Source organism: Eumetopias jubatus, unplaced genomic scaffold, assembly GCF_037043125.1.
Source record: "Eumetopias jubatus isolate StellerSeaLion01/CBP00866 unplaced genomic scaffold, mEumJub1_p1.0 scaffold_1, whole genome shotgun sequence".
NCBI classification, from domain to species: domain Eukaryota; kingdom Metazoa; phylum Chordata; class Mammalia; order Carnivora; family Otariidae; genus Eumetopias; species Eumetopias jubatus.
Genome location: NW_028274807.1, coordinates 116,923,574 through 117,067,752, shown reverse-complemented (window position 1 = coordinate 117,067,752; position 144,179 = coordinate 116,923,574). Strand labels below are relative to the sequence as shown.

Genomic DNA, 144,179 nt, shown 5'->3' with positions numbered 1-144,179 from the left:
AGAGTACAGGACTCCAGGAGCACCCTTGGTATATGGAGAGATCAGCTCAGAGCACAGAAATAGGGATCTCAAGGCCCTATTTTTTCCCAAGCTTGGAGATCAAAAGAAAATCAAAGAGGTAAATATCAAGGAAAACCCCAAAGTGTCCCTTACTGTAGATATTTTTCTGTGGTAAAGGTTAAACATTTTCCATTTCTTAGAATAAAATGCATTCAGAAGTGTTATCTTAAAGCCAGTAGAGTCATAACTATTTGTTTTTCTCTATAGTTTCTGTGGGTTAGTTTAGACATTCTCTTAAAAAAAAAAAAAAAGAAAGAAATTTTTCCAGCAGGGGTCTCTCTTTGCACATGGTACAAAAATTCTTAGCTTTGCAATGGAATATTTTTGTTTTGCTTATCCATCTTACAATGTAAATGGATGTGGTTGCAAAATATGTCAAAGCTCTTTTCTTACACTATCAGAAAACCAAGGAAAAGATATAATGCTTCATATCATGATTTTGATGATGATTAAAGTGGTGTGTTCATTACAAGATAATGCAGCAAGCAACACATTTATAATTTTAGGCACTTTTTTGTTTATATATTATACGTCAAAAAAGGTTTACTTTTTAAAAGGTATAATCCCTAAATTGACTTGTTTGCATGTTTCCTTACTTTTTTGTTTCATGTTTCAAGTAACTAGAACATTCAGAATTAGCTATTGTATTTACACATTTTATTGAATTTTAGACATTTTTTTAAAGATTTTATTTATTTGAGAGAGAGAGAATGAGAAATAGAGAGCATGAGAGGGAAGAGGGTCAGAGGGAGAAGCAGACTCCCCGCTAAGCAGGGAGCCCGATGTGGGACTCGATCCCGGGACTCCAGGATCATGACCTGAGCCAAAGGCAGTCACTTAACCAACTGAGCCACCCAGGTGCCCTGGACATATTTTATAAATAATGACGCTTTTTGTGTGTTTTGGCAGAAAAATAGGAAAAAATTAAAACATAGCCATACTATTGAAAAGAAAAATGAACTTGAGAGTGAGGATTATCCAGTACAAAGCTTTCCATGGCTTGAAAACTATGAACTTGGAGAAAGAGGCATCATTGTTTTTGGTATCTACGTCTTGGGGATGGGTCCAAAGATCAGGTGGATATTTGTCCTGTGATGTATACTGGGGCTTGGTCTGTACTTCTGGTGGGAGCAGGTCAGCAGGAGATTCTGGCCACTGAAAATTTAGGCCATCTTAAAGAGGTTCGTTCATCCCTACTGTCAACCAGTTGACTTACCCTGAGCAGAAGAGAAATGGCCACAGACAAGCCCTTGCCAAGTTAGCAAATGATACCTAAAATATAGTGCTTGAGAGAAATGCTTGCCATTAAAATTAAAAAAGAAATAGAAAAAACAATTAAATCCTATTAAAATCCTTGGGACCAAATTTCTGCAAAGCACCCAGATTGCTGGTTTTATTTCTGTGATTTAATCTCAAGCTTTGTTAATTTTCTTTTGTTTTATTTCTTTTGACTGCAACTATCACTTCTTTCCCTGCCTCTGTTTCCATTCCCTCTTCAATCTCTAATTTTCAAAATCATTTAATTCTAAAAAAAGTATCAACATTTTAGTGCCACCTTTTAATAAAGTATACATTTCCCTTCACAAAAATTAATATTGGGCCATAAAAACTTTGATCTGTCTGACCACTAATAAAACAGAAAATATTAAGTGAAAATGTTTTCTTCTAAATGACATGCCACTTACTTTTTAATAGTATTAGAGTAATTATCTTAATTCTCTTGCAAAAAAACCCATTAAGATCCTTTAATGAAGGAAATATATATTTGTAATGGACCAAATGGCACATGCCCTTGTCTAAAGCAATCATACCGTCCAGTAAAGGAAGATCCACATTTAAATGTGGTACCTCTGAACACCAAATATTATAAGAATTCCTAGTCAACAGTATGCTATGCCAAGAGTACTCCACAGATTGGTTTGCCCTTTCCTACTACCTTGTGGCCTCATTCTAAATGTTTCTTTAATATTAACAATAGCATACTGGATTGTTCCAACAACATAGACCTTAACATCCTATGTTTATTTCATTTATCTCTGGATCTTTGAGCTATTCAAATCAATAAATATTATAAATCTTTCTCATTGGAAATGTTTTGTCACTATTTTCGTTTACATGTTTCTCCCTGCCGTCCTCTTTCCTATGCAAGCCACGTCTCTGCCCTCTGTTTTGCTTATTGTTTCCTTTCTCTCTTTTTTGTTCAGCTTCTGTACAATCATTTCTCTTTGCTCTGGCCTTTGCTCTAGCTTCATGTTCATTTCAGCCTCCACCTTTTTTCCCTCACAAACCTCTTTGATTCCAGTTGACAGTTTAAGATTTTTTCTTTTACTTTCCAGAGGCTCTCGTTGCCATAGTGACACACGACGATGATAAAGACCAGGACTGCTTCCACTGGCACTCCAGTTGCTATAACAATGCCAGTTAGCTGAGAATTCTGTGGAAACTTGTGAGAAGGATGCTAGTTCACACCTTTCTGTAGGACAGCCTGCCAGAAAATGTTTCTTAGTTAATAGTTGTTTGTACAGTAAATCTTGAGTCCATAAATTTAAAAGCAGCCCATACTTCGATAACTAAAAAACTGAAACAATATTTACCTCTTTGTACCCTGAAAAATTCTCCCTTCCCTGCCTGTTTGCCCTCCTCTCCTACTCTATTTTTTATATTAAAAACATACCTGATGTAGACTTAATTGTGTCCCTCCAAAATTCATATATTGAACTCTAACTCTCAGTGTGACTGTATTTGGAGACAGGGCTTTTGAGAGGTAACTAAGTTTAAATGAGGTTATAAGGGTAGGGTCCAAATCTGAGAGGATTGGTAGTCCTGGTGGGGAAAAAAGGAGAGAGATAGAGATCCTTCTCTCTTTCAACAATATGAGACCACAGCAAGAAGACAGCCATCTACAATCCAGGAAGAGAGTCCTCACCAGGAACTGAATCTGTCTGCACCTTGATCTTGGACTTCCCAGTCTCCAGAATTGTGGTAAAATAAATTTATATGCTTTAAGTCACCCAGTCTATGGTAATTGTTACAGAAGCTTGAGCTAATACAATACCTTAATATTAACATTTCTAGATCTTGTTAAGTGATTTTGATTTTCAAAATTTAATTTCTGGAAATGTATCCAAATAGGGAATTATAGAATATTGCAGTGTTCATTGTCAATATTTCATCATTGAATACTAGAAGAACTAAGAGAAAAAGATGACATTCATCGATATTTTTGTAATCCTTTTTGTTGTTATAGCTTTCCTATTCTTAATATAAAAGAAATGTGTAATTGTCTTCATCTTTATAAATACTATAACTCATCAAAAGCTGGGCAAAACTTTTATTTTGTTGCAGTTGTGTCATCTCCCTAGGATGTGAATCTTGGCAGTTTGCAACCATTTCTACTGGTCATGTTTGTGCCAACTCACATGGAGGAAGGGAGCATCAAATCTCGCTCAGGACTGGTATCTGAAGACCTAAAACTTCTTTTAAAAAATAAAGTCTATTAAAAAAAATACCTGTCTAGTGACACAGTTCTAGTATACAAAATGCCAGAATAAAGTCAAAACTGACCATGCACAACCAAAAAGGAAGAGGAAAACCGTGGCACATCTCAAAGTGTGTTAAAGTAAGGGACATCAAAACAGAATTTTGCTAATGAAGACATTATGGATTGGCTTGTTCTTTGGCTCCTACATTCACTTCTACCAAAGGTGTTAATCAAGATAACATTAATTTGGGGCACCTGGGTGGCTCAGTTGGTTAAGTGTCTGCCTTCAGCTCAGGTCATGATCCCAGGGTCCTGGGATGGAGCCCTACATCGGGCCCCATGCTCAGCAGGGATCCTGCTTCTCCCTCTGCCTGCTTCTCTCTCTGCCTGTTTCTCCCTCTGATTGCCGCCCCCTCTGCTTGTGCATGTGCATGCTCTCTCCCTCTGTGTCAAATAAATAAAATCTTTAAAAAAAGATAGCATTAATTTATTTGAGTAGATGTAAGACACCATCATGTTGAAAAAAAAGTGTCAATATGCTATATTATCACTGCATAATTTTACAGAAAATTTTGAAGTGTAAATACTCTAAAATTGTTTAAGAAATCCTAGGGAATTTTAAGGAAAATGAAAGTGATGCTTGTGGAATGATCATGGAAAGTAGTTTCTAGCTAAACAGTCCCCAGTTATGATGGAACAATTTGTGATTTTTCAACTTTACAATGGTGTAAAAGTGGTAGGCATTCAGCAGAAACTGTGCTTCAAATTTTGAGTTTTGATCTTTTTCTGGGCTAGCGATATGCAGTACCATACTGTTGGTGATGCTGGGTGGCAGCAGCAAGCCCCGGCTCCCGTTGGCCACGTAATCACAAAGGTAAAAAAGTGATACACTTACAACCATCCTCTACCTACACAACTATTCTGTTTTCACTTTCAGTACAATATTCAACAAATTACATGAGAAAGTCAACACTTTATTATAAAATTGGCTTTGTGATGATTTTGCCCAACTGTAGGTTAATGTAAGTGTTCTAAGCACATTTAAGGTAGTTTACACTAAATTATAGTGTTTGGTAGGTGAGGTGAACTAAATGCATTTTTTACTTAAAATATTTTCAACTTTTGGTTTTATTGGGACACAACTCTGTAATCCCGTAAGTTGAAGAAGAGCTGTATAATTGTTCTAATTGTGCTATAAACCTAGCTGATTTTGCTTATTATGGTAGAACAGGATCTTCGGTGCTATTATCGGTAATAATAATAACAATAACTTCCTATTATGCGCCAGGCACTATTCTAAGTGATTCATATCTATTATTTCTACTTCTCACTACAAACTTGAAAGAGAAACTAATACATGGGGGGAAAGGTTCTGGGAAGTAAGGTCACATTTCCAATATTTCCATTAAGGCTCAAGAATTTAAACTAACACCACAGCCCAAAACATATTCAGTCCAAGGAGCATACAAGGAACCCTAAGGGTGGCTCTAACATTCAGTTGCATAAATTCTGGAATCACAACAACTGAATCAAATTAGTTGGATAATTGCTACAAATGTACATTACCTTTAATGTGGCTTGGTTTATTTCTTTTTTTTTTTTAATGTTCAGTTAGCCAACATATAGTACATCATTAGTTTTTGTTGTAGGGTTCAATGATTCATTAGTTGCATATAACACTCAGTGCTCATCACAACATGTGCCCTCCTTAACACCCATCGCCCGATTACCCCACCCCCTCCCTTCTGTAACCCTCAGTTTGTTTCCCAGAGGTCCAGAATCTCTCATGGTTTGTCTCCCTCTCTGATTTCTTCCCATTCAGTTTTCTCTCCCTTCCTCTGTGGTCCTCCACACTATTCCTTATGTTCTACATATGAGTGAAACTATATGGTAATTGTCTTACTCTGCTTGACTTATTTCACTTAGCCTAATCCCCTCCAGTTCCATCCATGTCAGTGCAAATGGTAGGTATTCATTCTTTCTGATGGCTGAGTAATATTCCATTGTATATATGAACCACATCTTCTTTATCCATTCATCTGTTGAAGGACATCTTGTTTCCTTCCACAGTTTGGCTATTGTGGACATTGCTGCTAAGAACATTGGGGTGCAGGTGCCCCTTCTTTTCACTACATCTGTATCTTTGGGATAAATACCTAGTAGTGCAAATGCTGGGCCATAAGGTAGCTCTATTTTTAACATTTTGAGGAACCTCCATATGTTTTCCAGAGTGGCTATACCAGCTTGCATTCCCATCAACAGTGTAAGAGAGTTCCCCTTTCTCCACATCCTCACCAACACTTGTTTCCTATTTTGTTAATGTTTGCCATTCTAACTGGTGTAAGGTGATATCTCACTGTGGTTTTGGTTTGTAGTTCCCTGATGCCGAGTGATATGGAGTATTTTTTTCATGTGTCTGTTGGCTATTTGTATGTCTTCTTTGGGGAAGTGTGTGTTCATGTCTTCTGACCATTTATTGACTGGATTATTTGTTTTTTGGGTATTGAGTTTGATAAGTTCTTTATAGATCTTGGATACAAGCCCTTTATCTGAAATATCATTTGCAAATATCTTCTCCCATTCTAAGGGTTGCCTCTTAGGTTTGTTGACTGTTTCCTTTGTTGTGCAGAAGCTTTTTATCTTGGTGAAATCCCACTAGCTCATTTTTGCTTTTGTTTCCCTTGCCTTTAGCAACATGTCTTGAAAGAAGTTGCTGTGGCTGATGTCGAAGAGGTTACCGCCTGTGTTATCCTCTAGGATTTTGATGGATTCCTGTCTCACATTGAGATCTTTTATCTATTTTGAGTTTATCTTTGTGTATGGTGTCAGAGAATGGTCTAGTTTCATTCTGCTGCATGTGGCTGTCCAATTTTCCCAGCACCATTTATTGAAGAGACTGTCTTTTTTCCATTGGATGTTCTTTCCTGCTTTGTCAAAAATTAGTTGACCATAGAGTTGAGGGTCCACTTCTGGTTATCTATTCTGTTCCATTGATCTATGTGTCTGTTTTTGTGCATACCATGCTATCTTGATGATCACAGCTTTGTAATATAGCTTGAAGTCAGGCATTGTGTTGCCCGCAGCTTTGGTTTTCTTCTTCAACATTCCCCGGGTGATTCAGGGTCTATTCTGGTTCCATACAAATTTTAGGATTGTTTGTTCCAACTCTGTGAAAAATGCCAATGGTATTTAACAGGTATTGCATTGAAAGTGTAGATTGCTCTGGGCAGCATAGACATTTTAACAATGTTTATTCTTCTAATCCATGAGCATGGAATGTTTTTCCATCTCTTTGTGTCTTCCTCCCTTTCTTTGATAAGTGTTCTGAAGTTTCTAGAGTACAGATCCTTTACCTCTTTGGTTAGGTTTATTCCTAGGTATCTTATGGTTTTGGGTGCTATTGTAAATGGAATCGATTTCTTAATTTCTTTTTCTTCAGTTACATTGTTATTGTATAGAAATGCAACTGATTTCTGTGCATTGATTTTGTATCCTACCACGTTGCTGAATTGCTATATGAGTTCTACTAACTTGGTGGTGGAGTCTTCTGGGTTTTCCACATAAAGTGTCATGTCATCTGCAAAAAGAGAGAGTTTGACTTCTACCAAGACTGAAACAGGAAGAAATAGACAATCTGAATAGACAAATAACCCGCAGGGAAATTGAAGCAGTAATCAAAAACCTCCCAAAAAACAAAAGTCCAAGGCCAGATGGCTTCCCAAAGGGAATTCTACCAAACATTTAAAGAAGAAATAATACCTATTCTATTGAAGCTGTTTTAAAAAAATAGAAATGGAAGGAAAACTTCCAAACTTGTTCTATAAAGTCAGCATTACCCTGATCCCAAAACCAGACAAAGACCCCATCAAAAGGGAGAATTACAGACCAATATCCCTGATGAACATGGATGCCAAAATACTCAACAAGATCCTAACCAATAGAATCCAACAGTACATTAAAAGGATTATTCACCACAACCAGGTGGGATTTATTTTCAGGATACTAGGGTGGTTCAACAGTTGGAAATCAATCAATGTGATAGAGCACATTAATAAAAGAAAAGACAGGAACCATATGATCCTCTCATTTGATGCAGAAAAAGTATTTGACAAAATACAGCATTTTTTTCCTGATTAAAACTCTGCAAAGTATAGGGAGAGAGGGAACATACCTCAATATCATAAAAGCCATCTATGAAAAGCCCACAGTGAATATCATTCTCAATGGGGAAAAACTGACAGCTTTTCCCTTAAGGTCAGGAACACAACAGGGTTGCCCGCTCTCACCACTATTGTTCAACATAGTACTAGAAGTCCTAGCCTCAGCAATCAGACAACAAAAAGAAATAAAAGGCATTCAAATTGGCAAAGAAGAAGCTTGTTTTATTTCTTAAACCATCTGGACATTAACAATGAACCAGGTAGATTGGAGCTTGAAAAACACAAATGAGATTTATGAAAACTTAAGTAGTAGCAGAATGTGTTTAATTATTTAAGAGAACTTCAAACTTGGAAATGTAGAAACTTTGATTTCCAAATTGCTCCATCTTTGACTGAGTTGCGCTCTCTCTCTCTCTCTCTCTCTCTTCATCTCTCTCTGTGTAGAGAAAAAGTAAACGTGTGAGCCAGAATGGGAGTGGACTGACTTAAGAGGAATCAAGTCTGTTGCTGTATTTTGTAATTTCACTGGTCACCTTATGAGTAATAGATTAGAAATTATTGTAATATATAACCATAACCAACTTTAGGACATCTACATCTTACCAACTGACATACAACATAAACAAACTGCCCTTCTGAGTGTTGTAATTTTGCACACACTTTGGTCCCTGGAAACCCCAAAGTATGGATGATTCCATCTAATATCTAGACTTTGCAGACCAAACCTTTCTTGTTTCTTAAGGGGAAAAATCCCTTCAATAACATGTTCTTTAAAGAAGTGTCTTATCTTTGAAAATGTTCATATTATACTGAGCTGCTCAACAGAAATATGAGGATTTTCTTATTTCTAAGAGATCCTCCCACTGAAAGAAGAAGAGACACCGGCATTAAAGGGATAGCACAGAGGAGGACCAGACAAGCCTAGTGGGCGGATGAGGCAAAAGCTTGTGCACTTCTGGACTGTTTAATATCTGATCTCTCGAGAGTCCCTTGGCTATCAACTCTTTTCATGTCCTAACCCCAAAGAAGGGGGTATTATTTGATAGTTTTTAAGTCTTGTGTCATCTAGAGCACCCCTCTCAGGTTTAGAGATGTTTAGAATACATCTACTTGTAATGGGAAGTAAGAGTCTTCCTTGGTTGATCCCTAGAAATTAGCAAATTGGTAAGTGATGTGGATATAAGTACCGTAAGAAAAGAATTAAGAGTTTTGCCTTTTTATCCCAGCCTTCTCACTCCCTGAGTAGTTTTGGCCCAGTTATTATTTCTGGGCCTCAGTTTCTTCTAAAAATTTAGGGGTGTTATGGTATCTCCATAATTAATATTATGGCTAATAAACTCAGGAATAACCTATATGCATTTCAGCTACTCAGACAGGAATGATCTACAGTTGTTCCCTGGGGACAATGATGCCATAACACACTCAAGGGAGGAAAGGTACAGGGCTAGATGAAATAGGCCTCTGGTGCTTTAGGCTAAGATCTTGCATATTAACAAATTTATACCCCCTTGTTACAAAAAGTATTTGGGGTGACCTACAGAGATGTGTAACAAGCAGAAGAAAATAAATTGATGAGGTAATTGGAGTAAAAGGAAAACAAGTTTAGTCTAACATAAGCACGTCAAATATAAACAGGTAGAAAATTTGGTTTTGACTATTCTGATAGGTGAATTAAAGAGAAAAATATGATCAGTTATAAAATTCACTGTCTCTTAAGTCCTATGCTGGTGGTGGTTGGAATTTGGGGAGGGAATGGGGTGACGTGCTCAGAATAGTTGTTCCTAGAACTGAAGTAAGAGAGATGTTTTTCATGGTTTCTTATAAAGGAGGAACATGTGATGTACTATAGTGCTTTTCAGCTGGGATATGCAACAAAAGGGGACCTTTGTTAATATATACAATTATATGTTAACATATAGAATCATAATCCCAGGCCCCAGTCTCAGGTTTATGATTGAGTAGCTTTGCATCTGTGCATTTGACAAGAGCTTCAGGTGCTTTTGATGTAGACAGGTCTACACACAGGCTTTAAAGGTCCACCCAATAAGGATAATGTTGAGTTTCTTTAAAAAAAAAAAATTATTTATTTATTTGAGAGAGAGAGAGAGAGAGCACAAGCAGGGGGAGGGGCAGAGGGAGAAGCAGGCTTCCTGCCAAGCCGGGAGCCCAATGCGGGGTTCGATCCCAGGACCCTGGGATCATGACCTGAGCCAAAGGCAGACATTTAACCGACTGAGCCACCCAGGTGCTCCTAAAGTTGAGTTTCAAGTGCTGTTTTTCTCAACTCTTCAAGAGAGGCAGTGGCAAAATGACAAAGCACAATTAAATAAAAGCAATTTTATGAGGACTGAAGAATATAGTCTGGGTACACAGCTCTCCAAGGTTCATGTTTGATCCAGTGTTAAAATTTAAAACATCAAGAGGAATTAGAAAATAGGTAACACCCTATTGTGAATTTCCCTTTAGAGTGAATGGAAGCAGGTCCCAAACAGCCCCACTGTTTGTTAGATAGACAGGCATGCAGAGGGAGTCCAGAAGCATGTGCAAAATTGTCTCTTCCTTTGATTAAATTTGATTATTCCAATCCCTATATAGTTCACAGAGAGACTGAGATTCAGGATTGGCTTCTTGGCTTTTATTTGTTTATAGTTCCTTAGAAACTTGAAGCTTAATTTTTAAACTATGAAGGTATCCCCAAGTGGAGATTCCTCTGAGGTTGGAATTTGGAGGATGGCCAGGAAACTCCTTCCCTTTCAATCTTCTTTTTCCCTCTCCTCCCCTCCCTTCCACCTTTCCCCCTTGGTCATTTTAGATCTTAGTTCGCCTCACCCTCTTTTTTTTAAACAACTTTATTGAGATATATTTGCATATCAGAAAGTTCAAAGCACATACTTCTATAGTTTCTAGTATATTCACAGACTAGTACAACCATCATCACAATCAACTTCAAGACTCCAAAGAAAAACCCTTACTCCTCAGCTGTCACTCACTATCTGTGGACCTTCCTCCCACTCCCTGGCTACAATTAATTTATTTTTTTGTCTCTGTAGATTTGCCTATTTTGGACCCTGTAGTTAAATGGAATCATATAATTTGACCCATTGATTGTTAAAGAGAATGTTTAATTTTCATGTTTTTATTAATTGTCCAGTTTTCCTCTTGTTCTAGTTTCATGTTATCATGGTCAGAGAAGATACTTGGTATGATTTCAATTTTCTTGAATTTTTTAAGACTTGTGGTCTAATATATGGCTATCCTAGAAAGTTTTCCATGTACACTTGAGAAGAATTCATATTCTGCTATTTTTAGACAGAATGTTCTATATGTCTGTTAGGTCCATTTGGTCCATAATTTGTTCAAATCTGCTCTTTCTTCATTGATTCTCTGTCTCAATGGTCTATCCGTTGTTGAGAGTGGGGTATTAAAATCCTCAAATACTATTGTTTGTTTCTCCTTTCTAATAGTTTTTGCTTCATATATTTAGGTGCTCAGATGTTGGGCACATATATATTTATAATTGTTATGTCCTGTTGATGGGTTGACCACTTTATTATCACATAATGACCTTGTCATTACACATTACCACATTACATTTACATATATACATACACACATACCATATTACATTTACACATTACACATTTACCACATAAAAGTGGTAGCACTTTTAGTTTAAAATCTATTTTATCTGACATAAGTATAAATACCCCTGCCTCTCTCTCTCTCTCTCTCTCTCTCTCTCTTTTTGGCTACAACTTGCTTGAAACTACTTTTTCCATTCCTTCACTCTGAGTTTGTGTCTGTCTTTAAGGCGAAAGTGAAGCAATACCAAGACTTACTATTGCCATTTTGTTAATTGTTTTCTGGTTCTTTTGTATATACATTGTTCCATGTTTCTTATCCTGCTGTCTTTATTATGTTTTAATGTCTTTTGGTATTAGTATGCTTTGATTTCTTTATCCTTTTTGTGTGTGTGTGGGTAATTTCTACAGGTTATTCCCTTGTGGTGACCATGAGGCTTACATAAATATCTTAAAGTTATAATTCCCTAGTTTATTCTGATAACTTAACTTCAGAATTCCTAAATTTTACACTTTTACTTCTCCACCCCCCTCATATTTTAGGCTATTGCTGTTGCAATTTACATATTTTATAATGTATAACTAATAACAGATTATTGCAGTTATGGTCATTTTTATTATATTCATTTTCTTAACTTTAAACCATAGTGGTAAGTTATACACCACAATTACAAATTACAGAATCTAATTTTGATTTTATATAACGTAACCAGTGAGTTTTACACTAACTTTTTATGTTTTTATGATGTTAGCACCCTTTTATTTCCATTCAAAGAACTCCCTTTAGCATTTCTTTTTTTTTAATTTTTTGTTATGTTAATCACCACTCATCATTAGTTTTTGATGTATTGTTCCATGATTCATTGTTTGTGAATAACACCCAGTGCTCCATGCAGAACGTGCCCTCTTTAATACCCATCACCAGGCTAACCCATCCTCCCACCCCCCTCCCCTCTAGAACCCTCAGTTTGTTTTTCAGAGTCCATCGTCTCTCATGGTTTGCCCCCCTCCGATTTCCCCCCTTCATTCTTCCCCTCCTGCTATCTTTTTCTTTTTTTTTTTTCCCTTAACATATATTGCATTGTTTCAGAGGTACAGATCTGTGATTCAACAGTCTTGCACAATTCACAGTGCTCCCCATAGAACATACCCTCCCCAATGTCTATCACCCAGCCACCCCATCCCTCCCACCACCCCCACTCCAGCAACCCTGTTTGTTTCCTGAGATTAAGAATTCCTCATATTAACAAGTCAGGAAACGACAGATGTTGGCAGGGACGCAGAGAAAGGGGAACCCTCCTACACTGTTGGTGGGAATGCAAACTGGGGCAACCACTCTGGAAAACAGTATGGAGGTTCCTCAAAAAGTTGAAAACAGAGCTACCATACGATCCAGCAATTGCACTACTGGGTATTTACCCCAAAGATACAAATGTAGGGATCCGAAGGTACATGCACCCCGATGTTTATAGCAGCAATGTCCACAAGAGCCAAACTGTGGAAAGAGCCAAGATGTCCATCGACAGATAAATGGATAAAGAAGATGTGGTATAGATATATAATGGAATATTATGCAGCCATCAAAAGGAATGAGATCTTGCCATTTGCAACAACGTGGATGGAACTGGAGGGAGTTATGCTGAGTGAAATAAGTCAATCAGAAAAAGACATGTATCATATGACCTCACTGATATGAGGAATTCTTAATCCCTTTAACATTTCTTGTATGGCAGGTCTAGTGGTAAAGAACTCCCTCAGGCTTTGGGAAAGTATTTATCCCGCCTTCATTTCTGTAGAATAGCTTCATGGGGTATAGTATTCTTGGTTGATGGGTTTTTTCTTTTAATATTTTGAATATATCAACCCATTCTCTCCTGGCCTGAAATATTTCAGTTGAGAAATCCACCAATAGTTTTATGGGAGTTCCCTTGAATATACTTCTCTTTTCTCTTGCTCCTTTCAAAATTCTTTTTTTTTTTTTGTCTTCAACTTTTGACAATTTAATTATATTTTGTCTTAGTGTAGCCCTATTTGGGTTCAATCTATTTGGGATCCTTTGGACCCCATGGATTTGCATGTCCATTTCTCTCCCCAGCTTTGAACATTTGTCAGTCATTAATACTTTAAGAATATTTTCTGTCTCTTTCTCTTCTTCTGGAATTCCTATTATGCAAATATTGTTCCTTTCATTGTGTCCTATAAGTCTTATAGACTCTTCTTCTTTTACATTCTCTTTTCTCCTTTTTGCTTCTCTGATTTCATAATTTCTAATGTCCAACCCTCCAGGTTGTTAACTCTTTTGCATGGTTGAGTCTGCTTTTGAAACTATTGAATTCTTCAGTTTAGGTATAACTTTTTCTATTGAAGTCTCTCAGATTGATTTCATTCATACATAGTATATAATCTAATGTGACAAAAATCTTTGGTAACCTGCCAGGCAATGTGATTCACAGCAATACCATGCGTCTTTATGTAATTCTCCCCTCAATGATCAGGAGAGTTTCCTATTTCATATGGTTGTTGCTGCATTGTCTATCCTCCAATTATCTGAAAGCTTTTGACCAGTTACAACTTTTCTGAAAACTGCTTCTGCAATGGGTTACTGACAGATGTTACCCAGACACACAAACATCACAGACTTGGGTACCTGCTCAGCCATCTTCCTGTGCATCAGTATTACATTTTTAAACTCTAGATTCCCTCCCCTCCCCTCCCCTTTCCTTTTTTCTTTTCTTCTCTTTCTTTTCTTTCCCTTTCCCTCTCTCTCTTTCTTTTTCCTTCTCTTCTTCCTTCCTTCTTTCCTTCCCTTCTTTCTTTCTTCCCTCCCTTCCTTCCTTCGATGGTTACTATTGTTTAGTCAAACTTTTCATTTTTTTCATGCATTGTTTTCCTGATTTGGTTTAGTTTTCTGTGTGTTCTTATATTCCACTAAACTTCTTAAAAGGATAATTCCAAATTCTTTGTCTGACAGTCTGTAGATCACTTCTTCAAGACCATCTATTAGAGCTTTATTAGTTTCCTTCGATGATGTCATATTTACCTGCATTTTGTGATCCTTGATTCCTTATGTTTGTGTCTGTGCATTTGAGTAATCAGGTTCCTCTTCCAGGCTTTACAGGTTTGCTTTGGCAGAGATAGATCTTCAACAGTCAGATGCAAATAGTCAACAGTTTAAGTTTCTGGGCATGTCTGCTGATAATGTCTTGGGAAGGTGGGAACTGCTATTATGATTTGTCTTGGAGTGAGGCAACTTCCAAGTTCTGAGGCCAGGGATGGGGTAGGGGTGTGCCACTGGCTAAGAATAGTTGGATAGCACAGCTGGTTTGTTTCACTACGCAAATGAGGCTGTAGGATGGGCTCCCAGGTTGCCTGGATTCTCTGGTCAGGCTTACTAGATGGTCAGGACTGGGTACTATATTCATTATTGATGGGGCTATGAATTATCTTTTCTGCCCTGGCTGGTCAGCAGGATGGGATCTAGGGCCTGTACAGCTCATTGTTTGGAGACCTGATTCAGGCAAAAGTGTGCACTAAATTCACTTGTCAGGTGAGGCCACAAGTTCTCTGCAGAGAGGGAAAGCCACAGATGGCTGGCTCTCTGTTCAAGTGTCACTGTAAGCCGGGCTGTTGGATGGACTATGAAGCTTCCCATGTGCTCTGGTTAGGCAGGCTGGAGGTTATATTCAGGGATTAAGTGGGGCTATAATTTAGTTTCCTTATCTGGGCATAGTGGGAGAAGCAGCTGATAAAGTTCTTTGTTGTCTTAACTCAAGCCAACCTGTGCCCCAAATTCCCTGGCTGAAAAGGGCCACTAGTTTTGCTCTGCAAACTATTGGTTCAGCCTACCTGTGTCTTAGCTTAAGCACTACTGGGCCACACAGCTTCCAAGCATTCTTGCCAGCCCTTCTGGTCAGATAGGACAGGGAGCCACAGCAGGTGGGCTATGTTTTTGCTCCCTTGTCTGGACAGGAAGGGGAGGGGTCACTCCAGGCAACTCTCGATTTCCCAAACAGACTGTCCAGTTGGGAGGGACTGGGACTGCCCTCAGCTTTGGCTATGGATTACTCCTCCTGCCTATGTGTAGCACAGAAACCCTCCATACCTGGTACTGGCTTTTCTCTGGAGGTGATCAGCTCTATCTACCCACCTCTCAGCTTGAGCATCGCTGTGCTACCCAGCTTTTAGGTGTTCCTCTGATGAGATGTAGCCAGGAGACACTCTCCACCATGGGGAGGGCTGTGATTCAGCTCCTTGCCTGGGCATAGACAAACCAGGCTCTAAGGCTAGCAATACTCCTCATTTGAAAATCCAAATCAAGCAGATCTGCACCCAGCTGAGTTCCGCAGTCAAAGTGCATCACCAATGTGGTTCTTCAGATGAGCAAAACCACTGGTTGGGATTGTTACTTGAACACTGCAGGTATAAACTCAGTCGATCAAGATCCATTTGCTGGTTGTTATGAGATCCTCCCTGCTTCTCCATCACAGTCAGATTCCCAGTGGTCAAGCCCCGGGTTCCCCTGCAATCCCCATGGAGTAAGATCAGAGTACAGGCTCCTACAAAGCAACCTCAGTGGTTGGGGGGTGGACTGGTTGTCTCCCCCGAGTTCGCTTTTCTCACTGGAGGGCTTGGTGGCTTGGGGAAGACCTCTCCGTGTGGTGCTATACTGGCTTGGGGGAGGTGCTATGAGATCAATATGTAGCCACTTCTCTTACCATTCTAATGCAGTCTGTCTTGTTTCTGTGGTGCAGTGGGTCGCTTCAGACTCACCCTCATGTTCTAGGATTCTCTCAGTAATGTTCTTATCTTGAATAGTTGCTAGTTGTCCTTCTTTTGATGGGGAGCAAAAGTCAGGAATGATCTATGTCACCATCTTGTGACATCACTCCCCTTCAGAAGTCTTAATTTTAATGAAGTCCAGCTTATCGGTTGCCTCTTTCATGAATAGTACTTTTGGTGTTGTATCTAAAAGTGGTCACCATAACCAAGGTACCTAGATTTTCTCCTGTTATTTCCTATGAGTTTTATAGCCTTTTGTTTTATATTTGGATCTCTGATCCATTTTGAATTAACTTTTGTGAGGAATGGTCTGTGTCTAGATTTGTATTTTTGCAGGTGGTATCCATTTTTTCCAGCAGCATTTGTTCAAGACACTATCTTTGCTCCATTTTATTCTTTATTCCTTTGTTAAAGATAAGTTAACTATATTTAAAGGGGTCTATTGCTGGACTCTCTATTCTTTCCATTGATCTACTTCTCTATTCTTTCACCAGTAACCACATTTTCTTGAATATTGTAGCTTTCTAGTAAGTTTTAAAGTTTGGTAGTATAGTTCTCTGAAATTTTCTGTCCCTCAATATTCTGTTGACCATTCTGGATCTTTTGCCTCTCATGTAAACTTTAGAATCAATTTGTTGATATACACAAAGTAAGTTGCTGAGATTTTGATTGGGATTGCATTGATTCTCTATAGATCAAGTGGGAAGAACTAATATATTAACAATATTGAGCCTTCCTATCTGTGAATATGGAAGGTGTGTCCATTTATTTATTTATTTACTTAATATCTTTCATCAGATTAGTTTTCTTCACATAGGTCCTGTCCATATTTTGTTAGGTTTATACCTATGTATTTAAATTTGGGGGGTGTTAATGTAAATGGTAATGTGTTTTTAATTTCAAATTCATTTAATGCTGGTATATAAGAAATTGACTTTTATATATTAACTTTGTATTCTACAACCTTGCTATATCACTTATTAATTCTAGGAGATTTTTGTTCTTTTGAATTTTCTATATAGATGATCATATCCTCTGCAAACAAAAAGTTTTATTTTTTCTTTCCTAATCTATATATCTTTTATTTCCTTTTCTTGTCTTATTGCATTAGCTAATACTTCCAGTATGATATCAAAAAGGAGTGGTGAGAAGGGATATCCTTTCCTTGTTACTGATCTTACCAGGAAAGCTTTGAGTTTTTAACCATTAAGTATGATGTTAGCTGCAGGTATTTAGTAGATATTTTTGCTTAAGTTGAGGAAGTTCCCTTCTATTCCTCATATGCTGAGTTTTTATCATGAATTGGCAATGCATTTTATCAAATGCATTTTCTGCATTTATTGATATGATCATGTGATTCTTTTCTTTTTTAGCTTGCTGACATGATAGATTACATTATTTTATTTTCAAATGTTGAAACAGCTTTGCATACCTGAGATAAATCCTTCTTGGTCATGGTATATAATTCTTTTTATACGTTGTTGGATTTCTTTTATTCATATTTTGTTGAGGATTTTTTTTCATCTATGTTCATAGGAGATGTTGGTCTGTAGTTTTATTTTCTTGTAATATTTTTGTCTGGTTTTGGAAGTAGGATAATGGTAGTCTCACAGATTAAGTTAAGAAATAATCCCTCTGCTTCTGGAAGACATTGTAGAGAATCAGTATAATTTTTGTTTAATTTTTGGTAGAATTCACCAGTAAACCCATCTGAGCCTGGTACAGTTCCTGAAGGTTATTAATTATTGGCTCAATTTATTTAAAAGCTATAGGACTATTCAGATTATCAATTTATTCTTATGTGAGTTTTGGCAGATTGTGTTGTTCAAAGAGTTGGTCCACTTCACCTAGGTTATCAAATTTATGGGTCTAGAGTTTTTCATGATATTAATTTATTACCCTTTTAATATCCTTGGGATCTGTAGTCACGTCCCCTCCTTAATTTTTGATTTTAGTAATTTGTGTCCTCTCTCTTTTCTTAGTGTAGCTAAAGGTTTATTGATTTTTTTTTTTAAGATTTTGTTTATTTATCTGACAGAGAGAGACACAGCGAGAGAGGGAACACAAGCAGGAGGAGTGGGAGAGGGAGAAGCAGGCTTCCCGCAGAGCAGGGAGCCAAATGTGGGGCTTGATCCCAGGACCCTGGGACCATGATCTGAGCCGAAGGCAGATGCTTAATGACTGAGCCACCCATGCGCCACCCAAAAAGGTTTATTGATTTTATTCATCTTTTCAAAGAACCACCTTTTTTTTTTTTTTTGACAGAGAGAGAGCAAGCGAGCAGGGGGAGCAGGAGAGGGAGAAGCAGGCTCCCTGCTGAGCAGGGAGCCTGATGCAGGGCTCGATCTCAGGACCCTGGTATCATGACCTGAGCTGAAGGCAGCCGTTTAACCAACTGAGCCACCCAGGTGCCCCAAAGAACCACCTTTTGATTTTGTTGGTTTTCTCTATTGATTTTCTGTTTTCAATTTCATTGATTTCTGCTCTAATTTTTATTTCTTTTCTTCTGCTTACTTTGGCTATAATTTAATCCTCTTTTTCTTTCCTAAACTGGAAGCTTTATTTTACATTTTTTTTATTTGCTAACATAGAAGTCAACGCTACAAATTTCCCTCTAAGCACTGCTATTGCTGTATCTCACAAATTTTTATAAGTTGTGTTTTCATTTTCATTTAATTCAAAATATTTCTTAATTTGTCTTGAGATTTCTTCTTTGGTCCATATGTTATTTAAAAGTGGTTTAATCTCTAAGTGTTTGGGGAATTTTATGATTATCTTTCTGTTATTGATTCTTATTCTATTTAATTTGATTGTGGTCTAAGAGAAGCATTGTATTATTTCCATTCTTTTTAATTTGTTAAGTGTGTTTTAAGGCCCAGAATGCAGTTTATCTTAGTGAATGTTCTTGAGAATAAGGTGTAATCTGCTGTTGTTAGATAGAGTAGCCTATTGATGTCAACCATATTTAATTGATTAATGCTGCTGTTGAGTTCAACAATGTCCTTGCTGATCTTCTGCCACCTGGATCTGTACATTTCTGATAGAGAAGTGTTAAAGTCGTTGGATTATTTTATTTCTCCTTGAAGTTTTATTAGTTTTTGCCTCATGTATTTTGATATGCTGTCATTAGGTGCAGAAACAAAATGATTATTATGTCTTTGTGGAGTATTAACCCCTTTATCTTTATGTAATGCCCCTCTTTATCCCTGATATCATTCCTTACTCTTTAGTGTGCTCAGTCTGAAATTAATATAACTCTCACTTTTTTTTAATTAGTATTGTATATTTACAATATATCAATGTATATTGATTAGTATGATATATCTTTTCACCCCTTTACTTTTGATCTATATGTATCTTCATATTTAAAGTGGGTTTCTTCTAGAAAACATAGTTGGGTCTTGATTTTTTATCTCCCCTAGCAATCTCTCTTTTATTTGTATATATAGACTACAAATTATTAAAATGATTCTTGATATAGTTTGATTAATATCTACAATATTACTTAGTGTTTTTGATTCACTGCCCTTGTTCTTTGTTCCTGCTTTTGTGGATTTTTAAAATTTTTTTATTATTTATTTATTTATTTAAATTCAATTAGCCAACATATAGTACACCATTAGTTTCAGATCTAGGGTTCAGTAATTCATCAGTTGCACGTAATACACAGTGCTCATCACATCATGTGACTTCCTTAGTGCCCATCACCCAGTTACCCCCAACCCCCCACCCACCTCTGCTCCAGTAGCCCTCAGTTTTTTTCCTATAGTTAAGAGTCTCTCATGGTTTTTCTCCCTCTCTGATTTCTTCCCATTCAGTTTTCCTTCCCTTCCCCTATGTTCCTCTACACTATTTCTTAAATTCCACATGAGTGAAACCATATAATTGTCTTTCTCTGATTGACTTATTTTTCTCAGCATAATACCCTCCAGTTCCATCCATATTGATGTAAATGGTAAGATTTCATTCTTTTTTGATGGCTGAGTAATAGTCCATTTTGTGTGTGTGTGTGTGTGTGTGTGTGTGTGTGTGTATCACATCTTCTTTATCCATTCATCTGTTGATGGACATCTGGGTTCTTTCCATAGTTTGGCTATTGTGGACATTGCTGCTATAAACATTGGGGTGCTGGTGCCCCTTTGGATCACTACATTTGTATCTTTGGGGTAATTACTTAGTAGTGCAATTGCTGGGTCATAAGGTAGCTCTATTTTTACCTATTTTTGTTTCTTGTTATCTTTCTGCCTTTTGTGGGTTTTATTATGGATTTCTTAAAAAGATTTTATTTATTTATTTGAGAGAGAGAGAATGAGTGGTGAGAGGGACAGAGGGAGAGAGAGAGAGAGAGAGAGAGAAGCAGACTCCCTGCTGAGCAGGAAGCCCAATGTGGGGCTCAATCCCAGGACAGGACCTGGAGATCATGATCTGAGCTGAAGGCAGACGCTTAACAACTGAGTCACCCAAGCGCCCTTTAATTAAGGATTTTATATGATTCCTTTCTCAGCATATTAAATACTTTTTTAAAATTTTTAATGGTTACCCTACAATGTATATTTACAACTAATCCAACCCACTTTCAAATAAAACTATAGTACTTCATAAGTAGTGCAAGATCTTATAATAAAATATTCCTAATTCCTCCTTTTCATTTATACATAAGCATTCCTAATTGAATATATTGTTGCTATTATCACTTTGAACTGTTAGATTGATTTCATAATAAGAAAAACAATTTTATTTTAACTTCACCAATTTATTCTCCAATGTTCTTCCTTTCTTTATGTAGCTCCAAGTTTCTGTCTTATATCATTTTCCTTCTCTCTATAGAGCTCCTTTTTAATATTTCATGCAAGGCTGGTCTACTGACAACAAATTCCCTCAACTTTTGTTTGTCTGAGAAAGTATTTATTCTTTCATTTTTGAAAGATAATTTTGCAGGGTACCAGATTCTAGGTTGGTGGTGGTTTTTGTCTGTTGTTTTTTCGTTATCTCAAGACTTAAAATATTCCATTTCATTCTCTTCTTGTTTGCATGCTTTCTGAGGATAAGTTGGATGTAATTTTTTTTAAGATTTTACTTATTTATTTTACAAAGAGAGCACAAGCAGGGAAAAATACAGAGGGAGAGAGAGAAGCAGGCTTCTAGCTGAGCAAGGAGCCTGATGTGGGACTCGATCCCAGGACCCTGGGATCATGACCTGAGCCAAAAGCAGATGCTTAACCGACTGAGCCACCCACGTGCCCAAGTTGGATGGAATTCTTATTTTTGCTTTTATATTAGGTAAGGTATGTTTTTCCTCTGGTTTCTTTCAAGATTTTTTTCTTATTCTTTAATTTTCTGAAGTTTGAATAGGATATGTACAAGTGTAGGTTTTTTTGGACATCTATCCTCCTTAGTGTTCTCTGAGCATCATGAATCTGCAGTTTGATGTCTGACATAATTTGGGGGGAAATTCTCAGTCATTATTGCTTTAAATATATCTTCTGTTCCAATCTTTCTATTCTTTCTGGTATTATCATTAAGCATATGTTACACTTTTTGTAGTTGTCCCATAGTTCTTGAATATTCTGTTTTGGCTTTTCTTCCCAGTCCTTTTTTCTCTTTGTTTTGGAAACTTCTATTGGTATATCCTCAAACTCAGAGATTATTTCCTCAGCCATGTCAAGACTAATAACAAGCCCATCAAAGGCAGTCTTCATTTCTGTTGTAGTGCTTCTTATCTCTAGCATTTTTTTATTCTTTCTGAGAATTTCCATCTGTCTACATTATCAATCTGTTCTTACATGTTATCTACTTTTCCTTCAAAACCCTTAGCATATTAACCACAGTTTTAAATAAATTTCCTGATCTTACAATTCCAACATTTCTGCCATAACTTACACTGGTTCTGATGCTTGCTCAGTCTCTTAAATTTTTTTTTTTTTTTTTTTTTGCCTTTCAGCATGCCTTATAATTTTGAAAGGTTGGTATGGTGCATTGGGTAAAAGAAACTGTGATAAATAGACCTTTAGTAATAGAGCAGTAAGGTGTGTGAGGGTGTGAAACATTCTACAGTGTAATGATTAGGTTTCAGTCTTTTGATAAGCCTGTGACTCTGGACTGTGAACTTCACCAGTGCTTTTCAGTTAGTCTCCCCTACCATAGGTGGGATAGGATAGCAGAGTGGACAAGAATTGGTTATTTTCCTTCTGTGACATGGAAGGCTAAACCATCCCCCACATGGAAGGTCAGAGTCAGCTAGATTTGGTTATTTCCCTTTCCCCAAATAGATTAGGCTCTAACAAAATCCCAGCAGATTAGGCTCTTGTAAAATACTTCCTTCTGAGGGCAGGTTTTGCTAATAAGAACAGAATGACCTGGTGTATTTGAAAATGTTCCTTTTCATCTACTTCTAATGGAAGCATGAGGGGATTTGTCTCTGATATTCACTATGAGGATCTGATAGAGCTCCTGGAGGTAAATCTTATAATACTGTGGGGGCTTCCCTATTACTGAGTCTCTAGCAATTCATCAATTACAGTTTAAATTTTTCTACTCTGGCACTAGTGCTCATAGTTTTCTAATCCAGTAAATTATAATTTTTTTTGTATCCATCTGATTGTCTCTGACTGTGATGCTTAATTTTATGTCAACTTGTCTGGCCATGGGGTGCCTGGATTAAATATCATTTATCGGAGTGTTTCTGAGAATGATTCTGGAAGAGATTAACATTTGAATCGGTGGAATCTTTAAAGTAGATTGATCTAGTGTGGATGAGCATCATCCAATCAAAGGCCTGAAGAGAACAAAAGACAGAGGAAGGAGCAATTTGCTCTTTTTTTTTTTTTTTTTTTGCCTCATTGTTTCAGCTGGGACATCTTATCTCATCTTCTCCTGCCCTCAGATTAAGATTTGTACCATTGGGTCCCTTGCTTCTTAGGCCTTTAGATTCAGACTGATTTATACGGCCAGCTTTCTTAGGTCTCCAGGTTGCAGAGAGCAGATTATGGGACTATCCATCCTCCATAATCCTGTTAGTCAATTCCTCATTTATATATACACAGTCTCCTATTGATTTTGTTTCTCTGGAGAACCCTAATGCAGGAATTGGTACCAAGAAATGGGAATGCTGCTGTTGCAACTACCCAAGGATGTGGAGGCACCTTGGAACATCCTTGGAACTGGGTAATGGGTAGAAGCTGAAAGAGTTTTGAGGTACATGCTAGTTAAAGGCTACATTGCCATGAATGGACTATTAAAGATGATTTGGTAAGAGCTCAGAAAAAAAAAAAATAGAGCTGTAAAGAAAGCTTTAATCTTCTTAGAAAAATACTGAAGTAATCCTGAGCAAAGTGTTGGTAGAAACACGAACAGTACAGGCCATTCTGATACGATCTCAGATGGAAATGAGAAACATGGTATTGGAAACTGGAGAAAAGGTAGTCCTTGTTATAATAACATGGCAAAAAAAAATTGGCTGATTTGTATTTGTGTTCTAGTGTTTTATAGAAAGTAGAAATTGGATATTTGGCTGAGGAGACATCTAAGCAAAGTGTTGAAGGAGTGGCCTGGTTCCTCCTGACTTTTTATAGTAAAATGTGACAAAAGAGGAATTTTTGGAAATGGAATTTTTAAGCAAAAGGAACCAAAACTTAAAGATTTGAAAAATTCTCACCCTATCCTTATTGCACAAAAAGAATGAGAAAGCATGTTCAGAAGAGAACACTAAGGGTACAGCCAAGAGATAATTTGATGAAAAGATTAATGTGGATATAAACCATGGACATAAATAGCCATCTCAACAAAAGCCAGGTGCTTTTCTTCAAGACAAGGGAAGAATGACATCCCGTCCCCACAAGGTGATTTAAAGATCATTGGAGCTGCCATTTCTACCATGTCCCAGACTGAAAGGGCCCAGGGAACAGAATAGTTTCAGAGTGAAGCTGCCTCTCTGGTGCCTCAGTGGTGGGGCCCTGGCAAAAAGCTGCAGCAAGGGCAGTGTTACCACAAAGAGCAAGACATGGATTGTACCCCCACTGAGTCTTGAGGGTGCTATTGTTAGCCTAGTGAGTCCAGAGGGCAGAACTTTGAGCCAAATAGGATTATTCTCAAGCCTCAAGGCTTAATATTATTTGCCCTGTTAAGTTTTGGACTTACTTGAAACCCATAAGTCCTTTCTTCTTTCCTAGTTTTCCCTTTGGAATGGAAATGTCTATTCCATGCCTGCCCCACCACTGTATTTTGGAAGCACATAACCTTCTTAGCAGGAGAGGAATTTGCCTCCGGATAAATCTTGAGCCTCACCCATATCTAATTTAGATGATATTTAGATGAGACTTTAGACTTGGATTTTAGAGTTGATGCTGGAATAAATTCAGACTTTGGGGGTTGTTGGGATAGAATGAATGTATTTTACATGCAAGAAGGACATGAATTTTGGGAGACCAGCGTTGGAAAGTTATAGACCAAATATTTGTGTCCCTTCAAAATTCATATGTTGAAATCCTAGCCTCCAATGTGATGGTATTTGGACCTGGAGCTTTGGGGATGTGATTAGATCATAAGGATAGAGCCCTCATGAATGGGACTGTTGTCTTTATAAAAGCTCTCTTGCCCTTCCTCCCTATGTATGGACACAAGAAGAAGACAGCTGTCTATAAACCAGATAGTGGGCTCTCACCAGACACCAAATTTGTTGCTGCCATGATCTTGGTCTTCCCATCCTCCAGAATTGTGAGAAGTACATGTTTGTTGTTTAAGCTACCCAGTTTATGGTATTTTTGTTAGAGTAGCCCAAAATGACTACGATTTTTAGGACACTGAATCACCCTGTAATCTCACTACTCTGGTGGATCTAAGAAGAAATGTGGATTTTCCTGTTTGTTCAGCTTTTTGTTATTAGGACAGATTGGTAACTTCTAGGCTCTTTACATGCTGGTCTGGATACTAGAAGTTCCTGCTGAAATTATTTTTCAGAAACATTTTTCATAAGAGCTGAGAAGCAAGATTCAAAGTTATATTACCAGGCTAGTAGCAGACTACTAGAATACTAAATATTTGTTCAACATGCATTTATTTAGTCCCAAGTTGTGTCTTGAGGGCTCTGCAACTGTACTAGTTACAGGGCATATATAATAGAAGTCAGTTATAATTACCAACCTCAAGGAGTTGGGGGGGGAGGCAAGATAGAAGGAAACATGTAATCACATTTTTAAAAAAGAAAAAATTCTCCAAATCCTGATCTGAGAAAGAACATGTTTTGAGTGATGTAATTTATGATGTCATTTTGGGATAAAGTATTACTCCTGATTAATTTTTAAACGATTTCCCTACAAATTTTAATAGATAAAAATTTGCTCTGGGGAATCAAGTGACCAGTCACCCTGACAACTGTCAATCAAGAATCTGGTGATTTTTAACCATTCTCTCTCTTTTTTTTTTTTTTTTTTGGTATCTGATTGACAATAGTTATCTAATCATTCTTCAAACTCTAAAATTTCTTACCAAGAAAAAAATCTTTAAATAGGCCAATGTACTCTCTTATAGGTCTTTTCCTTGCAACAGAGTTCTAATAAACCTTTGACACATGCTCATAAATAAATTTCCTGAAAAGCCTTATTTAACATTGCAATAGAAAATTACTCAGAGTTGTAATAGAAGTTATCACAAGGATGTAGGGAACACTTGAATTTTGGATTTATAAGTGGGTGGGGTGGAGGAGGAAGGCATTCATTCAGAAGTGACATCTAAGTTGAATACTATGAATGAGTAGAACAAAGGGCAGTGGGGAGATGGGAGCAGCCTGAGAGAGTAGCAAAGAAAAGGACCTAGAAGAGGAAAAGTATTACCTCTGTAGCACGTGGCTACCCTGCCGATGTCCATTGGACCTAACAATATCCTTGTTCTACAGTGCACTTTCACCTGCGTGTATCTGCATCTCCATCTGAGTTATCTCCCAGGAGGCAGAAGGGCATTCTTCCTTCTTCTAGGAAATGCTGGTAAAAAACCTGGGAGGAATGACATCCCCAAGAGTTGTCCTCAACCAATGACAGAGCGGTGCAGTTGATATGTAAATTCCCCTAGTCATTCTCCCCTCACATGGAATGATTCTAAGTGTGTTTCACAATGTTTCCCAGAACGTCCCCCTGGGATTTGGCTCCAGTCCCCACTGTGGGCACTCACTTCCTTTTCCTGTGTCACTGCCCCACTCCCTGCCAGTATTTTCTTTTTCTTTTTTTTTTTTTAAGATTTTATTTATTTATTTGAGAGAGAGAGAATGAGAGATAGAGAGCACGAGAGGGAAGAGGGTCAGAGGGAGAAGCAGACTCCCTGCTGAGCAGGGAGCCCTATGTGGGACTCGATCCTGGGACCCCAGGATCATGACCTGAGCCGAAGGCAGTCGCTTAGCCAACTGAGCCACCCAGGTGCCCACCCCTGCCAGTATTTTCTATGCTTCCCAAATAAACTGCTTTGCACACCAGTTCTTGTCATAGGATCTGTTTTGGGGAATTCAAACTGAGCAGCCTGTTTGTGGTAATTGCAAACAGCTAAGCAACAGAGAGTTAACTTGTGATATGCAAAAAGGTAAAAGCAAGGTTGGGCCAGAGTATGTAGGGCCCTGATTTGCCATATTTAGCACACAGAAATACAGGAGGCCCAGTTACACTTTAATTTCAGATAAACAACAAATAACTGATTAAAATAAGTATGAATGGCACACAGTTACACCAAAAAAATGTGTTTATCTAAATTATACTTACCGGGTATCCTGTATTTTATCTGGCATTGCTATGAGATCTAACAGTGATTTGGAGCTTTATCAGTAGGACACTTTGGTTCCAGTGTGGAGCATGGATTTGAAAAAGGCTGGGGCTACCAGTGAGAAGACATAGCCATTGCCCAGAGATGAGGCCTGGGCCTGGGACTGTCAGGGAGATGGGAGCAGTAGATGGAAGGCATAAGGGAAAGCTATCTGCACTTAGACTATTTGCCAGGGCAAAAGGACTATCTTATTAAATAGAATGGGAAAAGCCTACCAAAAATGAGTGCAAGATGTCCTGAAAATGTCCCCCAGAATGTTTAGAAAAAGACAAACTAGCAATGCAGGGCCTCCCTTCCTTACCTCCTTGATGTGCTCATGCCCATGGAGTAGAACACCCTTCCTTAGGCCCAAACACCTTGCACCCTGAGTCCAGCTGCAGGAGAGGCTTTGGGCCTGAGCACTCCTGAATTGCTCTGCTGACCTGAATTAGAATGGGCTCAGCTCAGTGCTGTCCCCAGATGAGCCCTTGACCAAAGCCTCTGGAAATTACCAGCTGTGCGTGGCAAGGGGCACTAACGAAAGGCAAATTCTCTTTAGCTCACTTTCTCTTTGTTGTTGTTGTTCCCGGAGATGGACCTTCCCCTATTCGATAACTTCAGCCATGATGCACACATTCCTCAGAATAATGTCACAGAAAATCCATTCTCAACATGGTGAGGAATAGGAAGCACATTTGGAATCACACAATGTTCTGTATGTGAAGAGCTCTTCAGTTTCTTTTTTTTTTTTTAAAGATTTTATTTATTTATTTGAGAGAGAGAGAATGAGAGACAGAGAGCACAAGAGGAAAGAGGGTCAGAGGGAAAAGCAGACTCCCCGCTGAGCAGGGAGCCTGATATGGGACTCGATCCCGGGACTCCAGGATCATGACCTGAGCCGAAGGCAGTCGCTCAACCAACTGAGCCACCCAGGCATCCAGAGCTCTTCAGTTTCATTTCAACTTTCATGCAGGAAATTCTATTCCTGTGGGAATCCACTTCAAAAACAATATATTGAAAAAGAAAGAAGAAAAATGAACTCCATTATACCAATGGTACATTCTGTCTTCTGTTTTGCTCTGTTTCTGAATTTGTAAAATACACACCAAAGATTATTAGAGAACATAATTTGAATTGCTTCACGCCAAAGTTAAAGTGTTAAAAGATTTAAAAAAAAAAAAAACTGCAGCAAAATGAAAACAGCTTTCCTTCATTTTCTAACACCTGAATTTGATTGCAACTTTCATTTCTGAAATTGCGCAGACCTATTTCCTCAAACTAAATTACAAATACTCGTATCAGACACTAAAAAGACATATGCATAAGTAGTTACCTAGAAGTCATGTGTTTTCTACCACATTCGCATATACACATAGACACTGGAGTATGAGTGATTTGTGTAAGCCAAGCTATTGATTACACATTCATCCACCCCACAGTAGTCTTTAGGATGGACCCTAATTCAATATGATTGGCGTTCTTATAAGAGAGAGACATTAGGGATGTGCATCCACAGTGGAAAGACCATGTGAGGACACTGTGAGAAGGCAATCATCTATAAGCCAAGGACAGAGGCCTCAGGAGAAACCATCTCTGCCAACTCCTCAATCTTGGACTTCTAGCCTCCAGAATTGCAAGAAAATTAATTTCTGTTGTTTAAACCACCCAATTTGTGTTACCCTATTATGATAGTCCTAGGAAACTAATTATAGTAACCAACCCAGAATTTTCATCTGGTCTCCAACTATCCTGAAATCATCATTTTTCACCAGAAAATCAAGTCTGGGAGGAAATGGGGTTAAGTGAGAATTAATTTTACTTAATATTCCATATGCTAAGGCAAACTAGGACTTAGCTCAGGCTGACCAAGTTATCCAAGATGGCCCAATGTGGGGGTCATGGTGGTGATGTAGTGATGTTGGGAGTTCTAGGGAGGAAGGGAATAGCGGTAGAAGGTTCTAGGCAGTAACAACTCAAACCCAGAAGAGCTGACAATAGTATTGTTCTTTTAGGTAATCAGTTTCTTGAATCAGACCCCAGGCCATGACCAGAGTCTCAGATGCAGGATCCAGTCCCCCTCATGTAACCGAGCACAGAGAATTAGAAAAAGTGTAGTGGGGGGCCCCAAGGCACTCTCTCTCCCACCAATTTTCCATATATTGCCCTGGAACCTTGATGACTAAGAGATTAGGCCCCTCTTCTGGTACAGCACAGATCTGTTGGAGTAGGGCAGGGCAGAGCAGAAACTGGGCCCATGCGTGGTGACCCACACAAGCTTTCCAGAATGCTGAAGGGACCAGTTCTCCTCCCAACAATGAATTTTTCCTTCTCAGAATTTGTAGTGCCTCCCAGAGGAAAAAAAAAGGGAACATAATTATCTATGGAATCCAGTTTGTTAGATGCCACTTTAAATGAATAGGGGTCAGCTTCAAATAAAAACAACTACTCTCTCTCCTTCTCTTTGGTTTCCCAGGGCAGAGTCTGTGATTTTTGTCTACTCACTCTTCCCTACCCTCCCACCACTATCACAGGTGAGGGTTCTCAGCCCTGCATCCTCTGGCTTTGATGGATGTCCAGTTCAGCTCATAAATCCCTCTCTTATAATTTCCATTTTTTTCTATGAGTTATCAAACTTTCAAAGAAAACATTCTCATAGTCTTCACAATTTGATATTTGTGATATGCAAGCTGCCCAAAACCCAGGGCTTGGGCCAAGAGCCCTTTCCACCCAGACTTAAAGGCTATACAAGGCTATATAGTTCCCTAGAGAACTGGAATGCTGAACAGAAAATTGATGTAGGAACAGAACTGACTTTCACTAGTCCCTTAATGCAGGGACTTACCAGCATGGATGACCTGAGCTTTTAATACACAGAGCCCCGAGGCTTGCTGAATATTGAACCTAAAACTACATCCCACTCCACCTCCCACTGTCCCCCCACTGGCAAGATGAAAGCTCCTAATGCCCTTCTTTGGTCCTGCTATGGTCAGAGTCAACCGGAACAGAACTGGGCAGATCTATCAGTAATGGCCGCAGTGTCTCAGCAGAGTGGGTCTGGGGGTGAGTAACACTTGCCTTGGTTAATAAAATCACTGAGCATCCTCTGATTGCCAGAAGAGTCCAACCCTGGAGTGGGGGACTCTCTGGAAACGACTCCAAAGTACTGAGATATTGAAACTAACTTCTCAAAGCTTCTGGTGGGTCTGAGATGGACAGTGAATAGTGTAATATCCATGACCTTGATGTAGTAAGTGGAAATCGACCAGAGTAGCCTTCTCTTATAGTTATTATAGAATTATATTATAAATGTAGACCATTTTTATTAATGGTACATTTTTATTAATGTACTTCCCTCCCCCCATAATACATTCCTTAGGGGTAGGGTCTCTAGGTGGATAGCTGCATTGGTCCATCGGTCATCTTCTAGGTATGGATGTTTTCTCTTTCCCAAGAAACTCCCTGGGTTGTCTTCATGGATCAAACAGTATTTTTGGAATCAAGTAGGATCCAGAGTCTCCGGCCCTAGAGTCTCAACCTTCAAGTGTGGGGAGAACAGAGCAATGCCATCCAACCATGGAAGCCTGGGTTCCGCTCTCTGTAGAGAGGTGCTCCTTTCTAAGGTTGTTTCATCTAAGACTATTGCACTTTACACTCTTGCTATTATTAGACATATGCAAATGAAGATGACCTAATATGTAAATGCTGGGAAGTTTAGGTAGCCCTCAGCAACAGCAGACAGCCTTTGTGGGTTGGTATTGATAAATTTCTATGGCTAGAACTGGTACCCACAGTTATAATTCATAGAATCATATATTCTATATAATCAATATTATTTTACTAAACTACTTCTCTATATTTCAGTTGCCTGTGGTCTCTGTCCCCTGCTAAGATGTCCTACAGAATAAGGAAATCCATGAATATTAGAGTTATATTAAACAGATGTCATCTGAGCTAAAGTCCCACCCGATGAGGAAAACTCTACTGCCATGTGGCAACCATCCCTTCAATACTTACAGTGTTGGGAAGTTCACTGCTTAATGGAAAACCTATTCCATTTTTACATAGGCTATAAACAAAGATGTTTCTGTTTCTTTTCTTTCCTTCTTTCTTTCTTTCTTTCTTTCTTTCTTTCTTTCTTTCTTTCTTTCTTTCTTTCTTTCTCTTTCTCTTTCTTTCTTTCTTTCTTTCTTTCTTTTTCTTTCTCTCTCTCTTTCTTTCTTTCTTTCTTTCTTTCTTTCTTTCTTTCTTTCTTTCTTTCTTTCTTTCTTTCTTTCTTCCTTCCTTCCTTCCTTCCTTCCTTCCTTCCTTCCTTCTTTTTTTCTTTTTCTTTTCTTTCTTTCTCCTTTCCTTTCTCATTCATTCATTCATTCAAACTGAGCTAAATTCTGTCTTATAACATCCAGGATCTCCTCTTAGCTCCATCATCCTAGATAGAATCCACTAAGTGAGTCTGCTGGTGAGCCCTTGCCCAAAGCCAGTGGTTCTCAAAGTGGGCCTCTCACTGAACTCACCTCACTCCTGCCCCCCCACCCCAGCAAAGCTGTCCCACTTCCACCTGCTCTTCACATGGGGATACTGTGTGAGATTTCATTTTCAGAATGGGCTCCTATGTTCCACCCAAATGGTCCAGTCCTCTGCCTAATCCTGTAAAGCACACAGAGAGAGCATCCAGCCCCATGCAGTCCGTGAACACATACAATGGGTGCCCGCTCTCCGGGAAAGCCTCACATGGCAGGCTTAACCTGGTCCATTCCCATGAAGTAATTTACATAAGTGAAAGCAAGGGGAAAAGAACAAAAGCATAATATTCTTTATAGCTTGCTCTTTGTCCTGTAATTTTACATGCTTGTGAACCCTATAAATCTGTCAGAGAGTAAAGGGAATAAAGGAAGCTGACCTCTTGTCACACCAAACAAGAACAGGAAAGTTGTAGATGATGTCTTCGCTGTTAATTATCCATTTGGGGTATTAAAAAGAGAAATATCTCAAGGGGGAGGAAGAGTAACTAGGTTGTGCCACTAATCTTGGATTTGGGTCTCTCCCTCCTAAGATATGTTTTTGTTCAGATCTCTGAAATAATTGAAGAAGCAAAGACTCATCTATCAGGGATAAAAAACTAGTGCAGGTAATATCTGACAATTATTATTTCACCCTTTCTTGAGTAGACAATGAAGCAACTTTATTCAAAAACTTGACTAATGTCTATCTCTTAGCATTTTGAAACTTTTATTCACTGGTGTATAAAAGAATTTATTAATTTATTTGAGGCCTAGCAGAGAGAAGGGAGTCTTCCCTACCTTGAACCAAATACCCCTAAAATATTCTGGAAGAAAGATGTGAAGGAGGTGGAGATGAGGAAGGAGACAGGGAAGAAGATGGATGGGGGAAGAGAAAGGAAGGGAAAATTTCTTTGGTTCTAATGGATTAATCTGCTTCTGTTGCCTATTAGGGGATGCTCTGTTTGACTTCAGTTCTGTCTAGATAATGAGCAGATAACAGCATATCTACCCCTTGTATAGGATCTCATGATGACTGCTATAGCCTGGGGCTTCATTATCCTTGGCATGGGTCTCTCTAGGCCTGTAGCCTTCCACTATATGATTCCTGAAAAGGACCTTGTGAAAAGGTGAACCAGGACCTGATCTCCAGGTACCTCAGCCAGCCTCCAAAGGTGGATCCCACTCCTTTCTTTTGAACCTTAACAGAACTCTCAATTTCTCTGGCTCCTCCTAGTATTATAAGAACTACACTTATCAAGCTGACCCTCCTGGGTTTCACCAGCATAGTAAAAATAGGCACAGGCTTCCCTGTGCCCAGGTTCAGACTTGTTGATGTGACTGTCAGTCCTTCCTGGGTCAAGGTTTCAAGATACACAGATATTATCAACTGAATATTCGTGTCTCCGCAAAATTCGTATGTTGAAGTATCCCCTAATGTGACTATATTTGGGGATAGTGCCTTAATAGAAATAATTAAGGTTAAATGAGGTGATTAGGGTAGGGCCCTAATCCAATAGGATTGTTGTCCTTGTAAGAAAGACATCAGAGCTTTCACTCTCTCCCTTGTGAAGGCACAGTAAAGATGGCTGTCTATAAGCCAGGAAGAAAGCCATTACTAGAAACCAAACCTTACCAGACACTAATGTTGGACTTTCCAGCTTCCAGAAATGTGAGAAAATAATTTTCTGTCATTTAAGCCATGTAGTTTGTTGTATTTTGTTACAGCGGCCTGAGCAGACTAAGACAAAAGAATAAAACACATGCCCATCTGTTTTCCAAGGAAAACATAAAAATAACACTGGTTTCCATGTGTATATCATTAGACAATCTACAAAGGTTGTCACATTCACTATTTAAAAAGTTTCTAACTGCAGACCTAAGTGGTACATCACAATACGCATTTTACAGAAGGGGAAATGGGACAGAAGAAGGAAGGTGATTTGTGCAGTGTCACATCAGGGGAAGGGGGTCAAAATCAAAACTTGAACCCAGGTATTGTTCTCTACACAACACTAAGCTGCTCTCATAACAATCAATCTTCACACCATGATGTCATCTGCAAATCTGATAAGAAGGTTGCAGTGTCTTTATACAAACATCAATAAAAGTATTTAAGGGTAGTTGTTACTCATACTTTCTAACCTGAAGATGACAGATGGGTTTCATCTTGTAAGCCAATTGATTTTTTGGCAGTGGCTGCCAATCCTGTGTATTGACAAGGATTGTGAGGTCATGTTAGGAAAGAAAACCTAGATTAACTAGCATTGTTGGTCACAGGCACAGGACGTGGAGTGTGCAGCATGTGAACCTGGGATTACAGATGCTAATCCAACCCCTAGGACAAAATGGAGGCCTCATGGATGAACAAAAAAGCTTTTCAGTGTAAAGAACAAAAATATTATAAACAAGGTTGACCAAGGATAATTTTTTTTTCTTAGAATTATTCTTTTGAGTTGCTTCTCCCTGGTTGCTTCTCTCTGAATTCTCATTCTTCTCTGTCAGTATAGAAAGTTGGGGATCTCAAAACTAAATTCTAAAAGAAATTCCTTACATGAAACTTTATATAGAAGATAATGAGTGTCTAAGAGACAAGTTCTTCCAGATTTTACAGTAAATGCAGAAGCAGATTTCATGAAGGACTAAGAAGGAGGAAAAAAATGGTTCTCAAGAACATTCCTAGCAACTGTTTCATGGTTGGTAGAACAATTGGATATATAATCAGGGAGTAAGCAACTTTGATTATAGTGGATTATACCAAGAGACATAATAATACAGCTGTAATTATATATCAGCAGTTGTGCCTCAAATTCTTCTTTTAGAAAATAGCTACTACAAGTTTTACAGAAATAGATTCAAGATAACAAGAAACATAAAGATCACAATAAAAGCCCTTTGAGACTAAAAAAGTGGCATCTTGCCCCTCCCCACTCCTCCAATCTTAAACATACTCAAAAAGAAATCCTTACTATACAGGACAGTAAACTGCAAAGCATTTCCAGCTTTTAACTTGATTTTTTTCCCCTTAATTATTTAGTCCTGCATAAGCTAGATTCATGCTTTCAAAACAGATACATGCTCAAAATTATTTAAGAAGTAAAATGCCTCAAATAAGACTAAATTAGTAATGCTTAATAACAGAAGCAACTTCATCTAACTGCTTTTCTTACCAAAGCTTATGAAATGCTACTTTCATTTGCCAAAATTGATAAAAGCTCTTTTTATTGTTATGGAAACTAGAGATATATAAAGATCATTTTAGGAAAAAAAATTAGAACATGTTTTAATTCCATCTTGTTGATTTTTAAGAATAAGTTATGATCTTGAAGCTAATGCTTTTACCATTAATTTTGAAAAGTAGCATTCCTAAATGTTCTATTTGACCTTCCACTTGGGTACTATGAGCTAGACATTCTCTACTCCTAATATTTATGTTCCTCAGAAAAATTCTCTGATAACATAAATAACAAAGTTGAACTTTGGATATGACCCTTTGTAAAATAAAAGTAAATTGTAAAATTGGTACACAGAACAATTGAGAATGTGTGCAGCACTGGCCAAAGCACTTAAATTTCATGTAAAAACTGAGGAAAATCTAAACCCACTTAGTGACAGGTTTGATTTCAATAAAAATGTGATGCTCTATTCTTATTTCATAAAGTACTTATTTTCAAATTAATAATTAACTATTCAAATATTCTTTCTTTGAAAATAGGTCTCAAGGGTACCTGGGTGGCTCAGATGGTTAAGCATCTGCCTTCGGCTCAGGTCATGATCCCAGGGTCCTGGGATCGAGTCCCACATCGGGCTCCCTGCTCCTTGGGAGGCTTCTTCTCCCTCTGCTTCTCTCTCTCTCTCCCTCTGTCTCTCATGAATAAATAAATAAAATCTTTAAATAAAAGAAAAAAAAAGAAAATAGGTCTCAAATGAGGTAAGAGAAAATTAACTTGAGTTCTAAAAATACACAAAGGTCTTGAACATAATACATTTTCTTAAAGTCAGAATTAGACACTTAAAATACTCCACTGTATTTGTATCAGAAGTAGTTGACTTTTTGATACAAGTTATTGGACAGAAAATAATAATAATAACTTTATTAAATGCTTTAGAACTCCCAACTCACACATGCTTCTGTCCCACTTGTCACTGATGGCCCCTTCCTGTGGTGTCTGGGAGAGACTGACCTGACTCCTGCTTGGTGAAAGCTCTGAGCTTTCCTCAAATTTTCCACAAGTACGAGGTGAGAAAACAGGGAATATTCTATATTCTTAAGGTCATTTTGGCCTCCAGGCTCCTTGTGCCCCAGGTTCCACTATTAACTCAGATGCAAGACATCCCCCTTCTTGAGTTCCACAAAAATATTCTCACAAAGCATGTGAAAGTATATAGATTTCCGAAGATTTGGGGAGTGATGGAAGACTTGGGAGGGGTTTATATTGCAGTACACAGGTAATATTAGATGAACATATTCATCTCTATTCTTTTCCTGTGGCTCGGTCTCTCCATTCCTGGGAATGTGCACTGGTCCATCTTCCCATACTTTTGGGTGATTATAGCCTCCCTCCCTTCTTGCTCCCTACTCTCAGGGGCAAACAAACTCCTCTCGTCTTCTAGTCACAAACTCTCCAAGAAGATGCTCATGAAGATACTATCTGTGCCTGAAAGTAAGAGATCCAAGAAAATGCATTTTCCAAAAGAGAAGATGCCCTTTAAAAAGTTTCTGACCAACTTAAATATGTATGTAAATGATTGATATAGGAGAAACAATCAAATGTCTTCTTACAATATTGAGTTTATCAACTGAACCACACAATGATACTTAAAAACATACATGATATAGGACCTATATTGCTTCTTATAATACAAGGGTTTTATCCTCATTCTCACAGTTCATGAAAATTCTTCACACTTGACATGGATGTCTTTGCCATCAATAGAGCCATTGTTAAGTCATTTAACACAGTTCTTCAAAACACATCAAGTTCATTTATTTCTAACTAGTTGGAAGTACAGCATGTTTAATCCTGCCAGACTGCTTATACTGAAATTTTGTCCAAAGTCATAAGAATGAACATGTTATTTATGTGCTCCATAATGTAACCATTTAATTTATTGCTTTTTAAAGTGACCTTTAAGCATTATTTACAATGACATTCAACACTTACAATTCAGAGGTCACCCTGGGAAATAATGATTATAGCTGGGTTAAATTTCTTTGCCTCTTTTTTTTTTTTTTTTAAATAACCAAGTCTCTCAGGTGACCTTTATCAACAACTGAAATTAACATTGATTGAAGCTGTTTCAGACAGATCTTCCCCAAATAGTTCTTTGTTGTCCAACATGAAACTGTTGAAAGAATGATGTACAATATGAGACTTGAATTTAAGGTTGCTATCTTTTATGAAGGGATAAATGATTTTAAGGGGAAAAACCCCAAACTTTCACCTTAAAATCTAGCATATAGGCAATTGTCCCTTAAGTTCCTCCTTGGAAAGGATTGTGGAGCCAGTTGTTAAAATTTTCATTAGTATTCATATACTAATTATATCATTTAATCTTTGTAACAGTACAAATATTAGTCCTATATTACAGATGAAGAAACTGAAGTTCAAAGAAATGTAATGATTTGCCTAGTATAAGATCGCTTGACATTGGGTGAAGATTAGCCAAGTGGTTTTCCTTAGAATAAAATAAAAACAAAATATAGTAACCTTTCAAAGTTGCTAAGAGAGTAAATCTTAAATGTTATCACCACAAAAAAGAAACTGTAATTATGTGATGTGATGGCAGTGTTAGCTAATTCTCTGGGGTGATCATTTTGCAATATATAAGCGTATAAAATCAAAACATGTTGTACACCTTAATTTACACAATGTTGTATGTCAATTACATCTCAATAAAGCTGGGGGAGAAAATATGTATAATGACCTCACCAATAATAGAAAAGCAAAAGACCACCAAAATAATAATTAAAAAAATAATAATGCAATAACCTCAATAATGGCTTGAGATTAAGAGGAATGTCTAGGAATTGGCTTTGTAATATAAAAAATAAATATAATTCTTTATGTATTCTTTCATTGCCCAACATTTTCAAATTTTCCCTTGGAATTCTTTTCAAAGCCCTTCCTGTTTTACCCATGATAGGGTCATTTGTTACCAAATTCAAAGGTTTAAATAATTATTTTGTCTTGCTTTAATTTTCACATTTTAAAGAATTTGTGCCTATGCTAAGGTAAGAAATCACCCATTTGATACTTGCTTATTTTTAAAACAAGAATGTTATATCATTTCAAATTGTCTTCCCAAGGAAGTTTTTGTTCTCACTGCTGTACTTAGGTAATGGATTTTTTTCTCTGGAATCTTAAGGGGGCTGTTCAGTAGAAGGAGAGCACTCAGAGACAAGATGGTTCTCAGGGGAGAACAGGTTAGTTGGGACTTTGAAAGGGGTAGGGTCCACCCAGACTGAGAACTGTGAAATATAGGGTGTGTGCATGCAAGAAAGAAGACCGCCTGCAAAGAAAAGGGGGTAGGGAGAGAAACTGATTTTTAAAGAGCTGCTCCAAGGGTGAAAACATTGAGAAGGAGAGCTAATAGATTTGGGGGGAGCTTCGCTATAAAATGCACAATGTGAAACTACTGGGTCACCCCTTTAAAAAAAATAACAAAGTCCAAGTTTCTTTGTTCTTTCATGTAGACATTAAAGTATTTTGTGCTTTGTGTACAAATCCCTTTTGGGGTAAGCAAGAAAGTGCAAAGAAGAGGTAGCCAAACTAAGTTCTTTAAGCAGAAGCTGGGTGGAATTCATTGGTCTGCCAAATCCTGGCTTCAGGTCAACCTTTTAACATTTCAAAATGCCAAATACTTTGCTTTGTCCTCATTCAGGAATGATAAGACCTGAGCAAATTTCATGGTTCCTAAAATGAATCCAAACTGAAGGAAGACACCAGTTCATGCATAACAAAAACTCTGTCTCATAGAGGGGAGTGTCTGCATCTTCGGCATGGTCACCTTCTCAGCTTGAACCCCAAACATCATCAGAAACCACTTAATTAGTTCACTTTAATAAACCACTATCACAGGAATCAAAAGGGACCCAAATTCATATAATCAGTATATTTTTCTTTTTGTAGGTGAGTGTAGCTGAGCAAGCAAATCAGGAGAAGGCCCCTTGTTCAGAAGGCGCCTTGGTGGGATGAAATCAGATCAAGTAGAAATACTATTTTGGAAACTCAGAATGGGGAAGGTCTTATTAAAAAAAAAAAGGCAAAAAAAACCCAAAAACCAACCCAAACACCCTTGAAAGTCCATTGGCAACACCCCCTCATCTATAACTACACAGGAACTCATCTAAAGACAAATAACTCTGAAGTCTAGCAGCTAGGTAAGTTGTGCTCCTTGACTGAGTAGCTCCCACCTTATTAGCAACAGTCTTTCTTTGGATATAATGATTTATTCAGTCTGGGGACAGCTAAGACTGTCTTTCCAGTGACTTTGCATACCTATGCAATTATCCTCTCTGCTCTCACCTTCAAGTTTAACCGTCAATAAGCAATCTTATTTAATTTCTAACACCCTGCTGAGGCCCACACTACAGGTTCCTCAGAAAATACTACCATTTTCTCCAAAATAACAGGGTTATAATTTCTGTATAAGAAGCTATGCTGTCACTCATTCCTTTTTAAAAAGAACTGTTCTCTAAATTTCTATTTCTCCTTTTCACTTAATTTTTATAGAAACTTAAAGGTATAAAGTCTTATAAAAATTTTAATAACATTAAAATTAATAAATTAAATTAATGACATTGGCTTTGTTCTTAAAGGTTTAGGCTTGAACATTAGTAGAAAATGTGTCTTTGTAAGTATCCTTTTCAACCCCTCATTTTGCTCCTTTTCAACATATTTAGATTCAATAGTAAGTTCTTACATAATTGTCTCTTCATTGTTAAGACCAAATGCAATTCTAGCATATTAATTACTTATGTGGTTTACTTATTTGTTTTTATTTTTTTGTTCTGCGGTAAAGTTAAAACAACAACAACAATGGGGGAATGCATTTTAGAGGGCTGTGTTGTCCTGGGATAATCGAGTATCACAGCAATCACTAGAAGTCTAAGTGTCCTGAAAAAAACAGGTCTAGAAAACGTTTACTTGACCTATTTATATATTGGGTCTATTTCCATGGCATTCCAAGACTGAGATAATGCATGGAGCCCTTCCCTACCCATTCTGATTATGCATTCACAAATATTTACTAAGCATCTCTACTTTGTATCAAGGACTGTATTAGGTACGAGCCATACAACAGACATCAATGAGGTTTATATCTAGAGTCAGTGTCTACAAACTCTTCAAACTGAGCAATGCTATTAGAAAAAAAAGAAAATATACCCATTAAATATATTTATTTATAAATTACATACATGTGTTCCTGTACTGATATCTTATATATTATGGAAATTCATAAAAATAGCCATTTTAAATAAATAAGATTCCAAAAGTTAACAAGAAATATGTGTTCTAATATTTCCTTGCCACATTCCTCTGGATAGATTTGTATAGCAACTAAGGTGTGTACATGCCTCACTTTGAAGACCACCGAACCTGTTGTCCAATGTTTAATGCTTCTGCTTTGATATTTAAACAGTGAATTTATAAAGGCAAATGTATTCATTGAACCATCTTACAGATGAATATACCTCTTTCAAAACGTAATGTGAATTTAAGAGTTACATATCAGAGGCGCCTGGGTGGCTCAGTCGGTAAGCTTCTGCCTTCGGCTCAGGTCATCATCCCAGGTCCTGGGGTCAAGCCCTGCATCGGGCTCCCTGCTTAGCGGGAAGCCTGTTTCTCCCTCTCTCACTCCCCCTGCTTGTGTTCCCTCTCTCGCTGTGTCTCTCTCTGTCAAATAAATAAATAAAAATCTTAAAAAAAAAAAAAGTTACATGTCAATGTAGGAAAACAACTTAAGAAGATATATATTTTTCTTCAAACTTATGCAATTTCCCAGACACCAAATTATGTTATGATTTCAGATTGGTAACTTAAGTAATACATATCATGAAATAAATATCTCAGCTTGGAATTCTGACAGAGAATATATTTTATTTTATAGTACTATTTCTTTACTTTTGTACTAATCAATATGAATTAAATTGAATCACATACTAATAAAACATACAGGATAGTCATTATATAGTGTCTATTATGTAGTTGATAAAGTATTGACTGATTAATAGTTATGATTCTTTAATGAATTTCTCTTTAACAAATAATGGAGGTGTTGTTATAATTCATCTTATTGTTATACTAATAATTCTTTAAAAAATCTTTTTTAAGATGAATGAAAAAGGCAACAGCTATAGATGGACCTAGTTGCTAAGGATGTGTTGGGTAAAGTGAAATATCTTGTCATTTTTAAGATACTAAAATCTTAAAATTTAAAAACAGATACATATTTTTAAATAAATGAATTTGTGTGTTTTGTATCTACAAACCATAGGGTTTGAAAAGAGAAAGAAGTAATGCTACAAGGGGAATTCCCTTCATTGGAGAACAAATCTTTGAGATTAAGGATAAAAATAAAATATTGGTGGCAAAAAGGGAGAAAACGGCTTCTTGGGAAACCTCAGTAGTGATTACCAAAGCTTTTAAAAGCCTCATTTTAGATCTGATGTGGAATCAGAATATTTTAAATGGAAAAAAAAATTACTTCAAGTGAAAATTATCAGCTGGACTATTATAAGAAGGTTATGGCTACATTTGAGCTCTCTTGATCTCAAGGAAACTTAAATACATATAATTAAGGGAAAAAAGCTTACTGGAAAAGGTTATGTATTATATGATTCCAACTATATGACATTCTGGAAAAGGCAAGACAATGAAAAGATCAGTGGTTGCCAAGGGTAGGATGATTTTTAGGGCAGTGAAACTATTCTGTATGATACTGTAATGGTGGATATATGTCATTATACATTTGTCAAAACCCATAGAATGTACAACACCAAGAGTGAATCCTAATATAAACTGGATTTGGGGTAATTATGATGTGTCAATGCAGGTTCATCAATTATAACAAATGTACCACTCTGATGGGAGATGTTGATAATGAAGGAGGCTATGCATGTGTGGGAGCAATGAAGTATATGAGAACTCTCTGTACTTTCCTCTCAATTTTGCTATGAATCTAATACTGCTTAAAAAAATAAAGTCTATAAAAAAATCTATAAGCTCTGGTATGCTACTATTTTTAATAGGAAGCAAAATTTTTTTCAAATGAAACTATAACTTCCTTAGGTTTTAACTAAAACATTCCATTATTATAATTTTACAATGAAATTACATAACTAAAGTGAACCATTTACACATAGATAGCCCAATGAGTATATTAAATATTGACCACATTTTGGTTGGTTGAAGTACTTTTCTATAAATGCCACTGACTATTTCTGTACTCTCATTTAAACAAGTAAAAGTAATGATTAATTGGAAAACAGTTTTCATTTTGCATGTGCTCAGAAAGACAATGACTCAACATATCCAATAAAAGGCCATTTAGAAACTGTACTTTGAAATAAAGCAGGAGACTGAATGAAAAACAACTAATAGGGGCGCCTGGGTGGCTCAGTTGTTAAGCGTCTGCCTTTGGCTCAGGTCATGATGCCAGGGTCCTGGGATCGAGCCCCACATCGAGCCCCACATCGGGCTCCCTGCTCAGCGGGAAGCCTGCTTCTCCCTCTCCCACTCCCCCTGCTTGTGTTCCCTCTCTCGCTGTGTCTCTCTCTGTCAAATAAATAAAATCTTTAAAAAAACCAAAAAACAAAAACTAATAGATCAGGTTAGAGAGATCTGTGAGACAATGAGTCAAGGAAAAATTATTGAACATCCCCAAGAACCTTCTAATGGCTTAAATCTGCCCTACTAATAATGTTGGAAGAAACAGTTCCCTAGAATTGCGATTTTTATCCTTAAGGCAAGACCTAGAAGAAAAAATGCTTCATTTTTTTGTGTTTCTATAGTACCTACCTCATTAAATACAAATGCTAACATGAATGTCTCCTCTTATGTCTCAGAACTTATGATGTTATAAGGAACAGAAAAAAACTTAAACTTGTGTGACAGATTCTTAGCTGTCTCCTAAATCTATTTTCCCCTTCTTACTTAGTAATCAAGTTTTAGATAGACATTAGCTAGAGACTACATTTCCCAGTCTACTTTGTAGTTTGGTGTGGCTAGGTAATGAAACAGACCAATGATAATGTGGATAGAAGTAATCTTTGCCATTTCTAGCCTTTGGCCTTAAAACATCAGGGATATATTCCCCAATCTCTCTTTCTGCTTTTCCTATAGGATGGGTTATAGACATGGCAATGACCCAGCTTCAACCATCCCCAAAAGGAGGTCATCCTACTGATAGGATCTCTCAGCCTCTGGAAGACCTCATTTAACAGCACCTCTTTACCCTTAGATAATGAAGTCAAACTATTACACAAGAAATAAACTAACATCTTATTTTAACAACTAATTTTTGGTTTTGTTTCTTTGTTACAACTTAATATTTACTGTAAAGCAAAACGAGTTTAAATACAAAAGAGGTTTATGGACTAATATAACTGGGAAGTCTAGGGCATCAGTGGGCTTCGGGATTGGTTTGATTAAAGACTCATATTCCTTTCCAGGTTTCTGTCTTTTATGTATTAGCCTCATGTTGAGGCTGGCTTTCTTATGGTGGTGCAACCATTAACCAATTACTGAGATCAGAATATGAAAATAAGGTGTCTACCTTAGACCTGAGCTTCCTGCCCTACCCTAAAGCCAGAGCTATATGAAGTAGTCGTGGCTACCAAAATGAAAGTTCAGGAAGATTTCTAAGAAGAGACAAACAGATGCTGGGGAGATAGCCACACTACAATATTCACTACATTTTTTGTAGTGGGATTTTTTTTTTTTTTTTTTGAAGAAAAATATTCCCAGATCTACCCCTTCTCCCTGACCTCAGCTCCTCTGAGAATCTCTGCCTTATAGACTATGATCTTCTTATTTGTTGTTGTTTCCCCAGGACTTTGGATATGTGTCAGGCACATAATAGAAGCCAAAAGAGATTTGCTTAATTGAATTCATTTAAATTAAGTTTAAAAAGAATAATTAAGAGAAAAAAATCATTATCTAGGCAAAATTCCAGGTGTACATTTTTTAACTTGAATTTCAAGTTTGAGATATTGAGGGAACTAGATTGAATCAAATATCTCTGAAAAAAAAACAGGAATTTTTAGAGAGAATGATAATTAAAACAAAATTAAATAGAGGATACAAAATTATTATCCTTTCTTTCATAATGCTTTTGTTACACTCCACCAGGGGAATCGAGGGATAAGGTGGGGGTGGGATGTTGACCACCAAGAGCAATCGCCAGTATAGAATATTGGATGAAGACATTAAAGTTACAGAGGGTCTAGTCAGTCTCTAGCCTGAACCCCCATTGATAATTATAGACAGAATTGTGTTCAGAGTTGGGCAACAGGCCAGAAAAGCAACACCCAGAGAATGCTGTCTTGAGGAGCTTATTTCATTCACATTCTGCCCCTTCTCAAAGACAACTTGGGAAGAAGGAAAACCCTAGACCATACAAAATATAATTATTATCATTCCAGCCTCTGAAGTCCATCTTGTTTGTGCAGACACATTGTGGAAAATCACGCCCTTTAGGTTTTTCCCAGAAACCATCTGTTCAGGGCCAATAAAGTTCCACTTGAGCAAGAGTATTTGGCTTTGTGGCTACATCTCTGTGGCCCACTGTCAAAGGAAAGATCTATTTTTCTTTTTACTAGGCTGATGTAACCATAGGGTAAAAGTTGTGGAGAACCAGATTCCAATCCTAGACTGACTTTAAACATACCAGTTAGGAGAGAAAGCCTAATAAAGCAAACAGTGGTGAATGATGAAAGGCATGTAAAATCTACAGATATTAGATTATAAAATTCTTGACAAAAGTATGTATGTCTAGGGGCACCTGGGTGGCTCAGTCATTGAGCGTCTGCCTTCTGCTCAGGTCGTGATCCCAGGGTCCTGGGGTGGAGCCCTGCATCGGACTCCCTGCTCCGCGGGAAGCCTGCTTCTCCCTCTCCCACTCCTCCTGCTTGTATTCCCTCTCTCGCTGTTTCTCTCTCTGTCAAATAAATAAATAAAATCTTTTAAAATATATATATATATATGTCTATTCTGTACTCCTGGTCCTCTAACAATGGACTAAAAGAACACAAAAATTTTCTTCATACAGAAACAGTCATGAGTTTAACTGAACTATAGGCAAAGAGTAAATAAAATCAGTAGCTACTGACAACTCCTAAAGTCTTGGCAGATATTTTAAAAATCACTTTGATAAAGAATTCCTAGGTGCCTGAAAGTACAAGCTAATCATTATTGTTATTAAATATATAACCACTAATCTGTTTTATATTCATTTGTCCCGAACTAGTACCCAAACAGTAATTTTTCCTTTTTATATATTTGGTAACAACAACAACAAAAAATACATTGTTAAAAATATGTATTTTACAGGCAAAATTAATCTATGGTATAGAAATCAAAATAATGCCATGGGAAGGGTGGGTATTAGAGTTGGGCAACAGGCCAACAAAGGAGTAGAAGAGAACTTTCTGGCAAGGTGGAAATGTCTACATCTTGATCTGGTGATGGTTATAGAGGTTTTATATGTATGTAAAAATTTATCAAGCTTTACTTTTAATATCTGTATATTTTACTATACACAAAATATATCTTAATTTAAAATATTTTTAAAATATGCATTTTTCTTAGGTGAAATTCTAGAATTAGATGCCTTTGGCTTCAAGGAATTATTTCATTTGTAACAACATAAGCATAAATAGTACATGTGCAGGCAGTATTTTCTTCATGTGTGGTCATAAACTTGTATTGAAATTCTAATCACACTCCATATAATAATTTAGTTCATGAGGTTGGATAATATCCCTGGAAATTAATGGCCTTTTAAGATAATTTTTTTAAATGGGGAATTAATGAAATACTGCAACTCCAGCTAATTTTGCTGCAGTTTTGTGGCAGTAAAAGTATGTCTTTGTCTGTAGTCCAACCACCACAAAATCCTATATCCCTGAGATTATCATTTGTGGCTATGATTATGTCACTGGTTTTAATATAACTTTTTCACCATATTTAAAATTTGAGAATAAATATAAAATTAGAATGAAAAAATAATATATGGTATAGTAAAATTTCTGAACATAAAATTCAGTGCTAGGATCAACTCAAAATATTTTCTTGTATTTTTCATTCCTTTCAGACACTCCCACACCCACCCTACCTTTGCCCACTGCTCAAAACACAAAGCCTATTTAGGACATTAATGCCTCCACATGCAATTATTTATTGAGGGCTTACAAGTTCCTAGGCACTGGGGCATTAAAGGAAAAGAGCAATAGCCCTTTCCCCAGAGAATTTGCAGTCCAAATGAGGAGACAGAACAACTCATTTGGAACTTATTATTTTAAAATGTTAAAATTATTTTACTATTAAATAGCAATTTAATGAAGAATAATAAAATATATTAAATATAGTGGTATGCTGGAAAATATTTAACAACTGGCTCTCTGGGACAAAAAAAAAGAGCACTTTGATTTATAGTTTCTGCCAGTTTCTGTGGTGTAAATATTCTCACCATTAGCTAATATCAAGGTACCAATGTGAAATTAATCAGCTAGCAAAATTCTGACAATCTCTGACAATCTGCTTTGATGAGTTGGTACATGCCAGTTCCAGCATACCACTGCCAAAATATCTAGTGAGAGTGTAAACTATTTCTGTAGGAGCCTCAAACTATGTAGAATTGTAATAGGAATTCACTTTGTTAAGCATCTACTTAAAATCAAATACTATGTTAGATATTAGGAACAAAGATGATTAATTGTAGTTTCCACCCTTAAGGATTTTCTGATCCAGTGGGTGTGGGATTAGATAAGTAAATCATGGACTATAAACACAATCATTAAATGTTATAGCAAGGGAAATGTAAAGGAGGGGGCAAGTAACTGGATCCATGGGTCAAAAATGCTTCCAAGAAGAGGTGATGCTGAATGTTGAACATTGGTAGGAAGTACTTATTCTCAAGCACTATTGGTGACAACTTCAGCAGGCCTATTACCTGGAGGCAGGCAAAAGCTGTGTTTACCAGACATTTAGGGAAATGGCTTCTTTAATTTTTTCTTTCTAAATCTTTTCAAAGACAAGAATTTTAAGTAAAAAATATTCAAATCAACTGATGCCAAAAATAATTGAATGGAATAGTGGCAATTTTCCTAGCGATTAAAACCAGATTTTTTTTTTTTAAGATTTATTTGAGAGAGAGAGAGCGTGAGCTTGCACGTGCACACGTGGGTCAATGGGTAGAGGGAGAGAATCTTCAGGCTGACCCCACTGAGTGTGGAGCTGGGGGTGGGGGGCTCAATCTCAGGACCCATGAGGTCATGACCTGAGCCAAAACCAAGAGTCAGTTGCTTAACCAATTGAACTACCCAGGTGCCCCAAAACCAGATATTTTAATACCATTAACCAGCATTTCCCAAAGTAAGTTCTATGAAGTGTTACTAAATCACATTCAAAATAAGATTTCATGGTTAACTAGACTTGGTAAATATTTTGTGAAGAAACTTAAACAGGTTAGTTACTACAATACTTCTCAGAGCCTTCAATCTGCTCCTGTGCATTGCCATCCTTTAAGAGCAGGCTATAGATAATATGTCCACACTCCTTTATAGAGACTCATAAGATTAGTGTTCCAAGAAGTGCACTTCAGGAAATATAAAAATACAAATTGTTCATCAACAGACTTTAAAATGATTTTGTTTTTCAACAGCAGATTCTTAGCAGACACATCCTTAGTCAAACCAGGAATATCTCTAATTATCAAGATTAAATGAAAAAAAAATTACCACTTTAGTTCTATTTCATCAACTCTCAATTACGTCATGGATACCAAAGCACCTGACAATTTAGACTAATTTAAAAATATATAGAGAATATCAGTTAAGGTGGTATCAAAGATGAATAAACATTACACCACTTGTTTTAAAAGGCCTAATTGGCATTTGGTGAGGTGATACAAAAATGCCTGTGTCCCCAAATCTTGGTTTGTTACTAGTATCAAGTTTGACTTTATGGATAATGAATTTTCTCTAAGATAGGAGGAGTTGCCAGAAAGACTCTTTTGCCCCATGTTCCACAGGGTAGCTTTCAGTACCATCTTCATAAATTCCTTATTTACTTTTTAAGACATTTCTTGAAATCCTCTAATAAAGAGAAGTCCCTCCCTGAGGGTTAGTTAACACTCAGCAGATTTATCAGGTATTTTCTAAGTGAGAATCAACAGGAAGCTTACCCTGAGAGAATAGAAAAGCAATACACTTTTTCGTTTGGAGGAGAGGGGAAAGATTTGTGCACAGTGTGGATTTCCCTTAGGACACAGTAGTCCAGGTTTGGAAAGCAGTTAAGTAACTATGCCTGGGTGAATCACTCCAAAGTTGTAAGAATTTCTCTCTTTAGCTTCTAATGTCTGGCTCGTGTCACCCAAAAGTCCAAGGGTGATGCAGTCTGTTAAAGTCAGCTTCTGGGGGACAAAGGAGGTCAGAGAAGGGGAGTAAGGAGATGGGGGCAAATGAAGTATAATCATTACATCTTCAAGGCCAACTGGATAGTGATAGATTCCACTATTTTGAAATTTTCTTCTCCCTAACTTATGTTTACTTATCCAAAATAGAATATATCTGGTATCTTTAGTGTGTTAGACCCAGGCCAACCAAACACAGCCCACTGCTGCTTGCTTTTGTAAATAAAATTTTATTGAAATTCAGCCATGCCTATCAATTCTACAAAGGCAGAACTGAGCAGTTTCAAGGGTGATCATGTGACGTACAAAGCCTAAAATATTTACTATCTAGTTTTTGGATAGAAAATTTTACCAATCCCTGGGTTAAATAGTCCTTTTTTTTCTTTCCATTCTAATTTTCTAAAATATTTTCAAAGTGACTTAAAGTTTATACTTTCAGAATTGGATTTCCCTATGAAAAGATTCAGGTTATTTTACACTAAAAAGCAAATTAGAGCTAAGTCAGTGTAATAGCTAGGCTAGCACATGCAGTTGAAAAGTGGGAAAATAAAATGGTTGTTTTGAAAATATCCTTTTTTAAGATCACAAACATCTGGATATTTCCCAAGACATCTGGAACACTAACTGATTGACTTATTTATATTTAGCCAGGTGCATTTTGTAAACACTTGAGGTAAAAACTAAACATTAAAAATAAAAATAATAATTTCATGTAACATCTTTGTTCAAAATACTAGTTTTAAATATTAGCTTTCTTACTCATTTAAAAGGCACCAAAAAGTACAACTAAGTCTATAATTTTATCAGACATTTTGGAGAGTTTAAAGAATACGATATTGGTTTCTTTATTTTTTTAATTTGGTTATGTAATCTCTATATTCTCATTGAATGATAAAACATCATTATAATGTTTTTAAAAAAGGCCTCAAAATTTAGAGTAAACAATGTATTTTTCAGTTATTATATAGTAGAGTATCAGCAAAGTGGTAGGAAGAATGTCCCGTCTCTGAGCAAGTGAACTGAAATAAAACATGTTTCTTGGTCTCTCACTGTCAGCTGTCTTAATGTCAGAATTACCTTTGGTTAGAGCCAAAGAGATTGTCATGAAAGGAGGTGGGTCTTTGGAGACAGACTAGGGTTTGAATGCTGGCCGAATTACCTTCTAGCCTATTTTGGCCCAAGTTTCTACTCAATAAAATGAGGATGATATTTTTACTGGAGAATAATAATAATAAAACAATGGCTCCCATTTATCGACTTGCTTACTGTGTACCAGCCACTAAGCTTAGTGTATTATACATACCTTACCTCATTTAATCCTCACAAAAGCCCTAAAGGTAGTTACTGTTATTATCTCTAATTCAGAAATGAGTTCATTAAAGTATTAACTTCCAGTTTACAAATTCTACCCATAGAAGAGCAGCTACCAACCATCTAGTGCCTACTCTGTGCTGGGGTCTTCACATACATTTTCTCAGTTAGTCCACAGTGCCAACAGGTAGCTGTTATTATTATCTCAAGTTTTCAAATGAGGCAGTTAAGGTTTGGAGAGGTTAGTTTTGCCAAACTAACACCCAGGAGGGGCGCCTGGGTGACTTAGTCGTTAATCATCTGCCTTTGGCTCAGATCATGGTCCCAGGGTCCTGGGATGGAGCCCCGCATCGGGCTCCCTGCTCCGCAGGAAGCCTGCTTCTCCCTCTCCCACTCCCCCTACTTGTGTTCCTCTCTCGCTGTGACTCTCTCTGTCAAATAAATAAATAAAATCTTTAAAAAAAAAAAAAAGAGTCAGAGCTGGGGTCAGAACATAAGAAGAAAAAACCCCAGGGTCCATGCCTTTAACTTTAACTCTACTGCCTCAGCAAGGAACAGCTATTATTATTATTATTATTATTACCATAGGTATCCTGTTTTAAAAAAACATAAAATCAATACACTAAAAATATATACTTATGCATATGTTTGAAACTTGACAAACATTGTTAGGGAATCATATAGTTCCAGGTATAATATCTTGAATTGAGAGCATTCATCTTTGTACTGAATTGCAAGGTAAATATGAGGACTACTAAAAGTCAAAATAGAGCTAAGCACTCCCACCTGGATCCACTTCCACAAGACCAGTCTTTCTAAAAACACAATTTGAAATTTTGTATTTCAAAGTCATATAATACCTACATCAGATATCTTAAATAGTGTGTGTTGCTGAAAATGTACAAATCCTGCAATTATGTCATCTCAAGCTCTGAGAAAGGTGAAATAATATTCATGAAAGAGCATGGTGCCAGATTCACTCCATGTCAGAAAAATCAATTTGAGTTCTAATGTTCTTGTAGCCTCACTGCAGATTGTCAGCTAGAGCAATATGCAAAAAATATATAGCTTGCTTGACTTTACCCTTGTCGAAATAGTCTCAGAATTATGGGATAGATGAATTAAAATTTCTATCTGAATAGACTTTCTCCTTTTCTGATTTTTTGGTTTTGTTTTTTTATCCATTATTAGATTTAGGGATGGTTGCTAAAATGTCTACAAAGAAATGGCATATAACCCGGAAAATTGCTGCAACAGTTTGGTTTTTGTTACAACATCTGGGCAAGTTTTGAAGAGGAGGTACTCAAACAATCAAAGACACTGTGCAAATAAAACCAAATGTTTTTTTGACCATCTAACTCTTAGCAAGCCACTTCCTGCAAATTCTTCAGGAAGCATAGAATCTAGCCTATACTGTGCTTTCTCCAAATGGAGAAAGAAAATGTTAGAAATGTGAATAGCTTTTCCTGTTTTATCTTTTCATCATTCCATTCTGTCCACACTCATAATGAACCATAATTGATACTTTTTTGGGTCACCCACCCATCGGAGAGTTTCTGAACACATGAGTATGCCACCTATTGGTGGAAAGGTGTTTATCCACCATTTGCAAAAGATGGGAACTTTAATGGATCTTTTAAGAAAAAGGTAATGTCTTTGAGACCTCTGCTTGTATGACCAATTATTCAATTGATTTGTTTCAATCATTTTATTTTTCCAGCATTAAAGTTAAGTTTTATTCACTAACACCATTTAATCTTAGTTTTAGCTGGTCAGTATAATGAGCAGAATATAGCTAGGGAGAAATACAGGTCTATAGCCTGAGGGACTCCTATCTTTCTCTTACTTCATAAGGGTATGAAGAGAATTCAGAATACAGAACCTGATGAAGTCTCTGATTCAGAGGTTATGCTGAGAGTATACTTCATAGGTCTTAAAAACACTTTGAATTTTCTTTTTTTACTCTAGAGTATAAGATTCGATAGTTCAAAAGCAAATACTGAAGAATTTAAATTCTAAGTTCATTTGGAAAATCTATGATGTGCAAGAACTCACCTCATTTTTATGATTGCTCTATTAATAGCTTAAAAAGGCAAAATTAAATTCATTCCTAAGGATAATAGACTTTATGGCAGCTTTGTACAGCTGAAGATAGAAAACTAAATTACTACTTCAACAGTGAATTATTTTAAATATTTTAACATGCTGAATTTTACAAGAGAACCTTAACTGTTTCTTCATTTGTAGGTAGGGTTGCTACATAAAATACAGGATGCCCACTTAAATTTCAATTTCAGTCAAATAATGAACATATTTTTAGTATATGTATACTCCCTGAAATATTTGGGACATACATTACTTTAAAAAAAAAAGATCCTTCTTTATCTAAATTTCAAGTCTAACTAGGGATCCTATATTTTTATTTGCTAAATCTACCAACTCTACCCGTCAAGCCCTCCAAATGGTTTTCAAGTGGTGTTCAGTTCAACTGGCTATCAACACCCTTTACATGCACCCATTCATTCATTAACTCACTCATTAATTAATTCAACAGGTACTGGAATACGTCCTATACTGTTGTTGGCATCAGGAATAATTTTACAAAACCCCTTGCTTCATGGATCAGTGGTTCTCAATCTTGGATGTCCATTGTAATTAAGGGGAAATTTTTTTTAAATGTTAATAGATTCCTAAATACAGTCCTCGAAGATTCTGAATTACTTGTTCTGGGATCTGGACTGATTATCAGACTACAACTTCAGGACTCAAACCCTAACCCTGGCCCTGGGCGTGGCCCTGACCAGACCCAAACCCTAGTTGTGTGTGTCAGATGGATTGTGGCACCACCCCTGGGCGGTGCCAGGCTAATCGGGCAAGAACCAAGAAGGAAACGGGGCGACATGCAACCCCTGAGATGTGGCTGGCGACCACAATTGTAGTGAAAAGCCGAAACTTGTATGTGCTTTTTATTCTTATGTGCAGTTAACCATCTTTCGTTTTCGATGTAGTGTTCAACGGTTCATACATTCTAATGTATGACCAAGGTTGAGAACCACTGCTGTGGATGAAGACAGACTATATATTTTTAGTTCTTATTTTTGCAATGCCTGCATCTGCCACCAGGCGTGCCTATTAAGGGTTGAGTCACTCAGCAGATCAACTCTTCAGGGAAGCAAATTGCAGACAATTTTAACTAAGATTTTTCCAAAGCAATGTAACTCCTTATTAAGCTAGCATTATATATTTTTTGAAGATTTTTATTTTATTTATTTATTTATTTGAGAGAGAGAGAATGAGGGACAGAGAGCACGAGAGGGAAGAGGGTCAGAGGGAGAAGCAGACCCCCCCACTGAGCAGGGAGCCTGACGTGGGACTCGATTCTGGGACTCCAGGATCATGACCTGAGCCGAAGGCAGTTGCTTAACCAACTGAGCCACCCAGGCGCCCCAGCATTATATATTTTTAAATTAAACTATTTTCCCTCGATTTTAGAACTATGAATATTTAAATAAATGCATTCATCCATTCATTCAAAAATACTTATTTCTGTCTAAGCACTGGGCACTGCACCAGGCTCTGGGGATGGAGCCATGAAAAAGACAAACCTCCTATTCATGCAGGAGGGACAATTAGTGTGAAAACAAAAAATAAACACTTCCTATGAAGAAAATGAATCAAGGAGTCAAAAGCAATTAAGTAGCAGGGAGGGTGCATTTTAGATGGAGCAACCAGGAAAAGTTTCTCAGGGAACCTGAATGATGTGAAGGACTGAATCATGCAAATATCTTCAGTGAAAGGTAAAAGAAATACCAGGTGGGAAGGCCTTGAGGTCTGAACAAGATTGGTGTGTTCATAAGAAGAGCTGGAAAGATTGTGTGGCTACAGCAGTGGTAAGGAGAGAGTGGTACAAGACAGAAGGCTATGTAGGTCCTTAAACCAAGATAAGGATATTGGGCCATATTCTGGGCTGTGGAGTAACAGACATGGTTTAATTTACCTTGTAAAAATATCACCCTGGCTTCCATGTGGAGACTGGATGGTAGGGTAATGGTCTCATAAAAACAGGCAGACCACTGCAGTAGTTAGGGTGAGAAAATGATGGCAACCTGGACTAGGGCAGCAGCAGTAGAGTTTTCAAGAAGTGATTGGGATATAATTTGAAACTAAATCCAACAGTTGCAGATAGGTTGGATATAGGATGTGAAGGAAAGAGGAAATAAGAATGTCTTGGATTTTAGCTTCTACGAAGACAGGGATAAAGGGCTGACACAGGAGTTCTGGTAGGACCAGGTTAAGTTTGAAGTGCCTAGTGGTCATCCCAGTAGATAGGGTCATTATGGCAAATATGTATATCTGGAGCTCAGAGAAGCAATCAGGGCTGCAGATATACATTTAGATCATCATCTCTACATAAAGGTATACTTTTTTTTCTCTCTTAACACACTGGACTGATTTTAAACAAAGTGGGCAGTCATTTCCTTTCTAAGTAGATTACTTCTTTTGGGAGTTATACCTATGACCTAAACACTGGCACCTGATGATGTGCCATCCTTCACTACAGAAAACATATATAAAAGGAAATATTGTCCCTACAACTTATTAAATGTCCTTGGGATAAATACATGAAGTAATTGTGAAAATTATTTTGGATGACGCATGAGGTCTTCTTAGACTATAACTAAAAAAACTTTTCATGATTAAGAAATGATAATTTTCAGCTGTAACTGCTTTTTTTTCTTAAAACTGTTTTATCAGATACTTTAATATTTAAACAATCCAGAAGTATTTTTTAGAAGTATATGATGAAAAGGGGCACCTGGGTGGCTCAATCGGTTAAGCCTCCAACTCTTGGTTTTGGCTCAAATCATGATCTCAGGGTCGTGAGATTGAGCCCCACTTTGGGCTCTGTGCTCAGTGTGAATCTGCTTGAGATTCTTTCCCCCTCCTTCCCCCCACCCCTCTTCTCCCCCCTCCCTCGCTCACACATTCTCATGCTCAAATAAATAAATAAATAAAATCTTAAAAAAAAACAGAAGTAAATGATGAATGAAAATCAGATTTTAAGCTATTGTGTTTTTTAGAATGAGATTCATACAAGTAGCATTAGTTTTAAAAGGTTAAAAGAATTTTAATACATTAAATAATCTTTATTACAATATTTGATAGAGTATTCCATCTGTAAAGTTTTTCCAAAGCTGAGTCGTAGTAGGAAAAAAAAAAGAGGATTTTGAGCTTCATATTTGCCACTAAACTAGTTACATGCCAGAACACAAATTGTTTAACTGCTTTCAACCTTAGTTTTCTTATTTAAAAAGGCAATAATCTACTTCAAAGGCCTTTTGTCTAAACAACATAATATATGTAAAAATATTTCAAAAGTGATAAAATTACACACAAAAGAGAGGTAAATAAACCATAGCATAGGGTCCACATACTTTTCTATTGGTAAATATATATCCTGTACTCAAAGAACTCAAAGTGAATGACAATGATGCTAACATCACTACGATAAGCTAGTGAAAAGATATAGCAAGCTCAAGAATATAAAGTCAAAAATCTTGCCTCTTTTTTTTGACTTGTTTTGCTGGTGGTATTAGTTTATTTTTTTCTTGAGTTGTTAAGGTGATTGGGTTTATCTTTTTCCCTCTCTGATAGAGATAAATGAGGTATTTGAGATGGTAAGATTAAGGAGTAACAACTGACAGATGGATAAAAAAGAAAACTATAAAGAATTTGGATAAGATGCAAATAAGCAGCAACTTAATTCTATAAAATTTACAGTATAAGCAATATATAATTATGTATTTATTTTACTAATTATTTACTGCTGAGAGTTTTTTTTAAGAGAGTTAATTTTCACTAATCAGCAAAATACTATTAGTGGTCAGCCTGTGGAATATGGAAAACAGTTGTATCAAACAGTCACAGGATTCATTCCCATTTCTATCCCTTGATTCCTGGACCTGTGAATCCTGGCTAAGGGAAAAACGTCATATACATAATACTAAGTTAGACAAAAATAGCTTCCTAGAGGATATGGGAGTGGCATCACTCACTATTACTCCTGGTATCCACCAGCAAATTTTTTGCTTCCTGTACCCACAATCTTACACTCTACTGGTCCAGAGGTCTGAGTTTCAAAAGGAGGAAAACTTCCAGCAGGAGACATAGGGAGAATACCACATGAAGATAGAGGACTAGAGTAATGCATCTACAAGCCAAAGAATGACAAAAATTTTTGGCAAACTACCAAAAGCTAGAATGATGTGATGGGGAGGATTCCCCTATAGGCTTCAATGGGAGCATAACCCTGTAGACACCTGATTTTAGACTTCTAGCCTCCAGAACTGTGAGACAATAGATTTTGTTGTTCTTTATAAGCCACCTAGTTTATGATACTTTATTATGGAAGCTTTAGAAAAGTAATACAACCACTATTTAATAAATCCTCTTCATTTAACAAGGCCCAACGCTTGTTTAGGAATTTACTATTTCCTAGGAACTATTAGCTTAACAGGCTGTGTCTCCTGTTTTTCAGAAGCAGTTAAGAAGGAACAAGAAGGAAAATTGAATTAGGTAGTATAATCTTTAAGTGAAAAAAATGTTTATGCTCTTTATAATAAAGCACCTTTTATTTTCTCACTTTAAGAGAACAATAGGGTGATTCTAGATATGGAATAACATTGGCAAATAGACTTGAAGAATATGAGCCAATTTTATAAGTGTAACAGAGGATGATTTAACATTCAATGATGTACTTTTAAACTTTACCTTAGCCAAGGGTCTAAAAAACAAAGGAGGCCATTATATTGCCCAAACTCCTAAAGCAGTATTTGATTTGGACCAAGGAAGTACAGACACTCCAGACAGATGGGATAGGGGAAGCAGGGGAAATTTTAAATAATCTCATAAGGAAACTTTTAAAGGAGTATAACATCCATCATTTTGTCAACAGTGATTGGTTAAGGCTGAGATTTTAGAGTTCAATAGGACTTTGAAATCTAAAATGTGGTAGTATTTTACTGCTCAAATACATTTTAATACATTGATATAATTCAACACTTTATCACTAGTTACAATCACCAGATCATCTGCAAAAAAATCTATAAATGTCATACCCAGCAATTCTTTACATCTTAAAGAGAAAAAAAATGAGAAAATTCCACTTTGTATGAAAGAAAATCATAGGATTGCATATGGGTTAAAGGAGAGATTTAAAAAGTGGTTCCAGCAGATAGTAACAAGATATATTTAGCAATAAAAGTGGTAACTAAGAGTTGGCAACTAGTTTATAGTTAAAAGATCAGCTACCAGAGAAACCTCAAATCATAACCCTATGTCAAGAGTTAGTACACAATATAGAAAAAGAAATTATCCAGACAAAGGGATATGACAGGAATGAGATCATTCTCATCAAATGGTTGGACTGACCTGAACATATTAATAGTTGTACAAGATTTGATGATTCATAACCTCTACATGGTGGAAAGTAGGTGAATGAAAATGGTTTTTAATTTGCACTACTCTCAGCAATATTTCAACATTACCTTTCCCCTGAAGCTTAAGGATATATGATAGTTGGGATTTAAGTAGATAGAGGCCCCAGAATGAGGAAATCACCCCTGAAGATGTCACCTTCTGGTGTGGAGGGCCATACTCTCTAGAGGAGTAAGTATAATCTATCAACCATATATTGATATTTAGAAAAGAGCAAATTAGTTCAAGTTATGTTCTATGGCCCCCTCAGAATTTTATGTTGGGTCTTTTGCTTATTGTTAACCAAGAGAAAAGGTGAGAAGACTGCATGAAACTTTTTATTGTCAGGCCTGCAAGTAAGTGTATCCTGTCCACCGCATTGCTTTAGCCAAAATCCAGTCACCAGGCCATATCCATGTTGCAGTTTGGGCTGGGAAAGGTAGTGGCCCCATGTGGAAGAGGAAATGGGATTGATAAGCATCTAACAATTAGTGTGAAAAAAATTGATACATATTAATATATGCACACTAACTTGAAAAGATATCTGTAGCCCCATATTCATAGCAGCATTATTGACAATAGCCAAGAAATGGAAACAAACCTAAGTGTCCACTGATGGATGAATGGATAAAGATGTGGGATATAGATACACATATATATGTGTGTGTATATATATATATATATATAATTAACTTCTTTATAAATATATATACAGTGGAATATTATTCAGCCATAAAAATGAGGAAATCCTGTCATTTGCAACAACATGAATGGAACTTAAAGGCATTATGCTAAGGGAAATAAGTCAGACAGAGAAAGACAAATTCAATATTATCTCACTTATATATGGAATCCAGGAAAAACAAAAAAAAGAATAACACCAAACTCATAGAAAGAGATCATAATTGTGGTTTACCAGAGGCAGGGGTGGTGGGAGGGGGAATTGGAAGAGGGTGGTTAGAAGATACAAACTTCCAGTTATCTTATGTTTATCTTATATCTTATATTTATCCTATAAAGTAATAATACAGATACAATATACAGCATAATGACTATAGTTAACACTGCTGTATGGTATGTAGGAAAGTTGTTAAGAGAATAGAACCTAAGAGTTTTCATCACAAAGAGACATTGTTTTTTCTTTTCCTTTTTATTGTATCTATATGAGACGGTGGATGTTAACTAAACCTATTGTGGAATCATTTTACAACATATGTAAATCAATCTATCATGCTATACACCTTAAGCTTATACAGTGAGGTATGCCAATTCTTTCTCAATAAAACTGGGGAAAAACATGCAAAAATATCCCCTATTTTTATTTTGTGGGCACTTGCAGTTATGGCTGTACCAACTATTAATTTTCAACCTTTCTGGATCAGATTGGATCTCTTTAATCTATAGCTTATATGTGGGTTTTGCTTTGTGATTCAATCTAAGAGTTTTCTCTTTTATAGTAAGTTTATTCCATATAAATTTATTCATCTGAGAGATGTGTTTGGACTTAGTTCTGTCAAATTATTTTATGGATTTTTTAAGTAGGTTCCATGCCCAGTATGGAGCCCGATGCAGAGCTTGAACTCACAACACTGAGATCAAGACCTGAGCTGAGATCAAGAGTTGGACACCTAACCAACTGAGCCACCCAGGCACCCCTTCTTCTTTCACTTTTTTAAATGTTTGCTACAGGTTTTTGTTTTTTCTTTGGTTTAGTTTTAAGCTTGTTTATTTTCTTTATAATAATTTCAGTGGTTTCCTTTTTTTTCCCCCAGTGGTTTCCTTTTTAAAAGCAATATAATTTATCCTATGATTTCTATGGTTTGAAATGGCTGTTAGCCTAAACCTGTGTAATAATTTGGTTTTGTATTAAATTCTTAGGATGTTCTTTCTTTTTCTGAGGAAAATGTAAATAATGTTTCATAGTCTTCCAGCACTGATTGTTACTGGGATGAATGTCTATATAATTTTCTCTTCATTTTTGGAATAAGGTAAATTTTTAGGCTATTTCTTGACATTGACTTATTTGTGTAAATGTTTTCTTAGATGTTGTAAAACTGCTAAACAGTTTTCTAAAGTGTGCAATTTTTTAAAACGATTTTATTTATTTATTTGACAGAGAGATACACAGCGAGAGAGGGAACACAAGCAGAGGGAATGGGAGAGGGAGAAGCAGGCTTCCCTGTTGAGCAGGGAGCCCGATGCGGGGCTTAATCCCAGGACCCTGGGATCATGACCTGAGCCAAAGGTAGACGCTTAATGACTGAGCCACCCAGGTGCCCCTAAAGTGTGCAATTTTTCAATACCACCAGCAATGTTTGAGTTTCTGCTGTTTCACATCCTTGCCAATACCTGGTATTTCTAGTTCTTTTCATCTTGGCCGTATTAAATGGTATTTAGTCATTTGGTCATTTGAGTTTCAGTTTGCATTTTTTTGATGACTACTGACAATGAATACTTTTTCAGCATTTATTTACCAGTTATATTTATACAAAAATAACTATATAAAATATAATTATAAATATATATTACATATATTATGTATATTATATAATTACACACAAATATAATTTGAGATATATATATATATATATATATATATATATATATATATATAAAAAACATTTTCTCCCAATCTATGGCTTGCCTTTTCATTTTATTAATGGGATTTTTTAAAGAGCAGAAGTTATCCTGAGAAAAGAACAAAGTAGAGGCATCATACTTCCTGATTTCAAGCTATATTATAAAGCTATAGTAATCAAAATTCTATGATACTGGCATTAAAACAGACACACTGACTAATGGAACAGAATCGAGAACCTAGAAATAAACCCATGTGTATACAGTCAACAAATATTTGACCATAGAGCCAGGAATACGCAATGGAGAAAAGACAGTCTATTCAATAGATGGTGCTGGAAAAATTGGATATTCCCATGTAAAAAAAATAAACTAAACCCTTATCACCTCTCACAAAATGAAGTCAAAATGGGTTAAAGACTTAAAGATTGGAAACCATATATACCTAGAAGAACACACAGGAAAAAACCTCCTTGAAATGGTCTTAGCAATGATTTTTTGGATATAACACTTAAAGCACAAGCAACAAAGTACAAAATAAATAAGCAGGTCTACATCACACTAAAAAGCTCTACAGAGAAAACAAAAACAAAGGAACAAAAAAAACTTTGATCAAAGTGAAAAGACAGCCTACAAAATGGGAAAAAATATTTGCAAACTACATATCTGACAAGGGGCTAATATCCAAAATATATAAAGAATTCATATAGTTCAATAGCAAAAATCTCCAAATAATCCAATTAAAAATGTGACCAAAGGAAATATACGAATGGCCAACAGGTACATGAAAACGTGCTCAACATCACTAAAGGGAAATGCAAATCAAAACCACAGTATCACCTCAAAGCATAATCAAAAACATAGAGATAACAAATGCTCATAAGGATGTGGAAAAAAGGGAACACGTGAACTGTTGGTGGGAATGTAAATTGGTACAGCCGCTATGGAAAACAGTAAGGAGTTTCCTCCAAACCTGAAAATTAGAACTACCATATGCTCCAGCAATTCCACATCTGGGAATATATTTGAAGGAAATGGAAACACAAAAAGATCTGGACCCTTCTGTTCATGGTAGCATTATTTATAATAGCTAAGACACAGAAACACCCATTCATGAATGAATAGATAAAGATGCTTATAAAAACACACACACACACACATATATACACACACATACATAATACAAACATACATACACATTCAGTGGAATATTCAGCCATAAAAAAGAACAAAATCCTGCCATTTAGGAAAACAGTGATAGACCTTGAGGACATTATACTAAGTGAGTATAAGTGAAGTAAGTTAAACAAAAAGGACAAATACCATATGATCTCACTTATATGTGGAATCTAACAAAACAAAAAACAAACAAAAAAACCCCCTCCAAATTCATAAAAAAAGAGATCAGATTTGTGGTTACCAGAGACAGTAGGTCGGAGAGGGTGGGATTGGATGAAGGTGGTCAAAAGGTACAAACTTTCAGTTATAAGATATATAGTAGTACGGATATAATGTATATGATGACTATAGTTAACACTGCTATATGGTATGTTTGAAAGTTAAGAGAATAAATCCTAAGAGTTCTCATCACAAGGAAAAAAACATTTACTTTTTCTTTTTTTTTTTTTTGTATCTATATGATATGATGGAAGTTAACTAACCTTATTGTGGTAATCTTTTCACAAATATGTAAGTTGAATCATGCTATACACCTTATATTTATACAGTGCTGTATATCAATTACATCTCAATAAGACTAGAAAAAATAAAAATACTGTTGCAAAACCTAAAATAATAACATTTCTTAAGACCACTCTGAAAGGAACTGAGACTGCAACTGTGTCAAAACAAAACATACTATAATACGGGTTTACACCTAGGAAATGGATAATAAAACAATCCTGAGTGAGAAGCACAGAAGAAAGGCAGTTATCACTATGGGATCTTTCAGCACCTCTACAGTATCAAGCAAAGAAAAACAATTTAGTAAGGATAAGTTGGATGAGCACTGTAAACTAATAGCTGATAATTGAGAAGAAACTGGAAAGGAGAAGAGTAGGAAAGTCAAAATCAAACAATAAATGATGTTTACAAAAGAATAATAGATTTTAAATTAGTCCTAAGGCATATAGCTGCTTTCACATTCTACCTTGGGATAAAGTGTGGCCTTACCTTGCCAAATAGATTTTTTAAGTTCAAAGAGATTTCTTGGCACTGAGCATTACTTCAGGATGTCAACAGAGTCAGGATGATCTCCTCATTGATGCCTGAAATTTACATATTCAAACAATTACATCTAAGATCCCACATGCCCACTCTCTCAATAACCATTTGACCAGCTCCCCAGTCACTTTAATTCTTTATTTTATTAAATAATATATTAAAATTTACAAAAGACATTTAAAAAATTAAAGAGTTTTTAATTGTGATAAGTTGAGTATTTTTGCTTTTATGATGGGAGTTTTGATGTTTTATCTCAAAAATCTTTGTCTACCCCAGTTCTGTAATGATTTTCTCCTTGGTTTTCTTTTAGAAGTTTTATAATGTTTTAGCTATTGTGTTCAGATCTCTGATCCATTTCAAGTTAAATATCTGTATTTTTTGAAAATTAAATCAATTTTGCATATCTGGGATAACTACTACTTGGTAATGATACATTATTTTTATGTATTACTAGATTAGATTTATAATATTTTGATAAGAATTTTTGCATCTACCTTCATAAGGGATATTGGTCTGTAATTTTATTTCCCTGTAATGTCTCTGTCTGGTTTTAGGGTATTGGGACAATGTTGGTCTCCTAAAATGAGTTGGAAGTATTCCATTCCCACTATTTTCTCAAATCTATATAAGACTAGTGTCACTTTTCTTTCAATATTTTCTTAAATTTACCAGTCCTATCATGTAGGATTGATGTTTCTGTTTTTGTTTTGGAGGTGGGTTTTTAAAAAATAAATTTCATGTTTAATGGAAGAGTTTTTTACATATATTTTTTTCTGTGCCAATTTTGTTAATTTGATCTTTCAGATTTTCAATGATATCAATTTTAAGTAGTCAGTTTTTTTCACAATGTAGGTCATTATTTTTTTAATGTATATAAGCTCCATAGAGTTTTATCCTTTTTCATTCCTATCTTTGACATTTTTTAATCTTCCTTCATTTTTTCTTAGTCTAGCAAGAAGTTTATCAATTTTATTGATCTTTTCAAAGAACTAGCTCTTTGTTCAATTGATTTTTTCTATTTATTTTTATTTTAATTCATAATTCTATTCTTTGTTTCACTCCTTCTACTTATATTGGGTTTTTTTCTTTCAGCTCTTTAAAATAGAAGCTTAGATCATTGATTTTTAAATGTTTCCTTTTTTGTTTAGATATTAGCACTTAAAGCTGTAAACTCCCTTCTAAGAATCACTTTAGTTAGCTGCACTCTACAAGTTTTGATGTGTATTCTCATTATAATTCAAAAATAATTTCATTTCAGTTCAGTTCAACATATTTTCTAAATTACCATGTTATTTATTCATTGAATCATGGGTTATTTAAAACTGTGTAGTTTAATTCTCAAATATTTAAGAATTTATTTACAGATAAATTTTGTTATTATTTCTAAATTTCATTTCAGTGTAGTCAGAGAATAATGCTGTATGATATTGAGTATTTTACATTTATTGGAATTTTTGTGGCTCAATATACAATATATCTTGATGAATATTTCCTATGCACTCAAAAGGAATGTGTATTTTTTGTTGGATGTAGTTTTCTATATTTCAATTAGATTAGGCAGGATGATATTGTTGTTCATATCTTCTATAAACTTAGTGATTTGCTGTCAACTTCTTTTATCAGTTACTGAACAGTGTTGAAATCTTCAACCATAATTATAGATTAATGTAATCTTCCTTTCAGTTCTCTTAGTTTTGGTTTCATGCATTTTGAAACTCAGTTGTTAGGTGAATACACATTCAGGACTTTTATGCCCTTTTGATGAATTGAACCTTTAATTATTATGAGATGACATTCTTTACTTTGGTAATACCATTTCACCTGAAGTTTATTTTTCGATATTAATATAGCCATGTTAGCTTTTTTACAACTAAAGACCTACCATTGTCTTTATATTCAAAGTGATTATTGTGCACACCATAAAGTTTGCCTTGCTTTTTTATCTAGCCTGAAAATCTCTGCCTTTGATTGGATTGTTAGAACATCTGTGTAGGTCCAAATTTCCATCCGGCATTATTTTTATTAAGTCTAAAATAACTTCCTTTATCATTTCTTATAGTGCTGGATTGTGATATATTTTCTTAGCTTTGTCTGAAAATGTCTTTACTTTGCCTTTATTTTTGAAGGATATTTTAACTAGATATAGAATCCGATTATAGATCTTTTTTCTTTCTTTTAGTCCTTTGAAGATGTTTTTCCATTGCCCTCCAGCTTATATTGTTTCTAATGAAAAGTCAATGTTAATTCTTATTTTATTAATTGCACTACAGGTAAAATGCCTTTTTTGTTTTTGACTCATTTAATTTTTTTCTTTGTCATTAATTTTCAATAATTTAAGTCTGTTGGTATGATTTTCTTGGTGTTTACTCTGCTAGTGACTCACTGGACTTCAAGCTGGTATGCATATACAACTTTCTTCAAATTTGAAAAATATTTGACTGTTATTTCATTAAAAATTTTTCTGCACCCCCCCCAACCCCGGACACCATTTATACTTAGTTTAGATTACTTGATATTGTCGCGCAGCCACAAGAATCAATGTGTTCATTTACTTTCAGCCCTTTTGCTCTTTGTCCTTTAGTTTGAAGTTTGTTGCTTGCTATATCTTCAGTTCATTTATTTTATTTTAGTGTACAGCTATTAAGCTCATTTATTATTTTTGGTTTCTGTTTTTATTTGGATACATTTTTTAGATCTAAATGTTTCATTTTAGTTTTTTCATATCTTCCATTCCTCTCATTTTCATGTTTTCCTCTAAATCTTTCAAAATATTTACAATTACTATTTTAAAGAATGTGTCTGCTAATTTCATTATATTTATGGGTTTATTTCTATTAATTAATTAGACTTCGATTTATTAGTCACTTTTCCCTGCATGTGTAGTTAATTTTGGATCCAACACTAAATATGATTTTTATGTTGCTGACTCTGGATTTTTAATCTTTCTTTAAAGAATGCTGAGTTTCCCCATGGCATGGTTATTTCATCTATGCAAGTTTTTTTAAAAAGCTTTGTTCATGTGATGATAGAATTCTTAATATGGTCATAATCTAGCCCTGTTACTAAAGTAAGACCATTTGGGGATCTCTACTGAATGCCTTGATTGCTCAACAATGTTCTCCATTCTGGCTGCTCTAAACTCAAATATTTCCCAAGCCTGTTCATGCTCTCCCTTCCTGCTTTCCAGTCTGTAAACTGCCTCCATTTAGAGAAGTAGAATGATTGAATAACTCATTTCATTTGTTTTCCTTCTCTTTAAGATCACCTTCTTGTACTGTTTTCCAAAGTCTGAAAACAGTTCTTTCCTACATTTTGTCCAATTTTTTTTGGTTGTTTATGGTGGGAACACTAATGTAATACTTATTGTTTTTTTTTGTCTTTTTATTATAAAATTATAGAAAAACACATAAAAGAAAATGTGGCTTAGTGAATTACTATAAATACCTGCTATGTTTTCAATGTTTGTGTTCCCCTCCTCCAAAATTCATATGTTGAAATCCTAACCCCCAAAGGTGATGGTATCCATAGGTGGGACTTTGGATTAGTGCTCTTATAAGAGGTTCCAGAGAGCTCCCTGGCCCCTTCTGCTTACTGATGATACAAGAAGTCTGTGACTGGGAAGAAGGCCCTCATACTGGTATGCCAATGTTATGATCTTAGACTTCCAGGCTCCAGAACCGTGAAAAATAAATTTATGTTGTTTATAAGCTACCCAGTGTGTGGTATTTTGTTATAGCTGCCTGAATGGTCTAAGACAATACCCTTATAACCACCACCCTGGCCAAGAAAGAGAAATTGGTTAACCATCCTAGAAGCCTCTCTGTGTGCCCTTTCCCACTGACAGCCAGCCCCCTCCCACCCATATCCACTATCCCAACTTGTATGATACTCATTTCCTTGTTGTTGTTATGGTTTTTAAAATCATCCAAGTGGACATCCCTAGACACTATAGTTTAGTTTTACCCATTTTTTAACTTGAATTGTCTTTTAAGTCTCCTTTTATATACAGGTGTTCTGGCCATCCCTTCCTTTACTATTTATCTGTTGAAGAAGTGAGATGTTTGTCCTGTCTAGTTTATAATAATCTGGATTTTTCTGATTACATACTCATGGTATAATTCAAAAGGTTCTATTTTTTTTCTATTTCCTACAAACTGTCTTCAGGATCTAGAAGCTTGAAAAAACTATATTTTTTATCCCTTTGGTAAAACTATAATCTCTCATCTGAAGGCATATGTAACTTGTTTTCGCTTAGTTTGGATGTTAGCAGCCATTTGTGCTCAATGTCTAAATTAATTAACTCATTGGTATTTATAAAATGGTGATATCCTAATGTTTTTATTAGCTGAAAAAAGTTAGTAAGAAGACATCCCCTCATTTACTACTTATCAAGTGGTATGGTTCATTTAGGAAAGGTGAAATGAATGCTTGCTTCTTTTATTTATGTTTTAAGATAATTTGTGACTGTATTAGTTTTCTTTGACTGCTGTAACAACCACAAACTTGGTGCCTTAAAACAACATCTATTTATTCTCTTATAGTTCTAAAGGCCATAAGTCTGAGTCTTTTGGGGCTAAAATCAAGGTTTCAGCAGGGCCACACTCACTCCAAAGGCTCTACTGGAGAATCTCTTTCTTTTCCAGAGATTAAAGCTATTTCTTGCATTCCTTTACTCATGGCCCTACCTCCATCTTCTTCCTCTGGACTGTTTCCACCACATGGTCTTCTCTGTTGGTAGTCAAATCTCTCTCTGCCTCCCTTATAATGATACTTGTCATTATATTTAAGAGTTCCCTGGACAATTGGGGATCTCCCCATCTCAAGATCTTTAACCTAATCACATCTGCAAAGACCCTTTTTCCACATATAGTAAAAATGGTAAGAACTGAATATCTTTAGAGACCTGTCACAGTGACCAATGAAGTCTTTAAAAAATACTGTTTAATGTTATGAAATTGCAAAATTAAACATATTAGTTTCATCCCATTGTGATTTTTATACATCTATTGCCAATGGGGGCCTCAATTTGACTTCTGAATCCTTATGGTTTCCTTAAAAAAAAAAAAAAAAAGTTATGTCCAAACAATAATCCGGAAACTAGGGCCACTATTTGCTACTGGTTGGTAATTTTTTTCCTAGGATTTTACAAATTCAGAACTATAGGGTTTTTGTATAACCTTTTAAATTTTACATCTGTATTTTGTTTTTCCACACTGAGAATCCTGGTTCTCGAGGCCACACAAAAGAATAGATTTAGAATATATCATAATTACTCATTTGCTTTATCCCATTTATGCCTTGTCACATTTAAGTATTTTAAATGTGTTACTCTATTTTTTTTTTTTGGCATAGAGCATTTATGTTAAAAAAAAATCTTATGGTAATATCATTTTGATGCCCTTACTGAATATGTGCTCTTTCCCCTAGATTCCCAAAGGAATTTTTTTCTGTTTAAGTCCATTTTATTAGAGAAAGTCTTGGTCTTGGTTGTTCTGGGTTGATATTATCAGGTAACAGTGTGCTCTTTTAATGCATATTTTATAATAATACTTTCAGCAAGTTTTTAATATTTGTTCTGTTACCTAGATTTCCTTTTTTCATGAACTACCATTTCCATATGTCAAATCTTTTTATCTTCAGTATTTGTCATTTTCTCTCAAAATCCTTTTATTTCTTCATTTTGTTGTTTTTAAGGCTCTTCTTTTAATCTATTTATAATATTATTTGTTGTGTTCAGAGTATATGCTTTCTCTAGCTTACTCATCAATTCTGAAATGGTTTTTAATTCTTTTTTGAGTTATATCAGCTAATTTGAGTTTTCCTAGTTCTGATTCTTATTGTTTTTACATATCTTCTATCTTTTCCTAATATTTTTTAACTCATTTTGAAATGGTATGTTTCAACTTACATATATGTTCAGTATGTCTTTCTAGTGTGTTTTCTTTGCCTACAGGGTTATTCTATTATTGTTGTGTTTTCTTATAGTTACTTGCCTAGTATTTGACTTCAATAGTTTTCCGATGCTTATTTCTATGTAGATTTAATTTTCATGACTTCTTAGAAGACTTAGTTCAGATAGCTTTTCTAACTAATTATGAGATCCTTTTTATGTTGTTTTCACATATTAGTAAAACTACAATGGCTTGGTGGGGCAGTTTCTAGCTGCTTCCTTTTCCCTTTTATCTAGACCTTTTTTTCCTTCATTTCAGTTGCTCCTAATCTGAACAATTTTGTTTTATTACAGCAGTTTCTCTTCAGTATGAAGCCTTGTACTTGGAGGAAGCCCTATGAGAACTTATGGAATTAGCCAGTTCTTAAGACATACTGGTTATTGAAATATGCTAACCCTCTTCCAGTTTTAGCTACTGTTCTCAAAATGAATTGCCATGATTTCCAGTGAATACTTTATAGTTGACGTGGGGCTCTTCTGTCCTCAGGTCCATCAAATACCCCATTACTTCTCTCTGCTTTTCCCTAGACACCCAGAAGATACAGGTCTCATGTATACTGGTGGCTTCTCTCCACCTGCTTGTATTTTGAAGCTTGTGAGGATACACTGTTATCTTATTTGTTTGTAAATATTGTTTGTTGCTGGCTTTATAATATGATGTTATAATTGTAATGTCTGTTTTTATGTGGGAATTCAAAAAATTTCAAACCTATGGTATCATCTCCATGACCACCTCCTCAAAATCTAAGCTATTTAAATGAGATAATTTAATATAAAAAATTAGATACTAAAGAACCAAAAAGCATGACAAGAACCCTTGAATATCACAGAGCTAGAAACTGCAGGAAGCAATGACCGTATCTAGAGCTGAGATGCCAAAGAAGGGTGTACTGCCTGGTTGATGCTGGCATTTCTGAGTTCAGATGAGTGGACTCCTGGGATTGGGGTTCAACCTTAAGAGAAGCTGGTAGACCATTAATGTTGGTTTACCTGAAGTAGCACAATAACATGGTGTTCAGAAAACCGCAAACTAGAGTCAACTGCTGCTACTATAAGGAAATGTCACTGCAGAGTAAAGCTTTTTTAGGGTGATGCTAATAGGAACAAGATACAAATGGTAAGAAAAAGAAAAGTTTCTTTCATCTTCCATCTTGTGATAACCCTTTATTGCCCTCTATTGATAGAGCTCAACAGGGAGCAAACTGACAAATCAGAAATGTAATTTTGAGAGTTCTAATTCTAGCATTACAAAGCAAAATATAGAACAGTAAATTTGAAGCTGAGCAATAATACCTTAAAAACTGGCTTATAACTGTTATATGCTCTTTGTAAACTGTGCCTTTTGTCACTGCATAGTCTTTATCTTATTTAGAACTTTTAATCTTAATTCATTTTATCTGGTATTGTTGTCTTTCCTCCATTTTTTGTATGCAATTACTTATCTCCTATGCCATTTTTAAATTTTCACCATTTCTTCACTACTTTGTTTAAACACTTTTTCTTAAGGAGTATATTTATAGGTTTTGTTATTTTCAACCCAATCCGAGAAGCTGTTTTATATATTGGGGAAATTAATCATTCATGTTTTATTCCTTTCACGCTACTTTGTTTGCATTTTTAAAAATATTTCCTTATTTTAAGTATTTCCCTTATTTAGTTTCCCTGTTTGATCATTACTATTACTTATCTTTTCCTCTTTTTAATTATGAAATTCTATTGCACTTTTTCATGCAACTGGTGATTATATTTTCATACATTCAAAATGAAATCCATACGAAAGTAAGGGTTATATGCAAATAAGATACCAACTATTTCTGTTTGCTGGGTGCTCTGTTCCTTCTCTGGATGAGCCCTTTAGAACACTTTTACTTCTCCTCTCCCCACCCACAAACACTTTTACTTCTCCTCTCCCCACCACAAACTCCTAGGATATATTTTAATTGCCTTTAGAGTCTATTATCAGGATTCCTATGCAGTATGCCACTTTCATTTGAAGAAGCACCAGTTAGTATTTATATTACAAATACTCAGTCACTCTGCATCTGTTTAGATATCTCCTTAGGTAACAGATGTGTCAGAGCTCCTCATTCTTTCATTTACTCTATCTTCCCATGTCTTGAGATTTTTTTTTTTTTTTGCTGTTTGATTACAGTCCTTTCCTGTACTATTTCCTCAGTAAGCTAACTTCTAATATTGTAAATTAAGAGTTTGTTCCTGATTCTTTTTCTTTCATAATTATTCTTCCTCCATTAGCGAATTTTACTTTTTTTTATCCTCTGGACTCAGAAATTTAACCAGATTATTTCTAACATGTCCATAATAAGACAGTATTGAATCAGTGTGTGGAAAAAGCTGAACTCTCAACAAAATGATAGGTCCTCGAGATATTAATAATAGTTTCCATGACATCTTTTCATTGTATGATACTGGCATCTCTTTCAGGTAACTGCTGATTTGTGACTGCTGGTATTTCCTTTCTCATTAATGGTCACTGAGGTCCTGTCTTCCCTGTTGACTATAATGTAAATCTTGGAATTGGAATGTGATTGCACTATTGTGTAGAAGCAAATCATGGTAATTTTAATGTATTAAGAAATTGGGTATGATTGCTCTGCAATAACTGATGCGAACTCCCCTCCTTTTCTGCCATGTCATTCTTAGTAAAGAACAAAGTTTTTATTTTAGTTTTGAGCCTATGGTCTTATTTTCCACAACAGTGTTTTCCTTCATCAATCCTGCCTAGCTCTTTTATTCTGTAGACACATATCTTTCTCCAATTCAAGACATTTTCTATAAAATATTTAATTATTGATGTTATCCCATCTTTATTCCTTTAGGAACGCCTGTGTTATTCACTATTGAGTCTTCTGTATGTGTCCTTCAGGTCTCTGATCTTTTCTTTCATACTTTCCATCTGTTTCTGTTTTTGTTCTGTGCTTTCAGATAGTCCTCCACTTGATTTTGATACTGCTGATGTATGATTCATGTGTTGTTTTTAAGTATGAAAATTATGATTCAAATCTTTAGGTTGGGATAGTGTGAGACAGAGACACTAGTTAATGCACTCCTAAATTTCCAGGCTAAAACCTCTGGTCTGAAATAAGCATATAAAATCAGAGAAAAACAAATTGTTGTGTTAATTTGCTAGAGCTGCCATAACAAAATACCACAGATTGAGTGGCTTAAACAGCAGAAATTTATTTTCTTAAAGTTCTGGAGTCTGAAAGTCTAAGATTAATGTACCAGCAGTGTTGATTTCCTCTGAGGCCTTTTTCCTTGGCTTGTAAATGGCTGCACATTTGCTCCCTCTTCATACGGTCGTTTCTCCGTGTGTACACACCTCTGGTGTCTGCTTATACATCCAAATCTCCTCTTTTTATGAGGACACCATCCAGTCAGACTGGATTAGGGTCCACCCTAAAGGTCTCATTTTAGCTTAATCATCTCTCTAAAGAACTTATCTCCAAATAGGGTTACATTCTGAAGTGCTAGGGGTAAGCATTTCAACATACAAATTGGGGGTGGGGAGAGTCACAATTCAGACCATAACAGCTGTCACTGTAAAAAGAAATATCTGTTGAGAGTTTTTTATTTCCTATCAACTAACTCTTATACCAACTAGGTGTCTAACTATTCAATTCAGTTCAGTTCTGGCAGCAACTCTTTAACAGTTAGCATGAGGCTCCTCAAGTTTCAGAGCTTAGTCCCTCAAGACTGTGCCCACTTCAGAAGCTAGGGACATAGAGTGCGAAGGGTACCTACATTTCTGCTCAGCACACTAAATTATTCATGAATTCCTCTGTCTCTCTAGGTTTAATAATTCAACTAGAACAACTCGCAGAACTCAGGAAAGCATTTTACTTGTGATTACTGGTTTAATATAAAGACGTAACTCAGGAACAATCAAATGAGATGCATAGGGCAAGGTATGGGGTGGCTTATGGTGTGTAGCTTCCACCCCTCCCTGAGTGCACTACCCACTCAGCACCTTAAATGAGTTCAATTGGTAATGCCGAACCCCAACATTTAGGGGTTTTTATGGAGTTATTACACAGACATGGCTGATTAAATTATCCCTTCATTGGTGATTAACACAATCTCCAGTCCCTCTCCCCTTTCTGGAATTTAGGAGACTGAAAGTTCCCAGCTTTTAATCATGGTTTGGTCTTTCCGGTAACCAGCCCCCATCCTGAAGCTACTAGAGGCCTGCCTTATCACTATGGGAACTCCAAACGTCTTAGGAGCTTTGTGTCAGGAACCAGGGACAATGATAAAATATTTTATCATACCATATTTGTGCACAAAGGTGGCACACTGCTTTTGAAACCTTGATGAGTACAGACCATAAAAAATCATTTAGAAGTTATGTCTGCCTCTTAAGAACTTAATTACCTTTGTCTCTTTAAGAATTGTCTATAAGGCAAATGCAAATCAAGTATCTACTTATTCCTGGAAAAACTTCAGGTATCTTGAATGTTTAGACAGAGAAGCTAAGCTTTTTTTTTTTTGTAAATTGAAATGTATCTAAGTATCAGGTTTCTGCACTTTTTTGCTTCCTTGAAAAAGTATCATTTTCTCTTTGGATTTGCATTGCCATTTATATTATTGTTGTCCTTTTTCCTTGAACAGTTGTTGTTGGAACCTTTCTTGTGCACCTTCCAGTCACTATATGCCTTTTGTATTGCTTAGGAACAACAACCTGATTCCTAATTTCGAATTTTGTATTTTATATAAGCGCAATAATACAGAATACACTGCCTTGTCTGGTTTTTCTTCAACGTTTTGTGAAATTCATCCATATTGTTTTGCATAGTTGTATATTCTTAATTCTCATTGCTATATCTTATTCCACCGTGTGAATATACCACAATTTATCTATTCTTTGTTAATGAACATTTGAATATTCTTCAGTTTTTTGCTATTAGAGTGTTGCAATGAATATTCTAGTGTATGTCTGTTGGTGAATGAATGCATGAGCTTTCCCTTGGGTATACACATAGAAATAAAACTGCTAGGTCATAGGGTATGCATATGTTCACCTTTAGTAGATACTGCCAAACAGTTTTCCAAAGTACCAATTGACATTCTCACCAGCATTGTATAAGAGGTATGATCGCTCCACATTTTTGCCAAGTCTAGTATTGTCTATCTTTTTCATTTTATTCATTTTGTCTAGGTACATAGTGGTATCATATTATGACTTTAATTTGTTAGGCTGGTAACTAATAAAGGTGAGGCTTATCTTTTTTAAAGTGGCTTAAGTCTTTTGCTTGTCCCCTTACCCCCCACCATCACTGGGTTTTTTCTTACTGATTTCTACAGGTTCTTTACATAATCTAGATATGTCTTTGTCAAATATATGTATTGGAGATACTTTCTCCTACTCTGAGTTAATCATTCTCTGAATGAATAAAAGTTCTTAATATAGACCAATTTATCATTTTATCTTTATGTTTAGAGTTTTTGGTACTTCCTGTTTAAGAACTCTTTACCTGTGTGTAGCAAAAGATTAATCTTGTCCAAAGAAAGGTATGGACCTTATCCCTGGCTCTTGGGAGGTAACCCATAAGCCCCCGGAATGTCTTGCTTCAAAAATGTCTTTGTTCACTTGGGGCCTTAAACTATGCCAAATAGGCTATACTAACAATATGATCTATGGTAGGGGCCTTGGCCCATGTAGTATCACGTTGACTTTTGGAAGAGCTTGGAGACCACGATTAGCAATGTGGGATGAGAGCCATGACTACGTGACTGAACCCCAATAAATACCCTGGACACCAAGGCTTCGTTGAGGTTCCCTGGTTGACAACACTCTGGGTGCATTGCCACACATCACGGTTGGGAGAAACAAGCATTGTTCACATAATGCCACTGGGAGAGAACAACTGGAAGCTCTGTGCCTGGTCTCTCCTGCACCCTGCCTTTGCACATTTTCCTGTTGCTGATTTTAATCTGTATTCTTCCACTATAGTAAACTGTAACCATGAGTATACCAGCTTTGCTGAGTTCTGTTTTTCTAGTCAATTATTGAACCTGGGGGTGGTCTTAGGGATTTCCTGAATCACAGCCTATCAAAGATCATGCAGATGTTCACCAGTTACCTTTGAAAACTTTAGTATTTTATCATTCACATTCAGTTTTTAATTCTTTTAGAACTGATTTTGGTATTTGGCATGTGAAAACCTGTGTTTTCTCTGATGGTCCTATATCAGCTGACCACCTGTGCGTGTGTTTTTACTGTTTTTATTTACTCAGTCCTCCAGCTTTTTCTTCACCAAGAATAACTTGGTTATTCCTGGCTCTTTGTATCTCTATGAGTTTCAGCTTGTCAATTTAATTTAGAAAACCTGTTGGAATTTTAATGGGGGTGAATTATAAATTAACATCTTTACATCTGACATCTTTACAATATTAAATCTACTAGCCCTTGAACATGGTATATCCCTATCTCCATTTATTTAGATCTTTTTTGTCTCTCAATAATGATTTGTAATTTTCAGTATAGAGTTGTTGTCCATCTTATTTTCTTTAGATTTTTCCTAAAACTTATTTTTTAAATGGTGTGTGTAAAAAATCCAAAGAATCTACAAACTATCAGAATTAATAAGAAATGTAGCATTGTTGCCAATATAAAGACAATAAACAAAAATACTTTATTTCTATATACAAGAAACAAATATAAAAAAGACAGGCTAATCTTTTATTAGAAAAATATTTCTCTTTAAATATGGCTTTTAAAAAGATCTGTAGAATTTGAAAGTAATTCTTAAAATAAAATTTTAAAAATATTTTCCCTGAAATTTCCTTTACAGTTATTTCCAGTTTTAAGAGAAAAACAATGTAAGAAGTGTAATTCACTGGTAGTCATTTTGGTAGAAACATACATTCCAAAAAGTGAATAAACAGGCATGTTATAATTTAATGATTTTTATAGGAAAGTTTTTACTATTTACTACTGGTCATCTCTTTGGTATTTGAGACTTTTAACACTGAACTTTCTTTTCTTTCTTTCCTAATATTGGAGATCACATAACTGTTTTTTTCAGTTGTTTTGCATCACATAAAGTTCAAAATTAAGTACTCGTGTCTTAAAGACTTGAGAATTAAAACCTAATAAAAAAATTAAAACTTACCCTTATATAGAGTTTAAAGCCTGTTTTTAAACAAGTTCTAGAACTTCAATTACTATATTTACTCCTGAGTCTGCAAACTCGTAACTGCAATTAGATGCTATTTTACCTTAGCATGATATAACATCTATAAAAATACAAATTATTATGAAATTGCAGTTTAATCCACTAAGTTGCTATTTTCAATTTGTCAACAAGTTCTAATAATGGTCTTGTTATATTTTGATTAGCTCAGCACACAGTATTTTTTATTTATCTATAAATACTCAAGTTCTACTTTCTAAGTATCAGTCAAATCTTCAAGGAAACTTATAATAACGACATGTATTAGTTCTGTGATTTCAATTCTTAACTCCTGGCTTCTTAAAAAAAAATAACTAAAGCTTTACTATTTCCTCGGGGGGGGGGGGGAAGGAAAAGGCCCATATAGCAGTCTACTTTCTACCACTACAAAGTAGACTTAAATCTACTTTCTACAATGGTAGCACAAGGATAGAAAGTAGTAGGTGATCTGTCAAAGTGACAGACCAGTGAATCAGTAATATTTCGAAGATGGTAAATCTGTTGTGAACTTATAGTTCAATGGACCACAATGGATGACAGGACAACTCTACAATTAGTTCCTGTGACAGTGTGATTTATAATAAATATATATTTTGTCTTCATCCATGGTTCTTGGCTCACAGGTCCCCAAAACCTTGGAATTTCTGAGCGTAAGAACAATGAAAGCATCTTTTGTTATAATATTTCATCTTTTGTCCTCAGTTCCTGAAAGCATTTCAAAGCCATAAAGGTAAAATGACTGTCTTGTTATTCATAACAAGCCTCTTTCCACCACAACTGGGTTTATGTTAATGGATGACTTTTGAAAAGCACCCAAGGATGGAGGCTGGTTGCCAAGGGAACCAACCAGGAATAGAGGGTTGGAACTTTTAGTCCCATCCCTTGATGAAAAGAGAGAAGAGGGAAGGGAGAGGGGCTGGAGGCTGAATCAGTCACCAAGGGCCAATGATTGAATCAATCATACCTATGTAATAAAGCTTCTATAAAATCCTAAAAAGATGTTCAGAGAATTTCCAGGTTGGTGAACACATGGTCAAGGGAGAGTAGCACACTTGGGGAGGGCATGGAAACTCTAGCCCTTTTCCCATACCTTGCCCAATGCATCTCTTCCATCTGACTGTTCCTGAGTTATATCTTTTTATAATAAATCAGTAATCTAGTGTATAAAATGTTTCTCTGAGTTCTGTCAGCCATTCTAACAAATTAATCAAATCTGAAGAGACATTATGTAAAAGAAGCACATATGATAACCTGGATTTGCTACTGACATCTGAAGTGAGAGCAGAGACAGTCTTGTAGGACTGAACCCTTAACCTGTAACCCAAAGAGGGGGTCATGGGAACTTCTGATTTATAGCTGGTCATTCAGAAGTATAGGCAACCACTTGTAAAATAGAGGGCAGTCTTTGGGGACTAAGCCCTTAACCTGTGGAATCTGATACTATCTCCAGGTAGGTAATGTCAGAATTGAGTTAAATTTTGTCAGATACCCAGCTGGTGTTGGGAGAATTGCATGTTGATGTGGGGAACCATCCCTCCACCCACACATACACACACACATATTAGAACTGGTGGCCAACATGTTAGAATTCCCCAAAATGGGAATTCTTAATTATTTACCCACAGGGTTTATAAGACCTTTTGTAAGGAAAAAAACAAACAAAAAAAACCCCATCTGAACCATATAATTTTGAACACTAAACACATATTATGTTTGATACCCAAGTACAAAATATAATGGCCTTTTTCAGCTGTGGCTCATCTTTACAAATGGCAGAGCCATAAGGCTGAAGACTATGGCAGGTTTTTTACATGTGGTTTCCATAAAGGGATCTTGGTAAAGATACCTTACTTAGAAGTCCGAGCTTTAGCTACTCAAGAGGATACTTTTGCTCTGTAAAGGGCAGCTGAGGTTCTCCAAGCTTTCTGGCATGCTTGCTTAGCCAGAGCAGTGGGCTGCAGCTGTCATCATCCACCAGAGGTGGCAGGAATATCATCTGCACAAGCCATTAGATTCAGAGAGGCAAGAGGCATAGGATGCAAGGCTTAAGAAGAAAACAGGCTGTCAAAGGAGAAAGAAACAAAATTATCATAGTGCACACAACTTCCTCTCCTGAGAGCTATCAATGCAAATATAATGCTGGTAACTACAGGAATTTCTAACTTGTTTATGCTCCTTCAATATTTGCTTATTCTTCAACATTTATCACAGACATGTAATAAAGCTGGTATGTATGTATCTGTCTCATCCACTGGACTCTGAGAACCCTCAGAATCTTGAACTTGGGTAAAACTGAGTAAGGGGCACTTTCAGTATGTTTGTCAGCCCACAAAATAGGTAATAATAATGTTAATTTATACACGTCACACATTTTGGGTTGACTTTTCAAAACACCTTAGCAACTGGGTAGGAAAGTAACTTGTCGTTGAAATGGTGTTTTCTATTTTTGCATGTATTATTTTCTTTGCTGAAACAAACGAAAAAAACCCCTAAGTATTAAAAATTTACTAAGAGAAAAACGTGCCTCTGGGTTAGCCTAGCCAATAACACAGCATGTTAATTTGAATTAATATAAATCATAAATTATAGGTTGCAGTTGCATTTGAGCTAAGTTGCATTGTTCTGAACAAGTCAGAAAACTATATAATTCCATTATCACAACAAAATCATAATTTGGGTGTTTATGAGTTTTATACATCCAGTGAAGCCAAATGTTTGCTATTGAACCTGTCCTAAAAAATATCTGTGTAGAGTTATTGATTTAAAATACAATAAAATGTGTTTAAAATAAATAAATAAATAAAAATAAAACACTGAACAGCTTTCAACTACAAAAGCTGTCCTCAAGGTAATCTAGTATACACAAATCAGATTATTAACATTACTTAGTAAAGAGTTACAATTAACATTGCCAAGTGTTTGAATTTTAGGCAATGGAGTTAGAAACAAAGGAAAAGATTCCATCATTTTGTGGGATGTCTTAATTGGACTGAGAGTAATACATAAGATTATTTATATTTTGATGGATAACTATAGGTTTCAATAACTACCTTAAAATTAGAAACACAAACATGGCACTAAAGAAAATGGACAAGGGGAAGTGTATTTCTAGCTGCCTCATTCTTTTCTTCTCAGTATCCGCCACCTCAGCAAAGTGTGAATCTTCTAGTAGTTTAGGATAAAAACCACACAGTGATAGCTGATGCTTCTCTCCTTCTCTTACATCCAAACCTTGTGTAAATTATGTTAGGTCTGTCTTCAGAATATATACAGTGTTCCCACCAGCTTCCTCGCTATCAACCATTATTTCTAGCTTGGATTATTACAATAATGTTTACTCCTCAATTGTTCCTTCAACTGTTTATTCATCCACCCATCCAATAACTACTAATAAACAACCACTTAAATCAGATAATGTTTGAGGTACTTCAGTACACAGAGAATTGCCCTTTTGGCCTTTACAAAGGAAATAAACACCTCTTATCTATCCTGAATCTCACTATGGTGCATTGTTCCAGGATATAACTGCCCAGGACACCTAAAAGTCAATATTGAGAAAATTAATAACTAGGTAAGGTATCATTTTCAAAGTTGGGATCCTAATGCTTTCATTCTAAATCAAACTAAACTGAAGAACCTAATTGATATGTCATTGAAAATACTCTGAGAGGCCACCAGCATCATGATATGCCAAGATTTTTGGCACATAACTCAATAGGAATGAAAGGAATTGAACAACATTGCTATGTTAACATTCTTTTTATTCCTCTCAACTTAAAAGAACAAGATGTTTTGGCCTTTACATCTCTGAAAATGAAAAGAAAAAGAATTGATGTTGAGCTCTGTCAGATGCTAGCAATAAATAATATTTATCCATGAAAACTTAAGCTAAATGATAAAAAGTCCCATCTCACCAAGAAATACATTTCAATAAAGTATTACTTTTCATAATTATTCAAAATTATAATATATATAGGTTGACCAGCTGTATACTAATAACAGTTGTAATGATAAAAAAAAAAAAAAAACTTACCTGGATTGACTTAACATTTAGAACATTATGACCACAAGATATGCAGTCAATATTAATACACACATATCTTTTTTTGCGGCAGCAAAGAATGATAACCAGTAAAACTTTTATGCTGAAAACCATACTACGTAAGAGTAGAATTCTGTAGGTCTGGGTTTCTCAGTAGCATACCACTATTGACATTTTGGGCTGATTAATTTTTGTTGTTGAGGGTTGCTTTGTGCAATGTAGGATGTTCTGCAATATCCCTGGCCTCCTCCCACTAGAAACCCAGTATCCCCTACTCCTAGCTAGGACACCAAAAATGTGTCCAGATATGGTCAAATGTTCCCGGAGAGGGAGGCAATAGTCCCTGAAAACCACTACTGTAAAGGGTAGAACAGCAATACAATATAATACTTAGACATTCAAAGTGTTAGTTCACTTTTGAAAAATGGATGATGGATATCAAAATACTATATTTAATTCCGTGGTACACATGTAAAAGACTGACTGTTAATGTAAAATAACATTTTATGATGCACTGGAAATTACATTATTTGCCATTATTTAAACTTATGGGGAAGAGCTTTGGATGTGAGTTTATAATCCATTAGCCAAAAGCATCCTGTAATTTATAGGACAGGTGGGTAAGGTACTTTAACATTCACTTTACTGATCTTTCTCCAAACCCTAATACACTACTTAGAACACTGTGAGTTTCTCTTAAAGCTGTAAGCCTTTTTATTTTTTTTTTAAAGATTTTATTTATTTATTTGAGAGAGAGAGAGAGAGAGTGAGAGATAGAGAGCACGAGAGGGAAGAGGGTCAGAGGGAGAAGCAGACTCCCCACTGAGCGGGGAGCCTGATGCGGGACTCGATCCCGGGACTCCAGGATCATGACCTGAGCTGAAGGCAGTCGCTTAACCAACTGAGCCACCCAGGCGCCCAAAGCTGTAAGCCTTTTTAAAAATATATTTAAAAATGTATTAAATTCTTGAACACTATCTTTCTTGATAAAAGCCTGGAAAACTTAACTGAAAATATCAGGGCTTTTAAACAAATGCAAAACATTTAGGGACAAAGCAAATATTTTTCAAAATTCAACTTGTATAGACTAGTAACCTTTTCTACATCCTTTCTTCAGATGATGCCTTAGAAATCCAAGGATTTGGAGACAGAATCATTTTAAAACTCCAAAGATCTTTTCCATACATAGAAGCAATACCTCTTAAATCCTGTTACTAGTTACCTAAATAGTCTCTAACTATGCTCCAATTCTCTCAGCTTAATCAGTTTACCATCACGAATGCTAATGGGATCATTCATTCTAGCTATAAATATAAAAATGTATGTAGTGCTGTTATTGTTTTAAAGCATTTCCACATAAATTATCTAGTATTAATCAAACACATCTACAGGACAGGTAAGAAGATACTAGGGATAGGCAATTTGCAGTTTAGTAATGACTTGCCGAGTTTACAATTCAGCAGTAGCAGCAGCAGCAGAGTTGACATCTCCAGACTAATCACACCAAACGCTTTTCTTAGAAAATCCTCATTTGATATTTTGCTCATAACTTCACATTGTATGGAGCTTGGGGATGCTTGAAGCCAAGTTAAATAAAATTACTGCAAAGGTGGCAGAAAGTCCTTAGCTGTAGCAGCCAAATTTCTTAATCACTTTATAAAGACTCTGAAGACTAAATCTTCCAATTTGTCTGTATTCAATGTAGTATCACTTAAAAATCACCTCTATGTTGAATATACTTAATTGTCGAAAGGTTTTTTTAAAGTTTGAATTCTTATATCAGGAAGGACAAAATATTAACTCAACAGTACTTCTCAAGAGGATGACTGTGCTTTTTACAATCAAGTAACTGTTAAGAATATAGAGAAGCGATGTCTCTCATTAAGCCCCTGTAGAGTTGACCTATTCATGCCAGTTACTAGTGTCTTCTAAAAATCATTGTTCAATCGCTAAAGTTAACTCAGTTAGGACTCTGATTTTTAATACCATATCAGGAACCACCTTCTCAGAACAAGTACTCCTCATTTTAACTATTCGAGCGCTAAGACTAAAAAAGGATTATATGTTCTCAGCTACTGCTAGAGTCCGGGTCACCTAAAACTTATACCAAAACAAGGCGCTATAGTTCAGCATTTCCGAGTTATTTTTGCAGTCGTGGCGTGAATCTAAGCCAACGTGCCTGTGTGGAGCGCCAGACAGCCCCGGGTCCCCATGGCTACCGCCACAGCAACGCCTCGTGGCCCGCGGGGCAGGCCTCAGTCCCGCGGCCGCCGCGAGGCGAAGTTGGGGGTGGGTGGGCCTGGAAACACCAGCCCGCTCCTCACGGACCGCACCGGGAAATTCACTTCTCCGAGCAGAAGCAAACGGCTTCAGGGCCGCGCTGTGAAAACAGGCGGGGAGCAGGGCAAACCCGCCGCTTGCTCATCCCCGCTTCTTCGCAGCGGCTAGGACAGAACTCCCAGCTACACCAGGCCGCGTCGGTTCTCTCATGACACTTTCCATTTAACTTCGTTTTTTCCGTACCCGCTCAGGAAATTTAAGCTGCCTCCACAGCTAATAACAGACGCCAAAGATGCAGTCCCCAGCCCGTCCGCCAACAACTCACGCCTTTCCCACGTTTTCACCGCAGGCCCGCCCCTGGCCTAAAGGAGCGCGGGCGCTGGGAGACGCGAACTCCCGCCAGGCGTACCCCGCCTCGCCCCGCCCCCAGGCGCGCGCCCCACCCGGGTGAGGAGCGAGTAGCACGTTGCCCCGCCCCCCTCCTGCCCTGGCGAGAGCAGTCCGGGAGGAAGGAACGGCAATTCCGCAATTCATTTATTTCCACCCCCCCTTACAAGACCGTTTCCATGATAGCAAAAGAGAGGCCCCAGTAAAACTCAATAATCATAAAAGATTTAACTGTTAACCAAAAGTCATTTCACTACCAGATCTCGCCCGCTTACGCCTTCCCCAAGAGCTTGGAGCTCCGCCCCCGCCACCCCCGCGGGCTCGCGCTTACGCTTTCCGGGCGGCGCGCGACGCGCTCGCTCCGCCCCGCGAGCCCCGCCCCCTGGCCCCTCTCCCTCTCTCTGGAGAGCCAGCGCGTACGAATCGGGGCGTGAGGCGTCAGGGACACGCGGGCACCTCATCCTTCCCACCTTCCTACACTGTTGGTACTTTTCGGTGTGAGACATTCGAGCTTCTCTTCCCCTTCCGTGAGTCCCTCTTTCTCTCTCCTCAGAGACCCCGTTCGCCCCACAGGCGGTCGCCGCAGCTCTCTCGCCCCCAGCGAGCAGTACGCGTGCGCGCGCGCGCGGCCGCGCGGCCGTCGGATCCCCGCGCTTCCCCCCCGCCCCTCCCGCTCCTCTATAACTTGGTTGGCGTGTAGGAGGCGCCGCCGGAGTCGGAGGGCGGGGAGCTCGGAGGAGGGAGCTCGAGAGTTGTGGAGACTAGTGACTGGGAGAAGTCGCAGCCTGCCTTGGTCGGCTCCTTCCCTCTCCCCGTCTTTCTCTCTTACACACCTACTCCGCCTCCCGCCCCAGCCTGCGACCTCGCTCCTTCTCTCGCCCGGGGGCCCCTGCCGGTCGCTCTCCGGGTTTCGGCGCGGCGGGGGCGCCCACGGGGTGCCCTCGCCCTCTGGGTGCGTGTGGACGGGAGGCGGGCGGGATGTGGCGCCTGGTGCCCCCGAAGCTGGGCCGCCTGTCCCGCTCGCTGAAGCTGGCGGCGCTGGGCAGCCTGTTGGTGCTGATGGTGCTGCACTCGCCGTCGCTGCTCGCCTCCTGGCAGCGCAACGAGCTGGCCGACCGGCGCTTCCTGCAGCTCAATAAGTGCCCGGCGTGCTTCGGCACGAGCTGGTGCCGCCGCTTCCTCAACGGACAGGTGGTGTTCGAGGCGTGGGGCCGCTTGCGCCTGCTGGACTTCCTCAACGTGAAGAACGTCTACTTCGCGCAGTACGGTGAGCCCCGCGAGGGCGGCCGCCGCCGAGTGGTGCTCAAGCGCCTCGGCTCGCAGCGCGAGCTGGCGCAGCTCGACCAGAGCATCTGCAAACGGGCCACCGGCCGACCTCGCTGCGACCTGCTCCAGGCCATGCCCCGCACCGAGTTCGCGCGCCTCAACGGCGACGTGCGGCTGCTCACGCCCGAGGCGGTGGAAGGCTGGTCGGACCTGGTGCACTGCCCCTCGCAGCGCCTGCTCGATCGCCTGGTGCGCCGCTATGCCGAGACCAAGGACTCGGGCAGCTTCCTGCTGCGCAACCTCAAGGACTCGGAGCGCATGCAACTGCTGCTGACCCTGGCCTTCAACCCCGAGCCGCTGGTGCTACAGGTAGGCGCGGAGCCCGGGAGGGGGGCGTCCTGCCGGGAAGGGCCGCGCGAGGTAACCGGAGTCGGAGAAGTGGCTCCGCCGGCGCTCGTTGCCCCGTTTGCACCCGGCCCAGCTGGGCCAGCTTGCGGGCGTGGGAAGGGGGCGGCACTGGGGGACCCTTGGGCGCTGTGTCGGATTGCGGAGGGCGACCCGGCTGGTAGAGAGTCTGTTCTTGGCACCTAGACACGGACGCATCTCCGATTTGACTGCGGATCCTTTAACACCAGAGGGAGCGCGTCTTGTACGTTCCCAAAATGTCTCTCCAGTGAGTTTCCTTGGGCTCTTTTCCCTGCCTTTCTGCTTTTATCCACCGGCGTTTGCACTTCGACAGCGCGGTCTGTTCACGAGCCCTTGGACCTTTCTTAGTTCTTAAGTGTTTCTATACCGCGTTTGCTGTCCCCTTTGGTGCTCTTCGTGCCTGGCCTAACTTCGGCCCCAAAGTCTTTGTTTTATTCTTTAGCTCACTTACTTGGCGGATCATTGGGGCAGCTAATTTGGGGACAAGCTGGGGAATTGAGACTGTGGTCAGATTAATCCATTGAGCCCTGCTTTGAGTAGCATTAGGAAGAGGAAAAAGTAAGGAAGGCATCGTTGGACTTGGGGCTGGGAGGATTTGAGGCCAACACGGACATTTTCATCCTGATTCTCTTACCTGCTGTTATTTATCTAGTAATTTGGCTGCAGGAAGATGAAATATTAGGCCAGGGTGAGAAATAGGGGAAGGAGATTCTTATCTCTCTCGTCTAGTTGATTTATTGGCTCTCTCGTGACTTTATTTTGAAAACAAACACACCTTTTAGGGGAGTAGGTTGGTATCTTTTTAGTGGTGACCGCAAAAAAAGAAAACCCAAAAAACTGTTGACCTTTGGAGTAGTTACTGAGTTTCTGCACATTCCCGCCCGGCTTTAGTGTGGTGTCCTGGGATAGTGGTTACAACTTTGCGCTTGTGACCCTTCCTCTAATTGCAGGAAAGTTACCTTGCTCCTTTGCCATACAGTTTTGCTGTTTATCAAATACGGGGGCGGGGGGGGATGACTTAAAATTAATAACTAACTTTGGTATACTTCATGCTCTTTCTGTGCTGCTGAGAATGTTACTAGTGGGGGGTGTGGTTGTACAGGATTCTTGGTGTGTGTGTGTGTTTTTTAATCTGAAGTGCATGAATAGGAATGTACGGTATTTATTTACATTGCTTTCTTTTCTCAAGTTCTCCGCTGCCCAATTTAGCTAAGAGTAACCAGCTTCCTTTGATTAATTCAGCCAAATAATTTTAACACGAAATAAATACTTTGCCTCAAAACTTTAGTGTGGGTCTTAGTAAATTTTAAGCTGTATAGGATGTACCTAACAGGTTACATTTAAAGTAGAGATTGTATATTAAACACTGCTCTCTTTAACAGTGAATGGTATATAAGATTGGTTAAACTTCTCTCTAAGAAATTATTTTATTAAGTAGTTTCAATAAAACTAGTCAGCCTCTAAAGCTTAAGTCCGTATTTGTGATACACATTTGACTTGAAACTTTTTTTTTCCATTTAAACTATCTTTTATCTTTGAGAAATAGATGTTTATATTAGGGAGGTTGGTCCCTGTAGAAAACTTTAGCAGTGTATTTGCAGATAATCTGTCAAATTCTCTGGGACCCAAAAATTTAGTAAGGAGCTATCTGAGTAGTAGTACACATTTTCTGCACTTGTAATAGTGCGTGCCTATTGAAAGGTTTTTATCAGGTAATTCTGAGTATTGGTATATTAGAAACAACTAGGACTGATATTTTAAGAACATTATATATCCAGTTCTTTATAAAGATATCTTGGCATTTGATTTGCGCTAAGGAAAATCTGCTTTATTTGGGAAGCTTTTATATTAAATTTTTGAAGTTTGGAGTTGTCTTGACATTTTCAGTTTACTTTCTAGTTGAGATAGGCACATGTACTTGTACCTTCTTTCTGATTAACTCTTCCCTCAGACTTTCTGTTTTCATCTTTAGTGATAAACAACTTTTTAAAAAAATATCAGTTATATTCTTGTAATTTAAACTTAGCGACACCGTTGTTCTGAGTGGGTGATGGATAAGAGTTTGTTTTTAGTATGTGAGGAAATATATGTTAACATGGTTAATTTTGGCTTTTGTATTTTGCATTTGATATTTAGGCAACCTGGTTCTATAGCTAGTAAATGCTGTGTGAAATGTAAATTTGGGGTCTTTAATACCATATTCGTGTGTTTAATTTTTTACCTGATGAACAAGCAAGTTGAATAAGATTTATTTTTAAATAAATTTTCATAGAGCTGCTTTCTTTATAAAACCACTTCATCTGTGGGAAAAATTAGTGAGTTAAGTATGAACAATGCAATTGAGGTTTGATGGTGGAGTAAAACCACTAAAGTGAAAGGAAATCTTAAAATTCTGTGATCAGGTACAAAGACTGTTACTAAGTCAAATCATATTGTTTGTTATTTCTGCTAACTAGACAAATGAATATAAGTTTAGTATTTATGTGGGTTTCTGTAAAACTAATAGCTATGTATGGTAGTATGCGGTATTAATGATAGAAAATCTCACTCAAATTTGGCTATTTGTGCATTTTGGTTCATGTACCTTAAAAAATATTTTTAAAGATCCAAGCATGTATTTTACAGCTTAAAGAGGAACTCAGCATTTTTTTTTCCAGGAGAGGGAGCTACTTCTTGAATTTTTGGACATTTAGTGACAAATTAGATTTTTCTTATATTGTCCAAAAATTACCTTGGGGGAAAAAAAGTCTTTTGAACTGACTTCATCAAACTATTCTTAACAAAAGTTCCAGTGTGATAAACATACTTCCAAAATAAATATTTAAAAATCTCCTTTGATGGGCGCCTGGGTGGCTCAGTTGGTTAAGCGACTGCCTTCGGCTCAGGTCATGATCCTGGAGTCCCGGGATCAAGTCCCACATCGGGCTCCCTGCTCAGCAGGGAGTCTGCTTCTCCCTCTGACCCTATCCCCTCTCAAATGCGCTCTCTCTCTCTCATTCTCTCTCTCAAATAAATAAATAAAATCTTAAAAAAAAAATCTCCTTTGATAGGTACTAAAGAAAGAACTGAAAATGTATATAAATTTTGCCCATTATTAAACTTGCATCTTCTGATTTTAAGAAACAATAACAAATTAAATTTTCTGTTATGCCTTGAAAGAAGACATGGAAGGTACCAAGTGTATGTAAGACTTATTATACACCCACTTTATCTATGTAAGGCTATATAGATTTGTAATATAGACTTAGCCGGTATGAAATGGTATGAAAGTACGAATCTCTTCCCATCGTTGAATAGTTTTACTAGCTTACAGCAGCTTATCTAGTTCAAAGGAAAGTTGTTTGGCCATAGAATTATCTTCTAAAAATTATAAACATCAAGAAACAAGATAATGCTAGAACCTTTATCTTCTACACTGATACTTTTTTTTTTTCTTCACAGTTTTACTTCACCAAGAAGTAGTTTTAATTATAAGTATGCCATAACCCTATGAAGAAAACTGGAGAGAGGGACTTTGTCGATTTTTTATTGTGCAATAGTATTCTCGGAATATTGGAAAATCAAGGTGAAGTGTTTTGACAAGATGTCAAGATTATTGGTAAATTTTCTACCAATATTTGTAGTTACCTCTTCTTGAATTTTAGAAGTTGTGACTGTTTTAGAGAAAAGTACTGTCTGGATTTCCTGAAGCCCAAACCATCTCTGACTTGATGACCTAGAGATAATGATGATGGTCTTATTTATAGAAACAAAGCTCTTGTTTGTTTAAGATGGAGAAATTGGGAATTTGTTTCACTACATTTGTAGGACTTTGTCTTAAATTTTCTGGATCACGGTTTTAATAGGAGTTCCTTAATTTTTACAGTACTTAACTGTCATTTACGCTATAGATTTTTAGCTTTTATTTCAATTTTTGTAAATGACAAAGTACATGCAAAATGCATTATATAGTGCCAAATCCCTGTTAGGCACTCAGTAAGTGTTAGAAGTTAAATAAGGTAAAAGTAACTTTAACTGTCTAGTGGTTAATCAGCTGTTTTGAAGCTTGTTTGGAATATGGATCACCTTAAAATAGTTATGATTCAGACTGTGAGCCATACCTTTAGTTATATTGATTTAGTCCATCCCTGTATCACATGATGAATTTTTACAGAAAATGTTGAGTGAATGTTGTTTTGTCCTTAAAGATACTTCCTAAAGGAGAAGATATTTTTAAGGTGCACGGCCCAAGATAAGGCTTTTGAAGTAAACAAAAGATTATGGCCATTTAGCTGTCTTTGGACAAGTTGACAAACGTTTTTATGGGACTTATCTATAAAATGAGACTATTAGATTAGGTCCTTTCCTTTTTAGCCCCAATATCCTTTGAGTCTCAAATCCTTGATTTGAGAAATTATTTTTTTCTACTTCTTTTCTGAGTTTGACTTTAACTGGTGGGTTTAAACTTCTAAAAGGGGGTTGGGGGTTTTGGTACTTGGTCCCTGCTAGAAGGTATGGGAAGGAGGCCAGGATAGATAACCCCATTTTCAAGCTTGTATTCCTCCCAAATTTTTACACACACTAAATCAGATTAAAACAAAACGAAAAAACCAGAGAATGCCTTTAAAGGAAAGAAATACGGAGCTCAGTGTGGCCAAGTATCTTGTGGGGCAATAACATTTTGAAAGAATGTTCCAGACTTTGTCTCAGGGAGTTTCTTTGCAAGCAACAGCTTAGGGAGCCACCTCCTTCTGTCCCACTGGATGCTACTGTGATAACTGCATTCCCAGATTTTCAGAGATAGTTCTGAGTAGGTAGTTCTAAGTAAAGCACTTTTTATCTAATTCATAACCTTAAATCTAGAGGTTTTGGTGTTTTTCTTTTTTCTTTCTTTTAAATCAGAGGTTTTATGGACACTTGAATGTACTTCATGAAAAACCAAACATAATAAAATAATTCTGTGTACCTCATTCACATCCAGAGACTTTTATTTTGGAAAGATTATAGAAACAGGCAATCACCCTTAGGATAGCACCACTTCCAGATCAGTGGAGCAAAATAATTTTGCCCCACTGGCCTGTTTTCTGGATTTATTCATATCTTCTCACCATTATTAATTCTGAAGTCCCTTCTGTACTTTGTCTAATCTACAAACTATTTTCCTTTGTATTTCCACCACATAGATCAGTACATATTCCTCACACATGTTGGTAGGGAAAGAAGGCTTACTTTTTGGGGATTTGTTTCCTAGACATGGGTAGTCAGTTTCTCAGGATCATCAGACTGGTTTTTATTTTCTGTTTTTCTGGTTTCTGGTTTCTGGCCTACTTCCTGTATTTCAATCATTGCTGTTAACCTCACAGAATAGCTGACATTTTTTTTCTGTCTTCACTTTTCGTTCATTATGCATATATTGAACTAATAAGACCTTAGAATATAGGCCCTGCATTTTCCCTACACGTACAATGAACTTTAGTAAATAATTTTAAATTATTAGTGTAAGATGTGGATAGTTATTCATCCTGTTCATAGACCCTGAAAGGTTTTAAATTATGTAATCAAACCTTTAATCCAATTTGTATGTCTTTATTAAAGTAGATTCTTGATAGGAAGTTATCTGAAATATCTGGAAGCTGTTTGAACTTGTAGCCCTGGATTTAGAATCAGAAGAATTGGACTTTGTTCATTTGGTAAATAGTCTGTTTTAAGGCAATTGGATTCAAAGGATCTGTCTAGGCAGCAAGTAGTGTACTGTGCAGGAGGTGGGTATATAAATGAATAATTACAATCAGTGTAGCCTAATAAATTCTATAAAAAAAATACCTGCACTCTGTCAAATGACTCATTTAAGGAGAGACATGAGTATATCTTTATAGTTGTGGATACCAGGGAAGATTTTATAGGCAAATTGAGTTCTGAAGGGTAAATGGGATTTTGCCCAGGGATGGGGCCAGGGGGGCCAGGCAGAGTGGTGGGGGCAGTATTGAGATAGCATTCTATACTAACTCAAAATTGTTGAATGGTCACTTAATGTTTTAGAGCCTTAGTTTCTTAATAGGAATTATAGTAGTTACCTATAACAAGATTGTCTTAAAAAGTAAAGGAGATACGGTTATTCGGATAATATACGCAAAATGTCTTTAATTGTAGGGTTTTTTTTACAATATGTTATTCGCAAATCAACTTATTTCATTTTTAGATAGTTGTAGTTGAAGAGTTCTTTAGTACATTATGTTGACATCTATCTTAGAAATATATACATTTTACTCTTCTATGACAGACCTTCAAGTGTTAACTTATTTACATATATACACACCATAAATACCTATGTAGTTGCTGCTGCAGGCTATAGGTTTTTTGAATAGTCATTAAAAGGAGGGTTAGGGATTTGTCCCATATGAAGTACCTTGTAGAAAGAATATTGTAGGAAATAGAGTTTAGATAAAGATTCAGTAATACGAAGCAAATAATTCAATATTTCTCTAAGTTATAGTTCAGTAGTTCTAATTAGTACAGTAACAAGTGATCATTTAAAAAAAGGGTTAGGTCTGGTCTAATTTCTTAGACTGAGACACAATCTTAAAAGATCATCTGAGGTAGGTATGAAGCTTCAGGGTCATCTTCATATTTTGCCTTTCTAGTGCACATTTGGAGTTTTAACTGAAGGGAAAAGATCTGGCAAGAATTGTGTGGCATTGCTCAGTAGTTCCAGGAACTGATCTATATACCCTTAGGATACAGTGAAGATGGCAGGCCAGGACACAGTTTGTGCAGCCTTTGTGTTCTGGGACACTAGATGTGGCTGGCAAACAAAAAACAAGATAATTTCAGACTTTGCATACTATAAAAATAAGAAAGCAGACTGCTGTGATGAATTGGGTTGGGGATAAACTACTCTTAATGGACAGTCAGGAAGAGTCACATTTCAGCTGAGGTGTAAATGATGAGAGATATGGCCAATGGTGCAAAGATCTGAGGGCAGAGTGTTTTTGGACAAGAGATATGGCAAATCCAGAGGAGTAGGGAGCATGGGAGTAGGGAAGCCTGATAGAATATAAGGTCATAGAGGTGGACAAGGATCATATCCTATACAGCTTTGTAACCATGCTTAATGAGTTTAGGATTTTTTTTTTCAGGGCGGTGTGAAACAATAGAAATGTTTTTAGTAGGGCTTGATTGGGGAGAATGGATTTTAAGGGGTAAGAGAGAAATCTGAAAAGCTTTTGCACAAGATTGTGAGAGAGAATGGTGGTTTGGATTTAGATGGTTGCGATAAAGGTTATAAAAAGTAGACAGCCAATATATTTTGGAAAAATAGTTGACAAGACTTGCTGATGGGCAAAGATATGATGGAAAGGGAAAAATAAAGGATATCTCCTGGGATTTTAGTCTGAGCAACTACTAAATAATTCCTTATTATGATGTGGAAGCCCAGAAAAGGAATGGCTTTGGGGTAGGGGAACCAAGGGTTTTGTTTTGTCTATAGTGAATTTAAGGTGGTAACAGGAATACAAATCTAAAACTAGGCATCAGGTTTAACATAGAGAGATACTCTGCTACTTAGAGGATAGTTTGGTCTTTTTTGGAAGGGTGATGTTAATTCAGTTTATGTTTTAAAGGAACCAGGGGAGGAAGTTAGTACTTACTATTCTACTTATCAGACTTTAAAGAAATTAAGTCTTGAGTAAAGAAAGCAAGGTAGCATTCTTAGGTTATTGGGTCCAAAAGAAGCTTATTATATTATATCCTTTTTCTTTGAAATTTTGTCTTATTGGAAGCAAATGTTTGAGGATGGTGTTTGTAGATATGTATTTCAACTTAGAAATGTGGATCACACTTGGCTGATGTGACTGTAGGTAAGAAAGCATCAGTTGAGACAAGTAAATTTGTGCACATTTAAAACTTGTGGCCAAGTGATTTTTTTTGGGGGGGTGCATTTCTTAAACTATTCTAAAAGATTATCAATTTCTATCAAACTTATGTAGATTTTTTGTTGATGCATTTTGACATTAGTTTCCAATTTTAGAAACAGCTATTGGACATGATATTCAGTGAAATACCATAACCTTGTTATTTTCAAGGCATTGCTTAATACTGTTGGAATTCTAGGTGGGTGGAAAATGGCATTCAGAAAATCATTTAATGAAATAAATGGAACATATCCTGTAACTTGAAAAATCTTGAGATTATTAAGATTCTACAATATTTGCAATGGATTTTGGCCACTATTTAGCAGTATAAATTAAGAAGCTAAAGTCTTAAAAGAAATTTTAGCAAAAATTAGGTAACCATTAAATCATCCCAGTAATTTTACTATATTCCCCCTCCAGACAGTTCACAAAACTGTGAACACATTAGTCTGTCACCAGTACAGTTGACTAATCTCTGTGAACAGCTGTTATAACATGCGTTACTACAGTGGGATTCTGTTGAGATCTGGGCTTTTAAAAATAATTTGAAACTTAAGTTGAACTTTTTAAGCATTTTCTATTCTTTTGATAACATTAACTTTCGATAAGTATTCTCAAGTTTAAATTAGTGTGTGCTCAGAAATGCCAGTTCTGTAGAAAACCTACAACCAGATTTTAGAGTGTATGTTTTGATTATTAATAGTTTTTTTTTTAAGTCGGCTTCTTTTTATTTAGGAATTTCCTCCTTTAAAAAATAAGTGTTATAATACATCTTTTTAGGTGAGCTACAAAGTTATGTTCCTTTTAATGGAATGTTGTGAGGTAGTAAATGACCATAAAATATTTTATTTCTTGTGTTAAAGGAAGTATTATCTTTTATTTTTTTAAAAGATTTACTTATTTATTTTAGAGAGAGAGAGAGAAAGAGCACGTGAGAGGGCAGGAGTGAGCATGGGGTGGGGAGGCAGAGGGAGAGAGAGAGTCCTAAGCAAACTCTTGAGCTGAGTGGGAAGCCTAACATGGGGCTGGGGCTGGATCTTAAAACCCTAAGATCACAACCTGAGCCAAAACCAAGAGTTGGACACTTAATCCACTGTGCCCCCAGGCGTCCCAGTCTTTTAAATTTAGTATACAAACCCTATTTTTGGTGATGTAAGGAGAAAAAAAAAAAGAATAGGTCACAAGTTCTAGAGTTGACCTTATCTAAATCTATCAGTTTTATTTGTACATTGTATGTCTTTTTAAAATGTGTTCTGACATAATAGAATAAAATGACCTTGTTAATCTGGTAGGACAGTGGTTATTGATCAAAGGATATTACGATATTGTAAAAGCTTGTGGTTTTTTTTTTTTTTTAAGAATAACATATATCACAGGGTATTTAATTCCAATATGTACAATGTTTCTGAATGTTAAGGCTTTTTTTTTTTTTTGGTTGTTTTTTTTTTCCCCAAAGCATGTAGACCATGTTGAGTTTGTGTTTTATTCTGTAAGTCCAAGCATGATCTGGTCCCTACCTCCCTTTACAGGTTCTATTACCTCAAGCCATTTCCTCCTCATTCATTTTTGTGAAGCTGCTTTGGCCTTTTCTTCAATACTGAGAAGACTGTTTCTAACTCTACTATGGCCTGGAACATATTTACTGCCCCCTCCCCAGTCTGTCTAATATTATACTCATCTTTTTGATCTCAGCCTAAGTAACACTTCCTTAGAGAGGCTGCCCTTTACCACACAATCTCTCTTTCTCAGCATACTCTACTTCATAATTTGTAACAAATTATGTAATTTATAATTTATGTCTATTTAATAATCATTCTCCCAACTCAGGTTGAAAAAACTTCCTGAGAATAGGGACTGTTTTTTTTCACAACTATTTGCTTAGCATTTCATGATGGTGTTAGGCTAGATTTAGAATTTTTTAATATAAAATTTGTATTCTCTTCATTCCACAGTGACTCTCTCACTCTCTAACTCCAGCTGCTTACAGTAGTCAGTGAAATGTGGGTTAACCTACAGTCTCTTATCTGCAATTCCAAATTTAAAAACCTGTAGAATATAGGGTTTGTCAAATTTAAAAAAATATGAAAACACGAGATTTATGTGCTTTATTCCACTTAGGATGTATAAGCTTACATTATTTTTACAGCATACTATGTCCCAGATTCTCTGTAATATGAGAATGCAATATATGCAAAACTTGGAAACTTCTGAAACGGGAAGATAATGGATTGAGGGGTTGTACTAGCCAGACTTTACCGCTTTATCTGTGTGACTTTAGGCAGATCACGTAAACTGCGCTAGTAAGATTGAACTGGATTTACAACTCATGTAGTTCCAACTCTAGAATTCTTAGATTTCACATCCCCGTTATAAATCACATAAACTATCGTTTTGGTTGGTTTTGATCAATAAATAGATGATAGATTACTTCAGCACTTAGGATTTTGTGGTGCTTAACTATTATAAATAAAAAGCAAATTACAATGCTGAGTTTATGTGTATACATGTTATCAAGTTTTAATTTTTTTTGTATTTTTAGTGCTTGTGGATGCCCTATACATTTTTCATAGTATTAAGCCTTCTCAAAAGTTAAACCAAAGTTTGGTTGCTAATTTATATATTTCACTGTAAATTAGAAACTACTAGAGGACAGTGATGATGCTTTTCTAATTTGGTGGTTCTTGACTATATTTGGAAGGTGTTCATTATTTGTAGATGACTTTCAGTAAGTGTTATGAAAATAAGCATAACTCTTGATGAATATCTGGACTTCTTAATGGATTTAAATAGGAAGTAAAAAATGTTTTGGTAAGCAATTCTTTATAAAGTAGTATAAATCTGCAAAGTACATTTCATACTCTTTTCTTTGGTTCTTGGATTGTCTTGATGAATATATATGGTGGTACAAATATTATTCCAGTTTTACAGAGAAAAAGACTAAAGCTCTAAGAAGTTTTCGCTTTGCCATAGTCACAGCTCATGAGATGCAGAGTGATTTCAAGTCCATTATTTACTTGTATATTCTATTGTCTTTTAAATATACAAATTTTATAAAATGTTATATACCATAAAAATATAAAATATTTAAATTTTCTAATCTTTAATATCAAGCGTATACATTTTATGTCACCTTCATTTCATTTTTTCTTAAAATGAAAGATGACCTTAGTGATTTTGTTTACTTATTTCTGAAACTTTGACTTTAAGATACTGTCAATGCCTGTAATATTATTCGTAGTAGTATTTGAGTTTTATGGTATCCAAGAGATAGCTTGCAATTTTCTGTTACCAAAAAAAAGAGAGAGAGATATAGAGACATAGTGATTTATCTTAGGTTTCATATTCAAAATACTTTTTATTTTTTAAATTAACTGAAGGCATTTAATATTTTTCAAAATCTTATCAGTTAACCATGTTTCTCTTAATACTTAAATTTCCATATTTAATTTTTACATTATTAAGAATAGTCATAGAAGGTTTTTTTTTTTGTTTTTTTTTTTTTTAGTCATAGAAGTTTTCTTTGGGTGCTTACCAATGTAATTTTTTTTAATACAGTAATGGAAAGGAAATACATAATTTTATAACTGTTTTGTACCTTTGTACAATTTTAAACTAATAATTTAGTTTTAAAATTTGACCAGTTACACTTCAATGTATATTCAACCTGATGTAAAGCCCTTAACAAATAACTGCAGTGCCTCTGGTCAAGTTAGAATTTAAACCATTCCACATTTAAAGACTCCATCCTTCAAATGAAAAGTATTTGTACATATTTTTTCAATTGTAAATAACTCATTAAAATACACACATTTTATGTCCAGTTACTTTAAACTGTGTGCCTGTTGTTCTAGGAAATTTGAAAATCTGATCTTAAGATTTGTTTTAAAATAAACTGTGAATCTCAGCAATAAACTTCTTATCCTAGCTACTGTGGGGTTTTTTGTTTTTGTTTTTGTTTTTTTGTTTGTTTGTTTTTGCCCTGTTGGAGTTTGGTAATCAGAAAGTAAGAAGTTGTGTTTCTCGTTGCTTGATATATTTAGCAAATCCACACTGTAACATCTTAAAATTTTGTCTTTCAAACTTTGCTTGACCATGATAATTTGGTTCTAAGCCAGAATTGTTTTAAATAAAAATTATGTTTTGGCTTCCTTTGGGCATTTTCTTTGTGCCATAGTGTGTTCAATAGAATTGTTTTCTCATTAAGGAAATCTGACTGTTAAAAATTCCTGTCATCTGAGCTAGTGGTGTGGATTCATTTATTAAAGTTCTTCCAAAAGATTAGGTAGCAAGCTATATGAAAGAATTGTAGTGCTCTTCTTAAAATGAGGCATAACAGGATTTCAGTTAACATTGTCAGAAATCACTGTATAAATATAAAATTGCTGTGTGACATTTGTTCATATATTTTATCCTCTTCTATGAGGGACTTGGGTAATGAAGGGTATATTTGACTGTCATTTGCCAGTTGGAAAGGCTCCAAAAAACAAGGAGGCATTTGTACATGTGCAGATGTTGTCAGGGTTCCCTTTTCTCCTGTTGTCAAAGACCATTTTATTTTCACAAAGATATGTTTGTATCTGTTCTACAGTATGGCATGTGAATAATATACCAATAATGTATGGAGGAATTTTTTGTTTTACTTTTTGTGGGACAAAACTATATAATCTCATATATTACCAATTTTTAATGCTTTCCCTTTTTTTCTTTTAATGTCATAGACTTTATACATGAATACTTCTGGGAAACTGTTAAATCTTTTGTAATTGTGTAAATTTTCAAGGTTGAGGAGGTATTTTAAAATTGGGAGAAAAAGTTGAAAATAAGATGCTTAGCAAACATTTTTTTGCAGTTCACATTGGACATGAGCTGTCTCACTTTTCCCAGTACCCAAAAGAAATAAAAAATTCTCAGGTATAAGATGAAAAATGTGCTTCCCTCTTCCTTCTTGCTAAAGAATCAGATGCTGCATTTGAATTAAAAATGAATCAATTCATTTACTATATTTAAAGATTCATACTATTATATCTAAATTTTTAATTTACATAATTAGTGTTTTATCACAAAACTGCAGATACTAAAATTTAAAAGAAAGTTACACATACAAAGAAACAAGTACAGTTTCTGTGCATTAATAATTATAGTTGAAAGGAAGCACAAATGAAAATAGGTGATTATGGATCAAGTTTAGTTCTAAGAACATTTTGTTTTAAAGTTGATAAACATTAATATTAAAGATATTACTGAATTTTTTCAATTTTATGAATGTTCAGGGTAAACTTAATATTACTTATTATCATAAGCAGTCCAAGAAAAAGAGCCTCATCTCTAGCTCTTTAAATGTGTGTAGATTGGGGTGCCTGGGTGGCTCAGTTGGTTAGGCATCTACCTTTGGCTCAGATCATGATCCCAGGGTTCTGGGATGAGCCCTGCCTCGGGCTCTCCGCTCAACGGCAGGTCTGCTTTTCCCTCTCCCTCTGTGATCTCTCTTTCGCTCTCTCTCAAATAAAATCTTAAAAAAAAAAAGTATGTAGATTGTTCAATTTTAGCAGTAGAAGTAATCTGTATTTATATTCTGCAGTGTTTTGCTCTGTTTCCCCTACAGTGTTTATGTGAATATCATCTTATAATTCTTCCCCCCATTTTAAGGAAAAGTGCTAGGCTTCCTCTATACTTCCTCTGGTCATGTTATCTTCCAAGAAGTTGTTTAAAACATTACTTCCCATCCTTTTGCACCACAATGCTCATTTTAGCACTGGAAAGTATCTTAGATAAAGCCTGACATTTAAGTTTAAAGTGAGATATTTATCAACATGAAAGACTTTTGTTTTAGGATGTTAATTTTCCCAGTGGTTATAAAATCCATAAGGAAACCTTGCTAAGATTAGGAGAATAAATAATTTTAAGGTTGAGCTAAAGGTGAACAGAAATACAGTGGCAGTAGAAAGGGAAACAAGACTGACTTGGGACCAGAGGTACTTGGAGTGCAGGTTGCATCAATAGGATATCAGATTGTTCTTTACTAACCTTTGGGTGTAGGTTAAGAAACACTTATATAAATCTCTCTCTAAATTGTACCCCCACCTGCTTGTAGACTAGGTAGGGTCTCTATTAAATGCTCTCTTAGGACCCACACCACTTCCTAGTAACTAACATTTATACACAAAATTATTTGCTTAATATCTGTCTTCTCTTCTAAAATTTTTATTTTAGAGACTGTTTAGTTCACTTTAATTGCCAACAAGTACAGTGCATGGTTGCCTGGTAAATACTTGCTGGCTAATAGGCCTGCAGTGCTGTTCATTCAAAAGAAAAGATGGTTGACTGTACTTACACCAAGTCAAAAAGATACAGGAAAATGTAAATACTTCCAGATTTGGTAATAAGGACGGTGCCTTATGTTTGTTGATCAGTTTGGTTCTGAAATTTATAAGCAGGATTTATTCTGTTTTAGCTTTATAATGTAAAGTTACAAATTTAAATTTTTTTCAGGTCCATAGTAATGGTATGAATTAGAAAAGAAATCCCATTTATCTCTCTCCAACTCCTGAATATAACAAGAAATCCAAGTGCATGCCTAGTAATAATCTCTGCTGAGAGGATCTGGGGGTAGACCTAGAATATTTTCATCAGAATCTCTTATAATATTAAGATAATTCTTTTGTAGAGTTTTCCATCTGATGAAGGTTGGCCATTTGCAAAATATCTTGGAGCTTGTGGAAGAATGGTGGCTGTAAGTTATGTTGGAGAAGAACTGTGGAGTTACTTTAATGCACCATGGGAGAAACGAGTTGACCTCGCTTGGCAGTTAATGGAAATAGCAGAGCAGCTTACAAACAATGACTTTGAATTTGCACTCTACCTCCTGGACGTCAGTTTTGACAATTTTGCAGTTGGTCCTAGAGATGGGAAGGTAATCATTGTGGATGCTGAAAATGTTTTGGTTGCTGACAAAAGGTTAATTAGACAAAGTAAGTATATAACTTATATTTGCTTCTTGTACACATTTTTTTTAATGTCAAAGTTTACATTTATATGAAACAAACCCTTAATTTCCTTCTTAGATGGAAGCCTTGCCTCTTTGTTTTATTTGACCAGTATCAGTAAACGCAAGCCAGTTTATTATACTTGTACTCTTAATCAGTTTCTCCATATTTAGTAAAATATCCTTTGGATTCAAACGGACGCAGATATACTGTGTGTCTGTGTGTGTGTGTGTGTATGTACACATGTCTTTTTATTACAGTCTGCTACATTCTGTAGTTTAGGAGTGTAATGTAGAATTAAGTTTTTATGTAGTTACAGCCTATCAGAGAAACTGTTCTGCTCTCATGGAGGTCTTATTTTTCTGTGGGATCACTTATACAGTGATGTTCTGTGTTCTTTGGGGTCCCTATGGTGATTTTCATTTTCTTTTAACCATTTAGATGATTTCTAGCACTGCAGATCCCTAACTTTGATTTGACATTATTACATTTTATCCAAAATTTTGCTCTCCATTTATTTGTGAGCTTGTCATAGGGGTAAGTGGACAGACTGTCTGAAGTGTTTTGAAAATTAAACGCCACAGGAATTTTAAAATGTCAGGGACAAAGCCTGCAACTCTATAACTAATCTACTTAATAAAAGAAACTGAAAGGTGGTTGTTCTATGGTGACGGTCTTATATTTTTAATCCCCTCTTCTCCTGTCATATGAGGATCTTTTGATGAACTCGGACCAAAAATGTGTGGCACCTGGGGAATGCAGTGAAAGTAACAGCAATTTATTAGGTTGACACTTAGGTTTTGCATGATCTTATCTTGATCCTTGATTTTTCTCAGTACTTGTTCTGATTCCATACTCACCAAACTACTTTCTTATTTCTTGACTTGCCACGTAGATCCTCCCACAGGGAATAGACACCCTGCTGGAGTGCACTCCACTTATTTCTTCCTACATTTGTTAATGTTGCAGCAGCTTACACCATCCTTTTCTTTTTTAAAGTGTACAGTTCAGTGGTTTTTAGTATACTCACAAAGTTGTGCAACTTGCCTAAACTTTTAAAATTTCTTATAATTTTTTTATGCAGACATTCTTGGAATTCATGTCACAGTTTTATATACCAACTAATTCCTAATCTTGGATGAATACCACCACACCAGTATATTCATACAGTGAGCATTGCCCCGGTGATACTTTAGCTGTGACCAGTTCTTTTCAAATGTCTCATGGTAGCGTTGGTTAAATATCTACTTTGCAAAACACCGTTTTTATTTATTCACACTCTATTCTGAACTCTTCCTAGTAAATGATCTTTATTTTCTCCTTCACAGGGAAACTGAGGTTTTGCTGTGGCAACTTCCTCAGTGTCCTTCCCTTTATTATCTAAACTAGTAAAAACAATACACATTCATCTTTCTATTTCGGACAGAGTAGATCCTTCTCTGAGAACTTGTTGCATTAGTTATCTTCAACTTCCCACTCTCTCCTTAGAATCCAGTTTCTCTTCCCTCCCCATAAACAAGTATGTCCTAAGACCTTTTCTGCTTTCCCATGCTTTTCAGCTGTTGTTAGAAGTATTGCTTACTCTGCCTTTTTCTACTCCCTTCATTCCTCCACCCATTAGAACCTGACTGAGATTTCTGCATTACCCTTAGCTACCACCTAATTGCAAAATTTATGAAGTGACTGATTAGTAACAACTTCCTGAAATTCTTCCATCCTTTGGTTTCCTTCTATTCACTTAGTTTCTTTCTTAAAACATAAATCTGATCTTATCACTTCCTTGCTTAAAGTTTTTAATGAGTTCCCATTATTCTTTAAGTAAAATTCAAACTCTTGTTTACATAATATCAATACCACAAAAACAGTCAATCTTATTAGAAATGAACAGAGAACCTGAAGAAACATTTATCCAAAGAAGACATACAAATGGCCAACAGGCACATGAAAAGATGTTCAGCATCACTAATCATCAGGGAAATGCAGATCAAAACCAGAGTGAGGTAATACTTCACACTAGTCAGAATGGCTAGTATCAAAAAGACAAGTAACAGGTGTTGCCAAGGATGTGGAGAAAAGGGTACCATCATGCACAGCTGGTGGGAATGTGAATTGGTGCAGCCACTGTGGAAAATAGTATGGAGGTTCCTCAAAAAATTATAAAATTAGAACTACCGTATGATCTAGTAATTCCACTATTGTGTATAAAAACAAAACCATTAATTTGAAAAGATATATGCACCCCTATGTTTGCTGTAGCATTATTTACAATAGCCAAGATATGGAAGCAACACAAGGTGAATGGCTAAAAGAGGAAGTGATGTGTATATGTGTGTGTATATATTTAATATACATATACACAGTGGAAGTTTAGCCGTAAAAAAGGATGAGCTCTTGCCATTTGCAACAACATGGGTGGACCTGGAAGGGATTATGCTAAATGAAGTAAGTCAGGAAGAAAAAGACAAATACCATGATTTCACTTATGTGGAATATAAAAAAAACAAAGGAAAAAACAAACAAAAGCCAGACTCTTAAATACAGAGAACAAATTGATGGGTTGTCAGAGGGGAGATGGGCAAAATAGATAAAGGGGATTAAGAGATACAGTTATTTTTACAGTTATTATAGTTATATAACAATTTACAGTTATTAAATAAATTGGAAAGATGAAAAGTATAGCCTGGGGAGTATAGTCAATAATGTAATAATGTATGGTGACAGTTGGTGACCACATATCATGGTGAACAATGAATAATGTATAAAATTGTCAAATCAATGTGTTGTGTATCTGAAACTAACAATGTATGTTAATTATACTTCAATTTAAAAAAAAGCTTTGGTGAACCAATTTTTTAAAATTTTATAACATTTTTTATTTTTTTATTCTTTTTTAAGATTTTATTTATTTATTTGACAGAGACACAGAGAGAGTGGGAACACAAGCAGGGGGAGTGGGAGAGGGAGAAGCAGGCTTCCCACTGAGCAGGGAACCTGATGTGGGGCTCGATCCCAGGACCCTGGGATCATGACCTGAGCCGAAGGTAGACACTTAACCTACTGAGCCACCCAGGCGCCCCAGTTTTGTAACATATTTGAATGTGAATGTTTCAAGCAAAAGTAGACTGAGTAATGTTCTCTGTGTACAAAAGAAACATTAAAGAGAAAGAAAGGAAAAAAAAAACCTTCTTAATCAGGGCCCAATCTGCTTCAATTTTAATATCCCTCTGTCTATTGCCCTTGATGCTTCAGCTACAGTGTCCTTTTGTTTCTTGAATGAACCTTTTTGCTTCTGGGCTTTTCCATATGCTTTTTCTTCTGCCTAAAATGCCTCATCTGTCTTCTATACACAGTTAGCTACTTGTCCTTTGAACGGTAACTTAAATGTTACGCTTGACCACTATATCTAATGCTAGGGAAGGTTCTTTCTTTCATAAACCTTTCTACTGTTAAAAACGTTTGTTTCCTTTGTAGCATTTCCCACTATTTATGATAATGTTTATTTATTTAATGTCTATTTCTCATACTTGATAGTAAGCCAGTGAGGGCAGGAACCATCTATTATTTATTTTGTTTACCAGTATATACCCTTCCCTGTCCTAGAGTAGGCATTCAAATAATTATTTGCTGAATGAATGAGCTTTTTTGACTAACCACTCCTCTACCAACCCCTTAAGGTCCAAGGTTCCATCCTGTCTTTGTTTCTTTCCTTTGCTTTCAACATGCTTTCCAATATAATTCAGCTCTTCTCTTGGTTCCATCAAGCACTTGTATTTTGACGTGTTCTAAATATGTGTACTGTACCTCTGACTTCAAAGTCGTAAGTTTCAAGTGTGTTTCTAGTTGCATGTGATATGCCCACCTGAATACCTTGTAGTTACTTTATATTTACTCTAAATTTATTTATGAAATGTTAACAGTATTATGTAAATAATATCTACCTTGTCATCCAATTAGAACCTTAAACTTTACTCAAAACTAAACTCCTGTGTTTCTACATTTTGGCTTTTTTTTCTGGACCATTAGTTACTATCATCATCTTAGTCCCTCCAGTCTTCAGTCCAGTTAACTTTCTATAAAACAAATCGTGTTTCTGACCACACAAGGTTCAACCTATTTCTCTAGCCTCATTTGTACCTTCTCCCCAGGTAGCTGTCTCACACTTTAGCCTCCATGAACTTATTGGCTCCTGAATCAGCTGGAACAAGCCCTTAAGTCCATGCCTTTGCACATACTTGTACTGGGCCTAGCATACTATTTTCCCACATTTCTTTTTACACTTGCCTATTACTTAAGACCTAAATCAGAAATTGTTTGCAGCTTTCTACAGCCCCAGGAAGAAGTGCTGCTTCCTCTGTACTGTTGTAGCATTGAGTCTTCTATATGGCACTTTCTCTGTGTGTTGGAAAGTTTCCATCTAGACTGAACCCTTGAGTAGTTAGAGACCTTGTCTGATCTTTCGGCCTGGCATTGGTATATATTTTTTTATATATAAATTAAAATTTATTAATTTATATATAATGTATTAAAATTTCAATGTTTAAAATTATAATACAGTTTTAGGAACCAATACTACTGTGTTAATTAGTAAAATGTTATATTTTGGGAAGGAATGAGAACTCTTTTAAAATGTATTTTTCTCTTTCTGCTTCCCTCCTTTTTACAGATAAACCTGAAAATTGGGATGTATGGTATGAAAGCAAATTTGATGACTGTGATAAGGAGGCTTGCTTATCATTTTCAAAAGAAATTCTTTGTGCTCGTGCGACTGTGGACCACAATTACTATGCTGTTTGTCAGAACCTCTTATCCAGACATGCCACCTGGCGTGGCACTTCTGGAGGACTTCTTCATGACCCACCAAGTGAAATTGCCAAAGACGGCCGACTAGAGGCCTTGCTGGACGAGTGTGCCAACCCAAAGAAGCGCTATGGCAGATTCCAGGCTGCAAAAGAACTGCGTGAATACCTAGCACAATTAAGTAACAATGTGAGGTAGTCTATGGTGAATTTTTCTTTTCTCCATTTAAATAGCACTGACTAAAACTAAACCACCAAAAACTATCTGGAAAAATGAAATTTGGAAGTAATACATTCAGAAGATAACTTGCACTGATAAATCTTATGTTAACATCAAAATAAGACATTACTTCAAAAATCTTGTGACGCTTCTGCAAATAAGTTTGTTCTTACACTTTGGAGACTTGAGCTATCATCATTGACTGCTTTGCTCCCCCGAATGCCTGAGTGAATTTATGAATATTGTGAAGCTATTGGAAATGAGTCTGATAGTTACATTGGCTTGTGTATCAAAAGGTACTTGGTATTTGACTTAGTTTGCATTACTATCATGATTTTGTGAATCTCTTGCATTTACTTTGAATGTCAAGTTAGATTGGCCTGTTTTATAGGCCATTTTTTCCTTCTGATGTATAGGTGTTTTTTTCCACTCATTATTATGTTTTTTTTAATTAAATTTTACACATTCAGGTTATTCTAGGTGTTTATTTAAATTTGAACTAGTTTTTGTTCAGTGCTATGCGGTACACATTTACTGTTAGGGCAAGGTTCCCAGGTTTACTGTATTTTCAGAGAGCTGAATATTTTATCATGTAAATACTTTTCTCCCCACTTTCTGTGGTTTCACCATTGCATGAAATCATTCAGTTATTTAATAGTTACATCCCTCTCTGCCTATAATTCTAAGTGTACACTAAACACAAAATTTGGCATATGTTGCAGAATGTCATCTTGTCCTTTTAAAGGCTTTAAGAAGAGTATACAAGCATTCTACACCTTTATGTTAATGTTGATTGAGGGAAAAAAAAACACAGTATTTTTTAAATGCTAACTAGTCCAAGATAGTAATGCATATGCCAAAGAAATGTTAGATCTGGTGTCATGGTTAGATTTCAAAATTGGTCACCTACGTATTCTTATTACCACACTTCCAGTACTCTAACTCTGTCATTATTATGTTCAGATCTTCCTGGTTATTTTATGTTTCAAAGGTAAGCTGCTTCCAGGCATATGTGACTTAAGGATATCCTACCTTATATTCGTTGGTAGTTTTGGAGTTAAAATTAACATGGTATAGTCATCATTTGAGTTTAATTGGGCATCATAACTTTTTATTTATTGATGGACTAGTCATTTTTATTGAAAAGCATAGTTTAGCCAGTCTGCCCAACTTGGTCTTCATAACCCCATTGTCAAGCATCAAAACATCAAATTTAAGTATGTGGATAAAAATTAACAAACGTGTGAAATTTGTGGGCTATTTTTAAAAGTTACAATATTTAAATTGACTATCACTAATATAGATGATACTTTTTGTTTTTAATTATCGCTTTAGCATATGGCAAAGTTTGGTGGAGTGCGCAGTATTTAGTTCTAGACTGACCTTTTTCTAAATCAGAAAGTGATTAAAATATGCACAACCAAAGCCAGGTTTTTCTTTTCTTTTTCTTTCATTCAGCAACTATTTATTGAGCATCAACTCTGTGCCAGGCACATTACTAGCTGCTACACACTGTCTAAACGTGACATATGGTTAAATAACTTTACAATGATTATCAAATACTTTAATGTAGGTATTAAGATGAGATAGCATTGAGTTAGGATGGTACGTTCATGTTATTTTACTGTTGTGATAGAAATTCTCCTTGTACCATCTATAACTGGGTTGCTACAAAAAAGCATGATGAAATCAATAATGTTAACCCCAGTATAAAAACTGGGAGGAGAAGGGTAAGGTCTCTCCATTATAAAATAGATTACATTATATTAATTTTTATACATCCATATATTACAGATATCAATTAGCCCTCAAAGAAACATTTAAGTGCTAGAAATTTTATTAAGCTTTTTACAACTTCGGAAAACTTTTGATGGGTGTAGGTAAAATTATTTGTTGACAATTCACCCCTTAGAACTTCAAATTAAATACACATTTTCAAAACAGCACCTTTTATATTTGATAAGTGTTCATTACAAACTTTAGAATGCCAGTCACAGAGGGTTGTCTTTGTGTGGCTTAGCAAACATCTATCTTACTTTGGAAAAGTGATCGTGATTGCAGACCAGGAAGTGAGAAAAACACTGCAAGCAGTGATTGCTACTGGAGGTAGTTGTTACAACTACCATTTCCCCCGTGAGATTATGTGGAATTTCTTTTATCTTTGGAAAAAGTTGAGAAGATAGTAAAAGAATTAGGAATTTTAAATTACAGGGAAAAATATGTACGTGAAAAGCAATAAATATTTTGTTCACTTTGCTATCAAGATATTCACTATCAGATATTTATTATACAGCAGCAATTTATATTTTTAATCATTGCCCATTAATAGACACAGTAAAATATTTTTGAATCAGACATTTGGGGTTTGTATGTGCATTAAAATTGTCTTTTGTACTGTAAGTTACTGTTTAATTTGAATATTTTATCAGAACTGTCTCCCTGTGCCTTTATAATATAAAGTTGTTTCTACAACTTTTAATGATCTTAATAAAGAATACTTTAAGAATCACACTTTTAAGACTATCTCTTAATTTCAAATATCTAAATTTTTTTTGAATGGAAAGAGAGGTTGTGTAGATGTTATTTTTTTTTCCTCTTGCATGTATTTTGATACCATTTTCAGAAACTATCTGGTTGGTTGTGTGCTAGATTTAAAGTTTGTGTGTTTTGTTTTTTTTGTTTGTTTGTTTTTGGTAGGAAAGTTTTTTCTATAGTAGATAACTTTTACTGCTGATACGGGAGTTTTAAAAAAATTACGGAATTTTTCAAATGTATACAAGAGCATAATATGATGAACAATAGTTAACTATGGTTATACTAACTTCAAAACTTAGCAACAAACATGTGGCCAAACTAATTTCATCTATGTCCCAATCTACTTGACCCCAGGTTATTTTGAGCAAATCTGAGAGATGTTATTTGATTCCGAGGTACATATTTCTCTTCCAACAAAATCACAGTACCATTTCACATCTAAAAATTAACAGTAATACCTCAGTATCATCAAAGCAGGAAAGCTTTCAAATACCATTGTCTTTTCTCAAAAGCTCAATATCCAACTGCGGGGGTTCTAAACTGCTGGCTATATACATGGAGTTAATTTGATGATCAATAAGGATAATAACTAACATGGACCAAAACATTGTAAATATGTAAATTATGTGTTCAAAATGTTAATAGCAAACAAAGACAAACCAATTCAGTCACCTTTGGAAGGATATTAGGGTATTATTCTGGAAACTGGTAACTTGGAAACAAAGAAGCATTCATTCTGCCTTATTACCCCAGGGTAATCAAATAATTGAGTGGAAAAATTTATAAAATATGTAGAATTATTCCAGTTAATAAATGCAGAAGGAGTGTTAGAATATCACCATTTCATAAATCCTAATGAAATGAGAGCTAGGCAGTGGTCATCAATTGCTACTGAAGCCATTAATTAAAAAGCTGATGAGGAACCTTGTATGGCTAGATCAAGATGACAAGACCTGAACTCATTGGCCAATCTTAATGATATGCCTTATACTATGACTCGAAGAAAAGTATACAGCACCACAAGAAAAGAGAAAAAAATTTTTGATCAAGCCCCTAGATCTATTAATGGGAAATACATGACACAAGGAAACGTGGGCATGCAGTCAACAAAATCAGGAACATGGGCAATTCTACAGGATAAATGACTTATTTTAACAAATTGCAAAGAAAAGGAGGGGGACCTTTCACGTTAAAAGAATCTTAAGTAACACATAGAGTAAATGCAAATGTTACCTTTGTATCCTGATTTGAACAAATCAATTTTAAAACTGGAAACAGATTTGAACAACTAAGTAAGGTCTTGGGTAACCTCATTCACTAATTTTGCACTTGCTTTAATATGTGGAAAAACCATAAAAGTACTTAATTCTATACTGGGTATAGTTCATTCTATACAAAGCTATATGTCTAAATTTTCAGTAAGAATATTTTAGTTCTTTTTCTTTTGAAAAGTTATTTGCCCACCATCACAAAACATAGGTAGTGGCTGACCTGGGCCTCAACAGTGGTTTTCTGATTGACTTCAACATTCTTTTTACTATACCATGTTGCAACTCTTGAGAACCAGAAGCATATAGTTGAAGGAAAGAATATATAACTGTAAAAAACATTCATATAAATTTCCTCAATTGTTACAAATTAGGGGACAGGAAGATTTGAGAGGCAGAGAAAACCAGAGTGAGATACAGACAAGGTAAAAAAGGAGAGCAAGTTAGGGTTAAGAGAGACCTGAGGAAAAAGGGGTTTGAAAACAAGAGAAAGAAAATCTCATAAAAGGGTAAGATCTTTTCCCTTTGACCTTAACACTTTGTTTAAGCTTCTCTTAGATCTGTATAGAGTTAGATTACTATTCCCATCATGAGTTTACTAATATCTTGTTTCTAGGGGTCTACCAGTCTTTTAAATTTTATTTATTTTCACCTTTTTTTATCCCACAGATATTGTAGAAACTGTAAGCCATGTCCTATACCCTAAGTTCTAAGAATATGGACCCGTAAGAAAGTCCGCCTTGTAAAGTGACATTAAAAACTAAGCTCAACAGTTAGGCATGGTGTTTTGTTAATTTTAGCTTTCCTTTTCTATGTACATCTCACATGGTTAGGTAATTAAATAGTCTCATAGGCTATTTAGCTGAAGACAGGACTAAAGAAAGCAACGGTCTTTCAGTATTTCATTTTAATTCTGAAACAGTCAATGGCCCTCCAATGTCATTAAGTGGTCTCCCTAATTTCTTTTCTTTTTGTATTTAAATACATTCTTACTGATTTTAGTTTCCTATACTATGTCTTTATCCACTTTTTTAGCTACCTAAATTACTTCATTATACTTGCATTATCCTAAGGATTTTTATGGAGGTTATCTTTCCATTTTTTGAATAATCAGTAATATTTGGTTGGTGGGGAGGGAGTGGTGAGGAAAACACACCCAGCCCAAATTATGTATTTTCTGAGATTTGCTTTAAAAGGTGTGTTTTTAGCTGCCATCAGCAACTCTAAAAATCAACCTTTTAGAGTTTATTTTAAATCAATGCCTGTATTTTTATAGTAATACCATGGGTTGAGTTTCTTTGATTTTATCACTTTTACTGGGACACTAATATATATATATATATATATATAATTTTTTTGTGGTCCTTTTATGTAATGGTTTTCAGACAATTTATTTTCAAATGTTTGGGAAAGAATTGAATTACAAGCAGATTTTGGTCTTAATGGAACTAATTAATGATAATTGGTGCACTCTTAGATGAGATGAAGTTTTGAGGATCTATTATTCTTTTAAAAGGCACTTGCAGGGCACCTGGGTGACTCAGACGGTTGAGTGGCCAACTCTTGATTTCAGCTCAGGTCATGATCTCAGGGTCCTGGGATCCAGCCCCGCATTGGGGTTTATGCTCAGCTGGAGTCTGCTTGTCCCTCTCCCTCCCCCTCTGCCCCTCCCCCCTCTCTCTTTCTCAAATAAATAAGTAAAATCTTAAAAAAAAAAGTCACTTGTGGGGCGCCTGGGTGGCTTAGTTGGTGAAGCGTCTGACTCTTGATTTCAGCTCAGGTCATGATCTCAGGATCATGAGATCAAGCCTTGTGACAGGCTCCATGCTGCATGTGGAGCCTGCTTGATCCTCTCTCCTCCCTCAGGGCTTGGTGGTTCAGTCAGTTCAGTCAGCTGGGATTCTGCTTCTCCTGACCACCCCCCCCCCACCCTACCCCTGTTCATGCTCTCTCTCTCTAAAAAAAAAAAAAAGTCACTTGCTGTTGTTAAAGCCATAATAGGAATCTCTAACACTCAAAAACACTCATTTCCCATGGAAAAATAATGTTTCTCTTAAGTCATTTGAGAAAAGGCAATTAAAAAGTGAGGAAAGATAGACATCTTTAAACCATCAAAAATGTATACTTAGATGTTTCTGAGAGGGAAAGTCTGAATCTCTTTTACCAGTAACCAGTTTTTACCCTAGACAAATTAACATCTATGAGTTAGTGTTCACATTAAAGAAACTCATAATTTCTTCTTTGACCCTATTACAAGTTTACTGGACAAATAGTATTATGTATAGGAAAATACTTTATAGCTGCAAAATACTGTACAAGTGTATTGTGTTAAACACTGATGGTTTGCCCAGAGAGAGAAGGAACTTCGTTCAAGAATTAAGTAAATGGCTTCTGCTGTCAGTGCATGACCACCATGGCTTTTACCTCTTTATAACTAGGATTAAACAGTTTTAGCAGGAGGAGAGGCCGCAGATATTTTTGGAAAACTTCTTGTGTTTAGGTGAAATTGCCAAAGATGTGATTCAGCATGATAAATGTAAGGGGTTCCAGTTTCTTGTGCTTCATAGGATAATAATTTATAATCAGCAGGCAAAAAATTCACAAACTTTTGGGGAGGGGGACTGTTAATTCTCATTCTTGAAGCTTAATTTCATCATCTTCTTTGAAATATCAAAAGTAAGGAAAAATGTCAGTTACCATGATACTTCAGGTATAGCGACTACTTGTTTTCAGTTCATGGTTTTCATTTAAAATTTTCTTTAGTTTATCTGATCAAAATTAAATGGAGCCAGTTTCTATAACTTAAGTGTTACCGAGAATTCCCAAAAAAGGAAACACAGTAGGGAGAGACATGGCAAAATATGCAAGCTTACTACTAATAATAAACCACTTCATCTCAACCCTCCTCATTGGAAGTTGACAGTCCCAATAAAAATGATAGAGTCAGATGGCATTTTCCTCTTGGCTTGGCTGAACATGAGTCTTAGGCAAGGATTTAGTGGAGAGACAGGGGATGCTGGGCGGCAAAGAGAAATTCCTGGAGAGATCAATTTTCTTTGCCCCCCCTTTTGTGACATCTATAATTAAACAAAACTGTCCAAAAGGAGTACATGATTATATGCACATTAAAATCAGCCCCCTTCCCCTACCCCAAGCCCTTCTTTCCCTCAAATAAGTAACTGCTGTTAATGCTGTTTGTGTTGGATTGCATTTAGGTAAGCACACATACGGGTTATTTATATAATAGAGATCATGCTTACTATAAAATAGGGAGTGTGTGAGTCTTAAACTGTTTTTGTTTTTGTTTTGTTTTTCATGATTGGCCTCACAGCCTATCAGTCTAAATGAATCTATTTCATTCTTACAACTTGAGATGGCAAACATTTTCTTTAAAGATCAGATAATAAATATTTCAGATTTAGCAGGCTATGTAGTCTTTGTTGCTGTTAGTAAATTCTGCCATTGTACAGCACAAAAGCAGCCATAGACAACACATAAATTCATAAGCATGGTTGTGTTTCAATAAAGCTTTATTTGCAAAAACAGGCTAAGTTTGGCCCATGGGTTGCAGTTGGCCAAACTGTTCTGAATTATGACATAGTATTTCTGCATTAAAATCGTCATACTTTAACTATTTCTCTAGTTAATTATGTCCAGTGGTTCACTATTAAACACTACTGTAATGAATATCCTATACAAATAATCCTGTACATGTATGAGTACGTTCTGTAGGAAGTGAAATTGACAGGTCAAAGATGTGTATATTTAAATGTAAATATAGCTTCTAAATTCTCCAAAGGCCTTTACCAGCAAATACTCCCAAAGATTATATGAAAATGGACTTCTTAACACCTGCCAACACTATTATTTTTTTTAAATTTTTACCAATAATGGGCGCTTGGGTGGCTCAGTTGGTTAAGCAACTGCCTTCAGCTCAGATCATGATCCCGGGATCCTGGGATCGAGTTCTGCATCGGGCACCCCCTGCTCAGCAGGGAGTCTGCTTCTCCCTCTCCCACTCCCCCTTGCTTGTGTTCCCTCTCTCACTGTATGTCTCTCTCTCTCTCTGTCAAATAAATAAAAATCTTTAAAAAAATAAAAATAATAAAATTTTTTACCAATATTATGTGCAAAAATATTATTTCCTGTTTTTATTTACAATTGCTTAATAATTCATTGGTAAGGCTGGAGAGAACTAATAACACCCCTTTACCTTCCTGCCTGACTTAAATTAAAGGACAGATGGAGGAATCAAAATAGAGAATATTACCTATGCTACTGATAAAGCTGTTGGACAGCTTGGCCTGTATCTGTGATAACAATAGTTTTCCGAATACTATATCCTAAAACTAATCTTCCCAACTTTTATCACAGGTAATGGAAAATAACAGACCTGCCATTAGCAGTCTCTTCTTGGAAAACATACATGAAGAAACAGAATTTGTGATTCATAAGGCAATCCTATCCCAAAAGGAAAGAGAGAAAGTGGCTGAACTGCACATGACCAGTTCCCTTTCCCAAACTTCCCAGTTAGATGGGAAGGGAGGAGGACAGATTAGGAGTGCCACTCTTGGGCAGTCCTTCCACCAAGAAACATGAGTAGGAAAGTCAGTGTCTTCCCCCAACTCTCCAGCTCCAGTCTTACTGAGGCTGACCATCTCTCCAATAAGTTAGATGGTCATTTAGTTTTTTTGTAAACAGCTTATTCTTATCCCCTGCCCATTTTTAAAAGCTGATTTGTTCACATTTTTCTACAGCTTTCTAGGAGTGCTCCCCTCTTATTAAAGATATTAGTCTTTGGTTATTTGCTGAAATTCCTGTATTTATTAAAGTCTAAGATGCCATTGCTTGTAAGACATCATTATTTTATTATTCCTATTATTATATTATTCCTAAGGGGAGGGAGGTTAAAAAAAGTGTTAAGTAACTTAGAATTTATATTAATTGAAATAGCTTGCTTAGACTTTTTTTGGTATGCGTACTAAAAGGGAAAATAGAAGCAAAATAGATTGGCTAAAGTATTCACAAAACATTTTCTATTCAGAGTTCACCCACTCTCTTAAGTCAGTTTTTCTGTTCAGAACCCTTGCTGTTCATGGTTTTCCACACTGTATATCATCCTCTGCATCATCAAATACATCGGTGCAGCCATGTTCCTCAGAGCCATATTTCCTCATTACTGTCTTTAGAATTTTTTTTCAAGCCATATCATCAATTTTGTAAGTTTCAGTGCTGGCACTTTCTTGAGCTTATCAGTAGATGTAATAAGGTTTTAGATAAAAACAAGACAGAACAAAAAACACGACTCATGTTTTCCTCCTGAAATGGTTCTTGAATAGTGTGTTGAGTGAAGTGTTAAGGGGTTGCACTTTTCAATAATAATGTAAATAACAACCAATTTGGAACATGTGCTGGCAATGGCTCTACTTCACAACTACTGCCTGGCAGGCAGCAAACGGAAGACACCACTCATTGTACAACAATGTTGATTGGCGATATGTTAAAATTCGAAGAAATGTTTGTTATAATTGATGATTTAGAGTGCTTTTTTCCTGTCATGAGTCTTTTTTTCTTCCTTTCATGTTTTGTGGCAAAATGTATATAACAAAATCTGTCATTTCACTTTTTTTTTTTTTAGGATTGTATTTATTTATTTGAGAGAACGCAAGAGTGAGCACTGCGAGGGTGGAGGAGGGGCAGAGGAAGTAGGAGCAGACTCTTGCTGAGCAGGAAGCCAGATGCTGGGCTGCATCCGGGAACCCACCCCTCCACCCCCCACCCCAATCATGACCTCAGCTGATGCTTTACTGACTGAGCCACCCAGCCTCCCTCATTTCACTATTTTTAAGTGTACAATTCAGTGGTATTAATTACATTCATAGTGTTGTGCAAATATAACCACCATCATTTCCAAAATGTTTCATCACCCCAAGCAAAACTGTACCCATTTCCTCTTTTCCCAGGCCCTGGTAATTTCTAATCTATAAAAAAAAGCATCTTTAAATTTCTCATTAGATTCTAATTTTCTTCTTGTGATGCATACTTAAGTACAGATTTTTCAGTTTTGATTTTGAGAAAATGATTTGTTCACCCTTAACTGAATTCATAAAACTAAATTCTAAATTTTAAGTATGCTGTTATCATCTCTAACATCTAGAGGAATCTTGGCAATCATGGGGAAAAATGTTAAGTTCTCTAGATCTTTAGCAATACATTTGTTATTCTGACATGCTGTCCAGGCTGTCAAAAACATATCTAGGTTATTTGGTCCTTGAAGAAACATTTATTTACATCATAGCTTTGCATGAAGAAACCTTTTAAGAAAACAGTTCAGTAGTTTGGATCCCACTTGAAATTCCCAGCAATTCTTTCTCCATAAGAGTTTTTACTAAACTAGCATTAAACATTTTTAACTAAGAAACATTTGCTTACTTCTTTTTTTGTGTATTCTATAGGGATGAAAAGAGTGATTTTTTTTTTTAAAACCATGCGTTCAAGCCATGAGTTTTTTATTTATCCCTCATGTATGGTTTTAATAAAAAATTCTAAATCTGAGTATTGACAACTGTTAAAAGTACTGTTCATATCTGTTTTGTTTTTCCTTTTAAGATACTCTTAAGTCACATGTTAGGAAATGACCCATCAGATGAGATTAGCTTTTGAGTTTACATGCCACCTCAGGTTATATTTAGTGCTATTGGCAAAAAATTTTATGGGTCTGCAGATCTTTCAACTTTGGTCAAGTTTTTGGCAAGATTTTTCAGTGTGTGTGATACCTGTTTCCTTTTGGCAAGTTTCTGACAACTTGACGCTTTAAAAAATATATGTCTGTGATGTGATCTTCAATACTTGCCTTACACCATTTTATTTTTTGACACTAAAAAGTGAGTTTGTAACAGGCCTTGAGCTGAACAAAATATATGCTCATACGTGTTGCCACACTTTGAGAGGTTGTCCTTTCTTTGGAGGGCATTTCTATTTGTGGATGAATGTACCCAGAGTTACATAAATGAAATACTAGATAAAGAAGAAGAGTTGTGGCCACAGGAACTTATCCTTCATCTACTCGCCTCCTGTCTCCAACAAGACCAAGAAGAAATTCTCTAACAGTTTTTAAACTGTTTCCAAATAAAAGACTATTGAAAAATCATTCTTAAAGGAGGGAAAAGCCAAATCTGGTAAAGTGAGACACATTCATTAATTTTTTTTCTATTTTCATCTGAAGTCTTTAGGAAAGCAACTTCATTTTTACCACTTTAAAGAGAGTTAAAATTATATCACTTTGGGCTATCTTATCACAGTTAATCATTCATCCATTAGTTTACTCTAAGTTGAAAGTTTGGGGAAATTCTGCCTTTCCCCCTTATTCCTCTGAGCAGCTGCCTTGTAAATAAATATGCATGCCTGGTCAGTAGAGGGGTTGGCTGAAGGAAAGAGAGCGTTTAGGACATTTCTTTGATCTCTACTCAGAAACAAAAAATTCCAGTTGTGTGCTTTACTCAGCAAGATGCAAGGAGGCGGTCCTTGACAAGTCTCCAATGTGATTTCCATATGGGCTCTAAGGTCTTAAAAGAACTCTTTCTAATCTTCTGTCTTATAATGTTTCAGATTTAAATTCCATCTGCATTCACCTTTTAGCTCCTTTGCTGCCACTCTAGAGCTGAGTCACCATGAATAATCTCTCTTCGTCTTTGAGGCTGGGTCAAGCCTAGAGAATAACATGAGAAAATGCCTCATCCTTACGGTTGAATCTGCTCTGTGGATTTCAGAATAGATAGATGTTCTTTGCTGAGAGCTACTACAATGTCTACCTAAATGTCTTCATGTTAGACAATCGTGCAACAAGGTCAGGATGGCTGCAACCTCAAGGCAAAAGCTGTGTTTACTTCTGTTAAACATGATTTGCCAGAGAAGATTTAAATGCTGCTATTTTGCTATGATAAAACCAGTGGTGCCTATGTACAGATTTAAAGATATACATTCTCAGAGTATATTTAAGCATTTTAAGGATATTTTATCCCATTCTTTAAAAAGGTCTAGTTCGTTAAATAATTCAGAGTATTAAATTTTAAGATCGAGGGAATTCACTGTTTTAAAGAAAGGAGCTATGATTTAGATGCCAGGATACTCATGATTGAGGCATCTCTTTACCACTAGTGGGCTGAATAATCATGGGAAAATCACTTTGTTTATTTGGTTTTCAACTTTCTCTTCTTAAAAGGAAGTAGGATGAAAGAATTCCTAAGGACATTTTCAGCTGCAGCTTCCTGTAGTTTCAAGTTGATATAAATTTATTGTGGTCTTTAGAATACACTTAAACACCATACTTTAAGAAGTCTCAAAAATTGATGTTCTAACAATAACTATGTTCTAAAATAATAAATACTATGCCATTGGATAATTCATAATGAACAAGTTACTGAAAAGTTGTTAAATATTATTCTTTCAATAAATATCTTAGCCTTTAAGGAACTGGAATTCTGTCAGCACGATGGGAGATGACCCTTTATAACTAAAGTGTGAAGCAAGATGACTTGAATAAAAGCTTACTGGAGGATTAGATATGTTCTGGAAGCTGTGGTGGGTCATACCACACTTTGTGTGAGAAACACGTTGATGCAGACAGTAAGACCAAGGGATAAAGTTCTTCTTAGACCCATTTTTCCATACTTTTCTGCAAGGGATTTTAGTACCTAAATGAAACATATTTGCTTTCATACACATTTGTGTATGTGTGTGGTATTGAGGGGAATGTGGTGTTGATGGAGATGAATGTGGAGGATGACCATGTTTTTAGGTAAGTGCTATTCTCTAGAATTTGGTAAATCCTTTTTATTTATAGGAACCACTTTTAAAGCATTATAAAATTGTGTTTCCTTTGCACATTATTCTGTCTCTAAGTAGTTATGCATTCTATTAGGTCCTAAACACACTAGGATTCTCATCAAATTTCTCTCAAATATTTGTAATATAAAACTCTCACATTTGAAACAGAACATGAATGTTTTCCTGTGGAAAAGATTCACTGAATATGACTATGCCCCTTCCTTGGTTTATTTTTCTCCATGGCGCTTTTTATCCTCTATGTACTATGTATTTTAGTTGTTCATTTTTTTCTTGCCACTTGCAAAAATGGCTGCCAGGAACTCAGCTCAGTGTGTCAGGGGGGCATTTGAAAGAGAATAGGGTAAATGACTAATGAGCTGGTCTAATATTTTGAAAATAGGCAATCCCACACACTAGATTACTAGATTATCTTATTACACACCCACTGTGAACTTCAAACACCAAAATATGAGCATATCACATCTTTAATGTCTTTCTTTATACACTTGAAATTGGAGTTTCCATGAGATATCACTTGTTTAAATGAGATTTATTTTTTGAATTAAGAATATGTATTGGCATAATTAAGTCAAATGTAGGTGGATTGCTGAAATCATCTTAGAAATGGTAAGAAATGGTTAGAAAAGGGTCATTCATTCATATTAAGATGGAAACTGACTTAAAAGTCTGAATCTTTCCAACAATTGTTTGTTTTCAATAACTTTTTCTTCTATTGAAATTGTTCCTTATCAGCAGGAATGATAATGGCTACCATAAAAAGAGAATTTGTGTCCTCAGGAGACCTTGTCCTTACCAGGAACAGATTCTAACTTATTCTTTTGTGAAATAGTTTCTAGTGCCTCTTTTCCTGCAAAGTTTTAGCATCAACTCCTGATTTTGCTTTCACTATGTATTTCTACATGAGATCAAAATTGATACAGTCTATAATACCTACCAAATACACTGAACTAAATTAACAAGTGGGAAGGAAAATGTGACATTTCTTTTACACATTATTACTGATCAAGGAATAGAGTATGGGTATTTTGCTCCAATAGAACTCAGAAACTTTCAATGATATGAAGGCAATATTATAAGAAGGCTTGTTAAAATATTTATAGGGGGAAAATAAGACTCTAATAATCAAAGTGAACATTAAGAAAAACATGCAAACATGACAGGACCAGGAAAATGAACACATCATATTATCAAAGGGCACAGCCATCAGAAGAAATATCTGTTATAAATAGCAGCTGGGCAATTTGAAGCCTAGATGTTTCCCGTATTTTATTTGGAAAAGAGCACAAACCACCAGCCTTTAAAAAATAGCAGACTGTCCAGTGAAACTTCTCTACCATCAGGAAGAAAGTACATGGGAAAGCTGACCAAATGTGGTCACTCATCAGTATATTAAATCACTGGGTACGTAGCTCAGAACAGACATTAAAGAGAAATACTCCTATGGTAGAGGGAGAAGTGGAGAGAGTGCTATGGTTAATATTCTTTGATTTTAAGTAACAGAGAGTAACTCAAGCTATCATATGTGAAATATATATTATATTATATTATATTATATTATATTATATTATATTATATTATATTATTATATTATATTATTATATATAAGTGTCGCATACTCCAACAACATGAATGTGGCCAGGCTTTAGGAAGGGAGTGAATCCAGGGACTGGAAAACATCAGTTTCTTCCCATTTCTTCTCTCTACTTCTTTCTGTAAGTGTGCTTTGAGCACAGGTCTAACTCCTGGCTGGGAAGACACACAAAGATTGTTTCTACATAGACTTGAAGATAAAGTTAATGTGGCGGATGGAATGTTGGTCGTTAGCAGAAGGTTGGACCTGGGATGTGACTCTTCTGATAGAGATGGGAATCCTTAGGGCTTTCACTGAACATAGGAGGAGTTTGGGGGTAGAACGGGTGTGTCATGGTAGCGTAGGGCAGAAAGTCAGTGTTCATAAGATCTAATGTCCAGGAGATAAAGGCTCCAGAAAAGGACTAGCAGCTTGGCTCAGGTCTTATAAGGCCTTACCTTGCCCTTCCTACCATTTTAATTGGGAGAATGCTTTTATCTGGGATCCTTGTGTAGCTTGCTTTCCATCTTAGCCCAAATGTCACCACCCAGAGAGGTCTACCCTAACCACTCTATTTAAAGAAACCTCCACACCACATTCAAAGTACTCGTACAATTACCTTGTTTTATCTCCTTTAAAGAGCTTATTTTTATGAGATTATCTTATTTCTATACCAATCTATTGTCTGTTCTCACCTTCTGCTTTTTGTGACATCATAGGCCTTTTCTGACTTTTTCTCCTTTGTGTCTCTATCATCTAGCACAATGCCAAGCACATAACAGGTGCACAGTAAACATCTGTCGGATAAATGACTGGGAGCATAGATTGCTACTATAGAATTGGAGCTAAGAACAGTATGTGGCACTAGGATCTAGGAGATCATATAATACTTTGATGTTCCAGAGCAGAAGGAAGGTCTTTCTAGTGCTATCAGAGACAGGATCTGCCTTCCCATGTTATTGGGGGCCTTAAAGTACTTATTATACCTATGCTTCAGTAAGGTTGGAAAATCAAGACTTACCAGCTGGCTTGAGGTCCAACCTTAGTACGAGAGAGGGGATTGTGTGTTCAAAGTGTAAAGTGGTCTGGGGCACATCAGACACCTCTACGCTCTGTGAGGAAGTGTTCAGCCATCACTTAAGGGTTATTGTTTCATGGCTATTGCCAATCACCCTGATTCAACTGAAGAAATATAGAATTTTTGAGAAGGGAAGAAGTGACTGTAGCTATTTACCAGACTGGGTTTCTAATAGAGATTTTTTATTTTTTGGTTAATGAAGCAAGAATTTATTTTAAATCATCTCTACGCATTTGAAAGACTTGAATTCGATTTTATGAAAAGGTAGGATATCTGCAGTTAAGCCTGAATATTAGTGTTAGGACCTCATGGTCTTCTCATAAAGTTTATCAAGGTCCTTGGTTCTTTAAAGGAATAAAACAAGGTAATATAAGTATATTGTTTTCTTTCTTTTCTCTTCCTTTTTGGCTGTGTTTCTGAGGAATGAATTTCATGAGGATATAAGATATATGTCCACTTAAACAGGATGAGTTTCTCTGAAAAAGAAGTTGGGGTAATGTTTGGAAGAAGGCAAAGAAGCTGGTCAGTCACAAGCATTAACTTTTTCACTAGAACTTCAACTTGAATGGCATACTTTGATAACACTGCATTAAAAATGTGTTGAAAGTTGGCCTTTATTATATCCTGAAAATCATTTTTTTTCCTGCAATGGTCATTTCTTTTTTTTTAATACTTTTTATTTATTTATTTATTTATTTATTTTAGAGAGGGAGAGAGCATGCAAGCAGGGGAGGAGCAGAGGAGAAGGGAGAGGGAGGGAGAAAGAATCTCAAACAGACTCTGCACAGAGCATGGAGCTGGACAAGGGGCTCAATCTCAGGATCCTGAGATCATGACCTGAGCAGAAACCAAGAATTAAACGCTTAACTGACTGAGCCACCTAGGCACCCAGCAATAGTCACATCCTTAGTTGTTTTGCTCTAAGAACAAATTGCTTTTGAACATCCTGGAAACATTGCACTCTAAATGTCGAGTTTCAGCAAACTCAGACCCAAACAAATGAGTCTAACTTTAGTAACTTGTGGTTTTCACCACAGTTTCTTCTCCCTGTATTATGAGTCTACTATTTATACTCTATTCTGGGGGAAATTAAAATTAAATAATGCAATTAAGAGTTACTTATTCTATTATCATAGAATCCAAGCCAGCATGGGGATGGGGCCTTGCTTTTTTCTGTGGTGTTTGGCCAGAGTATTTGGTATTGTCTAAGTGTCTACCTTGTTCCTTTCCTGGTCCTTTGGGTAGAGGGAGCAGGCTTTTGTTGGGCTTTTAATTGTCTGCGTCCACTGGCATTTCTGGATCACTTGCTTCTTCAGCTCCAAGTCTGGGCTATATGAGGCAAAAAGAAAATCCATAGAACCCACCACTTTGTCATTCCTCGGGTCCCAAGTTCACCAGCCAGTCTGCCTTTTTCTCTCATCCCTCAGAGTCTTCTTATGTTTGTTTTGTATACAATGTTCACAGTCTTTAGTTGTACTTCAAGGGAGAAATAGCGAAAAGTACATTAGCTCTATTTTCTTTAAATCTGGACAACTGATAGTTGACAGATTGCAAAGGTGATGCCATGGAGAAAGAAGAGTCTTTTCAACAAATGTTACTGGAACAGTTTGAAATCACATGCAAAAAATGGACTTGATTCATAACCATGCAATATAATAAAATTCACTTGAAATGGAGTTTTAAGTGTAAACCTTAAAACTATAAAACTTCTAGAGGAATGCATAGGAAAAAATCTTTGTGGTTTTAAGTTAAGGAAAGAGCTCATAGATACAATAGTCCCCCCTTATTTGTGGTTTTGCTGTCCAAGGTTTCAGTTACTCACTGTCAACCATGGTCCAGAAGCAGATGTTCCTCCTTCTGATACATCGTCAGAAGGTCAATGTAGCCTAACCCTAGGTCACAATACGTACATCATTCACCTCACTTTATCTCATCATTTCAGCATTTTATCATCTCACATCATAATGAGAAGAAGGGCAAATACAGCACAATAAGTTATTTTGAGAGAGAGACTGCATTCACATAACTTTTGTTACAGTATATTGTTATAATTGTTCTTTATTGTTGTTGTTAATCTTACTGTGCCTAATTTATTTTTTAAAGATTTTTATTTATTTGTCAGAGAGAGAGAGAGCACAAGCAGGGGGAGCAGCAGAGGGAGAGGGAGAAGCAGGCTCCTCACTGAGCAAGAAGCCCGATGCGGGACTCAATCCCAGGACCCTGGGATCATGACCTGAGCCGAAGGCAGACGCTTAACGACTGAGCTACCCAGGCGTGCCTGTGTTTAATTTAAATATTAAATTTTATCATAGGTTTATAAGCATAGGAAAACACATGGCATAGATAGGATTTGATACTATCCCGGTTTCGGGGATCCACTGGGGGTCTTGGCACATATCCACTGCAGATAAGGGAAGACTACTGTATATCCCCAAAAGTGCAATCCATAAAAGAGCAGACTGATAAATTGCACTTCACCGAATGCAAACCTTTTTACTCTTCAAAAGTCACTGTGAAGAAAGTGAGAAGACAAGCCATAGGCTTGGGGAAAATATTTGCACAGCACATATCTGATAACGGACTTACATCCAGAATATATAAATGTTCTCAATACTTCCTAAGAAAACAAGCAACTCAATTTTTAAAAATGGGCAAAGGAGTTGAAAATACAATTCACCAAGTAATAAAATCTAACCACACTGGGTCCTCATTCTTACATGGCAACGACTGTCTGGAACTGAATAGCAGTTCCCACCTTAGATTAGGCATGAATTTTCCAGTTTTCTTCAGTTCCTACTTGGTCTCTTCCTGGTCCTTGCAGGAATGTGAGTTACCTGACTGCTCTCTGTTCTAAGTCCAAAAGGAGAAATAAAGCTATTTCCATTTGCCAGGCTACTTCTGTCATTGTCAAGCTTATGTTTCACATTATTTAGAGTGGAGTCAGTTCTCTCCCCCACAATTCTTGCCGACTTCCCCCAGACTCAACTTTCACATTGGATCCCTCTTGGCTGCCTTGCATAGCTACACAGTCTCCAAAGTGACATTGAAATTATTGGTTGTAAGGGCTTGATTAAATACTTCTTTTCCTATAAACCATTTTTATCTCTATCTCTAACAGTTATAATAAAAAGAATGATCTAAAATAACATGAACTCTACAAAAAAAAATTTGTATTAAACATAATTCATCAGGTCAAATGGATTTGAAATCCTAAAATTGTACTGAAAATGGAATTTATCTTATGTGTCCTTGTTTTAACATGATTGTCTTGGCCCCTATTGGGCATTAAGCCCTCAGTAGAATTTCTGACATGGAATTAATTATTTTGCTCTCTGCAGACATCACACCCTTCACCTCCCGCCTGAGAGCACAGCATCTAAGGCCTCTGAGGATAAGGTTCTTGTGTTTGTTTATACAGCCTTCTTCTCTTCCTTTATACGTTTACTCTAAAATACGCACCAAGAATGGATTGTATATGAATACATAATTCCTGGAAAATAATTCCTCTTTGTCATTTTCATTTGGCATTGAGACTTTCATTTCTATCAATTGAAAAACAATGAAAATTAATCTAAAGTAATCTGATTTCTTCAAATTGAATTTTTATAATATCAGGATATATAAGCTCTCTCATAAAATATCAACTGCTAATCTATATTTCTATAACATTTTCATTATATTTAGAGAATTCTTTACATCCCTGGGAAACTCCATTTCAAGGACAAGCCTGCAGTATATCTTCTAAAGGATTTGTTGGGGCTGGAAGTGACTGAAAATTGTTGAAAACTTATGTCTACATAAAAGCCTGCACGTGGATGTTTATAGCAACTTTATCCATACTTGCCAAAACTTGGAAGTGACCAGGATGTCTTTCAGTAGGTGAACGGATGAATAGACTGTGACACATCCAAGCAATGGAATATTATTTAGTTCTAAAAAGAAATGAGCTATCAAGCAATGAAAAGACATTGAGGAACCTAAAAAGCATATTGCTAAGTGAAAGAAGATAATCGGAGGAGGCTACACACTATATGATTCCAGCTATCTGACATTCTGGAAAAGGCAAAACTATGGAGACAGTAAAACCATCAGTGGTTGCCAGAGGTAGGGTGGCAGCAGGCAGAGCACAGAGGATTTTTAAGGCAGTGAAGCTATTCTGTATGATATTACAATGCTGGGTACTTGTATTACCCATGTGTCTAAACTCGTAGAGTGTACAACACCAAGAGTGAATCGATTGCAACAATTATACCACTCTGGTTGGGGGTACTGATCTTGGGGGAGGCTATGCATGTGGGGTGCAGAGGATATATGGAAACTCTGTACTTTTTGTTCAGCTTCTGCTCAGTTTTGCTCTGAATCTAAAATTGCCCTAAAAATAAAGTCAATTAATTTAAAAGGAATGTTGGAGGGCTTTGGAACTGAGAAGCCATTTGACACATTGGAAATAACATGGCCCTTGAGTCAGAAAAACATTATTTGAATCTTTACCGATCCTTTTCCTGATAACTTTGTGAGATTTAACTTCTCTGGCCCTTGGTTTTCTCAGGAGTAAGTTATATGAGTAATATTTATGTTGCAGGATTGATCTGAGGAGTAACTGAGATACCTTTCTACTGGGGCCAAGGGATTTGTCCTTTGTCCCCATTGCAGAATGAGGCATGCACGTTAGGGGTATGCTCCCAGAGCCTGGGGGCCCTTGGAAGGCAATAGATGAACCTACACCCTTTTCGGAGGCAGTATATAGGAGACAGAGGAAAGGGTAAATCCAACTAGTCTCAAGGATATTGTGTCTTAAAATTTTACCTTTTACTCTAGCAGTGATAGTGTGAGATCTCCTTAGATAAACTGATGCTATTTTTAAAATACCACACATACTACCATCCCTGAAAAAGAATTTGAAATGATACTCAGAAAAGTTTTTATTTCTTGATAAGTTTTCCCTCCAGATATTAGGAACTTGAATAATATTTCCAAAAATAGAAGAAAGAAAAGTACGTACATGAAAGAATTACTTGAAAGAAGTAGTCCCAGGATATTGGATCCTAGTCACTAATCTTACTGAGAAATTACACTTACAATTAGATGTATAAATGGAGAGCAGTGACAGGCAAAGTATCTTGAGAAATATGAAAAGAGAAAAATTAAGGCAATTGGAAGGAGTGGATAACCATAAGAATTGTCAAGGGGCTTCTTTTCCATTTTCTCCTTTACCTCACACCAAAAATCCCTTAACGGCCAGTGGCAGACCAACAAGCTCTGCCACAGCATCCATTTCTTCCTTTTTCTCTTCTAACAGTTCCCTCTCATTTTTGTTGTTATTATAGCCCTTTTGCCACTTCCAACCCATGGGCTTCGGGTAAAAAGTCCTTTTTCCCAGTTCGAGAGATTAGTGTCATTGAGTAAGATACTCGCCCTCCTTCGCCAGTAATTGCTTCAGAAACGGGCATGTGAGGTGGCGGTTTGTGCCAGGGAGGTGTGAGGAAAAGTTTGCTGAGGGTTTCAAGGAAAGACATTTCCTCGCTATTAAAAAAGAGCCAGTCTCTCTTTCTCTGGTCATCCTGGAGATGCAGATAAAATGCTCAGAAGTGCCACAGCTCTTTTTCTGTTGTGCAGGAGCCAAGCTGAGGATGAAATTAATTCACAGTGGAGGACCTGGGTGGAGAGAATTACGGAGAAAAAGGACTGGAGCTATTGGCTTGTTTCAAAAATACAATGCCTTCCCTGGAATTCTAGGGGTATGAGACAATACATACCTTTATCCGAACTAGCTTAAATTAGTTTTTTATTTGCAGCTGAAAGCATTCTAGCCAATATCAGCCAGCTAGTGTACTATTCAAAAAATGGTTATTTCTGATAGTTGGCTTTTATTAACACGTGCACGAAAAAGTTAACAAAGACGTGGTAAGACCTTTAGATCATGGCACAGGATAAAGAAAATCAGTAATTTGATACCATGGGAAAGAATGCCAAAAAGGCAGTTGACTTGCATGTCTGCAGCTACCGCCACTCATTTTTTGAATGAATGATTAAGCCTTCACCTTAATGTCTTTTCAATTCACTTTTTTTTTTTGACAGTTTTGTACATTGTTGTGTGATCTCATACTTATCTGGGTTAGAGACTTAGCAGAAACCCCATAGATAACTATGTAAGAGAGTTGGAATAAACTCAATGGGACTTCATCATATTGTGGATAGTGGGAGCTGAGTGATATTGACAGTTATAACAAAGATGATGGCAGGGAATTTTTTATAAGTGGGTTTAATGCAATGTTGAGTCTAAATGCAATAACATTTTAAGAATAGGTTTGATAACAGGTATTTTTAAAAGGTTGGAATGTGTTATCAAACTGTGGAGACAGGCTCACACTGATACTTTCCATGATATGAAAACAGTCTGCCTTGATTTTTCAACATGTAAGTAATTTCCAGCATAGAAGAGGACAACACACATTCCCTAGATATCCCGAATTGACTCTCAGGTACTTTGAATTTTACTTGTCAACCTTCTTAACGAGAATGGGATTAGACTGTCATTGATGTAGAATATACATAATAGGTCATTCATGATGAAAGTAAATGTGTATTTGTTGAATGAATGAATGAATGAATGAATGAATGAATGTAAGTTATTTTCACTTTTGTTTCAACGACCACTTAAGCTATTAGCCTACATAAGGAGTTCTATACCATTAAGATGCTGGATTCTACAAACTACTCATGAAACTCTTCATCTTATTTTATTGTCGGATTTCACTGTACACACTGGGTCCAGGTTCATCTTTCCAGATGCTTGCAGAGTATTTTCACATGCATGTTCCTCTATCAGCTCAAACTCAGATATTCCAAATCAAGCCTCCCTCCCATCTGGAACTTTTCCCCATCATCTACTCTCTTTTCATTTGGGGGCATGCCTTTCTCCTGGTTGCTAAGGGACGGAGCATTCACTTTCTTCCTCTCCATTATCTCTCTTATTTAATTAGTCATGGAGTCCTGTTTACTCTTCCTTACAGTATCTCTTGCTTCTTAGTACCATGGCTACAAAACCTCAGCTGACTCATTGTTATGTCACTCTTTTCCCAGATTTTACTTACCCCCTGCTCAAACCACACCACACACATTTGCCAGATTTATCTGTCTAAAACATTGCTTTCATGTGGCTTTCTTTGGCTTGAGAACTCACAGTAACTGCATATTGCTTGACGTTTCAAATCCAATTGAACGTGGCTGTCATTCCAGGTCTTTCGCCGTTGGTCTAATACTACTTATAAAAATTGTTTTTTAGATCTCCTCAGACTATACTCGCTGTTATAGATTGGTTTCTGGCTGTCCTGAGCACATGTCCCAATGCCACGCCTTTGCTTAAACGGTCTCTGCCAGAGATGCCCATTTTTAAATCCTTCTCCAACTCGGTCCCTTTCCTTGTTTTCTTACCTTCACCCTGATTCTCAATCCAAGTATCCATGCCATGCTTTCTTCCAGGTTCAGCTAAGTCCTATCTCTGTTTGTATTTTTCACTATCTTACTTCACAGTTATTTCTTTCTAAAGGAGAATTTCCCCAGGGTAAATTGCTTTCAGTTGTGTAAAGTTAAGCAACTGTGTGTCAGTATCATGCAGCTTTGAAGGGAATGAGCTTTTGGTCACATCTAAGTGAGGAGCACTGAGATCATGATCCTAGTTATGACGTAGCCTAGCGGTTATCTGCTAACTGTGGTCTTCCTTGCCATGGCTTCCCCAGTAGGAATTTCACTAATGGAAAATGATAATTAAATGTTGACTTAAAAAATTCTTTCTTTTTTCCCCTAATGGTATTTTCTTCTTTCTTTTTTTAGTTTTTATTTTAATCACCCAGTGCTCATCGCAGCAAGTGCACTCCTTAACCCCCATCACCTATTTCACTAATTCCCCACCCCCATCCCCTCTGGTAACCATCAGTTTGTTTTCTATAGTTAACAATCTGTTTCTTGATTTGCCTCTCTCTCTCTCTCTTTTCATTTGTTTTGTTTCTTAAATTCCACATATGAATGAAATCATATGGTATTTGTGTTTCTCTGACTGACTTATTTCACTGAGTATTATACTCTCTAGCTCCAACCATGTTGTTGCAAATGGTGAGATTTTTATTCTTCTTTATGACTGAATAATATTCCACTGCATATATATACATATATGCAGTGGAATACACACTGTATACACACACCACATCTTTATCCATTCTTCTATCAAAGGACAGTTAGATTACTTCAATAATTTGCCTATTGTAAATCATGCTGCTATAAACACAGGGGTGCATGTATCCCTTTGAATTAGTACTTTGGTAATCTCGAGTAAACACCAGTAGGGTGATTATGAGATTGTAGGGTAGTTCTATTTTTAACTTTTTGAGGTACATCGATACTGTTTTCCACAGTGGCTACATCAGTTTGCTTCCCACCAACAGTGCAAGAGGGTTCCTTTTTTTCCACATCCTCGCCAACACCTGTTGGTTCTTGTGTTATTGATTTTAGCTATTCTGACAGGTATGAGATGATATCTCATTGTAGTTTTGATTTGCATTTCCCTGATAAGTGATGTTGAGCATCTTTTCATGTGTCTGTTGGCCATCTGTATGTCTTCTTTGGAGAAATGTCTGTTCACATCTTCTGCCCAATTTTAATTGGATTATTTGTTTTGGGGTGTTGAGTTTTATAAGTTCTTTATGTATTCTGGACACTAAACTTTTATTGGATATGTCATTTGCAAATACTTCCCCCCATTCCGTAAGTTGCCTTTTTAGTTTTGTTCCTTTCCTTCTCTGTACAGAAGCTTTTTATTTTGATGTAGTCCCAATAGTTTATTTTTGCTTTTGTTTCCCTTGCCTCAGGGACCTATCTAGAAAAAAATTGCTACAGCCTATGTCAGAAATTACTGCCTGTGCTCTTTTCTAGGATTTTTATGGTTTTACATCTCACATTTAGGTCTTTAATCCATTTTGAGTTTATTTGTGTGTGTGTTGTAAGAAAGTGGTTCAGTTTCATTCTTCTGCATACTGCTGTCTAATTTTCCCAACACCATTTGTTGAAGAGACTTTTTTCACATTGGATATTCTTTCCTGCTTTGTCAAAGATTCATTGACCATAAAGTTGTGGGTTTCTGGGTTTTCTGTTCTGTTCCATTGATCCATGTGTCTATTTTTATGCCAGTGCAATACTCTTTTGATTACTACAGCCTTGTAATATAGGTTAAAGTCCAGAACTGTGATGCCTCCAGTTTTGCTTTTCTTTTTCAAGATTGCTTTGGCTGTTCAGGGCCTTTGGTGGTTCCATACAAATTTTAGGATTCTTTGTTCTGTTCTGTGAAAAATGCTGTTGGCATTTTGATAGGGATTGCATTAAATGTGTAGATTGCTTTGGGTAATATGGACATTTTAATAATATTTGTTCTTCCTTCTTTTTCTTTAAATTTTTTTATTGTTCTGTTAATCACCGTACATTACATCATTAGTTTTTGATGTAGTGTTCCGTGATTCATTGTGCATAACTCCCAGTGCTCCATGCAGAACGTGCCCTCTTTGATACCTATTACCAGGCTAACCCATCCTCCCACGCCCCTCCCCTCTAGAACCCTCAGTTTGTTTTTCAGAGTCCATCGTCTCTCGTGGTTCCTCTCCCCCTCCAGTCTCCCCCCCTTCATGCTTCCCCTCCTGCTATCTTCTTCTTTTTTTTTTCTTAACATATATTACATTATTTGTTTCAGAGGTACAGATCTGTGATTCAACAGTCTTGCACAATTCACAGCGCTCAGCATAGCCCATACCCTCCCCAATGTCTATCACCCAGCCACCCCATCCCTCCCACCCCACCCCCACTCCAGCAACCCTCAGTCTGTTTCCTGAGATTAAGAATTCCTCATATCAGTGAGGTCATATGATACATGTCTTTCTCTGATTGACTTATTTCACTCAGCATAACACCCTCCAGTTCCGTCCACGTCGTTGCAAATGGCAAGATCTCATTCCTTTTGATGGCTGCAGAATATTCCATTGTATATCTATACCACATCTTCTTTATCCATTCATCTGTCGATGGACATCTTGGCTCTTTCCACAGTTTGGCTATTGTGGACATTGCTGCTATAAACATCAGGGTGCATGTACCCTTTCAGATCCCTACATTTGTATCTTTGGGGTAAATACCCAGTAGTGCAATTGCTGTATCGTATGGTAGCTCTATTTTCAACTTTTTGAGGAACCTCCATACTGTTTTCCAGAGTGGTTGCACCAGTTTGTATTCCCACCAACAGTGTAGGAGTGTTCCCCTTTCTCCGCATCCCCGCCAACATCTGTTGTTTCCTGACTTCCAATCCATGAGCATGGAATGTCTTTCCATTTCTTTGTGTCATCTTCAATTTCTTTCATTAATGTTTTATAGTTTTCAGAATACAAGTCTTTCACCTCTTTGGTTAGGTTTATCCCTAGGTATCTCATTATTTTTGGTACAATTGTATATGGGATCGTTTTCTTAATTTCTCTTTCTCCTACTTCATTATCGGTGTATAGAAATGCAAGTTTGCGGCCTGTGACTTTACTGAGTTTTTTTTTATCATTTCTAGCAGTTTTTTGGTGGAATCTTTTGGGTTTTCTTTATGTAGTATATCATGTCATCTGCAAAGAGCAAAAGTTTCACTTCTTCCTTACCAATCCAGATGCTTTTCATTTCTTTTTGCTGTCTGATTGCTATGGCTAGGAAAAAAATTCTTCCTTATGCTTAAGTGCACTGTAGTTATAAAATCTACTGTGTGGTTAGAGAATCTTTTAAAACAATTTAAAATATTTAGAAAAATACTGTAATACCTGGGTTCTATCACAATACATGAAAAAGGCAGATAGAAACTTGTATGAAATAATGTCTTGAGTATATCAAAATATATCTACTCCTTAAAAAAGACTAAAATATTAAAATTAACAGTGGTCATTTGGGGATGATGGTATTGAATGACTTGCTATCTTTTAAAATATATATTTTTTAATTTGTATTTTAGAGGAGTGTAATAAGATATGCTCCTATGTGTTCTGTATAAGTTACTGAATTAAGGCCTAAAAAGCTGCTGCTTTTTTGAAAAGCATTAAAGAATATGAGTAAATAGAAACCAAAAAATTATTTATTAGAACTTAAGGGACAGGAAGATAGTTAAATACAATATAGAAACTATCTTGCTTTGCATATCTAAAGGTAATAATAATTACCTTTCACTACCTAGTACTGAGCCCATATTCAAACATCCTGTCCTGTTCCCAACATGTCTTTTATAGCCAGTTGTTGAAACCAGGATCCTAACAGAGATCCTAACACATAGTGCATTTTTTTGTGATGTCTCTTGCCTGTTTTTATCTACAACACCCACTTTTTCCTCCCTCCCTTACTTCCTTCCCTCTCCATGATATTAACTTGATCATGAGACTGGGCCACTTGTCTTGTAGAACAACCTGCTTTTTAAATTTGTTTAATTGATTCCTGGTGGTGCTGCTTTAGCTCCTTCTTCCAGCTCCTGTTTCTCTATAAACCAGAAGTTCGATCTTTAGGAGTAATTAGATTCAGGTTGAACATTTGGGGCACAAATATTTTATGAATGAAGCCACCTAACTCCTAACACGTCCCATTAGGAAGTGCACGATGTACGGTTGCCCCGCCATTGTCATGCCAAGACTGATGCCTGAGTCAAACAAGCCCCAGCCAGATTCCTCCCCACAAAGCCACATTTCTCCCATCCAACCTATAGTCTCTGCGGTGATGCTTTAGCACCACCATGTAGCTGAATTTTTAGATGGACCACCTTTTAAAAAAATGAAGTCCTCTATATAAGTTCATATTTAAATACACTTAATTTTAGAAATCCCTTGGAGTATGTGAAAAATGTCTTTGACTTTGAAATACAGCCCCCCAAAATCAATGTCTTAGAATGAGCAATAGAAACATGGTATTAGACCAGATGATTTAGCAGATTAATTTTTCTTCAAGTATAAGTTCAGTCCTTTAAAACTTTCCATGTGTTGTGCTAAATAAAAATATTGATATGTTTCATTCATGTTGCAGAACTGCTGGCTTTTGCTGTCTATATGTCCAGGGGCCTTCACACTCTCTCTCTTCTGGGGCTCTCTTCTGTGTCTCTTCTGTCCTGAGACACAAGTGTGCTTTTGTGTGCTTTCCTGCGCCACTCGAAGCTCGCCTTCTGCCAATCAAAACTGGCCGTTCCTTCTCTGCCAGCCTCTTTCATGGTTGCTGGGTTTTTGCCAGTTCCTGAACCTGGCAATAGAACTTATGCTGCAACAATTTATGTTGTTATTTTCCCACTCACTTTAAATTCTGGGCAAAAATGTAGCTCTTTGTTTCTTTGGGAGAGTACTTAAAGGCTCCTTTTGAACTTGAACTCAGCACATGTACTCTATGAAAGGTGCTAACATTTATGCAATTTAAATAAAGATTAAAATGAATGCCTGTAACCATAATCAACTGTGTGGATTTGCCACGGTTGCCCTTAGACATCGTTTTCTTAATTAGTGGAATATGGACTAGACTTGTTGATATTTTAGCAGCATTTCAGAAGGGCATCTAGAATGTGGCCGCTGACTTGCTCTTGAATTTTATACTATTTTTAGTGGCATTATCCCTGTAAGGTATGTGCTTAAAATGAGTGGAGGAGTAGATTGATCACTTAACTTAGTGTTTAACTTAGCAGATTTCAATCTCTGGGTGCTTTGTCCTTAAGTTATTTTTGCATTTGCAAAAATATGCTCTTTTAAATATGGATTGTTGAAAACAGTGTAAAAGTTAGAAATCCTAGAAAGGTAGAGAAGGAGTAGGTAGAAATAGAAACATTTATTTTTCACAGTTATGAGTAATCTGCTTTCCTTTTTAGAAATGCCTTTGACTGGGAAAGATTTTATAGTGTATGTTCTCCAAACTGTTATGTAAAATTTTATTTCTCCATGAGCTCTTAAGCTAGAAGCCAAAACAATGTTTTTTGGGGCCTAAGTGCATTGCTTGATCTTGCAAAGCCTATTTCATGGTCTGCTAGATCCTAATGGAGATGGTTGGTAATGAGATAATATTTATTTATATAGAAAATAAATTTACAGCAGAGTGCAAAAAGCATGTAAGCAAGTAGTACCAGCTTTAAAAAGTTTATAGTGAAACTATATGAATGTTTCTAGTTTCTCCAGGAAAATACTTTACTCACACATATACTACAGATACCTCATGCACATACTTATAAACATATATACTTCCTTTTTACTCAAAGGCACATGTGTATCTTGAGGTATCCTTGTGGGTGATTCTTACTAACTAATCTAAGCTTTACGATTCTTACTATCCTAAGAACTATTCATCAGCTTCCTGCTTTCCTTGAAATCGATTGATAGCAAATGTTGAATGTATTTGCTTAAAGCAACTTCTGTGCACCAGTTAAGCGATTTATATATTTCACTATCTAATAACAGTAAAAGCAATTTCTATAGTGTCTTTTGCTGACCTTGACAGCTAATGTGTTAATAACATTTCAGACTGACGATTTGAAGCCGGCTTTTTGCCCAAAGCTCTGTAGTAAATTATTACTGCATTGCAGATTACAATTTAATTCCTTAAAAAAAAAAATGCCAGGATCCTCAGATCCTTGTTTGGGCTGCAGAATCAAAAACAGCGCTCAAGCTGTGACATCTTGGAAAAATCATCCTTGTAGATGGAACTTAATGTGATTCATAAGTACACTTTGTGCCAAAAAACATATAGTGTGATACCTTGATTAGTGAAAACTCTGGGAACTAATCTCCTTTATAATGAAATTGGCAGTATTAAAATTGTGGGAAGTGAAGCTTTGTATGGAGTAAGGCTTGACAAATGGTACTACACGGCTTCCACTTGTTCCATCTAAATACAGGCAGATGGGGCTACAATGAGCAAAATCATGAGGATTTCAAAATATGTTTCACCTCCTTTTTGCTTTACTCCCTTAAACCAGTGCCTTCTTGTTCTCTTTCCTCTCAGCTTTGCCCAAAGAGGAAGTTTTAGTGACTCTCACTTCTCCCAGCTTGCCTAGATGACTAAATACTTTTTGATGAGCATGTTGCAAAATGGCCATCTCTGTCCTGAGTTTGGCGGGCCAAACTGTTTTGTTTGCCCTCTCAGTGTTTTGTTTTGTTGGCTTTTATGAGTTAGTTACCAATGTTTGAAGATACAAATGTTTTAAGTAAAAATAGGGATCAGCATCTCTCTTGAACCAGCTTGTAACCGTCCAGACTTTCCCTTGGCCACCCTCAGTTGAAGCTGGGAGACATCTGTCCACTGTTGACAGGGTGAGTTCTCTGCAGTTAGTTCTCTCCCCTCCCCCCTCCTCAACCGCTTCATCTTCTGGCCCTTGTAGGCATTTGTTTTGACTCTTGTATTTAGTGACAGTTTTAACCTAAATAGCACTTATGGTTGATGAACTTAAGTTTTTACCTATTCCTTCAAGCTGTGAAGGGAGATTCGGTTTCCTCTTAAAAGACTAACAGATCTTGGGAAGCAAGTATGTAAGAGACTCAAGTCATGAGGTGTGTTGGTCATGCAAGCGAAGTTGAGTTACTCCCATTGGATACTTCGGTTTTTCCCAAGACTACCCCTCCCGGTCTCTTCCCCTCCTTCCGCTCCCCTGGCCCTCCAGTGACAGATAGAGAGGTGGCTGCATCTAGATGAAATTGTGCCCTTCATCACTGGTGACCTCCCGAAACCTGTGCTGCCTTGGCTCTTCAGCAGGTCACCTGGGGCCCCTTTACTCATCAACCTTCCCCACACCTTCCACCTGTCTTGACAATGGGGCTGTTATTGGGTTTATTTCCTAAAATCTGTTAGCATGATTTCTCCTCATTTACCTCTATACTAAATCGTAGGAGTCCTATTTCATGTTTTCCAGCAGATTTGATGCTATTTTCTTTAGTATGTTGTCATATTTGTATATTATATGCCATATTTTTACCCTCCTACATGAAGTTCTGAAGTGAACATCTTGATCTTTCGTATTTTTTTCTATCTCGCTTGTGAAATATCTGATGAATAAGTGTGTCACTGGAACACATTCTCTTCATTAATAGAGGTATTACTGCAAGTCCGTGTTAATGTCCCACTGGAAATAAGCTTGTAGGAACGCTCATATTTTCAACAAGTTTTATTTGCTGAATTTCTCCCAGGTGCATTCTTTCAGAATAAGGCAAGAAAATGCATTTTTATGCCTGACATTTGGATTTTATTTTAATACTGCCCATTGTTTTTACACACAGTTGCATACACTGCCATCTAAGGCTGCTTTGCAAAATTGCTTGTTTTAGAAACCTGTTGATCATAAAGTTCTCACTTTGGGCTTTTCTGTTCTGCCCCAAATTGCGTCTGCTCAATGAACATAGACCCACCTGAGTCGTTCCTTCATCAGCTCTTTTCAAGAAGGGATCATGTACAATGCTTTCTATTCTATTCACCTGGGATATGTGGTGGTGGGATTTTCCTAATTTAATATTTGTCAGGGACTGGTAGTATTAAAAGTATATCCTTAGAAGGAGAGTATTTCTTTCATATATGAGCTTAGATACAAAGGCTTAGTTATCGAAGCATGTCAGAATATGGCGTGTTTAGAGTCAAGCTAGGTCTTCTGTGCCCAGTGACTATAGAGACCCCAGTGGAGTTGAAGGAATGTGAACTGGGAGGTCCGGGAAAAGCATGTGTAAGACACCAGGAGAAAGACATGTGATGGGGAGGAGAGGTATAGCATGAGCTTTAAGCAAAACCCCAAGAAGTTTGAGGGATAGTCCTTTAATTAGCCCGCTTTTCCCTCTCATTTTACCTATTTCCTAACTATGTAGACATTTCCAAGAATGAGCCTGTTAGTGGAAAACTAAGTTGATCCAGCCAAGGCATTGGGTCCAATTGTTTTGAGGGGTCCACTTGAGTAAAATTTTCAGTGGTATTGATTATGGTAATTAACTAGACAATTACATTTAGAGACACCAATAAAACTGCATTTGAGTAAAATTTAATTTTTTAGTTGCATTTTTAAAAAACTGCATCGACGTCTCAATATGGCCTCCGAGGCTGACTGTGATTGACTATAATTCATCTCTTCAGGCTTATCTTTCATGACTCTTGAATGCTATGTGCCACTGGACTGCTTCTTCTTGTCCTTTCCCTTGATCAGAGAGTATGAAATAATAGGAAATATATATTTCTCACTGCCACTGGTTCCTAGAACAGAGCTCCTAAACCCTTGGTAAGTGATAAGAGCACTAGGAGCATCTTTTGTTCTAATATTTGATCTTTGGCCCTTGTTCCTGACACAGGGCTTCTAAATCCCTTGGAATTTCCTGGGCGATAGGAGAGTCTTTTGTTCTAATAAGGTAACCTTTGGTGAGCTGAACAGGGGCTGGTCACCAGAAAGACCAAGCTATGATTAAGAAGCTTGGAACTTTCAACACTGTGACCCCCTGCCCCCTGTCCTCTGGAAAGGGGAGAGGAGCTGGAGATTGAGTTAATGATTGATCATGCCTACATGATGGAACCTTCATAAAAATCTCAATAATACTGGTTTGAAGAGGTTTTGGATCTACATGTGAGGAGGGTGGCACATCCCACATCCACAGGGACAGAAACTCCTGTACTTGGGACCCTTCCAGACCTCACTCTATATGTCTTTTCATCTGACTGTTCATGCCTACCCTCTATAGTATCCTTTATAATAAACCAGCAAATGTGTTTTCCTGAGTTCTGTGAGCCATTCTAACAGAGTGTTGAGCCCAAGGAGGGGGTTGTGGGAACCCCACATAATAGACAATGGGTCAGAAGTATAGTCGACAATCTGGGACTTGAGAATGGTGTCTGAAATGGAGGCAGTCTTGTGGGACTGAGCATTTAACCTAGGGGATGTGATGCTAACTTCAAATAGTGTCAGAATTGAATTGAATTATAGAGCATCCACTTGGTGTTGTAGAGAATTCCTTGATGTGTGGAAAACCCACACATCTGGTATCGGAAGTATGAAATGTGCGAGTAAAGGAAAACACAGAAGTGATTTTCCTAGACAATGAGAGAAATGTCCTTCTATGTATTTCTGTTTATTATATGCCACCCACATTTGAAGACCCAGCTCAAATGCCACCAACTCCATGAAGATTCCAAAAGCATCTCACCAGAAGTAATCTGTCCCTCCTTTATTTTCCCTGCTATATTTGCCTTATATTTATAGTTGCTTGTGTTTCTGTCTTAATTCCCACAAATGTAGTGTGTGTGTGTGTGTGTGTGTGTGTGTGTGTGTGTGTGTGTGTATTTCCAGTGGGACTCGCATTGTTGGGAATGTCTACATATTTAGGAAGTAGGTAAAGATCAAGGTCAAGGTGCCAGTTGATTCAGTGTCTGGTGAGGACCTGCTTCCTCATAATAGACAGTCATTTTCTCACTGTGTCCTCACATGGCTGACAAAGCAGGGGAGTTCTTTGGGGTCTCTTGTATAAGGACACTAATCCCATTCGTGAGGGCTCCACCCTCGTGACCTAGTCACCTTCCAAAGGCCCTACCTCCAAACACCATCTCACTGGGGATTAGGTTTCAACATAGGAATTTTGGTGGGGACAGGGAGAAGGATACATTAAGTCTAAAGCACATAACATTGACGTATAGTCACTATTAATCTTTTGGTATTTTATTTCTAATCATATTTTTACATACACACACATAAACACATATTTGGAGGGAGACAAAATTCTCTCGCTTATGTTATATAATATCAAGGCTCAAAAAAGAGCAGATGCTAAACATTGTTACTGATTTTTTTTTCAAGTTTTTATGGTGAGAAATTTTAAAATATACATAGAAGTGGTTATAATATAGTGTAAATCTCCAACCCCAGCCTTAATAATTATCTCATGACCCATCTTGTTTCATCTATTTCCTCACCCACTTCCCCCCTCCTGTATGATTTTGAAACAAATCCCAGATACTAGTGTTTCTGAAAGATAAGGATTCTTTTTTTAAAAAGGACAATCACAAAGCATTATCACAAATAAATATAACTAACGATATTCTTCCTCACCATCAAAATCCAGCTGGTGTTCAAATTTCCAAGTGTCTTATAAATGTCATAGTTTTTCTGTATTTATTTGCATTTTTACTTGAATATATTTAAATAATTTAAATCGGGCCCACACGTGATAAATATGATTTTAAGCCTCTCAATCTATGGGTTTCATACCCTTTCTTTCTTTTTTTCCTTGTGATTTATTTGTTGAAGCAACCACATCCTCTATCCTGTACTTTCCTACAGCAAGTTCTTTGTTAATTTTGATTCAAATAAAACCTCAGAGCTTACAGCTACCGCTGGTCTAACATGAGAGGCAAAGGAATTAGAATTTATAGGTGAATATAATTAGCAAGCCATGCACAGTGTCCAAAGGATAGCTTTTGTGTACTGAAGTTTCATTGGCATTAAAATCATGTCCATGTGATCATGAAATTTCAAACTTAAAAGCATGAGCTTTTTCAGAAATTAATTTCTAAGAAGGGCCTATTCCTTGAATAGCATTACATATACTACTGTAGCAAATCTCTAGAGGTGCTTGCTAAGAAAGTCCAATGCCATGGGTTTAAAGCCAATAATAAGTGTAGTTTATTGTCCTTTTATTTGGTGTCGTAACGTTGTATTAAGACAAAACAAAACAAAATAAAAGCAAAAAAACACCAAAAAGAAAATAAGTAAGTTACTATTTGAAAAGCATAATTGTTGGGATGCCTGGGTGGCTCAGTCAGTTACGGGTCCAACTCTTAGCTTCAGCTCCCTCCTGATCTCACAGTCATGAGATGGAACCACACATCAGGCTGTGTGCTGGGCTGAGTGGAGCCTGCTTAGGATTCTCTCTCCCTCTGCCCCTCCTCCCCTCTCATGTGCGTGCACTCTCTCTCTCAAAAATAAATAAATAAATAAATAAATAAATAAATAAATAAATAAATAAATAAATAAATTTAAGAGAAGAAATTAAAAAAAAAAGTATAATTGTCCTGAAATTCTCAAAAGCACTGCATATTGTATTCTTGGTCTTTGTTTGTTTGTTTTCAAGAAACAAGGACATGCTCATGCTGACTCAGGTGATGGGTGTTTGTCGTCAGGATGCGTGGAAAAGTGTGGAAGACTAGGAACCCATATGGTCGGGAATCACTGTGCACCATAGTCGGTCTGCAGCTGGCCTGCAGCATGCCTGGTGGCCCAGTGGAAACTCTAGAAGCTATTCTTCTCCTCAAAGCCAGCAACCTTACTCTGGAGGGGCTCTGTATGACCGTGAGCCACAGAGCACCATCTCTGCTTCGATTGCTCTTGCCTCTGTTAGTTGATTCTCTCCCCTCTCCTCTCAGAGGCATGGTGTTTGATGCCCCTTCCACCGCCTGGTAACTTCTACAGATAGATATATACCTTCTTCTCCCTGCATTCATTCTGGGTGTCTCAACCTCTGATTCTGCTAGCCCCTCCTGTTTCTCTGTGCTTTGCATGCAAACATTCCTTTCAGATGCTCTGATTCAGTTACTCCTCCTTGTCCTTTTCCTGCAGAGCATGAGTTCCAGATGTTTTCAGTTTTTACTTTCTGGTTACATTTATCTCTTTGTATATTCCCTAGCTTGGCTACTGGTATCAATGATACAAACCACAAATCTGTGAGTCATCCTTTCTCCCATCTCAACTAACCAAATGGTCACCAGCTACCACTGATTCTACATCATGAAGTGCTCCCAGATCATCGTCTTGACCTCCTTGGCTATTCCCTTATCATCTTCCATTAGGATTATTACAGCACTCTAGTGGGTCTTCCCATCTCTAATTTTTTCCTTTACTCTAACCTCCACATTATCACCAGAGCGATCTATAAAAACTACAATTTTTAAAAGCGTTATTTGACTTGCTTTTAAACTTAAAAAAATCTATTTGTCTATGGCATTAAATATAAACTCCTTAAAATGCCCTACGAAGTTCTCCACGAGTCATCCCCATACTCCTCTCCAGCCTCATTTCCCACCAGCCTCCTCCCATGGGCGCTGTTTTCCAGCAGCTAAGAATTATCATCCGTCCCACAAACAAATTATTGTTTATTATTCCTCTGTGCCCTTTCTTGTGCTGTTCCTCCTCCTTGAAATATTGACACCTTCTGCCTCCCTTCTGCACCTATTAAAATTCTACCGCCCTTCAAGGCAAAACTAAAGGTCATTTCATCAGTGATTCCCCAGGATGATGGAGCTATTCACCTGCAGTGCTCCCATATTTTATATGCCGGTGTCAGAACACGAATCACGTCATCCTGTGGTTATTTACTCCTCTGACTGTTTCTACCACTGCCCTGTGGGGCCTCTTTTAGGACATGTCCCATGATTTATCTCGCTGTCCCCTGATGAGTGCAGGACCTGACACATAGTAGGCATTGACTAGCATGAGCGGTTATTGTATAATAATAACTGATGTTATTCTTCTTGCTCTAGTGTTTATAGGTCTTTGTTTCTGTTAAGGATACAAAAGTGTTGAGGCATCACTTTTGAAACATTACCTTTTGTTGAAATTATGCACAGAATGGAGTGGCTGCCAGTGACAACTCTAGCTGAAGAGGAAATCCATTGTTCCTAAACTTCACTAAATACCTTACCAACAGCTATCACTAGAACTTCTGCTTGGGAAGAAAGATCTCTTTCTGTTTTTTTTTTTTTTTTTTTTTTTTTTTTTTTATGAGTAAAACGTTATCTTTCTGACTAGAAAGAAAACAAAAAAGACCATAGGAATTTTATGTTATTGTCTGAAAAGCATCATTCTGCTTTCTGTCCATTCCTTTTCCTCCCGTGTAGAATAGATAAAAGAGAGGCCCTGGGGGTCCTGACTCTGTGAGAAATGATTCAGCAGCAGGTCTTGAATGAGGAAAATCATAAAACTTATTCTTTGACCTGAAATCCTCATGTCTTTCAATTACAAGATCTTTCAAAGATTCCATTGCTAAGTCATTCTGAAGTCTAACTCCAGAAACTTCCCTTGCTACTCCTTTTGCCATGTGCCTCCCAAGTGATTGTCTGATTAGTATATCCTGATGCCAGGATAGGGGAAGTTGATTTTAAAAACTGACATTTTAAAAAAGGTTTAGGGGCGCCTGGGTGGCTCAGTCGTTAAGCGTCTGCCTTCGGCTCAGGTCATGATTCCAGGGTCCTGGGATCGAGCCCCACATCGGGCTCCCTGCTCAGCGGGAAGCCTGCTTCTCCCTCTCCCACTCCCTCTGCTTGTGTTCCCTCTCTCGCTGTGTCTCTCTCTCTCTCTCAAATAAATAAATAAAATCTTAAAAAAAATAAAAAATAAAAAAGGTTTAATTTTTTAAAAATAGGCCTTTTATTTTTTTCATGAAAAATTACCATTTGGGGTCTGCAAATAGCTGACTTTATCCCTCCTGTGACTTTGTTTGTATAACTGCTGAAAACTCAAAAGCAAAAACAACCAAAAACTAGAGCATGATTAACTTTTTTCGTTAGAGGCAACTTCCTGTGGTAGTTAAGGAGTTAGTGTTAGGTTTATATTTTAATTCTGTGACTCATCTGCCTGTGTGACCTTAGGCAAGTTATATGACCTCTCTGTGCCTAAGTCTCCTCATCTGTAAAATAGAAATTATAAGGATGTCTACTTTTGGGGGCTGTGGATTAAATGAGTGGTTATTTACAAATTGCTGAGAATGCTGTCTAGAATATAGCAAGGTCTGTGTGAATGTTTGTAAAATATATAAACATTCCTATAGGAGTTAATAGTATATGTTAATATTTTCTGCTATGTGTGCTTTGGCAGAAAAAAAAGGTTGAGAGCTGTAGGCTTATTTATTTGTTTCTAACTTTTTGAAGGACTGTCCCATGTCTTTCCATATTTGACCTTCATCACAATACTCTGAGAAACAGGAATGATAGATAAAGGTAATAAATACTTGCCCAAGTTGATACAGGAAGAGAGGTAGACCTGGGATCTCTTGGCTTTCCAGGGGCATATGCATTTTTAAAAAATTGGACTACATGGTTAGAAATCAACATATGTTCAGTTTAAAAATATTTTATTGATAAAATGGCAAATTTTAGCCTGTTTATTTTTTAAATGCTTATAAAGATAGTTGAAAAATCATTTTGTCCACCATTATTATACAAAATAAGACTGAATTTTTATTATTGCTTTATTTTGATATAGACAGTAAGAATATTAATATTTAATATAGTAAAATGCCCTTGTGCTATGACCAGAGCTGTTCAGCAATTGTTAGGTCTTTCAATAAATATTAGGAACTTCTGGTGATTCGAGATCTTGTAGACCATGTCTGTCTCCCACCACCATGTACCAGGGGTATATTAGAATGAAGGGAAGTCTTAGGAAAATTCTACCAAGCAAACCATTACTTACTAGCAAAGAGGTACCATATAAACTATTCTTGAAACTTAAACATCCTATCCCCTGTCATCAGACAATTGATCAGTGAAATACTATGCCATGAATATGGGAAAAGATTATAGACTCAGGCTTTTGCAGATTAATCTTTTGTTATCTGTATGAGATTTGCACGCAAGAGGAAACAAGGGAGCGTCTATCAGTCAGAAATCAGACACCTCAATTCTTTGGACACTAAAAGTGACTCAAGTGTGTATTTCAAAAATGGGACTATTAACAGTAAATTATTTCAAATGTGAATTTAGAAAATTAAAATATACATTTGAAAAAGGGAGACAGTAAATAAAGTAAATATAGATTTGAGAAAAATTCAAATACGCATTGAAAAGAATGGGAATCACAGTATTATTTTGGAAGAACAAAAAACAGTATGACATTGAAGGGCCCATGAAAATATGTAAACATAAAGGATTTTTTAAAACGAATTGAGATTTTAAATTTTAGAATTTAATAAACATTTCTGTTGATTATGTAGGGACTGATTTTGTCATCACATTCTCTCCTTTTTGGATATAAGAGCCCACACATTTATACCTATATATATTTTAGCCTTAATTCTGCCCTTCCAAGCGCTATCACTGTTCACTGTAAGAAACACTCGAGGACACTGAGCCTGGTAAGAAGTGGGTTAGAAGGAACCTCTTGGTAGGCAGCAGCAAACTACAACTAGAAAGGAGGTAAAGACAGAATGACTCCTCTAGCCACTATCAGAGACTGGTTTTTCAAATTTACAACACAGTTCTGAGGTTATTTGTCCTGTGTCTCCATGTACTTATTCCAGACTGCCTTGTTGTACTGTTATGGAAGCTGAAAAGTCCCACAATCTGCCATCGGCAAGCTGGAGACCCAGGAAAGCCAGTGGTGTGGTCTGAATCCGGAGGCCTGAAACCAGAAAGACCAGTGGTGTAGGTTCCAGTCAGAAGGTGTGAGAACTGGAGTGCCGATAGTGTAAGTCCAAGTCTGAGGGTAGGGGAAGACTGGTTTCATCTCAAGCAGTCCAGCAAAGAGAGAGAATTCTCCCTTCCTCTACCTTTCTGTTCTATTCAGGTCTTCAACCCATTGGATGATGCCCGTCCATATTGAGGAGGGCCATTTGCTTTACCCTCTCTCAGAAATACCCTCACACACACATCCAGAAATAATGTTTAACCAGATATCTAGGTACTCTGTGGCTCAGTCAAGTTGACACATAAAACTAACTGTCACAAGTATATGTGTGGAACATCAACCATAGGTCTTTTCAGGGATATACTGAGCCCCATTTATGACTGTTATTTCAATTATTCTTATAACTTCAAGAGGGTAGTGATCCAATAGGCCACTCCTCTGAATTCCAGTTATTCTATATTGCCTAATTCTTCTGCTTAACCATAGAATTCTTCAGTTCCCACCCAAGTCATCTTCGTACTCTGGTATCCTGGGAAATACAAAGTCTTGGGATTTGATGGAATCTTACATACCTTTGTATTCTTCAAATCATACAATTCTTTTTTTTAAGATTTTTTGTTGTTGTTGTTTTTCTTCTCTCTCAGATTATTTTTTGTTAGCCTTTTCCATGTATCATTATGGATTTATGGCTTTTCAGATTTAAAGTATGACAGTCAACTTGAGCCAGTTTTCTCCTTTTGATGCTCACCTTATTGTAACTTTAGCCAATGGGACCCCCATTTTGATTGGCTCTGGTGTAATTTTGACATGACCCCGTAAACTTTGAAAGCTGTCTTATTCATTGGCCAGTAGAGTGATCTTTACTTCCTTGTACCTTCCTTCCCAAGACATGGCATCAGCCATTTTTCTAAGAAGTCTGGAGAAAATAGTATTGGAAGCCATAGAACCTGGTTCTAGGTTTTAGAAGTGACATTTTAGAAGTGACAAAGCAGAGCTAGAAAAGAAAGTTTTGGGGAGGTTTCATTTTGTATTGTTTTTAAATTTTATAAAGACATGAGATAACTTTGCCTCATATTTCCCATGGGAAATTTCCAATCCCATTCTATCAGTAGGGTGTTCCTAACTTTTCCTTGATTTTAAAATATTACCTCCTTTCTTTTATACCATACAGTATATAGTATACTTTTATGTATATCTTACAGAATTCTAGAGTCCTAACACAATCAACATAATTAGTTATTTACTAACAATATAGTTCCAACATAAAAATACAACATTAATACAAACAATAAAATGACTAGAATAAAGTCTAAACATTTCTGTGTATTTCCTTTTAATTTTAAACTATATTTACTCTAAAGATTTGCAGCAAATTGCTTTTTCCTAGAAATTATATAGTCTTTGTGTGGCTATATAATTACTAAGTGATTGATAGTTGGGTTCAATTATTCCCATTAGCTTTCATTTTGAGGGCTTTGGCATATTATCAGCTGATAATCCAAATTCCTAAAACAGTGGAAGCTTTTAGCTGTTAGTTTTTTCTTGGTGGCTATTGTCAACTGGGAGAGAGAAGAGTGTGCTCTATTTGAGATAAAATAAAATGCAAATAGCTCAATCTTTGAAATTCTGTACACCATCTATAACACCATCATCCCTAATAAAAAACATATAATTAAACTATATATATAAATATTACTGAATTTCTAGAATATCAGAGTCTATATGTATTATATATTTTGTTATATGTATTTTAAACTCTGCTAAATCATCTTCTGATCTTTCAAGTTTTTAAATTTATTTTGCTTCTTTTTCTGAGCTACACATTCTTTTTTTATTTTATAATCTATAGCATCCCCTTAAAAGCCCAACATCTCATTACTTACATTGTGATACCAAGTTTAAAGTATACGAATCCAAATCTCCCAATTAGCATCATATTAACCTAGTACCATCAAAGTCTTTATTTTTTTTTTTAAGATTTTATTTTTTTATTTGAGAGAGAGAGAGAGAGAGAGAGTGTGCACACGTGTGTGAGGAGGTGGGTATCTCAACAGACTCCCTGCTGAGCCTGGAGCCAGCCTGGGAGCATTATCCCACCACCTGAGATCACTACCTGAGCCAAAACGAAGAGCTGGATGCTCAACCCTCAACTGACTGAGCCACCCAGGCGCCTCAGCCATCAGTCTTTAATTTTGCTTCAGGAATATCAAGGCAATAACTCCTATGTTACAACTCTTGGTGACTATCAAAGAACAAAACATGGATATAAATATGCTTCTATATATGGGTCACAATAGGTCAAAATAATGGGTTAAAAACACTTCATTTATATTATTGGCATCCTTAGTTTAATAACAGGTCTGATAAGCACAGCTATTTTTCAGAAACCTTTAGATAAATACAAATAGATATTCTTTTAGGACTTATGAATTCAGATTTCTAAAATCCAACTAACAATATTAGAAAAGTATCAAGAGTATATCAAAATAAAAATACAATCGATTTAAAAAATAA

At 36.5% G+C, this 144,179-nt stretch overlaps 1 protein-coding gene and 1 long non-coding RNA gene across 4 annotated transcripts; one reads left to right on the top strand and one right to left on the bottom strand.

Annotated features, from left to right (window-relative positions):
- Positions 1-27,648: 27,648 nt before the first annotated feature.
- LOC114205645 (uncharacterized) lies at positions 27,649-81,419 on the bottom strand. 3 transcript variants are annotated; one of them, XR_015768817.1, is made up of 4 exons: positions 81,270-81,419; positions 76,551-76,765; positions 61,511-61,605; positions 27,649-27,838 (listed from the first exon to the last, which is right to left on the bottom strand). It is a non-coding gene; the product is annotated as an uncharacterized LOC114205645 (long non-coding RNA). The 3 variants fall into 3 exon arrangements; XR_003608432.2 differs by lacking the exon at positions 27,649-27,838 and adding an exon at positions 35,071-35,225; XR_015768816.1 differs by lacking the exon at positions 27,649-27,838 and adding an exon at positions 44,351-44,500.
- A 392-nt stretch (positions 81,420-81,811) lies between these two features.
- DIPK2A (divergent protein kinase domain 2A) lies at positions 81,812-105,433 on the top strand. Its single transcript, XM_028099178.2, has 3 exons — positions 81,812-83,048; positions 97,659-97,962; positions 102,641-105,433. Exons 1-3 carry the CDS (start codon positions 82,392-82,394, stop codon positions 102,970-102,972), a joined length of 1,293 nt encoding a protein of 430 aa, XP_027954979.1. The 5' UTR covers positions 81,812-82,391; the 3' UTR covers positions 102,973-105,433.
- The last annotated feature ends 38,746 nt before the right edge of the window (positions 105,434-144,179 follow it).

What these genes read in the sequence shown, in the direction of transcription:
- DIPK2A (XM_028099178.2), top strand. Translation starts at nt 82,392, where the DNA reads ATGTGGCGCCTGGTGCCCCCGAAGCTGGGCCGCCTGTCCCGCTCGCTG. An exon ending in CCGAGCCGCTGGTGCTACAG is followed by an intron (nt 83,049 to 97,658) that starts GTAGGCGCGGAG and finishes ATTCTTTTGTAG; the next exon opens with AGTTTTCCATCTGATGAAGG. An exon ending in CAAAAGGTTAATTAGACAAA is followed by an intron (nt 97,963 to 102,640) that starts GTAAGTATATAA and finishes TCCTTTTTACAG; the next exon opens with ATAAACCTGAAAATTGGGAT.